The 136,458-nt window shown below is 42.2% G+C and overlaps 3 protein-coding genes across 9 annotated transcripts; 1 reads left to right on the top strand and 2 right to left on the bottom strand.

Moving 5' to 3' along the window:
- The first annotated feature begins 2,884 nt into the window (after positions 1-2,884).
- Positions 2,885-5,391, top strand: PFN3 (profilin 3). Its single transcript, XM_081904734.1, has 2 exons — positions 2,885-3,118; positions 4,806-5,391. The coding sequence occupies exon 2, from the start codon at positions 4,885-4,887 to the stop codon at positions 5,296-5,298; it is 414 nt and encodes a 137-aa protein (XP_081760860.1). The 5' UTR covers positions 2,885-3,118; positions 4,806-4,884; the 3' UTR covers positions 5,299-5,391.
- An 8,710-nt stretch (positions 5,392-14,101) lies between these two features.
- On the bottom strand, positions 14,102-29,903 carry LOC309365831 (required for drug-induced death protein 1). 2 transcript variants are annotated; one of them, XM_081904341.1, is made up of 2 exons: positions 28,827-29,736; positions 14,102-17,817 (listed from the first exon to the last, which is right to left on the bottom strand). In XM_081904341.1, the coding sequence occupies exons 1-2, from the start codon at positions 29,673-29,675 to the stop codon at positions 17,698-17,700; spliced, it is 969 nt and encodes a 322-aa protein (XP_081760467.1). In that variant the 5' UTR covers positions 29,676-29,736; the 3' UTR covers positions 14,102-17,697. The 2 variants fall into 2 exon arrangements, with proteins under 2 accessions (XP_081760467.1, XP_081760468.1); XM_081904342.1 differs by lacking the exon at positions 14,102-17,817 and adding an exon at positions 25,522-25,785 and having other exon boundaries at positions 28,827-29,903.
- A 5,222-nt stretch (positions 29,904-35,125) lies between these two features.
- Positions 35,126-105,162, bottom strand: MARK1 (microtubule affinity regulating kinase 1). Of its 6 annotated transcripts, XM_081903906.1 has the most exons (19): positions 104,629-105,107; positions 104,494-104,591; positions 72,407-72,610; positions 70,275-70,328; positions 69,025-69,073; positions 67,393-67,458; positions 64,913-64,983; positions 61,944-62,000; positions 59,837-60,073; positions 59,629-59,748; positions 53,566-53,665; positions 52,326-52,438; positions 50,624-50,798; positions 48,946-49,139; positions 47,041-47,141; positions 45,408-45,569; positions 43,703-43,957; positions 40,365-40,409; positions 35,126-37,240 (listed from the first exon to the last, which is right to left on the bottom strand). In XM_081903906.1, exons 2-19 carry the CDS (start codon positions 104,542-104,544, stop codon positions 36,886-36,888), a joined length of 2,409 nt encoding a protein of 802 aa, XP_081760032.1. In that variant the 5' UTR covers positions 104,545-104,591; positions 104,629-105,107; the 3' UTR covers positions 35,126-36,885. The 6 variants fall into 6 exon arrangements, 5 of the variants coding, with proteins under 5 accessions (XP_081760032.1, XP_081760033.1, XP_081760034.1 ...); XM_081903907.1 differs by having other exon boundaries at positions 50,645-50,798; positions 104,494-105,103; XM_081903908.1 differs by lacking the exon at positions 40,365-40,409 and having other exon boundaries at positions 104,494-105,108.
- Positions 105,163-136,458: the final 31,296 nt, after the last annotated feature.

The following is a 136,458-nucleotide window of genomic DNA, read 5'->3' as shown; positions in this document are numbered from 1 at the left end:
CTCATGTTTGTAGCTTCGAGAACACTGTCCAACCATCTCGTCCTCTGTCGTCCTTGTGCCCTCAATCTTTCCCAACATCAGGGTCTTTTCCAGGGAGTCTTCTCTTCTCACGAGGTGGCCAAAGTATTGGAGCCTCAGCTTCAGGATCTGTCCTTCCAGTGAGCACTCAGGGCTGATTTCCTTCAGAATGGAGAGGTTTGATCTTTTTGCAGTCCATGGGACTCCCAAGAGTCTCCTCCAGACCAGAATTCAAAAGCATCAATTCTTCGGCGATCAGCCTTCTTTATGGTCCAGCTCTCACTTCCATACATCGCTACTGGGAAAACCATAGTTTTTACTATACGGACCTTTGTTGGGAAGGTGATGTCCCTGCTTTTTAAGATGCTGTCTAGGTTTGTCATTGCTTTTCTCCCAAGAAGCAGGCGTCTTTTAATTTCGTGGCTGCTGTCACCATCTGCAGTGATCATGGAGCCCAAGAAAGTATTGTTATAAAAAATGAGCAGGGAGGCCCCCAGTGGCCAACCAACATCTGGAAGCTAAGGAAAAGCCTGTTTTGTGCAGGTGTGGCGAATCTCTGACCCTCCAGCTAAGGATGAATTACAGTCCAGAGCTGGCCCGCCCATGAAGCAAGGTGAGGCAACTGCCTCAGGCGGCAGGATCCACACGGGCTCTAAATAAGGTATATCCAGCCGCTGCTGCTGCTGCCGCCGCCATGGAGTTGCACTACTTTGAGGCTGGATCTGCCACCTCCTCGGCAGAAGCCTCTCCACAACAGCCTCTCAGCGAATAGGAGGCACTGCTGGCTTCCTTCCACTTCAGGGAGAAAGTGGTGGGGTCTCCCCTCTGGGGTCTCCTGGGTTCTGCTCCCGGCCAGAGTGATTCAGAGTAGGCCCCTTCCCCCATCCCACCTTTTTATTGCCCTCCCTGTTTCTGATGAAGATTTTTCCCTTCCCCCCTTCTTCCCTGGCAGGGGGAGCACCATTTTGTGGTTCACCTCAGGTGCCAAAAGGTCTTGATTGAGCCTGCTTATTTATTTATACCCACCCTTCCTCCAAAGCTCTCAAGGTGGCAGAATTCTCCCCTCCCCTCTCTATTGTATCCTTACAACAACCCCGTGAGGTAGGTTAGGCTGAGAAAGAAAGATTGGCCCAAGGTTACCCAGTGAGCTTCATGGCCAAGTAGAACAAGAACCCTGGTCTCCCACTCTACCCATTGATCATGCTTACTGGAGTGGATAGGAGTTCAGTGGCGTAGCGTGGGTTGTCAGCACCCGGGGCAAGGCAAGTAATTTGTGCCCCCTAACCCGTGGATTTGCGCCCCCTAACCCCCAGATGTTGCGCCCGGTGCGGCCGGCCCCCCCTGCACCCCCCACGCTATGCCACTGTAGGAGTTGTAGTCCACCAACATCTGGAGGGCCAAAGGTTCCCCACACCTGATTTGAAGTGGATGAAGTGTGCACATAACTACCTAAAGAGTCCCACATATGCCTAAGGCCAATAAGATTAGAATGTATGATTTCAGAACTACGTTAAAGGAAAATAATTACAGTGACCGCTTACAAACCATTTTGCTGGTGTGTGATAATGTCTATTCACAAACTAAGCTCTATTGCCAAACTTTGAGCAGCATGTTGAATGCTATGCTTATAGTGCATAATCCTTAAAGGCAGTTTGGCTCCCTCACTCAAGAATGTTGAAAATCCAGCTTGGCAGCGCCTTTATTTGGACTACTCTACAAGACAAAGTCCTAACGTCTAAATCAGGAAAATTGATTTCCTAATGCTGCAAGCAGCATTGAGCAACTGGAGCAAGGTTTAAATAAAATATCAACTATTTGAATTATTTCCCTCAGCTAGCCAAGTTTTCAATATGTATAATGCAGTTTACATTGATGAAATGGCCTTAAAACATAATTTGTCTTAGCACTGAGATTTAGCCATGTTTGGTTCAATTCATGTATATTAAATGCAACCTTCTCATTCATTTTTCAAATAATATTAGAACAGTGGGTCAGGCCAAGAACCATCTAGATTCAATAAGTGTAGCATTCCGACTGTGCCAGCTGGGTAAGAACATTGGAAACTGCCTTATATCAAGTCATACCATTGGTTCATCTTACTCAGTGTCACCTACTCTGACTGGCAGTTGCTCTCTAGGATTTCAGGCAGCAGTCTTTCCCATTCCTACTTGCAGTTGCTGTGGATTGAACCAATGTTCTTCTGCATGCAAAGAAAGTGCTTGGCTGAGCAACAGATCTTCCCCTATGCATCTGTATGCTCAGCTCCCAATCAAAATATTGATGCAGGCACCCCAATTCTCTGAATGGCCCTTCCAGATAGGTGCGGTATCAGCACTGCTCATGTCTGCAAGTCCCGCCTCCAGCATCCACATTATGTCACCATCATCAAAATGGCAGCCCTATCTTTTTATTTTATCTGGCTTTTGCCCCGTCAGCGGACAACCAATATGGCAACAGAGCCTGTTAAATCTCTGCAGTCACTGCTGGTGTTGAAGTTTGCTAGTGCCTTCTTTTAGTGGGTGGGTAGTTTCTAACGTGCCAAAATGCACACTCAGGAAAATCTGATCTGAATGATCCATTTGCAGTATAAAGTCCCCCTCCAGAAGCACACAAAGTGGAATTGTATGTGGTGTGAAATCCTTCCCCTTCCTCTGTCCCGAACCTACAGCAAATCAGCTTCATTAAGGAGACTTAAGGGCGGAAAGAAAACATATTTTTATTTCTTTCCAATCACATAATGGAGGGTAGAGAATAATTCTACTTTAGGAGTGGTGTGAGGTCATAATGGGTGACCAGCTGCGGTTACAGATACTTCTGACATCACAGTGGATTCCTTAGCAACAGTTGGAGCATAAACACATAAACAATTGGTTTGTGAGCTCAAACTGCCTTTGACTGGCTAAGCAAGGGTGGTATTTGATTAACTTTCCTGACATCTGAGCTTTGAGGTGTCCAGAGCCTTGATCCTGAACTCCCAACGAGCCCAGGATCTTGAGCTGGAACCTCAGGCTTAAAACCTCCAGGGGCTTGGTTTCAAGTCCTTACCTCAATTCCTTCCAGGCTGTCATCTCAATTTGCACCATAGGCTGATGTTACAGAGGTACTGAGGGTGGATGGTTCTCATGTTTGGGGATATTGTATTCAGCTAGATTTGGAAAGGCTTGCACACTGCTTCAGAAAGAGCAAGTTCACAGCTTGGGGTGGGGGTGGGGGTGGGGGTCTTCCCTGGATCAAGCTCTGTCTTTAGAGACCCATGTCACCCTCTGCGGCATGGAGTGAGTTTTACCAGCCAAGACTGATTCCCCAGCTGCAACCACCGCTGGAGCGTTTTGTAAAGGTTGCCCATGCTTTAGTAAACTCCCAGATGAATTATTTCAATGTGCCATATGTGGGCTGCCTTCAAAAGGAGCTTCTGTTCAGAATACAGATGCTATAATTTTACTGGTACATTTTGTCCAGATCCCATTTCTCAATTTTTAAACATTTTTTTTTAAGATTCACTAGCCTTTTTCCAAGCCTTAAACAGCCTGGGACTCAAATACTTGAAGGTGTACCTACCTACAGTACTCCCATATTAACCTGCCTTCATTCTAAGGTCCTCCATCAGAGAGGCAGATCTCAACCAGAGAGCAAACTTTGCCTGTGCATCCCATTATAAAGTGCCCTTTCTAAAGAAGCTTCCCTTGTTCCAGTTTTTAGGTGTCAGGCAAAAACCATTTAACCACTTAAGCATTTTAAGTACTCTTTTGGATTTTTAAATTTGTTTTTGGTATGCTGTTTTTATTATTCATTTGTTTTAATGCAGTAACCCTCAACCAGGTGCCCTCCAGATTTTTGTTGGACAACATCTTCCATTGCTCCTAGCCATTGACCATCCCTGGCTGGGGCTGATGGCGGCTGGAGTGCAACAACATCTGAAGCACACCACATTGCGGAAAGCTGTTTAGGAGTACAACCCCTAACTCCAGCTGCTGCCCAGCAGGACTTAATGGAGCAGTTCATCTGCAGCTCTGCTGCACATGCCAGCCAGGGCATGGAAGGTGGAGAGCAGGCAAATTTCTGCACTAGCCTGGAGCCTAGCAGAGCTAGATAGAGTGACACTGCACCCCATTCAATATCATACCCAGTGGCAAAAGAGTATGGTTTGCTTTTTTCTTCTTCTTTCTTTGGCGATCACTCATAGCCAAGTAAGATTATCTTCCATAAACACGGTTTTAACAATGAATCTGTAAGTGACTGTGGAGGCCAATTCTGGACCCACACATCCTTCCACAGTGGGGAAACAGGTTTCCGGGTGGGAGTTGATCACAGTGTGGATTTGCCAAGCATGCCTTCCTTTTAGCACATTTCTCCCTTGCGTTCTGAGTTTGAGTGTCTTCAAAGCCCATGACACCTTTGGTAAAGGCTGTTCTCCAACTGGATCACTCAGTGTTTCCCAGTTGTCAATGTTTATACTACATTTTTTAAGATTTGCCTTGAGACAGTCTTTAAACCTCTTTTGTTGACCACCAGCATTACGCTTTCCATTTTTAAGTTCGGAATAGCGTAGTTGCTTTGGAAGACGATAATCAGGCATCTGCACAACATGACCAGTCCAACAAAGTTGATGTTGAAGAATCATTGCTTGAACACTGGTGATGCATTTTAACTTTCTGCCTGCTCTTTTATTTTGCTGTAAACTAATGTTGGAGTCAGTTTTTTTCTCTAAAAAAAGTAGTATATACTTATTTCAAAATTGATGAATGTATATATTTATATATGTACTTTTAAAACTATTTTAACATTAGCTGGAAAACAATCCAGTCCTGAGACAAAGAAAAGGCAGAGAACGCTTGTCAAAGAAGAAATTGTGGGAGCCAAAGCAGGATGGGAGACTGGAAAGCCTACATAAATACAGTCCTGAAGGACAAAAACATTGAAGATGTAGCGATCGTGGGACATTCTGACAACAAATCTGTCTGGGCTTCAAAGCCAGGAGGCCTGCTGGCCGCCATCTCTCCCCAGGAAGTAGGAATAATTATTGGGCAGGACAGAAAGGCATTCCTGCAGACTGGGATCACCATAGCAGGGAAGAAGTGCAGCGTAATCCGAGACAACTTGTTAGTAGAGAAAGATGCTGTGATGGACACGAGAACCAAAGGTGGCGACAGCAGATCCATCTGTATTGGGAAGGGTGCCAAAGCTCTCATCTTTCTCATGGGCAAAAAGGGAGTCCATGGAGGGGCTCTGAATAAGAAGGTGCATGACTTGATAGCCAACATGAAAGCAAAAGGCAGCTAGAGCCAAGGATTTGTCTGGGTCACCTTTCTCCTGAGGGACGAAACGTGGGGAAACTATTGCTGCTTTGAAATAAAAGGCATTTAGCAAACTCCATCCTGTTTCCTTGAGTTGTGAGGGTGGGAAGGGCCATAGCTTAGTAGTAGAGCCTTTGCCTTGCATGTAGAAGGTTCCGGGTTCAATCCCTAGCATCTCCTGCTCTTCTTCTGGCTCACCTATCTGACTGGTGCTAAGGGGGCTGCAGGTTCTATCGTGGGGGGAAAGATCAGTATTGGCTTCAGGTTTTGATGTATACTGTATACTCTGCTTCTCTCACTGTGGAGATGGTGACTGCTGGAATTGTGACTTGCTTCTGCACTGTAGACAAGTATGAATCCAGCAAAAGGCAGACCCTCATAACACACATTTCTTGCAGTATTGATGCCAGTGCAAGCATGCATGTGAAGTGCCAGGCATATAAACAGAAATCCATTGTTCAATCAATCGCTGCAAGTAGTTTAAAAAAAACGTAACGGAGTAGCTAAAGGTATGGGGGCATTTTTAGCTCTAGCATTCACTGGGACCGGGTGGGATATGGGGTGGGGATCCTGAACACAGGAGGTGCCAAACTTTAGGAAGCATACTGAATCGCATTACAACTTGACACTTAAAGGTTGTTGGCTCTTTGTGTGACAGCCCTTCAGAAATGTGAAGTACTATCATCTCTCACCAAGGTCACCAGCACCTTAGTGTGTTTTTCTGCTTGCTAATTATACCCTGCTGTTCCTTCACCCTTCCCTCATAGGACTGGTTTTCCATACTGCTGATCATTTTGGTCTCTATCTTCTGATCCTGTTCCAATTTGTCTATACAGTGGTACCTCGGGGTACAAACACTTTGGGTTACAGACTCCACTAACCCAGAAGTAGTACATCGAGTTAAGAACTTTACCTCAGGATGAGAACAGAAATCACTTGGCAGTGGCAGTGGGAAGCCCCGGGTTAAGAACAGTTTCAGGTTAAGAATGGACCTCTGGAATGAATTAAGTTTGTAACCAAAGGTACTACTGTATCCTATTTTATGTAAAAATTGTCTATATCCTCTGAAGTGTTTGAAGAGTCCCAGAAGAGGTCAAACCAGTGCAAGATAAAAGCGGGACTATAACTTCTCATGATTTGGGCTAGGAATGCAGCCCCAAATTGTATTCACCTTTTTTCTGCAGCTGCATCACTGTACTGACTCACATTCATCTTGCGATTGACTACAGTCCTGAGCTCCTTTTCACATGTGCTGTCTTGCTTCCAAAGCAGCTCTTCCCCATCCTATGCCAAATCGAAGCCCCAGTCAGCAAACAATAATCTCCAGGGGCTTCAGCTGTGGCTGCTGGGAGAGTATGCAGACTTCTGCTTTCACTATTTATTAGCTACCCTGAATTTATGGAAACCCAGAAAATAAATATTAATTAAAAAACAAAAACCTCAGCTAAATTGGAATCTGTTTTCCAACCCATTCAAGCACTGAATTGGTGTTATTAAAAAAATAAATAAAGATTTTCTTAGTTTACAAAAGTACAGTTTTTCAGGTAATAGAGTCTTTTCTGCAAATCAGTTACATTTGATATGAGACATTAGTTTTGTATTCAGTATGGGGTTGGGGAAGAAGGAGGAGGAATGGGGAAACATATTCTTTTTATATAGTGTACATGTGGGGTGTTTTTTTTGTCAGCATCAACTGGGCAGGTTCTTTTTCTACTTGCTTATTACCTTTCCATATGTCAGGAGTGCTCTGATGGTGTTTCCTGCTTGGCAGGGGGTTGGACTCGATGGCCCTTGTGGTCTCTTCCAACTCTATGATTCTATGTTTGCATTTGTGAGGGGGTGGATGGATTGATTCATATGCTGTCAGTGGGTTCTTGTTGTTGACTTGCTAAGCTGTGTATGTGATAAAGGGGAGCCATACTGAAGTGAAGGTGTCCTCTTCTATTTGTCCCCGGGTCAGTTTCAGTCTGTTGGCTAGCTTTTCCAGTAAGGCTGTTTCCCATACGATTTGATACCAGTGGTCCATGTTCACACCTGACAGGTCTTTCCAGTGTCTGGCTATGGTGTTAAGCACTGAATTGTAGTGCCTCAAAAGTTCTGGTCTAACTCTGTTGACACTTGCAATACTATTTTCACCATGAACAGAGCAGCAACAGGAAGAGATAAACCAAAACAAGAATAACAACAAGTGCTTTAAAGAAGGTGTTTCGCTCTCACAGACTAGCATGTAGTGCACTATGGATGCATGCAGTGTAGCCACTGATTCTGTAGCACATGGTAGAGCCCTAAGCAATTATAGGATTCCTTTGAAATGCAAAAATCACCACCACAGCAATATCCAAGTGTTAATTGTGGATGCAGTCAGATCCCTAACTCTAAGGGCATCAATTAAATCAAACCAAACATTTCTAGGTGGAAGTTTTGCTTTTTGTAATTAAAGTTTGCTCAGATGTTTCCTCCAGCAGGATATTGATCACTTTTGAAGCATCTTAACTTTTTAGCTTGAGAAGTCTCCTGCTGGAGAAGGCAGGACAGTATTTCTTTTATGTTTCTAAGAATTTAAGAACCCTCCTGGACCAGGCCAAAGGCCCAACTAGTCCACCATCCTTGTCTAAGATTCATGGAAGATAAGTCTATCAATGACTACTATATCAATGATGGCTGTATGTGTCTCTGAATACCAGTTCCTGGGGTTATAAACAGTCCTGTTGTGCGCATGCCCTGATTGTGGGCTTCTCATGGGCATCTGGTTGGCAACTGTGAATATTTGGTTTTGGGTCTCAGCCAGAGTCCAGTTAGCATAAAGGTGATTCTGGCAAGCTCAAAACCACAGGAGAGCAGAACAGAAAGATTCCTAATTGCCATATTTATTGGTATAGGCATAGCAAATTCCTACCTTCTGCTTGCAATATACAAGCCTTTTGGTTCATCTGCTGTTGACCTTCAGTTTGTCTTGGCTAAATGCCTTTTGAAATCTCAAAAAATAAAAATAAAAACTTAAAAAGGAGTAGTACACAGCTAGAGTGCATTCCTTTTATTTGCCTGAGATACAAATCTATTGAAGCAATGATTCTCTAGTTAAATCTCAGATTTAGAAATGTAATTCTTAAGAGTTCAACTTAATAATGCTCATGGTGAAAACCTTAACAGTTAACACACCACAAGATAAGATGGGGTTGGTGACAATTTTATGTTAATAATAGCCGTCCTTTTGATAGGGAGCTATATTTTTAGAAAGTTTTTGTTCTGTTTTGTTTGGGGGCCTGTGGCAGGAAATTAAAGAAAATAACAATGAACATAAACATATATTTTTTTCCCAAACAGGAGGGAGGTTGATGAAAACATCTACTCTACCATTTATAGCCTCCAGGGGGAAAGCTTGGTGAGTCATGCACTTTAAGTGATCGCAATGTAGCTAAAGGAGAGGACGGAATTATTCTAGCAAATAACTAGCCAATGATAGGCTTAAAAATAGAGGCATTCATAATAAATGCCTGAAAGAAAAGAGCTATTCTGCAAAGCAGCAAGATAATGGGTCTCGTCTGCAGTTGTCTCTCTCAGTAAGAAATCGCTTTCCAGGTACACCTATTTTCAAGAATGCATAATTAGTGGTACAAAAATTGCAGAGAGAGCAATAAGCAGCACCTTTTACTGGCTGCATTTGCACTGAAGGATAACCTATTCACATCAAGATCAACCTCTTTGTGACTGTGACACGCGTCAAGTTCTAACCCAAGGTGTGGGATGGTGTCACTTCATTGTGTACTACCCTGCAAAGATGGTAGATCAGGATCTCCTGGTGAATTTCGGTATGAGTTGCAGTAGAGCAGCAAAGATTCCTGACTCCCACTTGTTCAGAAATGGCAATGACAAAATCACACACCCTCCATTACCATAAAAAATACATTGCGGAGATTTAAAAAAGTTATGTGGAAAGATTGTGCACTCAGTTCAGTTCTGATCCTCCAAGCAAATTATGGGGCTCCAATTTCTTTCATGTTAAATGTATGTCTTTTGCACCTGAATCATCAGGGATGGGGAACCTGTTCCCTCCAAATGTTGTCAGACTCCAGTTCCCCTTCAGCCCCGGCCAGTATGGCCTGTGGTCAGGGATGATAGGAGTTGTAATCCAACAATGTTCAAAAAGCCACAGATTCCCCATTCCAGCTGCAGAATATGAGTTTACATTGTTCAGTCTTTATAAGTCTAAACAACTGACCCAGAACATCCCTGAGAAATAAAGTCTAGAACTTGTTTACAATTATGTGCCTCACCCTGGCTTCCATTTTCTTTTTAAAATGAGAAGCCTGGTTCATTTTTTAAAAAAATGTTTATATCCTGCCTTTCTTCTGTCATGGAACTCCAAGTTGGTGCAAATGTACAGTTGTGCCTTGGTTTTCAAACAGCTTAATTTTCAAATGTTTTGGCTCCCGAAGACCACAAACCCGGAAGTGACTGTTCTGGTTTGTGAACTATTTTTGGAAGTCGAATGTCCAACAGGGCTTCCACGGTTTCCGATTGGCTGCAGGAGCTTCTACAATGTAGTTCCCAGGCCATCACCCATCCAAATCTTTCTTCTCTCACCTTCTCTTTCGGCATACCTGGTTACCAGCCAAACTCTACCCACTTAACCGTCTTGGACTTATGACAGAGCAATCTGCTGAGTCACATTATAAATGACTATGTACATTCCTGGAACATGGTGATAGAAGTTACTGTTTTGAAGCCAATGTTTAATACAGCTTTCTTTCTTTTGTGATCTATGCTTAGTCTCTGTCTCTGTATTTCTGCCTACAACCTTAAAATAAGATGTAATTTCTTTACATAACTCCTGTAATTTGTAGTGCTCCTGATGTTTAGCCTGGGAATCCCTAAGAGGGACTGCTACATCCTCTAAGGTTTAAAATACCTTGGTTTTACATTACAAGTAGTGTAATCCAATTCATGTTTATGCAGAAGTATGTTACATTGTGTCTAATGGAGTCTAAACCCAGTACAGTAAATGTGTTTAAGGTTATAGCCTAAGTTGCTCAGTAAGTTATAAGGGTTGCAATCCTGAATATTACTTACTAGGGTAAACTTGCATAGAATTGCACTGTTGGACATAAAGTACAAAACAAATACATTAAAATGCAGACATAAAAGAAGTACAATAAACCTCAGTAAAAATTATCAGAGCAAGGCTGGCAATAAAATCAGCAGAATGCCTAAATGAACAAAGCAGCCTTTAACAGATGCTGAAACAACGTCACAGATGGTAACTGCCTTACACACACGTGTGCATGTGTGTGTGTGACACAGAAAGAGAGAGAGAGATTTCAGAGGTTGGGTGCCACGGCAAAAAAGGTTCATCGCCTGGTTGCCATGAGATCTAAAATGGGTTAGATGCACCAAGGCAAAATTAAACTTAATGGAGAGGACCATTAAATATGGGCTGGCCTGAGACATTTTGCTGCCTGAGCCAGAATAGCAAATGGCAAACACACCAAGTAAAGATGCATAGTACCTAAGGAGATTTTGGCACAAAAGGCAGAACAGCCTGTATGCACTCCTCCCCTCTCCCCTCCCTGGCGGCAAAAGGACTGTACAACAATAATAAAGTCACTAAAGGTTTGCTACCCTTTCACAATATCCCAACCAACTCCTGATGCAGCTGCCTCACTCTGTCTAATGGTAGCTCCAAAGTGTGTGTTTAATGCGCTTCCTTTTTAATGCCTTGTTGAAAAACAACTTTTCCTTATTCTCAGGAGAATTTGAATTCTTCACAGTAGAGGGCACTAAAGAACAGTCTTACGATGGAGGAATCCTAGTTTTCATAGGAATGCCTGTGCCTTTGTGACCAAGCATGCAAGCTGGACACGGTTGTTATGTGTAACATATGTTTCCAGTTAGGTGGAATTATGAGTCCAAATAGCTCAGAGATTGCTTTCTAAGTTCCCATTTTAAAATGTGCATTTTAGGTTCCTCAATTCTCCCATGCAGAAACTGGACTAACACAGCATGACTAAGGGAAGCCTTTCCAAATTGTGGGCTGGCTGCATGGCATAAACCGCTAGCAGTTTCTTATGGGACAAGAGTCTTCATTTTGTGTAAGGCAAACAGAATAAACATTGGGCAAACAAAAAGAGAATTTCTTTACCCTTTATAATAGTGCAGTTAACCCACCATCTGTCCCACCTTCCTTTCGCTGAATTAAGGATGGCTTGCATGGGATTCCCAGGCAGTCTCTCTCTTTCCCATCCAGACACTCACCAAATCAAGACCTTCTTAACTTTAGTAAAGTTGCTGCATCTTGTACCTTTGGACCCGAGCCTATAGATTTTATATAGCATGAAATTTGATGATGACGATGATGCAGAGAAACTTACAAGGCATTGGTGTTCCGCAAAATGTGATCTAACAGGTAAAGATTATGAAGGAATTTGTATATTAAAGTATAAGTTATAAAGAACAAAAAAATTGCTGTGTTCTCTTTGGTGTAAACACTGGTGTTGAAGCTCTTAATTTAGTGCAGCTGGATGGTGATCCTTAAAACTTTTCTCATTCTCAAAGCGGACTTTGGACTTTGACTAGGAAAGGATTAGTACTGGCTGATATGGCTACACATTAGATCATGCCTTTTTTTGCAGGCACATTTTAAAGCAGGCACATCAAGGAAAGTATTCACTGCAATTATAGTTTTTTTTTTCTCACCAGGGAAGAACTCCAGGAAACCAAACTATTCCCACTATATCTACAAACTTTAAATACCGTATTTTTTGCTCTATAAGACTCACTTTTTCCCTCCTAAAAAGTAATGGGAAATGTGTGTGCGTCTTATGGAGCAAATGCAGGCAGCGCAGCTATCCCAGAAACCAGAACAGCAAGAGGGATTGCTGCTTTCACTGCTCAGCGATCCCTCTTGCTGTTCTGGCTTCTGAGATTCAGAATATTTTTTTTCTTGTTTTCCTCCTCCAAAAGCTAGGTGCGTCTTGTGGTCTGGTGCATCTTATAGAGTGGAAAATATGGTAAATAAATAAAAAGCGTTATAGTGTCAACAGTCCCCCCCCCTTAACACGTTACTTGTATCGATTCCCTTTAAGACTTTTGACAGCCTGCCATTTATTCCTATCAACATATTTCAGTGTGACAGCTGCCCACTGGCTATAATGTAATGCTGGAGCCCCACATACAAACAGTAATGGGGGAACTTAGATGGACTACGAAGGTGCCAAGAGTTCTGATAAAAATGCCCTGGGATACTGTCCACCTTGCAGAAATCAGCAGGGGATAGAGAACACAATAACTATAAAATAAGCAGTGCCATGTCATTGGCGTATCTACATCCATAGACTTAATAGCTAACTTTGGAAAATGCAGTTCTGTGAAGGGGTCTAGGGATCTACAACACAAGATTCTCAATACCCTTACCAAGCAAAAGCTGCTTGTCTCTTTGGGACTAGGTAAAGGTAAAGGTAAAGGTACCCCTGCCCGTACGGGCCAGTCTTGCCAGACTCTGGGGTTGTGCGCCCATCTCACTCAAGAGGCCAGGGGCCAGCGCTGTCTGAAGACACTTCCGGGTCACATGGCCAGCGTGACATCGCTGCTCTGGCGAGCCAGAGCCGCACACGGAAACGCCGTTTACCTTCCCGCTAGAAAGCGGTCCCTATTTATCTACTTGCACCCGAGGGTGCTTTCGAACTGCTAGGTTGGCAGGCGCTGGGACCGAGCAACGGAAGCGCACCCCGCCGCGGGGATTCGAACCGCGACCTTTCGATCGGCAAGCCCTAGGCGCTGAGGCTTTTACCCATGATATTAAATGGTACAGATGTTCTGGATCATGGGTATACCATCTATTCATACATAGACACTTACAGCATGTTTTCTAATATATCCTGAGCATCATGTGGGGGGAGGATACATTCTTTAATTCTGACCCTCCATAAGTCGCTGGACTCCAATTCCCATGGAGTTCACAGAAGATGATCGAGTTGTAGTCCAATAACACCTGGAGGGCCACAGGTTCGCCATCCCTGCTTTATTTAAAAACGATGGAAGACTAGATTTTTCTGGAGCAAAAATCAGGCAACTATGCAACCTTATCTGTGTAAAAGATCTCCTTCTTCCTCACTTTTGTCCAGTACCCAGGATTTTAGGTGCTTTATATAAATCATGAACTGCCTATACTAATTAGTCCAGAACTGTACTAATGGAAGTCACAGCTGGAGGCAGTAATGCTTCTTGATACCACGGGGTGAAGGTGGGTGGGGATGCTCTTGTCCCCAGGCCCTGCTTGTGGGTTTCCTATAGCTGGCCACTGTGGGAACAGGATGCTGGACTAGATGGTCCATTGGCCTGACCCAGCAGTCTCTATTTACGTTCTTGACTGTCATCCAGCAACAGCAGAGAGGGAAGCAAAGTCTCTCCATCAACTCTACTAAGAGACTCCTTGCTTCCTCAGAACTGTTTCCATTCAAGCTGATCATTGTATGAATCTTGCTTGTAACTTCTAGAATTGGTATCTGAGTTTGCTTGCTTTCCTCTTCCTCCCCCGTCCCCTTTTTTAGCTGGAGAACTGGGCGAAAATGCTCTAAATAAATGAACAAATAATTGTGATTCACAGAAGACAACCCACTTTATAGGAAGTTGTTACAGAGATCTTACCTTATGGGCTATTCGCACACCAGTTCTGAATTAATAGTACATAAGGTAAAGGTAAAGGACACCTGGAAGGTTAAGTCCAGGCTTGTCCACAAGACAAGATTAATAGTAGAGAATGTTTGGAAAATCAAAAGCAGATTACACACAAATTGCACTCTGGTTAAATCTATTTAATTTATCTTAGTACATCAGCTTACTTGTTAGTAGGTTCATTAATATTAAGTAAAACAAAATAACAACCAGCTTTAAAGCATTTTTCTTTAAAAAAGCAAGTATTCTTGAATGAATTCTGTAAAGCTCAGAAGGTATATATAAAACGTATCAAAATTAACTATTATCTAGGTAGAAAGATATCATTTCAGGAATGCAAAGGCTTGATTCTTCTGTCAACACTGGACAAGATAATTCTTTAAATGGCAGCTTTCAGAGATTTCCATCCATAAGGTTAAACCCAGCGAGCCAGCTTAATGCTTTTTCCAGTGAGATATTCATCTGATCTCTTACTCTTGGTGCCTAGGGCATTCCAGGAAGATGAGTTTTATTAAACACCATGACAGATACTTCTGTCCTATACACACAGGCTGCTTGATTGTCTACAGCTGCTTTGACTGGAGCAGGATAAACAGAGAGCTGTGCCAAGGCAACATCTAGTACCCAACAAATGGGGCAAAATTTTGCGTGCCATACAGATGTCTTACACACCTCCCACCAGCTTTGTAATCCTAGGTGTAGCATTCTGGCTGCAAAGGAAGATTGCTGGGGCTACTTTCTATGCCTGATTTCTCTGCCAAAAATGCCATTGAGTGCCACATGAACTGCCCTAGACTAGTGAGGCTGTAAAGTGGCCCTCTGCACCACCAGTAGAACAAGAATTGTCATTTGCAATGCTGTCAGAAGCCACATGGTCCCAGGACAATCAGATCATAAGGAGCCACCTTATACTGAGATGGACCAACTGCTCATCCAGCTTAGTATTATTTATTTACACTGACTAGTTGTGGCTTTCCAAAGTTTCAGGCATGGAGTCTTTTCAGCCTCACCTGGAGATGCTGGAGAGTGAACCTAGGAGCTTCTGCAGACAGACAGGTGGGAGACACTCACTTATGAATCACCTGACATCATGGCACCAGATGGCCCATTTTTGCCTGCAGGGCTCTTCAGGAGCATTTTGCGAGGTGCTTCACAAGACCCAAGTAGGACTTTGCAAGCACCACCCATCCGTGGTACCTGTAAACCCCCTTTCAACTGAGCCAGGTCTTCATCTGCCCCACAACTGATGACATATATGAAGTCAAGGGTAGAGCAGGTGGGTGTGGCTTGGCCAAAATGGCCTTGGGGGCCATGAGAGGAGGCCTAACTAGGTCTAAGTAGGCATGTGGGCTGAAGATTCCTCACCCCTGACCTACAGTCACAGGTCAAGCAGGTGATACAGAAGAAGAATTAAAGTCTACTGAAGAGTAGTGGCAGGGAAATTACATAATAGAGCAGGTGTGGAGAACCTCTTTTATAATGCTAGAATTCATGGACATACAATGAAGCTGAATGTTGGAAAATTCAGGACGCATTTTTAAAAATAAACACATAAACTATGGCACTCGCTCATGGTGATGGCCACCAATTTAAATGGGTTTGAAAGAGGATTAGATTCTTAATTCTGTGAAAGGGCTATAGATGCATACTAGCTATGGCAGCTGTGCTCTGCCTCCAGAGCTGAAGGCACTAATGCTTCCAAATACCAGTGCTGGAGACCACAGGAGACGAGAATACTCTTGGGCTCAGGTCTTGCTTGAGAGCTTCTCATAAGCAGCTTGGCTGGGCACTGTGACAACCGGATGTCCTGATCCTGCAGGATCATCTTATGGTCTCACGTTCTAACCTGATGCTGCTGAACTACAGCTCCCATAAAGTCTTAGCTACTGAGACATGCTTGCTGAGGCTGATGGGAGTCATAGTTCTGCCACATCTGAAGGACCAAAGGTTTCCCACACCTTTAATAGAGGTTTATAAAAGTACGCGTGGTGTAAAATTAGCACAGTGGTGGGGGAAATTGTTCAGCTCTTCTGGGCAGCCTTCTGGGGGCTGCATGACAGTGGTAGGCAGGGCCAGAGGCAAAAGGAGGCAGAGCAATGAATGTAAATGTTACCCTTTGTACCACAGGCTAGTTTATACACACACCCCTGCCTCTATCCTCTATCCAAGCAAATGAAACTAATTATCTGCCCTCAAAAACACATTTCAGCCACTGAAGGCGGGCATAAGGCAAGGCTGGTGAAAGTGGGCGTGGCTTGCAGAAATGTTCCCTTCCCTTAAGAGAGATAAAAGCACTACCAGGACCTGGCAAACCTACCCACAGGGCTCTTACAATTCTCCAGCTGAGAACCAGGACTCCCAAGGTATCTGGAACTGATTGCAAGATGCTTGGCTATGTGATGGAGCCAATGCAATCATGTCCTCAAGTTCTCATTTTGTCAAATAATTTCTCTTCCCAATTCCCCCTTTTCGTCCATCTTTTCTGGTCTTTGCCTGCTTCTGCTGTTGCTTCTGCGTGCTCTAACATGTAGACCAGGGATGGGTAACCTGTGGCTCTGCAGATGCTGTTGGACTCCAATTCCCATCCGCCCCAGCCAGCATGGCCAGTGGTCAGGGATGATGGGAGTTGTAGTCCAACAACATCCAGAAGTTCCCAATCTCGGATACAGACATTCCACAGATGCAGCTTTTCCTGCCTCTGTGGAACACCAGCCCACCATGCAGCATTACTAAGGCCTGACCAGAATTATGAAAACATCCTCTCTTTGTTTTCCTTTTATGTGTCTCATTTACCTGTCACTCTACCTCCATTTCCTCCTACATGCTGTCCTTTTCTTTGCCCACAGATTTTGCTTTTGTCAAGGCCAGCCCAACTAATAGGCGGTAGTACAGTCTGGTCCATTGGGTTGAATGGGGCACTACCGCACCAACTTCAGTTTACCCTCAGTCAACCTCCATCTCCCTGCTTTTTTCCATTATAATTGGTCCAAAAGATGTAACTGGCTTTCAGCTTCCTCCTCCTTAGCTTCAGTGTTTCCTGTGCAGAACTCAGCAAGGAGGAGGATAGGGACAAAATTAGAATTAATTGACTTTGCCTATCATTGAACGTGGTTGTGCCTGTCATTGGCTCTGGCTCCACCTACTGTTGGCCTCCTGCCTTACACGCCAGCAGTCCCAGTGGAGACCAGTCACCACTGTTAGGCAAAGGTGGCTGCCTCAAGGGGTGAGGAATGGAGGTGAGGTGTTGAAGGACAGAGTTGTGCATGTCGCATAGTCTGCCCTATACCTCTCAGGCCTCATGTGTGGTGGGGGGCACTGTCCTGCCACCAATGTTCATTCAGTTGACAATCCAGTTGGATTTTGCACATGGAATGGGAGGTGGGGTGCCATCCTTGCCTCAGGCGGCCAAATGTCTTGGGCCAATCCTGCTGGTGAGTGGTTGACACACAATTACTATATTTCTAAAGCTAGCCCAGCTAATCAATGTTTTGTTCTTTTGGCCTTACTCATTCTGTTGATCAAAGCACTTGTCAGAGAACTACTCAAGTCCAGAGCAGCAAATGAGCCATCCCGAATGTTCAGTCTTTTCTATTTTTTCTTGGTGCTGAGTTGGGAGACATTTCTGAAGACGAAGTTTCAGCGAAAGGGAAATTTGGCCAGGTGCTTCAACGACTGTTCCTCCCGTCTTCAACCCAAATGTGGCAGGCTGCAAGTCTTAACGAAACGCCGTAGCTATTGAAACAGCCACTCCAAGAGGAGATGAGTAGGCATTAGCTAATCCCTGCAGACCGAGTACCAGATAACGGCATCCTTTTTGCAGTGCTTTGCCCACATTCTAGAAGAAAAGAACAGAGAACACTACTGAAGAGCAGGACATACTCAAGAAAGTGACAACATATACCCCAAGTTTCCTCAAGGTGTCATACATGGGTCTCCCAACCTCTCCATTTTAATCTCACAACAACCCTGTAAGGTAGTTTAGGCTGAGAGATTGTGACTGGCCCAAGGTCACCCAGTGAACTTCATATCTGAGTTGAAATTTTAACCTCTGTCTTCCAGGTCCTGGTCCAACACTAACCATTACCCCACACAGATTTTTTACATTTATTTTCAGTTTCAAAAAATATTACTTGAGTGAGGCTCTGTTCTAACAATGCTATCTGGTCACAAAGTATAGGAAAGCCAGTGCAGTGTACAGTGGTACCTCGGGTTACATACGCTTCAGGTTACATACACTTCAGGTTACAGACTCCGCTAACCCAGAAATAGTACCTCGGGTTAAGAACTTTGCTTCAGGATGAGAACAGAAATTGTGCTGTGACGGCGTGGTGTCAGCAGGAGGCCCCATTAGCTAAAGTGGTGCTTCAGGTTAAGAACAGTTTCAGGTTAAGAATGGACCTCCGGAACGAATTAAGTACTTAACCTGAGGTACCACTGTACTAGAAAGAGTGGTGTACTCAGATCTGGGAGACCGGGGTTTGAATCCCTACTTAGCCATGAAGCTCACTGTAGAGCTGGCCACCATCTCTCAGCCTACACTACCACACAGAGTTACTGGTTAATGATATGGGGTGCAGCCCCTTAGTTCCTTGGGGCAGGGAGCAGGATACATTTGTAACAAGGGCCAGCTCACACGTGAGACAAGGTGAGGCGATCATCTCAGGTGCAGGGATCCACAGGAGCAGCAGGTTCTGATATAGATTTTTATCCCCCTCGCCCTGGTTTCTAATGCAGATCTCCACTTACCTATTCTACTCTGCTGGGGAGCAGGGCACTAATTTGTGGCTTGCCTCAGGTGCCAAAATGTATTGGGCTGGTCCTGGATACCATGCTGATTTCATCTGAATGTGACTTTTGAAAGTGGTCAGAGCCAGCATTTATCACATTCAGGCTTTGTTTTCCATGCAATTCCTCTATATTATATCACTTTCGTTGACCAACCTACGTACATATATATATGCACACATACGGACATTCCTTTCCTGCCTTATACCTCAAAGGGTTCTGAAGACAGCTTACAAATAATGTAAACACAAACAGAAAATATACAATGCAACCCCCACCTACCCCCATTTCCTTCTCACCAAAACCACTTCCTTTACACTGCCTGCACCTCTTTAGGAAGGCACATCAAGCGCCTCAGAACTCCATTAAAATCTGAGAAGAGGAAGAATGTGAGGGGAAAGAGAGACCATGTTGGCCATCAGGGAATGACTGTTTCCACCTGCCTTGCACCACTCTTCAGCAGGAGTGCTAGATTGGCTCCACTGGTGCATTTGCACTATGCCATCATCCCTACCTTCCTCCCCTTCTCCTGACAACTCATGGGATCAGGTGAGTACCACCACTCTACCATGGCATCTGCTACTGCCTAAGGAAGCTGCTTCCAAAATAAAGCAATGGGGACTTTCTGGTCTTTGGTTTGTTTCGTTTTGCTAGGAGCTAGTGTCATCAGCTTTGCAATATTCAATATTTTTGAATATTGGTGACCTTTATGTTCACTTAAATTTTGTTGATTTTTTTTAGTAATTTGTTGTAATGGTGTTCTACTTTTAATTAGGTATCATTGTTGCACTGCTCCATTTAGACTCTTTCTTTTTATATGAATCTATGACTATCAGCTTTTTGAAAAAGCCTTTATTTAGATAGGTAAGGTTGTTGCCTTTATTTTATGACATAACAAGCCTTAAGGAATAGAGGGTTGAAAAGACATTAAAAATAACAAAAGGCAGCTCCCCCAGATTCATGCTGGGACAAATGAAACAAAACCTCACTGGAGGCTGGAGGCTGCTATGCTGTTTTTGCAGCAAATACTTGGTGCTGGAGGAGTGTATGAGACTCCCTGGAATTCAAGCTATTTCCTTTAGACTGAGATTGCCTCAAGTACTAGATTACACAACACCAGCTATCTATCACCATGGGCTCATTCATCATTTCATACCCAGGAAAAACTTACTTGTGGATTGTTGAGTGAGTCTGAATAAAGACTTGGTCATATCCACGCTATACATTCAAAACACTAGGATACCACATTAATTATCAAAAGCTAATGCTATTCTAGGCTGCATAAACAGAACTATAGGGTCCTCATCAAGGGACATAATAGTTCCGCTCCATTTTGCCTTGAGCATACCACTCCTGGAGAACTGTGTCTAGTTCTGGGCACCACAATTTAAGAAGGATATTGACAAGCTGGAACGTGTGCAGAGGAGGGCTACCAGGATTATCAAGGTCACATTATGAGGAATTGCAGTTGGGTATGTTTAGCCTGGATAGGAGGAGACTGAGAGGAGATATAATAGCTATCTTCAAATATCTAAATGGCTGTCACATGCAAGATGGAGCAAACTTGCTTTCTCTTTCTCTGGAGGGTTGGACCCAAACCAATGGCTTCAAGTTATAAACAATGAGATTCCAACAAAACATTGGGAAGAACTTTCTGATGGTAAGAGCTGTTTGGCAGTGGAATGGACTCCCTTAGAAGATGGTGGATTTTCCTTCATTGGAGGTTCTTAAGAAGAGGTTGGATGGCCATCTGTTATGGATGTTTTAGCTGATTCCTGTATTGCAGGCGGTTGAAATAGTTGACCCTCAGGGTCCTTTCCAACTCTTCAGTTCTATGAAGTGGCTAAATTTTGGCCCTTGGTCCAAACTACAGTGGTACCTCGGGTTACATACACTTCAGGTTACATACGCTTCAGGTTACAGACTCCGCTAACCCAAAAATATTACCTTGGGTTAAGAACTTTGCTTCAGGATGAGAACAGAAATTTTGCTCCGGCGGTGAGGCAGCAGTGGGATGCCCCATTAGCTAAAGTGGTGCTTCAGGTTAAGAACAGTTTCAGGTTAAGTACGGACCTCCGGAACGAATTAAGTACTTAACCTGAGGTACCACTGTAATTCTAAAACTTGCTGCAGCAGCAAATGTAAGGCTGGGCAGTGATTGAACTTGTGACCCTCTAGTTGTTGGACTACAAATTCCATCATCCCTGACCACAGGCCATGTTGGCTGGGCTGATGGGAGTTGTAATCCAACATTATCTGGAAGGTTCAGAGTTCCCCATCTCTGTGATAGGGCCTACAAATAGTTGCACAATCACACCTCTTTAAAATGCACTGGTGCAGCCAACGCCCTGTCAAATGCTTAGAATTGTGTTAAGTCATTGGTGCAAGATCAGAATAAATTCCTGTTCAAGGAAGAGAAAGATGAAGCTGGAAAGCCACCAACAGAGATGGTCACATAGAGAACATCATTGTCTCATCCTCTATCTAGCCTTGGCCAAATTACTTCACCTCTTTTGTTTCATTGGGCCTGGCAGAGATTGTGTCATAAAATGCTTGGACCTTGGCCAAAACAATGGAGCCCTGATTTCAACAGGGTTCAAGGTACTTTCCAACACAAACATACAGCATGACCTTTGTGTTCATTTCCTATACACGATGAAGCAATATTTAAGAGGCGGGATGTGAAAGTCTCACCGAAACCAGTAGCGAATGACACAGACAACAAATCATGGCCATCAAACTCCCTGTGTACACACATTATACCTTTAAATCACATTTGAAGCACATTTGCTCCCTCAAAGAATTATTGGCACTGCACTTTGTTAAGGGTTACTGGAATTGTAACTCTTTGAGGGGTAAACTGCAATGCCCATGATTCTTTGAGGAAAAGAATGTGTTTCAAATGTGCTTTAAAGGTGACATGACTGCTGCATGTTGGATCTTATATACAAGACTTATCAGCACCAACATATGAGCTAATCATCCTTTTAGTTGACTCATACAATATATGAAATTTCCACAGACAACCTGATGCTTACTATTTTGTCCAGGAATAGGGAACCTATGGCCATTGTCCCTGACTGAATGACCTTGGACCAGTCACTTGGGCCAGAGTAACCTACTTCACAGGGTTGTTGTAAGCATAAAAGGGGAAAGGGTCATTTATATCCCAATGAGTTCAAGGTGACATACATGGCTCTCCCCACCTCTCCATTTTCTCCTCACAACCACCGTGTGAGGTAAATTGGGCTGGGAGACAGTGACTGGCCAAAGGTCACCCAGTGAGCTTCCTAGCTGAGTGGGGATTTGAACCCTAGTTTCCCAGGTCCTAGTCCAACATTCTAACCACTACACCACACTGGCCACCTTGACCTCCTTGCAGAAAAGGGTTGTTATGGGGAAAAGACTGGTAATTCCAATGGCAGAGCATGTAGAAGTTCGCAGGTTCAATCCCCAGGTAGTGCTGAAACCCTGGAGAGCCCCTGATAGTCATTGTAGACTGAGCAAGATGGACCAATGGTTTGATTCAGTATAAGGCAGCTTCCTATGTTCTTAAAAGGACAGGTATACGTACAATGAATTAGTAAATAAATAAACAGCAAGAGTAGTATTTTCAGTGGTAAAACTCTTGCAGCAAACCAGCAGCAAAGTGTTAATGCTGATGCAGTCGGCCACAGAACGTAAGGGAGGTCTATTATTTTATCTCTTTGTCTCTGTTGCGGAGGGTGGGAAACGAACCTCACACTTCTTGCTAATTGGAACATTGTCAAAGTAAGGATGCCAAGTGAAGAAATGCGGCACAAAGAGATGCAAAGCATCTGTCACGTGGATTAGCTTAGAGTATTTTACAGACTGAAATGGCAGGTCTCTCTTTTGATCTACAGGAATGCTGGCTTCAGCTCAGATAGGACTGGTTTCTTCTTAAAAGGGAAAGGGAAAAGGAAAGGGAAAGGGAAAGGGGGGGAGGTGAAATCCAACAGGCTCCTTCACTGGATTTAACATGTTATTTGTTTTTCCAAAGACAATTCTGTTTGTGCTGCAAGAGCAGCCTTCTGCCACAAGAATTATCCAAAGAAGATCGCATGAACATAAACTTGATATTACGTACTTATAAGTGGAACCTGCAACAAAATGCTGCACTCTTTTTTCAGGATTCCAACCACTCAATTTCCCCTTCCCAACAGTCAACAGTCAACCAACCAGCATTCTGTAGCCACTGAGCAGCACTCTCAGTCTTCACTAGGTTCTTTGCAGGGAGGAGTGTCCTTCACCTTTTATCCAAGGATATATAGATATTTAATTATCAAACCTGGTTATGAACTCCCTCAAACCTGCTAAGAGGGTAAGAGGCCTCTTCTGGATCAGGCCAGTGGCCCACGCCCACCTAGTGCAGCATCCTGCTCTCACAACCAGATGCCCATAGGAAGCCCGAAAGCAGCAGCTGGGCACAACAACACTATCCATCTTCTGCTGTTTCCCTGCTGCCAGCATTCAGAAGTATGCTGCCTCCAATAGTGAAGGTTAATAGCACAGCCATCAGAGTTAGTAGCCAGTCACTGATACTCCTTGTTTTCTGTGTGTTGTTTTGCCTACAGAAACAACAGCACTCACATCCGGGGCACTATAAACAGAGGAATGTATTATGCCTCACCTATCTGTCTACATGAAGTTCCATAAGGGGGGGGGGATCAGATCCCTTTTACCAAGTAATTTGCAATCTAAATAGGCAACAGGGGAGATAAAATGGGGTTTGGAGAGAGAAGCAAATGTGTGAGCAAAAGAAGGTTAACGCACTTAATACTTACGCTACAGGAAGATGGATTAAGAGGTTTTTAAGCCTTGTAGAAAGACTTGGATTTTGAGGAGGGTGCTGAAGGGGTGGGGCAGACAGGAGAGAGAGAGAGAGAGAGAGAGAGAGAGAGAGAGAGAGAGAGAGAGAGAGAGAGAGAGAGAGAGAGAGAGAGAGAGAGATGGTACCACGTACATGGTCAGGGAGCAAGGCGAAAATTTCACCCATACTGGGCAGCATAGGAGAATGTGCAGCAGGAGACTCACTTGAAGGTGGCAAAGCTGAAGCTGTGGTCATAACAAGCAAACCAGGACTGGTGTGCTCTAGGGCAGTTAAGATCCTCAGCACTATCCTAAACAAAGTAATCCATGCTCTGGTAACCTCCAGGCTAGATTACAGCAATGCACTCAGTGTGGCTTTGAAGATGGTTTGGAGGCAGCAGCTGGTGCAAAATGCTTCAGTTGTTTGGAATCATGCAACACCGCTTCTGAAGAGTATGCAGTGGCAACCTACATGCTACAAAGCCCAAATCAAGGTTTTAATGCTTCCCTGAATGAGTTAGGGCCCAGTTATCTAAAGAAGCACCTCCCTTGGCATTGTCCTGCCTGGGCATTTAAGATTTGTCAGGAAGGTCCTTCTTGTCACTCTACCACTAAGCAAAACCTTAGGTGCTTTAGCTTGAGACAGGGCCTTCTCAGTGATGGCACCTTGAATGTGACATGTTCTTCCCTCAAGGCATGATTGGCACCAACATGGTTCAACTATTGGCACCAGCTGAACAAATTCATCAGAAGGGTTTTGAGATATTGAACCACCTGGTACAGATACAGAATGAGCTTACTTCAGGGATCCCCTTACCCCATACATGTCCATTCAACCACTTTGAGGAACTAACGCTTTTACAAGTACCACAAAATATTTGTCCTGCACTGGTAGGGAACTGAATTTTCAGCAGCAGTTACATTTTTTAACTCCTTACCCATTGATATGAAGCAGGTGCCTTCATTGTATTGTTTTTAATGCCTACTAAATTATTTGTTGCTTAGGCAAGCCCACCCACATATGTAAGGTTGTCATGCATTTTAATAGGCTTTTTAAAAAAGGTATACAGTACTTCAAACCACTGATTTTATGTATACTTTGATAGTTTAGGCCAGCTTGTCTTTAACTTCTGCTTTTATTGATAACTATAATGTAATTATCTAATCATGCCCTTCCTCCAAAAGCAAGTAAACCAATTAGCGGTTTTGACAAGAGGCATACATATTTTATAATTAAATAAATAAATATTACTATTCAGGCTTGAGATAGTTTTATTGACTAGTTTTGTATTGTTTTTATCTGATTGTGACCCTACTTGAGTTTGCTTTTTAGTGAAGGAAGTGATACAAAATTTTCCAAATAACTAAAACAAAATGGAATTTAAAACAATAAACTTTTAGTGTACAAATTTAAACAACTGATTGCATTCAGGATAGCACGGTTACAAGGAAAATGAACATTCTTGTCTCCTACCACTTTGTCACCTGATACACACATGCATATATAGGATCCACCCTATTCTTTTTATTGTACTTTGTTTTAACAGATTTTAATATTGTGTTTTTATATTGGTGTGACCCACACTGGGACCATTTGATGAAGGGCAAGTAAGGAATCAAATTACTACTATTAATTTTATTATCACAAGAATTTTGGTTTCGGCATTTATTAGACCCTTTTATTCTTTAATGAGATTCCCCCCCCCACAACTGTTTTAAATAGTGTTGCTGTCAACTATCTAAGACCAGCTGCTGCATTAATTATAACAAAATTAACTGTTATTAATTATGAGGACAGGAATTCAGCTATATTAATCAGTCATCTGAAAAATAAGCAGATAAGCTTTTAATGATCAAAACTTGAAATGAAATAAGCTAAATGATTTTTTATAAAAATAATAATAAATCCACATTTTTAGAGAACACTGAAAATGGCTCATATGCAGGATGCCACTGTGTCATACATCCTGCCAGATTTTCACTGGAGCACCAACAAATCATGGCTATCTTTCATTGATACACAATTGCTACACCATTGCGTTTTTTATTATCTCTTTTGTACCTACAACCACCCAATTCAGATTTGTAACCAGGTCTCATCACAGTGACTTGCCAAAAGCAATTTTATATAGTTGTACTTGATTCAATAATTTCCACAGCATGTACTTTGCAGGTTTTCTTTTTCATCCTGAAAGGAAGTGTGAAAAATAGAGCAGTTATTTTATCTGCCATGCCATTGAAAAGCTACCATAGTGTTTTTGCCACTTGAATAAGTTTCTGGTTTATTTCTTCATATGTTTTTGTTTTGGTTTTTTGCCTCAGTTTTTATTGTTTGTTTTAATATTGAATGGATATTTGTATTTTTGTATACAACTCGATGAAATCTATATATGGATGAAGATTTGCCTCTTTCAATACTTTTAACCATTATGGGATTCTTAACTTAGTCCTCATCCAACTTCAATGTAGAGTGCTGGTTTTAACTTACAAAGCCCTAAGAGATGGGGTAGGGAACCTGTGGCTCTGCTGATATGGTTGGGTTACAACTGCTTTCATCCCTGACGACTGGCCACGCTGGGGCTGATGAGAATTGGAATCCAATAACAAGTGGAGAGCAACGAAGTACCTTAAGAATCCCCTCTCGCTTATGACCTTGCTCTTAGATGAGGATTAGAGACCCTCCTCCATCCATGGAAGTATAACAGAAAAGACGGTCTTTTCCACTGAGGTACATAGTTTATGAAACACCCTCCCCTGACCATCCTCATTATTGTCTTTTTGACTTCAGGTCAAAATATTTTTTTATTTGCACAGTCTGGCTGTTGTGCTGGAACCTTAACATGACAAGGGAAGAAATTTCACTTCACTTTATGATAGTGAATGTAGAGAGTGGCTGTTATTTTGCACAACTTAATCTGGGTTTGGGATATCTTTTAGCCACAAACAAACACCTGGCCTCTCTGTGTGTGCATTTTAACACAAAAAGTCTCCTTATCTTCATGGTCCATTCTTTTATTTCCTTTTATAGGTAAAGGTAAAGGGACCCCTGACCGTTAGGTCCAGTCGTGGCCGACTCTGGGGTTGCGGCGCTCATCTCACTTTACTGGCCGAGGGAGCCGGCGTACAGATTCTGGGCAGGGACGCGGACTTATAAAAAATATTGGGGGGGCCCAATATTTGCATATTCATGAGCTTATTTATTATCATGAATAATAAATAAGCTCATGAATATGCAAATAAAGTGCGCCGCCTCCTCGTGAGCGAATGGGGAGAGCGTGCTGCGCCTATTAATCAGCTCCAAAGGAAATTGGGTGGAGCTTTTGCTCGGGAGGGAGGGCAGGAGGCATGCAGCCCGCCCCTCCCTGTGCATTTTGGGCTGGGGGAGGGGTGGCGATGGCGCTCTGCTGGAGGGGCGCCAGAGATTATTGGGGGGGCAGAGCCCCCCCAAACGAATTTTTGAGGGGGCTCAGGCCCCCTCAAGCCCCATGGAGTCGGCGCCTATGATTCTGGGTCATATGGCCAGCATGACTAAGCCGCTTCTGGTGAACCAGAGTAGCGCACGGAAATGCCGTTTACCTTCCCACCAGAGTGGTACCTATTTATCTACTTGCACTTTGATATGCTTTTGAACTGCTAGGTTGGCAGGAGCTGGGACCAAGCAATGGGAGCTCACCCTGTCGTGGGGATTCGAACCGCTGACCTTCTGATTGGCAAGTCCTAGGCTCTGTGGTTTAACCCACAGCGCCACCCGCGTCCCTATTTCCTTTTATAAAACCAATGTTCCACAGCTACTACAAGATTATCTTTCCTAATTAGAGCAATAGACAGCAAAACCAACCCAGATCTCTTTTTGTCTCTGGAAAGCCCCACTCTGACCATGTGGTTTCTCGAATGATTCTTCCCCAAATCCATAGCTTCCCCCTTTTTTGGCGGGAAATACCCTTATTCCAGCGCCGTTTCCCACTGCTATCCCAGATTGTTAGATATCCCGTATACTGTCCCAGGAACAGGTGAGGCTGCTGATCCCTTATTTTCAAATCTGAAAGTTGACAGCTATCACCAAATCCCTGAACTGAGCAAACTAGATGACCTCCAAGATCCCGTCCAACTTCAACATCCTACAGTCCTTCAAAAGCAGGTGGCTTCAGACTTGCAATGAACATGCACACAAGGATGTCAACAACTGGGATTGTTGCTACGACCTCTGAAAGCAAGAAAGGGCAGCCTTGGTTCACTGTACAGAAGACCTTACGAATGCTGAGAGAACTGAACTGAGCACCATCCTGGACCCTCTACATGTTCTCTAGGAGTCATCTGAACAGAAAGGTTAAGCATATACCCTTGCACACAAGGCCAGCCCAAGACATTTTGGCACCTGAGGAAAATGATACGATAATCTTTATTGTCATTGTCCCATACAGAACAACGAAATTGGAAAAAAAAATCTACATCAGACACTCAAAAACCCACAAGCCTGCTATCCCAGCCTGGTTAGCCCCTCAAAACATCCAAGCCCACCAGGGAAGAAGGGGTGAGTGAAGATCTGCATCAGGAACAAAGGAGGAATAGAGATCTACATCAGGATCTGCTGCCCCCGTGGATCCTGCCACCTGAGGCCAGGGGTGCCAACTTGAATAAAATATTGGGAGAGACCAGGTAAGTCCGGCCCCATATAATTGATTGCATGACATGGCACATGAACACCATGTGAATGGCAATGCCCATCAACTTAGGGGACCCTGGCACCCTCAAATATATCTTTGGGGGGGGGCGTAAGGGGCCTCCACCCCCTAGGAGTTGGCTGCTGTGCCTGAGGTTGCCTCACTTAGCCAGCCTCACTTAGCCAGCCTCCTGCATGAACGCCACTCAGACCAAATATCCCACATTCCCGCAACATAACTCGAGGTGCCTATGTCGCGGTTGGGTGAGATCCAGTTTTTTACCACTCTGACAACAAGGTGCTAGTGAAGTGTGGTGAAGGCATTTCAAGAATCCGATGCGTCCAGAAATCCCCCAGCAATTTTAAAATGTTTCTTTTATTATATAATATGACCGAAGTCTGCCCTCATCCTATCCGATAGCCGGGGCGCTGAGGCTGGGCAAGACACTCGCCTAGCGAGGCTGACCCCCGAATAACGGACCTGCGCGCGATGATCCGCCGAGCGCGCAGGGCCTCGGGGCGCCCGAAGCGGCTAAGGTGCCCCTCGTCCCGCCGCCCTCGCCGCCTACCTTGCCGTATTTCTTGAGCTTCCTCCTGCGCTTCTTGCTCTTGCGCTCGGCTTTGGGCTGCTGCTCGTCCCCGGCGCCGCCGAGAGGCTCGTACCTGTCCGGGAGGACGGCGAAGGCGACTTTCTTGGAGGCGCAGCCGGACTCCCCCTCCTCAGCGTGGCCGCTTGGGGCTGTCTGCCTCCTCTCCTCCTCCTCCTCTTCTTCTTCCTCCTTTTCCAGGATAGAGATTTCGTCCTCCGCAGGCCCCCGACGAGGGTAGTTGGCTCTCCGGGTCCCCCCGACGGTCATGGCGCCCGCAGGTGGCCCCGCGGAGAATGCGCAGGCGGCGCTGACGAAGAGCCTGAGGCACCTTTGCTGCCTTCCCTCAGCCGAGCGCGCAGCAGGAGATCCGCGCGCCGCGCCGGCGGGAGAGAAGTAACAGGTGGCGCTCAAGGGACACTTTCGCATAGGCGGCGCCAGCGCCAAGGCCGCAGCCTGCCCTCCCTGTGTCCCCACAAAAGGGCCGCGGGCGGGGAGAGTCCGCTTCCCGAGGCTTGGCAGCTGATCCAAGAAGTCCAACATCCTGTGCCAAACGGCGCTGTTGACAACACACACACACACACACACACACCCATTTCCAGGGCTTCCTGTTGCACCAGGCACTTCACATACCGACGCACAATAGCCGTGATCGGTAGGCTCAGGCAGGGAAAACAATGGCGTTGTGTGCGACTGAACTCTGAAAACAAAAGAAAAAAGTGCTGCCTCAGGAGAAGGGCACTTTCCTCCCCGGGATATTTGATCCATTGGCTTCTTCGGAAATTTATAAAGCTGATGGGAGAGTTGATTTGGAAAAGTTTTCCTTGTCATCTTCTGCTTTCCCTCTTCCGCTTCCAGACCCAATAAAGTGTGAGGCCTTGAGATGAAAAAGATGTTGAAATATACATTTTTTTAAAAAACCAGAAGCATTTTTACTTGGTATTATAGGTCAGGACATTCATAGGCAAGATGTTAAATTGTTTTTATATGCAACAACTGCAGCAAGAGTATTGTTAACCCAGAAATGGAAACAAGAAGAAATTCCGTCAAAAGAAGAATGGCAGGCGAAATTAATGGACTATGCAGAATTGGACAAAATGACAGGAAGGATTCGAAACCTGCGGAACCAGAGATTTACAGAAGATTGGAAGAAGTATATGAATTAACTTGAAGAGCAACTGTAATCAACAATTTACACTAGTAGGACTACAATAAGTTTTGTAAGGAGAAATATACGAAGTGTTACAAAGTAGAAAAAGATAGAGATATTGATTATGAGTTTGAAATGTAATAGGGAAGATAAGAAATGCATACTAAGAAATTGGAAACTTTTCAGACAGGAAAATTGAATAAGATGTAAAAGTATGTTTAATTACTGTTGAAAATGATATGTTAAAAACACACACACACATATATATATATATATATTGTAAGAGAGACATCACTTTGCCAACAAAGGACAAAGGTCTGTATAGTAAAAGTTATGGTTTTCCCAGTAGTGATGTATGGAAGTGAAAGCTCGACCATAAAGAAGGCTGATCGCCGAAGAATTGATGCTTTTGAATTCTGGTGCTGGAGGAGACTCTTGAGAGTCCCATGGACTGCAAAAAGATCAAACCTATCCATTCTTAAGGAAATCAGCCCTGAGTGCTCACTGGAAGGACAGATCCTGAAGCTGAGACTCCAATACTTTGGCCACCTCATGAGAAGAGAAGACTCCCTGGAAAAGACCCTGATGCTGGGAAAGATGGAGGGCACAAGCAGAAGGGGATGACAGAGGACAAGATGGTTGGACAGTGTTCTCGAAGCTACCAGCATGAATTTGACCAAACTGCGGGAGGCAGTGGAAGACAGGAGTGCCTGGCATGCTCTGGTCCATGGGGTCACGAAGAGTCGGACATGACTAAACAACAACAACAATATAGTGTGAGAGGCCTACTTGCAGTGTGAGGCATTTCGCCGCAGCTCAGTGGGACAGGATCAGGTCCCAGGTTCAATCAGTGACCTCTCTAGATAGGGCTGGAGTGCCTGCCCCCCCCCCCGCCTTAAATCTGGGACAACTGCTGCCAGTCAGTGTAGACAGACTGAATATGGTTGCTAGGAACCACAAGTGAGGCAAGTGATGTGGTGGTGAGGTCCTGCTTTCAGGCTTCCTATAAGCATGTTCTTGGCCACTATGAGATGCTGGACTAGATGGGCTATTGGCCTGATCCAGCAGACTCTTCTTATGCTCATATGATTCATAAGCCTTATGCAAGCATTATTTGAAATCAAGTTGACATAATGCGTGTGGTGGCCTTGCCCCCATGTCTCCATTGTTACCCCTGACCTTGTCTCATTCACCAGGACAGCCAGAAGTAGGTTCTGAGCATATTCAGGTCCAGAAATCGATCAGAATTCTAAACTTTGAATCCAAAGTGAGTCCAGGTTTGCAGGCATATTGCCTCTGCAAGAGAAGCGATATCATTTTTATTTTTTTTTTAGTTTAATGATATAAACCCTCCAGTACTTAATCTTCACTAAACACTTCACTACACATCCATAAACCAGTTACATGAAATGATCACTTCCTCCTCCTATTTTATGCTATTTCATCTTCAGTTCAGTAGCTCTTTGGTTGGAATTCATTAATAAGCTTATCTTGTTTTCATTTGATGTCACTACTAAAGTAATTCCCCAAGTAATTAAGAATTTTACCATGCCTCACTGTCCGAGCGCTGTACTAGAAGTGTTCTTTTGATTACTAAGATATTGGGAATTATATACATTTTCCTCCAGCAGGAGCTGTCATAAAGAATCTAATCTTTCTCCCCCACCCCCAAAATCCCATTTTATTCTGCATTACTGGTTTCTAATACTCCATGTGAGAAAAAAGTACATTAATTCTGAGGCTGAATTTGGTTTAGCAACATGGGTTTTTGGGGGTGGGGGGTGGGAAGGGAATCTATCATTGTAAATATATTATAATTAAAGAGCATAGCTGACCAGCAGAGTCCCTAGAAGAAAATCACCAAACCTGTGCATCAAATTCATAGATAGATCATCTAGCACTCAACAAATCTCTTCACAGTTGTACCACCTCGTGGAAGAATGTAGCCGAGGCAGAATCAGATAGACCCTTTAGACCAGGCATGGCCAAACTTGGCCCTCCAGCTGTTTTGGGACTACAATTTCCATCATCCCTGACTATTGGTCCTGTTAGCTAGGATGATGGGAGTTGTAGTCCCAAAACAGCTGGAGGGCCAAGTTTGGCCATGCCTGCTTTAGACTATAGGTTTCCTGTAAGGCATTGGGTTGGCCAATGTGAAGACGCTTAGCTATATGGATCTTTGGCCTGATGCCTCTTAAGTCCTTTTGATTGCAGGTCTAGCTGGGCAGTGACCAATCTTCTCCTGTGTTTGTCTCAGCTTGGTTGCCTCATGTATATCCTGCACTTTGCCAAAATAATAGCCTCAGTCTGGCCACATGACGCTCTTCCTTATAGGAGCCAACTCCTAGGAGCCAAGGTCCTTTTGACCCCCTCAGTAAAATATTTGATGCCCCTCTGCAAGTTGATGGGCATTGCCATTTAAATGGTGTATGTGACTTCTGATCAGTTATGTTAGGCGTGGCTTACCTGCCCCCTGCAGCCTTCCTTAATTCCCTACAATAGGTTCCTGCTCACTCCCAGCTCCAGCAGAATAATTTGTTATTACTTTCAAAGACTGCCTTTGCTTCGCTCCCCACTTCACTTCCCACCCACATCCAGATATATCCCTGCCTATTACCTTCTTTCCTCCAAGCTCCACCATCCTCAGATGTTTTAATGTCCCCCAAAATCCACTCTCTCCACAACTACCCACCCAACACTTGAAACTGGCTCCCAAGACACCTGCATGATGCCACCTCTTCCTTCACATCCATAGTCAAAACCCACTTTTCCATGACACCTTTGGTTGAATCCCCACATTCCCATCTGCAGCTCATTACAACACTGGAAACTGCCTTATACTGAATCAGAATATTGCTTCATCAACCTCAGTACTACATTGACTGAAGCTTGAGGTGTCTCATTCCCTGCATTCTAACGGGTTGGACTAGGTGATGCTGGGGGGGGGGGCATTCAACTCTATGATTCTATGTCTGGCAGTGCCTATCCAGGTTTGAGGTAGTGGTTTTTCCTCAACCCCACCTGGAGGTGCCAGGGACTGAAATTGGGACATTCTGCATGCAGAGCAGATACTGTACCGTAGAGCTATGGCCCTTCCCCAACTCATCCTAAGCACATGTTAAAATGAAACCATCGCATATTCTTCATTTAGCCCTCCTCTCCGTTTTCCCTGTGTCAAATTTCAGGCTGCAGGTTTGTCTGGGCAAAGGCCTGTCTTCTACTCTGCAAAACGCCATGTGTCCTGATGGTTGCAAATAAATATTTACTTGCTACCATCTTTATATTCTTATTAATCACAATTTACTAATCGCCTTCTACAAAATCATCTCAAGGCAATAAAAACAGCAAAGAAAAGTTACAAACACACCCACAAAAAAACAGTTGATACATTTAAAACAAAACATTACAGAATATACACTTGTAGCCAAGACCCATTTATTGAGCTAGGAAAGCCCATCAGAAGAAAAATATATTCATTTAGTCCCTGGAAAGCACAGATAGTGGGTACCTGTCATATCTTGACAGGAATGCTATTCCACAGAACGGGGCAGTGACAATGAAAGTCTTTTTCCGAGTTACTGTGGAGTGGGCTTCTGAGATCATTGGAATTTGCCAAAGAAAATCTCCCACAAACTGCAATGATCTACAGGGTATATAAGGGCTAAGGAGGTTTCTCAAGTAGCTAATTAACTTATACTTTAGTACAAACGCCTTGGACTTGGCCAAGTAGCAGATTGTTAGCCACACACCAGGTGCAGCCTCTGAACCAAGCCCAAAGGTAGTCCTCATGATGCAGTAATCCAACCTTGAGCTTACCTATGCATGGGCGATTGTGGTCAAGCTATCACCATCCAGGAATAACCACAGCTTGCTTATGAACCAACTTTAGTGTGTAAGCTTTTATGTAAAAGCAGAGTATGCTTACAATTCATGTTACTTCAAAGGAAAACTGAAAATGTAAATTGCACTGAAGAAAAAACTTTTAGGGGAAAATTCTCAACCATTTATGGCAAAGTCCTGCTAAGCCACAGGGTGCTCTTAGTTCAGGGATGGGGAACCTCAGGCCTATCTTGACACTCCACAGCCACACTCCTCAGCTGCCCTACTTGGTACCTCAAGTATTTTTTGCCAGTCTGGAATGTGCACTTGAACTCTGGGATGATGTTTCTTGTTTGCCTAGATTGATAGAGAGGGGTGCATGAGTGTGTGTAGAACCAAACCTGGCCTACACTAATATTGGTTACTTTGCCCACTATTGCCTCTAGTCTCACCCACCACTGCCATGTGGCCCCCAAATGGTTGCCCAGGAGGGAATGTGGCCCTCAACCTTAAAATGCTTCCCAGTTCCTGCTCTAGACCCTTTGTTGTTGTTGTTTAGTTGTTTAGTCTTGTCCGACTCTTCATGACTCCATGGACCAGAGCACGCCAGGCACTCCTGTCTTCCACGGCCTCCCGCAGTTTGGTCAGACTCATGTTTGTAGCTTCGAGAACACTCTCCAACCATCTCGTCCTATGTCGTCCCCTTCTCCTTGTGCCCTCCATCTTTCCCAACATCAGGGTCTTTTCCAGGGAGCTGTAGACCCTAGCCCAGCCCTATTTCACAACCCTTTGGCGGAAGATGAACATAATAAAAATTCTTTGGCAAGGCTGACATTAAATGATATGGCTAAACTGCTTGTGAGTGATTAAGATAATTTGTTTAGTGTCTTGTGAATTCATCAACTTTACTTGATTTTTAGATGATTAAAATGTTTACATTCTTAAGTTTCATAACCTATCCAGGGACTTAGGAATTAGGCATACTAAGGAAAATCTCAACAACAACAAAAAACAGTCCCAAGTTCATATCTGGGATGAATTCACGTAAGGACCTGGGGTCCTCTAAAACTGAACCATGCCCCCTCAAAAAAAAAAATGAAAAAAAAAAAGAAACAAGGCCAAGGTTGGGGAGGGGAGGGGAGGGCTGGTTTTAAGAAACCATTTGGAAATAAAAGAAACACACAAATCTAAAAGCTTTCATAAACCTGCAACCACCAACTCACCACCACCTCCCCTTGCAGCCCTTCCTCAATGGAGCCTCAAACCATCCAACCAGCACAGTTAGCGACAAAGAGCAAAAGACAAGGGAGGGTAGTATGAGAACCGTTCAAGTAAGTTTTTAATAGAGTGCACCAGTGAATGTGAATTAGGATGACTTGCATCAAAAAAAATATTATTATTATTTTAAAAAGGAACACCAGATAAAAAGGGGTACAGTTCTTTCTTGCCAAAACACCATCCTTTTTTCTTCTTCTAAGGCAACAATACACGTTCATTTCAGAACAGAACTGTTACAGGAGAGCTACATCACAGTACAGTACAGCATGTCAAGTCCATCTGTCAGAAATCCATTCTCAAATGGCACATTTAGCTACACTTACAGCCTTCTAACTTCGGGTTACAGAGTTTACCACAGCTTCTTTTTTTCATTTTTGTTTTTTAAATAAAGTGACAATTTTGAATGACTTTTCTAATCTTTACAGGGGTGTGCGGATGGGGCCCGTATGTTGAAATTACAGTAATTACGACATTAAATAACATTGCACAACCAACCGCTATGATTAATTCAGTACAAAATAACAAATATTAAAATGTACCAAGTACTAGTGGTTTTACATAGTTTATATATCACCAATTATGAAGGAGTCTTCTTTACTTCCGTAGGCAAATGCCTACTCACAGCTGCACATTACAGGCATAATGATGTGGAATAAATACAAGAAAGTGGGCAAAATATTAGAAACACAAACAAGATATATGAGAACAAAATTTGTACAATCATGTAAGTAATAATCTATTGTTATAAACTAGGTTTGCTCAGCTGTAAAGTATATGAAACTGCACATACTGGAGCGTGGGGTGGGGTGGGGAATATTCCAAAAACCAGTTAATTCCTGAGGTGTCATTTATTAGCTCTTACAATTGGGCAACATTTCAGAATACCTTGTGCTATGAAACAATGTATTTTCATAAAGTGGGATTTGTGAAGGCAGAGAACAATAGTATTTCACTCCATGATGAATGAATATGAACTGTACTTCTATTCTGTTGCTACATTTGACCATATGTCACAAGAGCAATAGTTCAGTCTTCCTAAAAACCTTTTTTAAAAAGATGTTATCAAGACATGATTTCTGTTCCCCAACAAATTTCAAGGGGCCAGAGGCCAACAAACTCAGAACCCCCTTTTCTTCACTGTAAGTGCCAACACTGTAAACATGGTTGCATTTTTATTTTTTATTCTGCCAAATAAACACTGTTCTATAAAGGAGGCTAAGAGTGAAAGGGAAGCAGGAAAAATCTTGTATACAACAAAAGCCAATCTGTCCTTGACTAATTCAATTTTTATATGCAATTTGTTTTAACGTAACTAAAATTGTTCATGCTACAGTTGTGAAAACAATTTTTTTGTGCATTTCTACTATGGACGTAGTTTTTAAAAAACGCATGGTAAGAGGTAAGAATTATAAAAACCACAAAAAATGTAAATAATGACCAGGAAGAACTTCTTAACTCAAAGCAAACACACTTCTGTGCTGATATCTAGACAACTATACAAGATCTGCATTTAAGCCTTCTTTTTTATTATACAACTCTATGAACATAAAATGAACAAAATGCTCTATATACTTACCTGTACATGTGAACATAACTTCTTCAGCTACAGTTTTTTTTCCTTTTAATATAGGTCATACTGAATTTAATTTTACAATTCAGAATAACTATGTATAACCTTATTGCAATGGGGCAATTTCTACATGGGGAGTTTCACAAGCCAATCATGTTAGGCATAACCAGTACATTCAGAATGTAAGCTAGACTCTTCCCTGATCCCAGAAACGTTGTTGCTCTTTACAGCTTAAGCTCATTCGCTATTTTGGAAGCAATGTTTTTAAAGGCAATAGAAGTCCCGGATATTCGCTTGAAGCGGACTCCATTGAGTGACAGGCGTGGCAATTTACAAACTTCCATCTCCCACTGGACGAGGCTGTCTTGTCGTGCATCGCCATGGACACAGAAGAGCAGGAACCTCTCTTTTTGTTCATAGTCACAATTGTTAGCGTCTAACACTTTTCGAATCTCTCTCATCATATCATTTGGGTCCATGGAGCTTGTGGTCTTCATGCTCCACGTGAACCTCAAAGACCGTGGCTTAGAATCTTTACCATCTTCTTTTTCTCTGTCTTTTGGTTCTCCAGAAGTGCTCCTGAAAAGGGAAACATCATTTACATACCAATGACAAATTAGGGAATTACACTTAAGCACCAGACAATTAAAAAATGCTCTTGATCAAAATTATCCTCGCTTAGTAGAGCAACGAAAAGAGGTTTCTCAACTATCAACTTGGTTAGGCTCTCTTTAGGTCTCATCTTTACGGAGATCACCGAAACATTGAAAGGCCACACAAAACAGAAGGCAAGGAATGCTGACAAAAGCAGGGAAGAAAGGAAGCCACCTTTCATTCATTAGTAATTAAAAAATGTTACCCTCCTTTACAATAACAGCTTATTTTGCAAATTTCAAGTTGGAAGTTGAGAAAGTAAGGGAAATAATTTTGGGTGATTCTTCCCTAGAATGCCTCCTCCAAGCAATAATATCTCAACCTACAGAATTAATAATATGAGCATCTCTTAAACAACTGGGTTGCTTCCTTCTACTGTCCAATTTTATAAATAATTATAACTAGTTTATCTTTAAAAGTTGGCACTTAAGGGACAAAAATCCATAAAGAATGTTTCCTCTCCATTCAACCCCAAAGATGCACAATGATTGGATGGCAGTGGCAGAAATGCGCTGTCATATGCAGCATGGCTCTCCGTCATATCTGCCATTACCTTCTGTGCAATACAGAACATTTATGAACTCAAACCAATCATTGACAGGGAATACACTGCTTCCTATTATAAAGTATTTCATAATGTTTTGGCAGCATCTTCCGCAAATTGTTTTGTGATGTAATGGAGAAGAAAACAACTGGGCAGTTCTATCATATGAATGTTTACTAAGTACTAAGGTCAACTGAGTTGAACAGGACTGACTTCCAAATAAGAGTGCAGAGAATAATAGCCCTAGCGAAGTATGTTTTTTAAAAATTATTATTATTATTAGTTATTCTTTCAGCTAAAACTTCATCACACACTGTCTGCCTTCAAGAGTCCCATGCTTGCTGAGAATTATTCAATGTCTGTTTAGACATCATTTAGTATCTTAAAGTCCTATGATCTTTCCAACATCATGTGAGGAAATAAGCTGTGGAGCAAGGAGCAGTGCGGTGGCTTCAGCCTATCAACTGGAATGTGACAGGAGAACGGAAATATTTTATCACCACAAAATGTACTGCTTATACACAATACACCATGTTTACGTGGTCCATAGTTAGTTACCCTCTGCAGAGCTTCTAAGTCCACTGGCCACCCTACATCTGAAAAGTAACTCCCTAACCAAAAGCATTTCAGGGAAGGATATTTGGCTAGGAGCTGCCGTAAGAAGAAAAATCAGAAACAAATTCCAATCCTTGTGTGCATTCCAGAAGAATTTTGTAGCCTGCAATGCATGACTAAAGGGCAGCAAACTGATCAACCATTGGAACTTAACTTTAGTTTTCTATCAAGTAGATTTTTCAGCATCTAAGATGTTAGGAACTCTCTTGCCAGTGATAGTGGGTGGTGGTGGTGCACACACATGAATGTGTGTGCTCACACACATACGCCCTGGGGACTAGGCAATGCTATTTTAATCTTTAACACTTGCAAAAGTTAAGCAGGATGACACATTCATTTTCATTCAGAGCCCACAATTTCACCAGCAAGTGGAAAATGTGACTGCTAGCAAGCACTAACACCACGAGCAGCACGTTCAACAACGATACATACATGTGCATAATGAAAATGTAATGTGGTCTTCCACTAACATCTTTTAGGGAAGCTTACTACACAAGTTGATAGGATGGAGGGATCAGTTACTAAAAGTATAGGAATGAGGGTTCATGGTCTTTCCAGCATGTAATACTGGGAAGAATATGGACCATGGCATCTTAAAGGCGTGGTCAGCAAAATGAAATTTACGTATTCAATGTATAAAATGCCCATTGAATACTAGGCACAATAGCATTCATGTAGATCATCCCTTCCTGATATGTAAACCACTTTCAAGAGGAACACCCCCCTCCCCCGCCACGAAGTTTGCTCAGATTGTTAAAGAGAAGCTTCACACACAAGCTCTGTGCTGAGGAGCAGGCTTTGGGTTTGCATGCCAGGCAGCACATTGCCCATGGAACAAAAGCCAACACACACAACCATTCCTAGGATACACCCCTTCTTGTGAAGCAGATGAATGGGGGCAACTTATTTATGACTCTCAGTGTGTGTTTGTGTGTAGTGTCCTTGGCTCAAACTAAGCAGCCTGCAAGCAGGATTCGAGTAAGGCACCAGTCCAAGGCTAACTCCCACATCTCCAGAGTGTGTTATAAAGCAATCTTTAAAAATAACATCCATCTGTTTTCGTTTTATATATACCATGAGTGGGCAAGCTTTATCAGCCCAAAAGCTACATTCCCTTCTGAACAACCTTCCAAGGGCCACACGACAGTCGTGAGCAGGGCCAGAGGCCAAAGTGGGCAGCGATAGGAAAGTAAATTTCACTTTTTGTAAAGTAGGCTAAGTTCCTGCCGCTCTATCCTCCATTTAGGGAAGCAAGAGCTGTCATCAGAGTTCAAGGAATTCGAGGACACACTGCAGCCAAGCAAACACACTCAAAAAGAGTGCGAAGCAGGGCCAGGAGGAGGTGTAGCCTGGGGAGAGTTTAGAGGGCCAAATAATTAGTTATTGAGGGCCATTCAGTCCCTGGGCCTGAGGTTCTCTGATGCATATACTTTTACTAACCCCAAAGGATTTGCCAGCACATTTTTTTATTTTAGTATATTTGTAAAAAGCAGAGGTGTATGGCAGAAGTGCATATTAGGCAGTTGGCAAAGTTCTCAGAATGGCAATGTAGGATTTTACTACGCAATGAAAGATAATGCTTGAATATACATAGTTGTGGGTTTTTTTTAAGCTGTGACCTTGCAAACACTTAGAAGGGAGCCGTTTCCCAAAGTGGACTTGCTGAAGTCTAAGAACTTGCAGAATCATAGCTTGTTTTTTTAAAAAAAGTTATTTAAACTTAATAGTATTTAAAAGAGAAATGGGGAATTTAACTCATACATAGTATTTTTTAAAAGACAAGTTATTTAGAGACTCCTCTGTTTTACATATTAGTTTAAAGGCTTTCAGAATCATAAAGCTTTGAACACAAAGGGACCTAGCAGCGAAGTATTAATCGTGGCTCCTCACCTTGAGGTGTCAGTTCTGCCACTGGCTTCGCCTTCACTTGGATCCCTCAAAACAAAGTTAAGGTCAAGATTTTAATAAATGGTTAAAAAAAAATAAGTCAAGAAAACCGGTTATCCAGAACAAAGTTAAAATTACTTTTGAGCAAATAGCACGAAACCATCATTTACTACTATTTTTTAAAAATAGTGTTTTTCCAAAACTGCAGTTTACTTTCTCCCTATGAAACTTCAGTTTATTTTTACCCTGGCTGGGTAACTTCAGATTGCCCTTCCCCTCCCCCCCCTTACACCATGAGCTTAAAATAGCCACGCTCAAAAGCCAGAAGGCGAGTATGCTCCATTCTTTCCTTTCCCCACCCCACCCCATCCCACTGTGTATTAATGGCGAGAGACCACCACTGCAGTCAGCAAGGAACTTATCCAGACAGGGGTTCTTACGAAGATGCCTCAAACAGTTTGCTATTAGCATTTAGCCATGTGCTTTGCCATGCCCTTAAGTCATAACACAGCAGCACATTTGCCAATTGTGTTAGTTATTTGCAAATTAAGGCCTATTGGATACCACCTTAAAAACATACTAAAATTTTCTACCTCCCAACTCTAACAGCTCTTATTTAAGGGCTCAAAGACACCACTTCTTGCAACATCTGCAGAGTGTTGTATAGCCCGTTCCACACAATAGTCCATCGTAATATTTTAAATGACATTAAATATACAAGTATATCAGACCTGTGTAGCATGTGACCCACCTAACCAATATGCAGCCCATCTGCTATGTACCACCAATAACAGGTGAGCTGTTCACAATGGATCAGCGTGCTCATCTCTAAGCCAATTTGAATTTAGACTTTACAAAACCCCATGAGCTTTCACACCATTCTCCTCCCCACTGCAAAGTCAACAGGCCTATTGGAAAACTGCACATCCCACAGGCTATTTGTGCTTGGCTCACTGTATACCAGCTTGCCAGGCTCCCTTCTGCTTACTGCTGATGACCAGCACAGAAAAACAGCCAGTTTAAGTAGAGTGCAAGGAAGACAGTTCTTCTCCAGCGCCGCTTAAAATCCAAGCTGGAGAAGAACTAGTATATGTGCATCATAATTCTCACCTTGAATTCGACAGGACCATTCTGAACCAGTAAACCCTGTATTTCTAAGTCAGGAAATAGAAGTCTTGGCACATCATTTTTGACAACTATCATCTTTTGCAATCACAGGCAGGCACTAAAAAGAGGATTTTATCATGCTTCTTGTGGGCTGCTTTCAGCTTGGTGGGTCACAAATTGTGCAGGGCTGATCTACACGGAACATTCCATAAACTCACCAGAACACTTTGAGAACAAGCAGCAAATAATTCTTTCTAAGGTATCAATCATATGCTAGATTGCACATTTATAAAATATGCTTTTTTACAGCATTTTTTTAAAAAAGTACTTCTGATTCCAGCACATATTTGTACACTACTGAACACTTTAAGTTGTAAGTGAAATGTATTTCTAAATATATTCAATTAAAAAGGGACAATATTAATGCAAGCTGTGAACATAACTTAAAATTAGATGCAACTGTTAAAGAACACAAAGTTGACATGACTTTTTCCAAGTATCTGCACATGTGGCGCCACAATGTGTGAAATCTGATGAGCTGTCAAGTGAGTTCTCTATTTAACAGAATCATGGAAAGAAATTCAGAACTGGAAACTGCCTTATTCTCAAATGCCACTGATAAGGTTCACAGGGCAACAAAGTGACTAGCAAAACTCCTGATTTTAGTGAACCTCACCATTACCATACACAATTTTAAAGCAAGTTATGGGGCTCTGGATTCAGAAAATGCCATTTCAAAATGACAATTAAACTTAAGATGCTAGCTAATTGTTTTAAGTTAACATTATGGGCCCCAATGTACCCCCAACAGGTTACACGTTAGGCTGTGTTTTTGGATTATAATATCAATAAATGTTTAACTGTTAAACTAGAGTCCTTTTGAAATCAGTAATATATTTAGTTCTAACAGCAGATAGATACCGTCAAAACAAACAGTGTTGAATGGGTCAAGATGAATGGGGTAATTACTGCTCCAGGCAATATGAATTTCTTACACCCTTTCCCTGTAGGAAATTGTCACATTAAAGAGAGAGCACATGTGTATTTTGCTTCGTTTGTGCATAGTGAGAAATCCAGAATTGCAGCATGTTCTCAGAATTCAGTCACAGCATGTCATGAAGGATATTCACCCATTCATTCATGTTCAGGGAAGTTTTTAATGTATGACATATTAGTGTATTTTTGGTCTTTGTGGAAGCCGCCCAGAGTGGCTGGGGAAACCCAGCCAGATGGGCAGGGTACAAATAATAAATAATTATTAATTATTATTATTATTATTATTATTATTATTATTATTATTATTATTATATTGCAGAGTTGCAAAAGGTTCAGAAAAAGGCAATCAAATTTATGACGAGGCTGTAAAACATCCCAAGAGAAAGGTTGCAACTTTTGCAACTTTCTAGTTTAGAAAAGAAGTTGAGTGAGGCGGGACATGATAGATAGGGAAAGAGGTTTTTTTCCTCTTTCTCTCTTATAATACTGGAACCCAGAGTCAGTCAATGTAGTGGAATGTTGGAAGACCCAGGAGAGACACAAGAAAGCACGTCCTCACATAGCACATAAGCAAACGTAGGAGTTTGCAAGTTGAAGATGCAGTAAACGGCCATCAACTTGGACAGCTTTTAAAGGGAATTAGACATTTGTGGAGGGAAAAGCTATCAATAGCCACTAGTCATGAGAGCATTAGAGGCGGTATGTTTCTAAATACTAGTTGTGCGGGGAACCCAAATGGAGAGTGTGCTGTTGACATTGTGTCCTACTTGTGGGCTGTGAGACTAGGTGGGTCTTTGGTCTGGTCAAACAGGGCTCTTCTTATGTTAAAGTGTCCACATGCCAAAAATGATGCTCACTGCACATGATGGTGCACATACCATTTTTTCCACACAAGTGAAAACCCACGTATGAAATTAGTGACATTAGAACCAGCCTTTAAGCGCTAGGATGCTTATCGATGTTTTTCAGGGACACTAGCCAAAGAACCAAGTTTTTCATACCTATTGGATTTGAACAGTATAATTTATTCAGGAAGTTTTTGATTTTTTTTAAAAAATGACATGAATACAGAAAGCTGTCATCATTGCTGTATCCTATAATTCGATTTTACACTGGCTTAAATGAGGGGGTTCCAAGCTGTTGCTCATCCAGGCGCTTACAAGGCTTGCTTCTAACAATGTAACGTCCCATTGCACCTTTCATGTTACCTGGAAATGGAAATGATGGAGGGTACTAACCTGCGGACAAATTTGGAAGTTATTTTGCTTATAATGCCAGTTGACGTCCCCCTTCTAGTTTGAGCAAACGTGCCTGTTTCGTGTGACGGTGAGGCAGGTGGCCCATTGTAAGTGGCGTTGCGCCGCTCCCGTAGCTGCTCCCCATGGAAAGTGCTTCGGCTCGAACTCCCTCGAGGAAAACGGGTTCGGTCTGGAGTGCTAGTACTAATACTGTGAGCGGATGGGGAAGCAGCAGGTGCCCTTTGAGTTGCACTGCTGGAAAGCCAGAAGTACGTTTGAAAAGCAAGGGAGATAGAAAGAGCCAAGTCATGAGAAACCTTCAATATTGACTAGCACATCTCAACATGCACTATCTTGGGATAACATGAGCCGTATGTTTTTATGTACAAAAAGTCTCTAAAGAGATGAAGAACAGTAGAATATTTTAATTCAAAATAGTCTGTAGAAAGAGTAAAAGCTTGGGAAAGAGAAAATGCATCCTCTACAACAGATATACCAGGTCTTGCTGCTATTTCAGAGGTTACATGGGATTTTTCATTCCAATGGGAAGAGCCCAAATGGAAGCAGAAGAAAAAGCGAGAAAGAGAAAAGGGTTTAGTGGTATTTGATATTGGTGAGTAAAATTTTTGACATGATAAAGTGGTGCACTTAAATACAAACACACACACACACACACACACACACACACACACACACACTGTTGGTTTTATATGCATGAGAGGGATAGGATTTGGGGCTAGAACTAGAAAATACAATTCCTACTTCCAAAGTCTTATTCAGTGGTTAGAGCAGGCTTCCTCAAACTTGCCCCTCCATATGTTTTTGGCCTACAACTCCCATGGTCCCTAGCTAGCAGGACCAGTGGTCAGGGATGATGGGAATTGTAGTCTCAAAAAATCTGGAGGGCTGAGTTTGAGGAAGCCTGGGTTAGAGCTTAGACAAAGACTTGGGAGACCCAAGTTCAAGTTCCCACTCAGCCTTTGAGGATCTAGGACCGGTCACTATCTCACAGCTTGATCTATCTCAAGGGACCGTTGGAAGGATAAAATGTGGAAAGAACTCAATGTATTGCTGTTGTCCTAAAACAGGGAGTGGGGGTCTCCTGAGCTCCTCGCAGAAAGGATGAGACAAAATGCAACAAGCACCTTTCTTTCGCCTACCCATTCCTTAGCTTCTTGTTTCTCAAGGGCTCCTTTGCATCCTTACTTCAGCTGCCTTGCCTCTGACTTCCTGCTTCTTCACTTACCTGCCTCACAGGGCCATTTTTCAGTCTGATTTTAGAAAGTTACTCCTGTCTCTTGGGCAACTATGAACCATCAACCCCAGACAAACTGTCAATTTGCCCTTCGCCCACACCGACAGCCAGATGTTGTAGGCTACAACTCATATCGACCTAAGTCAGGCATGATCATTTGTCAAGGAACATGAGTAGCAGTCCACACGAGGTGGGGAGGGCAAAATGCTGGCTTCTGGTGAGCTAGAACGATCATAGTTTCGTTCACCAAAGCAGTCAGAATGTTTGTGAATATTCCAACACCATCACATAAGCTCAACTGATTGATGCTAAAGGCTTCAGTATCACAATATACAGTAGATTGGCAGAGCCTAGCACTACTGATGTTGTGCCTAAACACCTATGTTACGCACATTTGTAGAACATCTGACCATGCAAAGTACCACACAAATGCTACATATTGAAAAATACCTTGGTCGATAAGCTTCAGTGCCATCTTTGATAGTTGGGAGTGTAACTTTTATAGGGTGGCCAGAGGCAGACATGGACTTCTGGTGTCGAGGTCGTGCTGATATTGCCGAAGAGACAGCGGAGCCAGTAGAGGAGGTACTGCTTGCAGACATTTCTGTTAGGCTTTCATCATAAAAACGAAAGCAGGAAAAGGAATATCTTGAGATAAAATGGTCTAGTAAAGTAGTTGCATGTGGAACCTTTGAACTACTGTTGGATACTTAAGAAGAAACTGATTTAGCCAAGACATGGTCAACAACAGCTTCTCCTGAAAAATGTCTTAAGATTGCTTTTCCTTGGCTCCATTCAGGTAACGGACAGACACTTTTAGGATTCCTAACCCAAATTAAAACATATGAAAGGAATTTGCTCATTGGTGCTACCCTTTCTGTACTTGCTGGGAACAAATGCAGAAGAAAATAGAAATGAATAGTATTTATCGATATTCAAGGGAAAATAGGTGGCAGCAAAAGAATTTTGAACTTTTGGCCACTCATCAAAATAGCACAGAATGCCTCAATAAAAAGTAATTAATCTCTCACCAAGTCCTATCAATTTGCATAAATAAAGAAAAGCAACTGCAACTGGCTTTCCTGATCCTGTTTTGTACTCATCTGCATAGCTAGTCTTGATGAATTATCTCTACCATTGTATCCGATTAAAAGGCTACTGGTAGCACTTTAAATGAATCCTCTAGTAATTTCAAAGTGCAGAGAGAAGAACAAGCCACAGCATGTATTTCAATACAAATATAATCAACTTGGGAAGAGCACAGAAAGCAACTATTTAACAAGAGGGACAATACGGTCAAATGGAATTAGTATTCAGTATTCAATCATTTTTCTCGTTGCTGCTTCCCAGCATCTCCTTCATGATACCAATGTAGATTTTTAGGTATGTGCAAAATTAACAAGTCTAAAAACCTCAGAAACAGTTTTGCCTGAGTTCCGTGCAATTGCCATAAAACTTAGGGATCAAGCTGTGCCATCATAATGATTAAGGTTTTAAATGATAATTTTAGGTTATATGTTAGTGACTAAGCTTTAATTTATATATTTTTTAACTGTAGCGATATCTGTATTGTCCCTGTTATACCTAATTGCAAATTCAAATGTATCCCTATTGTGCTTTATGACTTCCTTGATATTGTATGTGAGCTGGAACTGGTCTGTGACCGAAATAATAAAATTCATTCAGTTTTGCCTGAGGCAGGAGAAAGGGGCACAATGACAGCTGACACTCAGGGAAGAATGAAACAGGCTACAACTCTACTGGATTTCGCTTGACATCTTATCATTCTGGCCAATCCAGGTCAGGGACCAGAACACAGCAGCCTAAACAAGATAGATGCCTGCCCAAGTCTAAACATATCCAACTTTTTCTGAAGTCATTTAATAGCAGAAGACTGTTATAGGCTGGTCAGCGATACCCTAAACTCTGGGGGCTTCCTTTTCCCTCTCTAGCTGCAAGGCCTGCTTAGGCTGAGTTTCTGTTTCCGAGGCTTATGAAATTATGTTAAACGTGTACATGAAATGTTCCTTTAAGTACCAGAGCAACATGAAATCTTAATTTTCACATAAAACAGCTTCAGTACCTGTTGTCTTTCCCATTCTGAATGGCAGAATAGCGATCTGTAGAGCGTTCACAGACATAAGTATTTCTTCGTGTCATGCCAGTCCCAGAAAACACATTATTCTAGAAAAGACAGGGAAATACAATTATTATTAAAAATACATGACAGAGTAAGAATGGCTAAATATATAGCACATTAGCGTATGTATACATTCTTTGGGCATCCCATGTTATTTAGCCATGCATTTTCTAATTTACGTTGACGGGTAAAAATGTTGCTTTATTTTCTGTTCTAATAGACACAATATAAAAACATAGAATATTCTGATGTGCCACTATTTTAGCAAACAATAGGCTAGAGACACAATCCATTTTTCTGAAGAAGAAAACATAGCAGCTGTCACACACAGATGAGTCCTGAAATTGCTATTCTACTGCCCCGTTAATTCAAAAACAGTTTGAAGATTTGTTAAAACAGCATTTTAAATGAAAAGTAGTACTTCCCCCCCCCCACACCTTTAACAGCTCTCTCGGGGTGGGGGGGCAGGGGTGGAGACAAAACAAGAAAGTATAAGCAACCCAGATATTCTCCTTTTAAAATGGTCTTGTGCAAAATCCTCAAAGTGCATTTTCAGTTCATGGGAATCTGGAGAGCATCTTGGTGCTTTTGAGCTGGTATTGCCTTCTAAAAATAATCAAGGTGCACTTTGAACTGTGATCTTAAGCCACAAAGCACAAACCTGGTCCATGAACTTAGATCAGGCATAGGCAAACTCGGCCCTCCAGATGTTTTGTGACTACAACTCCCATCACCCCTGACCACTGGTCCTGTTAGCTAGGGATCATGGGAGTTGTAGTCCCAAAACATCTCGAGGGCCGAGTTTGCCTGTGCCTGACTTATATAAACAGATGGGCAAGTGTGAAAGAGGAAGCACTTCTACCATGCCTACAATGTAGTGTGCAATGTGACTTTTTGCACAGACAACTTGCACAGTTCTCTCCCTCATTTTAAAAAGGGGGGGTGGGAGGAAGCTGTGCATCATCTATGCATACAACTGTATCACACACAATGCACTGTAACTGTGGTGGTAGCAAGAGCCATTCTTGTTTTCTCACCTCTACTACAAAGAGGCTGCTTAACAGAGTGTATGAACTGTGAGATTGTTTCTGTTCTCATCCATCCTATTTCCCTGACCATAGAGAACTATGCACAAGAGCAATATCATCTAGTGATACTGAGTCAAGCGTATGTGAGCAAGGCCAAGAGAAGAGATCCCTGTTACAGACTCAAATGCTTAGGTATTATTTGAGAAGAACAGGTTTTCAAGCATTGGGAACTTTCAGAGCCGAACTAGCAGCTACAATTAATATAGTGTCCTGAAGGGAAATGCAAATTTGTATAGCCCCTGGCAAACAGCTTGTAGTATTATTTCCCAATTGCCTTGGATCAACTTTCCTCACAGGGAAGAACACCAATTTCGATAGTCAAACATTCACATATTAAACAGTTAAGCTGCTGTTTCTTTATATAAGTGGGTGTTTTTTTTAAAAAAAATGAAGAAGCAGGCTTGCAGCGGTGACAATGAGTTCAGAGAGTGAAGCAACCAGGGCAGTGAGAGGCAATGAGCACAGTGAAGGAACAACGCACAGGGCACTCCAGCTGAAAAATGCCAGGATGCAACATTACCTGCAAGTTCCTTCCTTCAGCAACCCAGGAGCCAACTGTCACACTCAACTATTCACCCCCACTCCTGTTTTTTAAAAAAGTATTTAAATGCTGGACTGGATTTCTGAGCCCATTTCTATTAGTGTATGCCAGCATTTAATCCATTTGCAGAAGAGAATCATGTAGTTAATGCAATAGCAACAACTGTTATCGTGGTACAGAAAACATTTGACCCCGTCAGTGAGCAAAGATCTTTCTTACACTTGGAATAGTAGTCGCTTTTTTCCTTTCAGGGCCCACCAGTGGACTTGCGGCCATTTCACCTTTGGACCCCACTGTAGTGCTGCTCAGTTTACGTGACACATCTTTGTCCCATTCCTCTTTGTGTTCACTCTCCACACTGTTTGCCTGAGCTCTTTTTGAATACGAGACAGCAGGAGGAATCGATGGGCCAACTGTCAAACAAAGGTAACATCAATGAGATGGTGCTCTCTGTATCACCTTCAATCAGTCTGCGCTGGTACTAAAAATAACATCCAAGGAACTAATTCAAATAAGATGCTGGTGCTACTTTACGAAACTGAGATATTGTGCAAAGAATATGCCTGAACACAAATGAGTCATCAGTGCCTTCATTGCATAATTTCACACACCTTTAAGCTTAATATTTACTATTTGTTCCCCGTTAATTTGCTAATATGCCATCCACATTGAAAACAACACAGAGGCATACTTTAAGGTTACTCAACTGGCTTCTGTTCAGAAGCCTTCAATGATACAGTGGGCTGCCACCTCATTTGTGGATCCATAATACAATAATTTGTCAATTACAACCAACCAATTTCCCAGCGAAAGTGGAATCATTACCATCAAATACAGTTGCAAAATCAAGGCAGATGGAGGCAGAGTTTTGCATAACCAGCTGGCAATGAATGACATCACTTTCTAATCATATCTAACCCATTTTCAGAAATTGCTAAATTATCTGCCACACGGTTTTCCTTGTGGCAAAGAGTTCCATAGCTCAGCCTTTCCTTAAACAAAAGACACACATTTGCACCTTCACTCAGATTGCAAGGTGTTGCTGGTTCTGGCATTGGTGCAAACCAAAGGTTATGACATGGCTGGGAAGTCTTAGCTGCTAAAGCAGAGGATGCCCGGATTCCATTCAAACATTTCTCCTTCCACTGGGCAGATGATCGGTGTGTGATACACTTCACTAAGGAATTCCTTTTAGCATCAGTCAGCTATGGAAGGTAAGTGAAGAGAGAAGGGGTTTCTGGCTGCTCCCAGTTCACCTGCTCCCAAGTTCACCAGTTTCTGGCTCCCTACATCATTCATGGTTCTCTATACTGGGACACTGTCTCCATCGTTTAAAGCAAATCAGAATTATTTTTTTGTCCAGTGTTGTTGAGACTGCAGTACATAAGTCACAACCCAGAATATCAGAAGCAAATAGTCATCTCCATTACCGAAAAGCACAAAGGATTAAGAGATTGTTTGCTTTCCATACAAAAAGCAGGAAAGCCTCAAGTTGCCCACAGGGAACCAGTCTTCTGGGCTGTGGACAATGGTTTGCAATTTTATTCAGGCATATGGCTATGGAAATAAACCCATCCATATCTTCTAATTAACCTTTCTTGAAAAAATTACTGCACTGCAGATATCCAAGCGCACGTTTTAGATTCAAAGCAATGATGACAAATACAGAGCAGTTTCCATTATGCAAACAGTTAAAATAGCTACAGACACCAGAATAAATGCAAATGATAATTAACACATCTGTCAACTAACCCAAACTATATTTACCATGGAAGGACCACATGATAAAAGCACCATGGTGTGATATGAAGCAGCGCACAACTAATGCACAAAGAGGTGGCACTGCTAAGCCCAGAAAACATGGCACACAGCGTAAAATTGTATTTTGCTACTTTACTTGGTTGAATGCCATCCCCACCATGTTCACTGAAGCGACGTTGCTTCTGATTGGCTGATATGCTCCGCTGGACCTTCAGGTGAGCAGGAGATTGCATAGAACTGTTGTTGTGGTCACTGCTGGGTCGAGATCTTTGACTCAGGTTACTGCTGGACAGGGACTCGCTCCCCTCAAACTACAAGGATAAGTGACAATTTAGAAAGCAAAGCCATTTGCATCTCTATTTTTGAGACAAGAGTTATTTCCAATGTCACAAAACTCAATACAACATTTGCTATCACAGGGATGCAGACTGGGCACTCTCTGCAGTCACTTTGGCACCAATCCTTTTTTCCGTTTTCCTTTTTTACACTGAAAAGCAAACCCAGAGCTTGCCATTAGCAGCAGGAATGCAGTTGGCAGAGAGGAAGAAGACACTTTCCTCATTATGGACAGAAGAATTTTAAGTGGGTAAATGCCAGAGAGGCAGCCTCTCCTTCCACTTTTTATGGCATCCTCCTCTGTTACTTTTTCGTAACAGAAGGAGGGGAAAAAGCATCAAGGGAAAGAAAGATGCAGCTACATTTCCTCAAACTACATGCTAACAGATGTAAGGATACACAATCACTTATCATGATTTTATGTCGAGAACCCCCCTGAAATCTACAGGTATAGGGTGGTATACAATTATTATTATTATTATTATTAAAATAAAAATCCTTATTTATGCATCATACAGATATAACCAGTCCCAGAATTCACTGACATTTGTGAAAGATTCGACCCAGTTGACAATTGTTGCTGTAATTCACAGGTTGTCAATCTATGCCACCGTGGCAGGCCACACCCAAGTGTTTGGTGGAACCTCAAGCTCACTGGCAGAGATGGAGTGTAGGGGTGGGTGGGGAGAAAGCACAGATTGGAACAGGAAGACAAGCGACAAAACCAGCACCGCAGACAAATGCTGTCACTACCATCTTAATCATGCTCCCCACTTCAATTATTATTACTAACGTTTAGTAGGATTTATGAACCACTTAATCAAAGAATTCCAAAGCAAAACAATTATTTGTTTTTGGATGGAATGGCTTTGCTGGTTTATTTGGTTGTATAATTAACTGTTTGGCTCATTTTTATAGGCATACAGAATTGCTGCAAACATATAGATTAACTCAGCAAAATATACAAATGGATATACACAACTTGTTCATGTGTCTGGGTAGGCTTGTCAAAACGGAAATGTATTTAGCTGGCATCTGTAACAGCACAAAGATGATGCCAGCCCAGAGCACAGGGGCTTCTACACTGGCCCTATGTTGGCATGCATACAGTGGGAGAGGCACCAGCATAAGTAACACAGTGGAGTCATGTTTGTCTGTGTGCCCAATGTCTTGGATCAACCTTGCTCTACCAGTCCCTGCTGACCACTGCCACAGGCATGGAAGAATCAGTGGTGGGCCCTACCTGCCCCCCCCCCCCACTTTTCTTAGTTCAGGTGACTTTCAACGTATGTGGGGATCACGTTCCAGGGACCCCACACATACGTGAAATGCATGCTTATGAGTCCATGCCAGCAAAAATGATTGATGCATAAACTCCATAGACTCAGCAACCCAAAGAGTACAAAGGCTTGCCAATAAGCATGTCTCAGCACTGTGTTCAATCCCTATAGAAAACAACTTCAAAACTAGCAGATAAATAAATATAAGCAACTATAAATTACCTCAGGTGGTTTTCTGCCTAGGAGCAGATAAGTAGCCATGACTTCGTCATATTTTTGGTTTACTAAAGAGTCGTGAATTTCATCTCTTGCAAAACCCATAGTGACCATTATATCTATCAAAAAAAAGACAGCTCAATTTTATTATTGAAAAGACATATTTAAAACGTGTCATTAGACAACTTCTGATTATTTTTTTATCCACAAAACTTCTACTTAAGTAATCACAGTAGAATAAAGTAGGAACCTAGAATACTGTTCACAAGTTTTCTCTAAAATATACAAATTCACCCGACAGACCAGTTTCACAATGCTTGCCATGTTCCATTACACTCTACTAGTTAACATTTATGTAATGACAACAGAGTCTCTACCCTAAACATATACAGTCAAACCTTGGTTCTTGAACTGCTTAGTTGCCGAACAAACCAGCTCCCAAACACCGCAAAGTAAGTGTTCCAGTTTGTCAATGTTTTTTGGAAGCCGAACGTCCAACGCGGCTTCCGCTTGAGTGCAGGAAGCTCCTGCAGGCAATTGGAAGCCACGCCTTGGATTTCGAATGGTTTCGGGAGTCGAATGGAGTCCTGGAACGGATTAAGTTCGAGAACCAAGGTACCACTATACAGAATTGAGATCTACATAAGATAGGAAATAAAAGATTTAGGGGAGAGGGATTGGATTACATATAACATTCCAATCCTCCAAGAATGGTCCAGATAATTAGGAATGTGATATGGGCTAGCAGATTCAGGTTCAATTCATTTTCTTTTTAGCACCAAACATAGTTTCTCATTACCAATGGATTAAATAACCCACCAAACCGTGACTGCAAATTATTATAAAGTGTGTTTTATCCCCAATTCTGGTTAGGAGGGCAAATGCAAACCATTGTTTCCTACTGGAAGTGAGAGGAAGAGGAGGATAAGACTATGAGCTTCCTGGATGTTGTTGATCCTCCATACCATAGCATGTGAACTGGAACTAATGATGTGGCAGTGAAAAAAACAGGTAAACTGGCTAATTCAGGAAGATATATCGGAACTGTTCAACATTCACTATATAAAAAAACCTTGGGTACATGGCAAACTAATCCACAGAATTAGCAAAACATTAACAAGCATTTTTCCCTACTGTTAACCATGAATCTGCAGCACACAGCAAAAGAGATGAAGAACTGGACTAGGGGACTAGGGAGAATACAATACAGCTATAGATTAGAACAATTGGGGTAACCTATTCTTACCTATTCTTTTGGTGTCATTAAAATCTGGTTCAGGCTCAGTGTATGGCTTTAATTCTTCCTCTTCATGACCAACATTCATCCATCGGTCCTTCATTATTTGCTAGAAAACAGAGCAAAACTGAATCATTGGGTTGTTGTCTTTTTAAATCGACTCCCAAATCAATACCCACTTAGTGGGGAAATTGGCATGTTTATTTCTTTAAAATATAAAAACTGCTTTGAAGCATAAGTGAAAAATGATCAGTGGGGACCAATCAGTGTGCAAAAGACATCTTCAACTGCTGGTTAAATAAAAATGGGTGCTGGACAAATGGACAGGGAATTACATAAAGGAGGCCCTATTAACAAGAAGGCTCTATACTTTGATGCTTCCCATCTCACCCATCTTACTCTTGAGCAGCAACCCTGCAGAAGATTTTAATACTTGGACAGGATAATACAGGACCCAGTTACTTGTTGAAGCACATTCTTCCATACCAACCACCCTATCTATACCCTGTGATCAGCTGGTGAGAGGAAGGAACTTCTCACTTCCCTGCTAGTAAGCACAGATGGTGGAAGCTCTGCAGCGTTTGTGCTGTCAAGTGAACATTTTCTTATTTTCCCAGGCATTTGGGGTAAATCAGCGATTTCCACTTGTTGAGTTTTTTATTTTCTTGCACTGCTGTATTTTACTGTTCATTTTTTTTAACGATTATTTTTAATGAACGTATATTCCCATGGTTGTCTGTATATTTTGTTAACATGTTGGAAACTGCTTTTGGATCAGTATAATGTGATGAAGGGTGATCTTTAAATTTTGCAAATAAAACAAAACATGGGGAAAGTTCTCCTGACCCTAAGTGGTTTAGAATTTTATAGGTTAAAGCACTTGAAAATGTGCCTAGAAATAAAATGGTAGCCGGGTTAAGATCTTGGAATACTGAAAAAACATTTTCCCTACTATCAGTACAAATCTGTCCCTGGGTTCTGAAGTAACGACGTTTCCAAACAGTCTTTAGAAAGGCCCTCTTAAAAACGCATTATAGTACTTCAATCTGGATGATGGGAGAGCACAGATAACCATGGCCAAATCTTGTTTTCCAAGAATAGCCACAGTTGGAGTGCCATCCAAATTTGGTTGAAGGCATATGACGTCTACTGCCAAAATTAAATTGGACCCTTCAACCCCAATGCACAAAACAAAGAACAACTCAGGTCCGCGGGTTAGTGTTAGCCATGTATTATGAACAGAAATAAATTTGGGGAAGGCCAGTAGTTCAGTGATAGTGTGGATGCTTTGCAAGCAGAAGATCCCCAGTTCATTCTCCAGCATCTTTACACAGAAAGTAGCCAGTTCTGAATGAGATGGACCCAGTGTGACTTGGAACAAAACAGCTTTCTATACTCATGATTAATTCACCACAAACAAGTCAATAGTACCATTTTTGCAGCCTACAGACTATTTTAGGTTGTCCATTCTCTCAACTGAAAATATATTTTAAAATTATCCATAAAAATATTAACAATATGGAAGACAAACTACCATCTAAAGTACGTTGAACTACTTTATTAGCTTCTATCTGTATCTACAAATGTTGAATTAATAATAAACGTATGTTTTTGGGCTTTCATGCTGAATCCATAAAAGGACCAAACATATATAACAGCTTAATTTTCCTTAAAGGAGAATTGTCCCCTGCAATTTACCTTTCCTTCACATTCAAATGAATGAGTGAAAGCTGCTGATATTTCGGCTACAGGAAAGAAAGACTTATTTTGGGAACTGCTTCACTTCTCAGGAGACAGCTCCTATTTTGAAAGGATTTTTACAACAAGCCATTGTTCTTTCATACCCAAGCAAAAAGCAGAAGTGCTGCGACACCTTACGGATGAGCTGTTCAGAGGTTTTGCAGACTGTGACCTTTGAGTGCACACACTCGCTCCCCCATGACCAATTTCCCTTTGAAGCACTGAAGCACTTTTTGTTCTCCTGCTTTTGGCTAATGTCTATGCTTCAGGATTTTGTTTTAGTGGGTCGCACAGAAGGCATCAGCTTGCAATGCTTGAGTACTTTAAAACATATGCTTTCCTTGCTCAAGTTTCTGAGGAAGCATGATTGAAAATTCAATGTACGTAAAAGATTCTCTACAACAGCAAAAAAGGGTGCCCTTATCAAACTTCATGTTCAAGATTATGGGTGAAATTCAATGCTTATCTTATTCTTTGAATGCTGCTGTTCTACTTCTGGAATGGCTTTTAATCCAGTGGTGGTTAAACAAGACAGCATAAGAACAGCCTGCTGGAACAGGCCAAGGGTACAGTATCCTGTTCTCACAGTGGCAAAATGGGATTATTCTGAGTAGCCCGCAACCAAGGCCAGAGTGTAAGCACGCTCTTCCCAGCAACCAGTATTCAAAGGCATGCTGCCTCTCAGACTGGATGGACAAGATAGCCACAAATTTGTCAGATCCTATTTTAAAGCCATCAAAGTTTTTGGCCATCACTACTTCATTTGGGAAGACCCTGACGTTGGGAAAGATGGAGGGCACAAGGAGAAGGGGACGACAGAGGACGAGATGGTTGGATAGTGTTCTCGAAGCTACCAGCATGAGTTTGACCAAACTGCGGGAGGAAGTGGAAGACAGGAGTGCCTGGCGTGCTCTGGTCCATGGGGTCACGAAGAGTCGTACACGCCTAAACAACTAAACAACAACAACTTCATTTGGGAGCGAGTTTCAAAGCTTAAGAAAAGGAATTGATCTTTTCCAGTTTCCCCTTTCCTCTGTGGTCCCCTGTTCAAGAGGGTTGAGAGACCCTCCAAAACAGCATGGATACTACTGCAGGAGGAACCAGAGAAACTAACTTCTCCTCTTACATTGGAGTACAAATCAGACAGATCAAAAGGATTTCACCCTTTGCTATTAGAATACAGTTTTGAGTTTTGGAACACAAGGAAGCCAGTCATATTTTTTGCCTTTTTAAAGAAGAATGACATCTGGACAATTTAAATATAATGAACCCATGTTCTGTCTGACCACATATGTAGCAGTATTCCAAACTCCATCTGAAAAAGTGCACAGCTGAAGAATTCAGACCTAACTGAAAGCAAAGTGTGAAATCTTTTCAAATATTATGCTCTCAAAAATCCCTCAGGAGTATTTTAATTCTCCTCTTAAAATGTATAAAGTAAAATGCATATGAAGTGCATGGTAACTTAATGCTCATTAGGCAACATATGAATTAAGCATACAGTGCTGTCTCTTCAACTTTAGTTTGGCAAAGGTTGCTAGTGAAAGACATACTGCAGAAACTGCATATTGCTACAAAATGGTCCTAAATAGTTGCACTGTGCAAACATCAAAACACTGATAAAGCCCATAACTAAATGTATTAAATTTCATTCGGACACGAAACTTAACATTCTAGTGCTATTCTAGATGAGCAGATGCCAGTCAAAATCACATCTTAAGAAGATCAGACAAAGGCTCAGATAGAATCGTTTATCTGACACAATGCCCATATATAACACAGCACTTCACACAATTACTGAACAGTGATTCTGCAATGGCCTTTTACCCCCCAAGACAATTGCCCTGTGTTTCACAGGAAGACAGAGACAGTCCCTCTCTTCTATAGCATTCATGCACTCTGCTTTGAACACAATGTCCTGGCAAGAACCCATTTTTGAACCAGCAACATAAAATTCTTTTAAGGCTGTTAATAGTGAGACAGTATTAACCCGGGCAGGAGGGAACTAACACAGCATTACTGGACATAACAGGGCCAAGTTCCCAAAACTGTATCTAGGAGGATTATCAGTAGAAAACACTATTTAAACATGAAAATGAACACAACCTATTTATAAATACTGGTGAAAAGTCAGCATAGTGCACTGAGATCTCACCACACACTGGCTACACAATTTAAACCTATAGAAGTAAGAAACTTGTTGAAATTTGAACACCCTTAAATCTGGCATTCTCAGATTCTGTGCACTGTTCTTCTGTCAAGTTTTGTGCCTGTGCTAGGCTGTTACAAAATGCAGCAAAACTACAGAGACCTGAACATTAGTATTACATTTTTAGTCAGCAGTATCCTTTGGACTCAACCATTTTGAAGTTTGTTAAGTGAATATTAACATCCTTGAGCTGACCTCCTGTGATCCTAATTACACCATCCTATATAGACAGGAGCCTAACAATGACTGCTACACATCAGTGAAGCAGAAATTACTCATACCCACATTCCACTGGCAAGCTACCAGACACAGAATTATTCAGTACAGAGTCACAGCTGATCAGGGGTATATCTCCCAGCTTGTGCTCAAGTGATCTATGTCAGAAAGTGATTATATGAGATTAATTTGGTGGAACACCATCTTCAGCTGCAAACGCAAACCTATGAAGATGAAAGAAAGGTCAACCGATGACTAATACACATTGTACTTCTCAAGCCATTTTATCATCTGCTGTACTTTTATTGGGCATTAACAAGCAGTAAATCTTCCATGGATGCAAAGCCCAGAGGCCTAGGTGACTGGCTGCTTCAACTTGCTGGAATTAATACATAACCAAAATATTTTTTTCTCAAATGCAGCTCATCAACTATCATAGCAAATGGGAACCAGGTACTCATATGGAAACTGCTTCTTTTAAAACTCAGCTGTTTTTACTATAAAAACAAGATTACTTATGAATCATTGGTTTTTGAAGAACAATTAACCTTTCTTACACTAAGTGCATTAACTTTATCTGTTAAATTAGTACAATGGACAAGTACACTGTTTTCAGCAGAAGCACAATTAACTTAGCATTCATTTCATTTTTTTGTGGAAAGGAGTGATACAACTACATGGCTACATAAAAAACACCAGCATTTCATAGTTTGAGACACTAAACAGGATATTGTATCTTTGTATTCATAACAATAAATATCTGGGAATATTTTATAATTCACATTTCAGGCAGTTTAACATGATCTTTGTTATTTGTGCTTTGCTCCAATCCCGAATTTAGCTACTTAATCATATGCTGTTCATTTTGTTGGACCATTATTATGTCACGTTACTGAAATTCTAAGCCTAAGTATATTATGAGAGCTTTCACCGGATCAGAGAAATCTTAGTCAAACAATTACACAAATTTGTAGTTAATCGGAACCTCCCAAATTTTCATCTGTAAAAAGGATTACTACAGAAAACAGCTTTTTAAAAAAGATAATGCACACACTTTTCTAGCAGGCTCCATATTGGAAGAGGCATTCTCTTCTACGAGGGGAAATTGATATTCTAAGAAGGTGCATGCTACCTATAGCTTTCCTAAGTTCTTGCATTAAAATGAGTTAATTAAAAAAAAAAAATCTGCCCAATCAGAAGCATCAGTTTTGGTTATCAAAAAGCTTCTTTTTTCACACGTTGACTACAGCCATACTGCTGACCAAAGGACTGGAGCAACTCTCGTGTGGAAAAGTTTTCACATTTGGGGCTCTTTAGTTTACAAAAAGGTAGGGAAGAGGGGACACGACAGAGGTATTTAGGATTGTGAAATAATATATGGAGACAGTGGATAGACAGAAATTCTTCTCTCTCTCCCACTCTCCGCCACATCTCTCTAGAATCCAGGGTCATCCGATGAATTTAGTGAACCTCACCTGACAAGTCTACTGCACGTTACAAAATTCCCACACAGAAGACTGTCAATTGGTAGAACTAACTAACCAACCTGCATTTAAATTGGTGGTATTTGCAAAAACTGGCTACGTCCCATAAGCTCAGGATGAAACCTTACATGTTTAATCATCACACATGATATACACCGACTTGTATTTATTTCCTCCAGAAAAAAACAGCTTTCAATGGGGAGTTTTTTTAAAAAATAAATAAAGGCTTTAATTTAACAACGTACTAGGATCCATAAAAAAGCCATTTTACCAAGAAAAAAGATACTAAAAAAAACCAAAACAGTGAAGCAGCCTGTGGTAACATATTTGGAGAAATGTGGGGATAGTCTATTCCTTATAGGTTTTGAGTAATTCCAATGAAATACAAAAGAGAGGGGAATGGGGGAAGATCACAATACTTACTTCCAAGCTCCCTCTCTTGATTGGATTCAATACAAGTAGTTTTTTCAGTAGATTTTCACAGTCTGTGGACATATAGAATGGTATCCGGTACTTCCCCCGTAATACCCGTTCTCTCAGTTCCTTTAGAAAAACCAGACAAAGAAGAACATCTACTATTGAGACAGAAAAATTGAAGACTAGACTTAGCCATTTCAAATCTCAGCTGTACCTTTAAATTCTGACCATCAAATGGCAACGATCCACTGACTAGAGTGTAAAGAATGACTCCGAGACTCCAGACATCCACTTCTGGCCCATCATATTTCTTTCCTTGGAAAAGTTCAGGGGCAGCATATGGGGGGCTTCCACAAAAAGTGTCCAGTTTGTTGCCTATAGTAAATTCATTGCTAAAACCAAAATCTGCAATTTTAATGTTCATATCTCCATCGAGAAGAAGGTTTTCTGCCTGAAAAAAATGAAAATAGAATTTTAAAGGTAAGTATCAACATAACAGTTCGCCATAACTTCATTATGAGAAGAACTAGTCATTCTACAGAGCTTTGTGTTTTGCTATATGTTACAACATAACAGGCAATCACCAGTACTGAGAATGCAGAATGTTCTGGAACGGCAATTGTATATAAGATGGGGTCTAATATATATCCTGTCATGATGAGACGAGGGCAGGAATTTTTAAAATCTTGTATAGATTTTGTATGATTTAGCCAACAGTACACCTCCTGCCATCAATGGGACATGTGTACACATATCAGACACAGTGCAATCCTATGCATGTCTGCTCAAAATAAGTTTCATTGAGCTTAATGAGCCTCACTCCCATATACGTGTGTATAGGATTGTAATCTAAACAGCTACAGAGATAATGTTGCCCTGGATCTTTGGAGAATGGAAAAATCTAAAAGAGAAAATAAAATAATGACTGGACTGTTTAGGAATTAAAAAGACACAGGCAAAACAAATGAAAACTCATATAGTGATTCCTATATAAAACAGAACCAGGTTTTTCTTTTGTCTTTCCCTCTTTCCTGCCCCTTAGCCAGCTGACTCCAGCTGACTCCATAAAATGAATCAGGTCTGATACCGTCTTCTTTAACAATTATACCTTAAGATTGCTGTCGGCTCCAATGGTTTGCTTCTTCAATGTTAAGAATGTGCACTCCTCTAGATTCAGATTTTCTCACTTAACGCTTTTTCAGTGAAATCTCACTGTTCCTTAATCATTAAAAGCATTTGCGCTCAGGATAACTCACAGTGACTTCTATCTCTAAAGGATCACATAGATGGGCCTATAGTCAAAGGCAGAGTGATGAGCAGCTTTCAAAGCACTGAGAGCTTGAAGCAGAAGCTGAGCACGACACAGAACCTGTACTTAAGGTTCACTTTGAGGGAAGAGAAAAATGAATTTGGCAGTGACTTTCTGGGATAAACTGAAGAAGGGGAGATATAGCAGAACAGAGGGCCAAGAAGCCAGATGCTCTATGATGGTACAATGAGAGATGAAAACAGCCAAGACAGTGGTTTTCGAATTGGAAATAAAGATTGTGGAGAGTTAAAAAGCAGAAGACTCTTCATTGCTGAACTTTTTACAAAGAAACACATACAGATGTGCCTTCACATGCACACACGCTTGGTCATCAAGATAGGGCTCTCAATGGAGCTTCTATTTTATAGCTGCAAACCATTATCCACAATCATGAGTAGAATCAGATTTGCTGACATGGTTAGCAAAAACGTGTGCAAATGTAATACTAGTGAAAATTAGCTCTAAAATTTAAAGGGAGGTGGGGACTTATATCCAGAGGGAAGGACTGCATGGTAATTCTAAAGCAGGCATGGCCAAACTTGGCCCTCCATCTGTTTTGGCACTACAACTCCCATCATCCCTAGCTAACAGGACCAGTGGTCAGGGATGAAGGGAATTGTAGTCCCAAAACAGCTGAAGGGCCAAGTTTGGCCAGGCCTGCTCTAAAGGAATTGTTATGGCTTAGAATAAGAGAAGGGAACAGCATAAAGCTGCAAGGCAGCATTCCCAATCTCCTAGGCAGTCAGAAGAGGCAGCATGATGACTGCACTGAATCATAACAGGGTGGGATTAAAGTTTCCCTGGACTGGAGACTAGGAAGATTTGGGCAGTGAGTCCCACTTTTCTTCAGGGGAAGAAAGGACTCATGACTTACATGCCTGACAAACATGGGGAGAGACTAAGCAGCTATTTATTATATATTTTACAAACTTACAAAGTGGGCAGAAAGAGCACATAAATTGTTCTGCTTCCGTGCAGTTTGAGTTCTTAAAGGATGGGAAAAGGAGCATACCTTGAGATCACGATGAACGATGCACTTTTGATGACAGTACTGCACAGCAGACACAATCTGAAATAAGAAATCTGGTTAATAAGCGAACATTTAAGAACGACTCCAAGAAGAATGCTTAACATTTATATAGTGAAGCAGATCAAACCCTACACTTCTATTATCTTCTTGTAACCGCTGCAGGAATCCTATGAGGTTGCTACACTATTGTCCCTTATTGCAAGTGGAACACTGACATGGAGAAAGAATGGCTTGCCTAAAGCCACCAAATGAGTTATATGCAAAGGAAAGATTCCAGCCAGCAAATCCGTGCTTCATAGTGGTTCAGCCTCTTCATCGCTACACCACAATAGCCCCTACCAGATCCAGAAAATATATTGGAAAAATGGCATCGGGTCAGAATACATGAAACATTTATTCCTTTGTCAGCCCTTGAGCGCAAGCTTACTTTCCACACAGTGGTAACTACGCAAAAAGTCAAAACCCTGAAAGCCATTATTAGTTAATTTTTTTGGGGGGGGCAACTGCCTTGTGCTAGAACAGTTCTGCAAGTACTCCCCTAAATTTTGCAAGCAAGTGGACTGGGGTGAATATGTCAATCAAAATGAAGGAGTCTTTTGTTTACGACAACAAAAGTCCAACTTAATCACATTTTTAAGATTCCTATTTACTGTCAGCGATATTAACAAAATATACTGCGTTGCTGCAGTCTTCGAACTTATTATGTGCTTCTGAATGCTCTCCTTGGTGCTGAACAAGTTGCCCAGGTTCCCCAAGAGAAAATTATGGCACACACACAAGCATTAAAAGGCATTTTGTTTTCAAAGATCTGAAAAAAACTTGCAATACAATCAAACTTGCCTGAAAGTCAAAAGAATGACCTTTGGATCCAACCCACTGAAAATATTCCTAAAGCATGCTCTAATACTTTAAATACTTAGGAACTAAAGCAATGCGCCTTTCCGCACTAGAGCTCTTTAACACCACTGAAGTGCTGCTGTTGCACAATAAAGTGGACTTTGAAGATTGGTTCCATACAGCACATAAAACAGTATTATTTCCCCATTTAAACCATCCACATGGCAAAGGGAGAACTGTAGAAGGTAGGGAAAAGAGAAGAGACTAATTATTTAAGTATTTAATTTTTATTTTTGAATGCACCCGCATACCCGCATATTTTTAGGTATGCACCCGCACAAAATAATTAAAATGAATAAAGCAGATGGAGGAAGGCAGAATAAGGCACCAGTGATAGGTAAGGTAAAGGGCCCCTGGACAATTAAGTCCAGATGACTATGGGGTGCAGCACTCATCTCGCTTCAGGCAGAGGGAGCTGGCGTTTGTCCACATGACTAAACCACTACTGGCGCACGAATGCCAGTGCGCACGGAAACGCCATTTACCTTCCTGCCGCAGCGGTACCTATTTATCTACTTGTACTGGTATGCTTTCAAACTGCTAGGTTGGCGGAAGTTGTGACAGCACAGCAGGAGCTCACCCCGTTGCATGGATTTGAACTGCCAACCTTCTGATTGGCAAGCCCAAGAGGCTTAGTGGTTCAGACCACAGCACCATTCGCACCCTGCACCAGAGATACAGATCTTCCTTGTTCTACTTCTTGGAGGCTCAATTCTTTCCTGCCAGTGGCTGAATATCCTTCCTTGTCATTTTTCTACATTGCAAGTTGTGCTGCTTCTGTTGCTGTCTTTTTCCTCTCTCCTCCCAGCCAAACTGTCCTTTGTTCTAGGAAGAGCAGAGGACTTGGTGCTAGTCAGTCTCTCTTGATCAGGGGTTAGCAAACATTTTCAGCAGGGGGCCGGTCCACTGTCCCTCAGACCTTGTGCGGGGCCGGACTATGGGGGGGGGGAATGAATGAATTCCTATGCCCCACAAATAACCCAGAGATGCATTTTTAACAAAAGAACACATTCTACTCATGTAAAAACACGCTTATTCCCGGACCGTCTGCGGGCCAGATTTAGAAGGCGATTGGTACGGATCCGGCCTCCGGGCCTTAGTTTGCCTAGCCATGCTCTTGATAATCAGTGGTGTGCTAGTAGAAGTATCTCCATCAGTGACCCGGTCTAATTTTCAGTAGCATTCCCCTTCCTATCCCCATATAGCCTTTACAATATACTGTAACTTTGTCTGTCCCTCATGGTTGGTTATATCTCTAATGGCCAGTGTTGTGACTGACTTGGTCTGCCTCCCTTCTCCTTCAAGACTACTTCATATTTGCTCAGGGTCTTACTCCCACATAACTGTGTGCTGAGGAGGGTGACCAAGTTGATAAAAGATCTGTAAAACAAGCCTGACGAGGAACGGTTGAGGGAGTTGGGTCTAGTTGTTAACCAAAAGGTTGGTAGTCAGGGATGGCTGTGGGCAGGATTCCTGCATTAGAAAGGGTTGGACTCTATAATTCTATGACTGCAACCTTCCTTAAAGCAATTTCAACTTGTCCTAGCCTTCCTACCATCAAGCTCTTTTTTATGACTTAATGTTTTTGAAAATTTGGTAAAGAAGAATTATGGGGAGAGAAGACCCAAATCATTTATGGCTGTAAGTTCCCTAAGCAAAATTCCACAGAAAAGTACAGAAGTCCGGAGGGTTGATGCAAGACTGCAGCATCCCTGTACATGTCAAAGAGCAGGCATCTGCAAAAAGATAAAAGAGCTGTACTAAAGTGATCTACATCTGTAGGCACTGTGTTCCTGTTCTGTTCCTTTGTAAAAAAAAATGATTTTTTTGATGTCCCCAAATAGATGAAAGAAGCACGGAAAATATTAGAGGGCCACTGTTGGATAATAAGAGATTATGCCTAGTGAAAATATGAGCAAACCAAGTCAGCCATTTCACACTTAATACCTAGTGTGAATGGGATCTACATTTCCTGCGCTTAGTTCACAACACTAAAACGTATCTTTTATTGAAGCCAGCATTTCAGGTTCACTTTATAAGACCTTTTTTCTTACCTGTCTAAATTTTGCACGTGCCTCTTTCTCTTTCATTCTTCCATGTGCCACCAAGTAGTCAAACACTTCTCCTAAAGCAGAATGGAACAGAATTATATTGCACAGGTTTCCCTGGTGACAAATCAAAGTGCTTGTCAGTCAACTAACTCGTTCCTTCAGCAGAAGCCAGCACAAGGACTCTGACTAATGCAAGACGGCTTTCCCCCTTCGGCTTCCCCGCACCCTCCCAAGCTGCTTTCTGACTTATACTACCACTGAAACTATAAGTGAAGCTTTAGGCTTCCCAACAACACCAAATTTATGGACATGGATCTGTTTCCTGAGATGTGTTCAAGAAATATCTTAAGCAACTCATAAAAATAGTATTTAGATTATTCCTTGTTGGAAGGAAAGGCCAGGCACATAGGTTCTTATCGATAAGCAGTACAATAACCAAAGAAAATTAAACTGGTCAAATCTTAACACAAACTGGATTTATTTTAATCAGATTCATAGTTTTATTATAAAAGAACATGTAAAAACACAAGCTCTGAAACCTTTAACACAATTTGAAAATTTATTAGACACAATGGATAGAGGAGAAAAAGGATTAGTTTCTAAATTGTACTCTATATTGCTTAATGTAACTAACAGCTCTATGGAACCGGTTAAAAAGATATGGGAACTAATAGAAGTTTTTACAACCATATAATCAGGAAATCACTAATGAGAGTATGGGAGAGATAGAAAGACTTATTGGAACAAAAGACCCCATGGTGGCTTTCACCACATGAAGCATTATTGCTCAAACCACTTGGAAAGAAAGGAAAATGGCTCACATATGTTGATTTATTAAAGGACCATGATGGAAAATGGAAATTAAGAGATTACGATGAGATCAAAGACCACTTTCAGAGTTGGTTGCATTATCGACAACTATATGAAACACATAAAGAAGACAGCAATAAAGGATTCAGTTATACAAGATCTAGGTTTCAAACGGAAGTGATTGAAGGGAAAGTGAAATTACTGAAGGCCGCATACAGCATACTATTAGAATGGGAGACGAAAGATGAAGAGGTAAAATCAGTTATGATTAAATGGGCACAAGATGTAGGTCACAACATTATGGTGGAAGATTGGGAAAAATTATGGAAAACTGATTTAAAATTTACAGATTGTTCCCTATTGAAGGAGAATTACATGAAGATGATGTACAGATGGTACACGACATCAATGCAGTTAGGGAAAATGTACAAAACTAGTTCAAATATATATTGGAAGTGTAAGAAAAAGGAGGGGACATTTTATCATATGTGGTGGGAATGTAATGTAATTTTAAAAAATTGGGAAATGATATACAACGAATTGAAGAAAATGTTCCATTTAACATTTGCTAAAAAGCCTGAAACATTTTTGTTAGGGATTGTAGGGAAAGATCTGCCAAAAAAGCTGAAAAACACCTTCATGTATGCGACAACAGCCGTGAGAGTTCTAATAGCACAAGGATGGAAGACTGAAGAAACCCCAACTAGAGAATCATGGCAAGAAAAATTGATGGACTATGCAGAACTGGCAAAACTGACATATAAGCTATGGGACAAGGATAACTGTGACTTTAAAGATGAACAGGAACTATTTTAACTAGACTGACCACCCACAAATAAATAAACAAAGTGCTCCTCATCCAAAACTCTGATTATTGGAGAAACACAATCCAAACTGTGTGCAGATTAATAACTCAGTTTCTCATCCAGTGTAGGATATCAGCCTCATCTTTCATGAGCTTGAAGAATTCATTCTTAGCAGAACTTCTACCACTCGAACTTCAGAATATGGGCTCCTTGGAAGAGTTTCTTTTCTATCAGCACCAAACTTTGACACAAAACCTTTTAAGCTTAACTGCTTTATTTAAACTTTATTTTATTTATAAATAAAAATTATTAATTATTATTATTATTATTAAACTGAGCTGATGTGCTGCTTATGCATGCTGACTTCTCACACAACAGAAAATTAGGCAGTAAACCTGTGTGGACTATACTCCTTCACACTGCAGAAAATAAGTCACATGCTGAAATATTCCTCAATGAAAAACTTTCCTATACATAGAAATCCAACATGTCAGGGAGTAGGTTAGGCTGGAACTCTTCTGCATTACATGCTAGGAATACTTTCTGGTGGTTTTTTTTTTGGGGGGGGGGTCGTGTAAGTCTCCAGATGCACTCTGAAGTATTTTAGTCCAGTCAAAGACCTACCAACTCATCTGCTGTAGGTGAGAACTAGGCTGTCCTTTTCAAGGGCACAGACTATAAAGCAGCCTACATCAACGAAAGAGATAACTATGTCCTATGGAAACTATGGCACTTATGCAGCAGAGTGTCATGCAATAGATACCAAAAGTATATCACAGCTCTGAGGTGTTATGCCAGCCCCACTTCCATCTTCAAATTCCTACATTTCAAATCAGCCCATAAAAGTAGAATGGAATGTTTGCTTACCTCCACTGGCATATTCCATAACTAAGTATAATGTTTTCTCTGTTTCAATAACTTCAAATAATTTAACTGCAAGATAAAAAGTTGATAACAAATTGCCTTAGCACAAACAGTAAAGAACATTTAAAAACAGGCAAATGTTATTTCTTATCTACGTCACAATTTAATGGAAATCCGAGTCAAAGTTTGGCTCTACAGATGAAATTTGCAGAAGTAAAACCACCCACTTCTCTAGAACCAGTTAGAAATTGGCCATATTTTGTTTTCGCTGAAGACAAGAGGTTAAATGCTAGATGCAAAAGTAGAACAACAAAGAACCAGGACACTGCCTATGAAATATATTAACAAAATTATTGTTGTTCAATAGTTTAAGAATAAGTGAACGAAAGCTAAGCATGTCGGAAAGGCAGCACACTCAGCTGGAAGGAGTAAAAAAGGGCATACCCTGTATGCAGCAATGTGTATACCTTGTATGCAACAAGCCCTCTGGCCGATTCAGCAACAATAACTGTCTCTGGAACAAAACTGTTCTGCCTTCCTCAGCCAGAAGAATTGTCATCACAAAGTGGGGCTCTAAAGGTGGGGAAAACTAAAGCAGAAAGGGAAAGTTACACACTTTGCAAACCTGCTCTTATTCACAGGCCTCAATTTTTCTTATCAAAGTGGTATCGATTTAACAAAGAGCAATGTTAAAAATCCATATTGATAAAAATCAGTGCTCCATTTTCACAAAACACTACAACCAAATTAAGTCAGACCATAGCTTGAAAACACAGGATAAACAATCACTTAAGGGCATCCCTAAGAGTGTGTTAACAGGACTTCATGAAAGGCTAAAGAACTAATCTGATGAGTCACTGGCCCTGCAGAAAGTTATCAGAGAATGATGCAAGCCACAGGCCCTACTTGGTGAGAATTTACATAGTTCCAATAAACTACCTTATTTCCTAGAAGTAAAACATTGTGAGTCAACAGTGTGATGCAGCAGCAAAAAAAGAGGTAATGCTATTCTAGGCTGCATCAACATAAGTATATTGTCCCAGTTAAGGGAAGCAATAGTCCCACTTGATTCTGCCTTGAGCAGACCACCCTGGGAGACCATGTCCAGTTCTGGGCACCACAATTTAAGGAGGATACTGATAAGCTGGAATGGGTGCAGAGGAGGGTGACCAAGATAATCAAGGGTCTGGAAACCAAGCCTTATGAGAAACACTTGAGGGAGTTGGATATGTTTAGCCTGGAAAAGAGGAGACTGAGAGGAGATAGGATGAGGTTTCTTTAAGCAGAGGCTGGAAAATTCTATGCAGTTTTGGGACAAGTCCACTAGACTACAGACAATCTGCTTTGTTTTGGAGAATGTCTAAATACCTCTGAAGCAGCCCACTTCATTTCAGTATTGATGTGTATTGAAGTGGGGGCACATAGGATCCTGAAAGCGAGTGATCCCAATACCTCTGAAGCGACCTGCTTGGTATTTAGGCTTCCTCTAATGTGGATGTGGATGTCTTTTTAATATGCATTAGGGCCTTGATCACAAATCTAAAAGTCACCTAGTGAGAGTCTTCAAAGTTAGAAGAAAAGGCAAACACAGGAAAAAAATAATATGATTCAGCAAAACAAATGTCAAATCCCTACCAATATTAGGATGGTTCAAAATCTTCATTATTCGTACTTCTCGGAACAACTGTAAAAAATAGAGAACTATTTTACTTAAGGTGTTTTTTACACTTTCTAAGGATAACTGCAGAATGCAAAATTCAAAAATGTTTTAAGATGTAGTTTCACACTTAGATAAGTGTCTATGAAATACCAGTGGTAAGTTGCTTGCATAGAGATACTGGATTAGAACCGGACTAGGTTAATTGCACTAAGTTCCCATTGATATAAAGGGGGTCTGCTTCGGGTGATGACTAACGTTTCACTGAAAACTAAGTTCAACTAATTTAGTCAGGATCTAGCCCGTTGTATGTAATCTTTAGACTCTCTGGGCTTTAACTAATTTGAGCCTGCCCAAACTTAAAAAAAAAAAAACTACACCCAAAACCTTACTGCAAATTCTACCACTATTTGAAGTCTGGCAGGGAATTGTTCTTAACCAGTTTCTCAAACCAGTGACTGAATGTTCAAAATTGCAGCAAGGAGATCCAGAGAAAGAGATCTGAAGAACTGCTTTATTTCTCAGGAAAGGTTAAAACTAATATACTTCACAAAATGCTTAAACATATAACATACTTTTCTTCAACCTACAGGACACTTTTCTTCAAGAAAGTGACATCACTCCAAATCTACACAAGTATAACTACCAATATTTTAGAGCTCTAGTTCTCAGTGGGACTTAATTCTCCTTTTCAACATACAATACTGCCCAAATCCATTATGAGATCTTGGTTGGCTAAAGAAGAAAGAAATGTAACTTATTTATTTCAGGAATTTCAGTTCACTTATGCACCAGCATCACCTCAGGCAGTTCCTACATGGGACTAGAGGTGAGTGACTTAATTAAAGCTGAACCTGGACTAATATGGGAGCTACTTTGGAGGCTACTTAAAATTGTATGTGTTTTATGGCTGCTCCACACAGAAAGCTTTTGGGTGCACCAACTGAACATATGGATCAGCTCCACTGCATAGGACATGCTTCAAATATTTCAGAAGGAAGGTCATGTTAGTATGGCCCCCTCCTCACATCTGGAACGGAAGGCATCTCTCTATCTCAATGTAACTGACCAAGGATTCAGGGCATAAAAACTTCAGAGCAATTCAATTGCCCTGTAAAGGCAAAAGCATTATAAACATGGAAGAATAAAAATATTTTTATTTTTAAATCACATGGGCCAAAATTATTGAAGTGACAACATATTTAACCTTTTCAAAGAAACATCTTACCTTTTGTAGGCTGGTAGGATTTAGTTGGGTTTTGTCTATTATTTTCACAGCAACCTAGGGATATAAAGAAACCACTCTTTTGAAGGTACCAACAGGTGAGTGTTTTTAGGCAGACATTGACTTTATTTGGACACAGCACTACACATTTACTTTCTGTTCCCCTCTTGTGCTGTTTCAAGGAGATGAGAAATTTTAGCTTCTGTTTTTAGCTAACTGCAGCTTAGTGTTCTTCTGAACCAAGACAAACTGTGATTAATCTTAACTATGGTTTACTGAAATAAGCCAATGGCCTGGCTTGCAGGTCATAAGTAGGCAAACTACTGTGACTGCATGAATGCATTGGCTACTAGAGAGGAGTCTGCATCCACTTTGATCCTGCCTGGTCCTTAAGCAGGTGGGAACTTAACCCACAAGTTCTGCGTTCAAGGAGCACACTAAATTCTAAAAGGACCAAGAAGGATAAGAGTGGCTGCAACCTCTTCTCTGAGAGTTCAGCTGTTTTCACTAAGTTATAGTTTGGCTTAGTGTTACATGCAAACGCAGCAAACCTCAAACTGTGGCTTAGAAAGCTGGCTTGTTTAAAGAAACCAGTTAAATACAATTTAGGGTTAGGATGCTGCTCTAAACTGTGGTTAACTGAACATATGCAACTGTGGATAATTGCAAATGAAAGCAAAAGCAATTGAAACAGAGGAGGGGTGAGCGTAAACTTGAATCTTGTTCACATAACTCTAAATCACAGCTTAACATTACAAACAAATGAAGTCAATGTAGAGGTTTACAGTTTTAAAAGTTTAAAATATAAGCAGTATTTTACATAGAACACTAGCAAATAGTCAGACAAAAACAATGAAATTAAGCTCCTTGAAACACTGACAATTCCAAGAAAATAGTGGGCCTATGAACATGTTTAGGGGGCTTCACCGTGTCAGGCGATGTTTGGTATTACTGTATTTTTCGCTCCATAAGACACACTTTTTCTTCCTAAAAAGTAAGGGGAAGTGTCTGTGCATCTTATGGAGCGAATATGTGGTCCCTGGCAGTGGCAGAGCTGGGGACTTTGGTTCCCAGAGCGGCAGGGGCGTGGCACGTTGCCCGTGCAAGTGTCCTAATGGCGGCGCCTGCATGAAGGGGTGGGGAGAGACGAGGTGGGGGAAGAGAGCTTTAGAACACTCATCCGAGGGGCTCTGTGACTTGAATGAGAGCAGCCAGGAGCCAGCACGGAGGGGGATCTTTCTCCCTCGCACGCTCTGTCTTTTTTTTCTTCTTCTTCTTATGGAGCGAAAAATACAGTATTTGGAAGAAGTCAGCCTGATTATACTGCATACACAGGCCCATCCACATTAAATGTTCTCAGAGCAATTTGTTCTATCCACTCTGTCTAATACAATCTATTTAGAGAGTTTTCTTGTGCTGGCAATGTCAGTAATCTGCAATCAGTGTTGTATTCCAGCCAGCAGCAGAAGAGTGGGGCAGGGAAGCATCGCTTCCTATGGCCACAGGTGGTGATTTCCCTTTTTCTATTATTAGCATTTGGAAGCAGGGAAACTAAGAGATTTCAGAATATTTTGAATTTCAACTAAACATGTTCATTTCTATAAGTAAAGTTAGAGCTTTCAGAGAAGATCTCCACTCCAAACCCTTGTCCACTCTTGTCTCCACACAAATATGGTTTATCTTTTGATCAGGGCACAACTAGATGGGATAGGAACAGTATCCAACCCTAGGACCTTCTGATCTCCTATAAAATAGGGGGGTTCAAGGCAGCATGGATGGGGAAGAGAAGTTGTTTTTAAAAGCATTTATAAAACTTTTTCCGTTTTGTGGGGTTTACTTCCGATCTTACCATCCCACCACAAGAAAGACAGCTGTTTCGGGGGAATCCTACTCTTCAAATGCTCTTGTTGTATCTTAAAATATCTCAATTCCAAGACTACCTCTTCAAAGAGATTTAGTAGTACACGTAATTCTGCCCACTCTTCTGCTGCCCTGATGTCTCATTTGGCTCTAAGAAAAGCCTGTTACATATTCAATCACAGAACTAGAGAATAAGCATATTCATTGCAGACAGACAAGTGTGAATAAGGCAACACAGGCTACAGTTACCAAGCAAAAAAAGACAAACAGCTTACCTCTCTACCAGTAAGAACATGTCTAGCCAGCTTCACTTTAGCAAAATTTCCTTTTCCTATTGTTTTTAGTAAGCGGTAATTCCCAATGTGTGGATGGTCTTCATTTGTAGACGTGATTGAGTTTCTGCAACGGGGTATGTTTTGTCTGCTACTTGATTTTGTGGGCTGGACATGGGGCTCAGTATATCCGTCAACAGATGTGTGCTGTAAGAGTAAACAACAGCAATGTTAATCTATTTAGGATTAATGAATTATAAAACAAATGTTAAATGGGAATAGGAAGACCCACCTCACAATATAGTTGTGAGTGTTAACAAACAATCAAAAATGCTCTATAGATGATTTCAATCACAAAAATTTCAAACTTAGAGTGGTGTGCAATGCTAGTTCTACGCTGACTAGACTCACTGAAGTAAGTGGAAATAACTAACATAGGTTAATTAAGTTCAATGGTTCTGTTCTAAGTAGTTCTTAGTTGACTATAACCCTAGATAACAAAAAATAAAAATAACAACAATACAAAAACAAAACAAATTGACTTCCCTCTAGTCCCTTCCTTGGTTCCATTATGTATCAATGTACTGCATGTCCATTGATAATTCAAGTAAATAAATTTACTCATTAACTTTTGCTTTATTTAAAATTTGACCTTTGTTCTTTCAATTGCAGCTGGGAAGTGAGGCACTTTCTTCATTTCAATGTAATACTCCTTGAACCCTTTTTGCAAACTCAGGAAGTCACAGACTGGCCCAATGACGGGGAAAACAAGCAAGCAAGCAAGCAAGCAAGCAAAACAGCTGAACATTAGCAAGCATTTTTCACAAGCCCCTACCTATGAATATATTAGGGCTTTTAAATATTTTAGCAATCCTTAAAAGTTATAAAATCTGTTGCATTTTCCCCTAATCTTTTTCCTAACTAAATAAACATAAATACAACTATCAGTGGTAACCTTAAAGTAATTGCAAAGTACATGCAGGAGCAGCATCAGTTACAACCTATTTTCAAGGCCATGCTGTGGTTAACAACAGCCTGCCTACAGTCCCAAGTGAGGAAAAATAGATTTGGTTTTCCTACAGCTTCATCGCTTAAGAAAAAAAAGTAATGCAAGAGGGGGTTTTTCTCTCCCGGACCTAAGTTTATATTACGAAGCGGCCTGTATACTTTGGTTAAAAGATTGGATTAAACTGGAGAATAGAGACCTGCTGGATTTAGAAGGTTTTAATAATTGGTACGGATGGCATTCGTACCTTTGGTATGGGAAAGCGAAGGCTCACAAGAGCTTTCTAAATCATATCTTCAGGGGACCTTTATACCAAACATGGGAAAGGAATAAAAATCTCCTTGAAAGAAAGACCCCATGGTGGATCTCACCGATTGAGGTATTAACGGTGAAGAAAACAAATATGGAGGGGAAAAACGCCACCTACGAAGAAATGTTAAGAAAAACAGATCAAGGGCCAAGACTTAGACCTTATGAAGAGATAAAAAATCTATTCACTGGGTGGTTGCAATACCATCAGGTGAATGATTTGTTAAAAGAGGACAAGAAGTAGTTGGGTTTTGAGGACAAAAAATCAAAATTCAATGTAGAAGTAATAGAAGGTAAAAACAAAACCCTTTCTAGAACCTATGATATACTATTAGAGTGGTACACAAAGGACGAGGAGGTCAAAGAGGCAATGATCAAATGGGCAATTGATTTTGGTTATAACATCGACTTTGAAAGGTGGTTGGAAGTGTGGAACCGCAACATAAAGTTTACAGCATGTATGTCCCTGAGAGAAAATATTTGGAAGATGCTATACAGGTGGTATCACACCCCTGTGAAGTTGGCCAAAATGTATAGATTAAAGGATAAGAAATGCTGGAAATGTGGGGAGGTGGAGGGTGACCTATATCATCTATGGTGGACATTTAAAAGGGTGAAAGGCTTTTGGGAATTGATTTACAATGAGCTTAAAAAAATATTTAAATACACCTTCCCCAAAAGACCCGAAGCCTTTTTGCTGGGAATGTTGGATAAAGAGATCAAAAAAGAAGATAGAACGATATTCCTCTATGCCACCACAGCAGCGAGAATTCTGTTGGCACAATATTGGAAAGTGGAAACTATCCCCAATATAAATGATTGGCAAATTAAAATGATAAAATATGCTGAGCTTGATAAATTAACAGGTAAAATAAGAGACCATGATGAACAGAAATCTCTGAAAAATTGGAGTAAATACTGGAACTACATTGGAATGAATGTTTAATGTGATTGGCGGGGTCAGAACAATACTACCAGCGTGTGAATTTAGGTTTACAGATCAAAAATCAAATACGTGAATGGAAGTAAATATTTGATACTTACCAAAAGGATGGAAGGAAGTCCAGGAGGGTTTTTTGTTTGTTTGTTTGTTTTTCTTTTCTTTTCTTTTTTGTTTTTCCTCCTTTTTTGTGAAGTAGCCGGATTAATCTCTCTTTGTATAGTTAGAGAGAGGAAAAAAGTTTGGCTTGTATATTTTTATTTTTTTCTTGTTGTAATTTATTTTTTGTATTTGTTTGTATCTGTTTGTATGCTTGTTATGTATATAATGTTAATAAAAATGTATTTGGAAAAAAAAGTAATGCAACTTTTTTTAGTATAAGAATTTTATATCACTAATCATATTCCCAGAGTGATTTACAAGAAATAATGTAAATACAAAAAAAAAAAAATGCCACCAACTTAAGAAGATAGGTGGTCTTTTAAGTACTTTGGAACTAGTGGTACCAGGACAGGATGATTTGTGAATGTGTGCATCAGCTTTCAAGAGAATCACAGACTGGGAAGATTTCCTAAAGGATGGGAGGGAAATTGTTCTCATTTCCCATTTAGGCAACTCTCTCCCCCCCAGGGAGAATTGTCTGGTATCCACTTTGGTATCATTTTGGTGGTAGACAAAGACCTTATAGTTCTCACAGACTTAACAACGGTGGTAGTCTAATCAGCTGTTTCAATTCTGCAAAGTTCTTGTAGGTTTTATTTGTTCTGTTTTACTGACACAAACTACCATGAAAATTTGTTAAATAAATGAATAAACAAGTGACAGAATTCTGTACAATTATACACGGTGCATTATTATCCACCACCACCTTGACATGGCCAATGTTCCTCCCTCAGTTATATGATGGCCAGAGTGTGATGGCGGTTTCACCTGGGGGTATATTGCGAGTGAAACTGCCACTCCTCCTGAGTCCCTCTGTCACCAGCGCCCAGCTGCAGCTTGCTTCTCCTTCAGTGCGCTGGGCTCTGGTGGTGGAGCAACTCAGGAGCGGTGGTGGTTTTACTCGCGATAGACCGCCGCCGGGTGAAGCTGCCATCGCGCTTTGGTCCTCGGTGATGCAGCGACACATTGCCTACAGTACAGGATGCTGTTGTAAACCATTGTGAAATAATTTTATGATAAATATTTTTTATAAATAAATAAAATAAATATAAGAACTTGAGGGTAGCCAGTTCTCTCTCATAAGGCTTTCTTATATTCTGAGCTGCAGAAATGTGCACTCAGCATCTGAAGTGCTTGTCCACAGAGATAGAAGCAAGAAAGCAGAAGAACTGAAGTAGCTAAACAGACCTCTTTTGCGTATTATGGCTTTCTGAAGTCCGGCTCACTTAACATAACTTTCTAGGTTGATTTCCCTCCCACCCATCACCGCCCCCATTTGATTTCCCTCCCACCTCCCAAAATACATGGATCATTGCCTAAACCATACTGGAATGCCATATCCTCTACTTCACCCTAGTAGAGGAAAACAGCTGCTCAAAAGAAAGGGATGGGGAAGAGAGACAAGCTGCTCAAAAGAAAGGGAGAGACAAGCTTTGTTTCAAGCGATGGGATACAAATTTCACAAATGTGGCTTATTTGTCATTATAGCTCTAGCTCTTACTGTCATGCCTTCAGGAAATATTTTACAGCTTTTATCTGCAATGCCATTGGCCATATGAAACGGGGGTTCAAGTATTTTGTATTTATGGGCAAAGGTAAATAGAGGATGTTATCCATACCTGTTACATTACCAACTAGATAAATGTATGAGGCATATCCGCCCCCCCGAATATCTTACCCCTTTAGTGATGTGTGACTGTTCTTTCAGGAAATGAACAGTTTATACTGAGCTTGGCTTTGACAGCAACAAAAATTTAAGTCCAGCATAAAAAGATTAAGGGGTTGCCCTGAGCTCTTGGTCATTTTATTTTATACTTAATCTTTTGGGGGCATTCAAGTATTGTGTTAACTCTAGATAAGATTTAATTTGTTTTAGCCTACAGAAGAGGTGTTGCTGATGTCATAATTCATTCATCAGTTTTGTGTTTGTGTGTGTGTGTTTTAATTCTTGGACTGTGAAAGGCACACAATAATTATCTAAGCTTGCATTTGAGCAAGAAATGTTAGATAAAGAAAAGTCAAAGGGGATCAGATTACAATCTCCAATAGTAGCCCTATGGAGAAGTTGTTTTAAAATTAGTAATTTACTGTTTTGTATTGAGAAAGATACTCAAATAAGTTTTATAATGTACCAGTAAAAAGAATTATGACTGGTAATGTTTGAGGATGGGAAACCTAATCTTTGCAAGCACTTACATCTCTGGGCTTAATGGACTGATTCACCTTGAGGTTCATCTTGAAGGACAGCAAGAGCTTGAAACATTATAGGGTATCAAATCCATTACTTTGTACCAGTAACTAACAGCCACTTATTTTGTTGGACTTCTGTTGGTCGTCTCTCCTACCTAGGGATGTAAATTCCACATTTATCCTTCACAATCAAAATCTGAGAAAGAAAACTGTACTTACCAACCCTGTCCAATAATTCAGGTTTTCCAAATGGAATACTATGAGGACACGTATATTTTACAAAACATATTTCATGTTTAAAAGCTTGTACTCTGGCCAGAGGTGGATTTAGGGTAATGCAAGGTGCAGAATTTTGGCCTTGCATAGGGCACCGCTGAAATTTGAAAGACCAAAGTCTGCCCCTCCTCTGGAATTCTAGCTCACATCTTTCCTGTGTGGATATTGAAACAGAGGACCTGCCATTACATGGATTATGAGAGCATAAATTGCCCGTTACAGAAGAACCACCAATTCCTTCAGCATTTTTTTGAGGTTATGTGTTATTATCTTCACATCAGTAACTAAAAAGGTATACTACAATGCTCCAGCATTTCCTTTTTAGCAAGAACTCCATAGTTTTGAGCATTGTAAGTTAACCCCCCAAAAAAGCTGTAGAAACAAGAAATTGGTTAAGATGGGTATCTGGAAGACCTGCTCAACCACTACTTTGCCCCTAGGGTAGAACCCAAATGTGAGATTAGGAACAAGCTCAGGCTCATTGTCTTTCTCCCCGGGATAATTGAATGATTGACCTGGAAGCTTAAGTGCAGATGAGGTCAGGTGCAATGTTTATCAGCTGCATCTAATAGGCCAGCTGCATCTGGAAATCTAAGACCTTGACAATGTTTAATAATTCCTAAGAAAGCATGCAGATCAATCACAGTCATTTCTTGTCTGGGTGTTGTCCTTCAAGACTGTCTGGAAGCAACAGCTGTGCAAAATGGTATGGCCAGTGTTACATGTTCTTTAGGCTGCCAGTTTGTTTCTAGGTTCAATTCAACAGGCTCGTTCCATCCTTTAAATCTTTCAAATGGCGTGAACCTAGCATACCCAGCTTGCGAAGACCCTGCTCCCTTGACACTCCCTGGGCTTTGAGATCTTCTGGGCCAAGTCGAAGCTTTACTTCACTAGACTTTTAGGTTTTTTTGCTTCTTCTGCCTTAACCTTTACAGCATCCTGCTTCTTAGCTCCAAACTATTGGCTGTACAGGCTTTCTGTTGCATCTTTGCCTCTATGTACACACTGCTCCTCTCAGGGTTTTTTTCTTTATTTTATTTTTTAGATTGCTTTAATTAGTTTCTGAATTGCCTTGGGAGAATTGTTTTGGAAAGGTGGTATAGAAAGTTTAATGCAGAAATATATCTGGCTAATTCACCACCTAAAATAAATTTTTGAAACAGCACAGGAACCTCTATTTGCACAAGAAAGCATGCTCCCTGCCAGACTTATTCAATTGTCTGTCTTTTCTTATGCTGCCTTTGTATGCCATAGTCCACTTATTGAGGCTACTTGTTAATGCTTCCCATGGCAGCATTCCATATGGTATTTGCTCTGTGCTTATGCAAATCAACTATTTGCATGGTACTTCCTTCACACCTTTGGCAGGGCAAGCACACACATTCTATGCATTTGAGCTTACCATACAACCAAATGTAACATGTTGCACCTTGTCACATGGACAAATATATATTATCAATCTCCTGTTGGAAGAGGCAATCTATGAAGCTTTCGTCAGGTAGAAAGGGCTCGATAGCGACAACTAATCCTACGGAGTACAATATATAGTTTGTGTATTGATCGTTCACATTAAACCTATCCATTTCTTTTAGCAGAGACACTGGAGAAGGGGAGAGAAAAGGTCAAAAGACCTTTTATACAGTCATTTTAATATCTAGTGGAGCTCATTCACGCAAACAGGGAAAGATGCAAGGCTAATCAAAGGAGGTTTGGTGCTGGAGGAGACTCTTGAGAGTCCCATGGACTTCAAGAAGAACAAACCGATCCATTCTTAAGGAAATCAGCCCTGAGTGCTCACTGGAAGGACAGATCGTGAAGCTGAGGCTCCAATACTTTGGCCACCTCATGAGAAGAGAAGACTCCCTGGAAAAGACCCTGATGTTGGGAAAGATGGAGGGCACAAGGAGAAGGGGACGACAGAGGATGAGATGGTTGGATAGTGTCTTCGAAGCTACAAACATGAGTCTGACCAAACTGCGGGAGGCAGTGGAAGACAGAAGTGCCTGGCGTGCTCTGGTCCATGGGGTCACGAAGAGTCGGACACGACTAAACAACTAAACAACAACAACAATCAAAGGAGCTGGGGTCTGAGCTTTACTTCTGTGTAGGTGTGGCTTCTAAGCAAACAGCTCTGAATTTACTCAGAAGAGATGTATCGGCTCCTGGGTCTAACGGAAAAGTATACCTGCTAATGTGGCTGGACTGACAATGTGACAACAGTAAGGAGGTGAAACCTGTACAACCAGGGCTAAGAGTCAGCAGCTCCATTAATATACAGATTTACTATGACACTGTTTTTCTACCAGGAGACGGGTGGGACCTCATGATGACAGAAATACTTCTGGATTGAAATTGGCTGAGTGCTGCAGAAAACTGATTGGCCAGTTGAAAGAAATGTCTCCCAGAGTCTGTCTAAATTAAAATGGATTTTGGAAGGATTGTAGGACAAGGGAAGAGTATGGCTTTGAGATTTTTAATTGTTTGACATTTCACTTGGTAGAATTTAAGTCCAGATTGCCCTAAGGGACCAGACTTCACTGATTTTAATTGGAGAGTAGGAGAAATGAAGACTGGAAAGAATGCAACTACCGTAACTGAAACACTAGAATTCAACAATAGCAATTCATTATTGGTAGTCATGTTTCAAAGGTATCCTCTCAGGTAACGATGTACACTACTAAATTGGGGGACCCTCAGCCGCACAGTGCCCTAATTCTGCAACATTGGCCCTAAATCTGCCTCTGGATAACAATACAACCCTGTAAAAGATTGAAGAGTCTTGAACATAAAGTGTAAATGAATTTCTCATATATTTCAAAATGTATGACTATATATTTCATTCTGTCTTTTTGTTTGACAGAATGATGTCCCTAAGGGTAATCCTGCCAGAAAGTATGGAAACTGAAACAGCTGGCAACTCAGTTATTGCAAAGGTTGATAAATTGTTAGCCAATTTCTCAATCTTTTTTTGGGGGGGGGGGAAATAATTGGAGTGTTGCTATAGCCAAGTGTAAATTCCTGTTGGCATTACAACTTCACATATGGACTTGGTGCTGATCTGTAATTTGTGAATGCAGAGTAAAGTGCAATATGCACAGGATCTTGCTTTGGAGGTAGTTATTTGTGAGTGCCTGTTAATGAATTTTCATATTACGTTGGTCACAATTAATTTGCCAGAAAACCCAGCTTACCCACAGTTTACATAATTTTGACACTCATCTATGAAACATTAGCTGTGTATGTATATTGCTGCAGACAGAAAAAATATTCATGGCTTCAGAGGATAGAATTGTCTAAGTTTCAGATAAATACTTGAAGTTACAAAACTTTTGTGTCTGTCATGTCTGTTAAAACAATAAAAAGAAAGTTGTTTAAACTCTCAGTGGCATACTTCTTGAATATTTTTGCAGGGAAGATCAACCCAGTTAACAAAGAAAAAGGTAAATGGAAATCAAATAATATTCGCTAACAGAAAAATATTATGTAAAAAAGCTTGTAAAGGTTATGTTGGTCACTATGGAATTATCCTACCACCATATAAATATATGGTTAAAAAAATAAGAAATGGATCCTCAAATACATGTTTAGGTTAAAGGTGAGCCCTGGATTTTTACTAAGTTGAAGACCACTGATCTAAATTATGTGTTCTAGCATTCCATATCAAAACCAAACACCATCCCCCAATTACTAATGCTATTCATTAGTACAGCTGCTATACTAATGTTTTGGCAACCAAGATCTCAGTAAAATGAAAGAAATACCAGAGTTTTGAGTCTGCTGCCAGATTTGTCCTAGTGAACCCCATGTCCTCATTTGCAAGACATTCAAGATTAGATTTGTTTTGGAGAGAGTACATATGCAAAAGCAGTCATGTAGAACCATGCTTTTTGCTTGCTGAGTACAAAGCCAGAGATTATTCAAGTAACAGTTTCCTGGAAGAATATAAATAAAACTTGTCAAAGTGAAAGCCTTCTGCTTTATGTAAAACACAATAATTAAAAAGACCATGCTTTTTAGTTTTTGACTTCTCAGACAGACAGAATAACACTGACCAAAGAAATATACGCATCATACAATGGTACGTGGGGACCATTTTTTAGCCCAGGGCACTATTTTGAGTGCCCTGGGCTAAAAAAATGAGATTGAGGAAACTCAGCACCAGGTCCTCTGCTACCCATGATTTAAAATCAGACTAAACAAAGCCTGGTTACAAGGTTAACTTTAACCACATATAATTTCATTACAGTCGTACCTTTTGGAATGGATTCCGTCCAACTTCCAAAATGTTTGGGCACCAAAGCATGGCTTCTAATTGGCTGCAGGAAGCTCCTGCAGCCAATTGGAAGTTGCAGAAGCCCCGCCAGATGTTTGGCTTCCAAAAATAGTTCGCAAACCAGAACAGTCACTTCCGGGTTTGTGGCATTCAGGAGCCAAAACGTTCGAGAACTAAACGTTTCTCAAAAACCAAGAGACGACTGTACTGTTGCAATGCTTAAACAGTGGTTAAGATCTATGGGGGGAATTCACACTCAAGAGGGGAGAGGTTGGGGAAAGAGGAGATATCCACCATCTTGAAAGTGGACTTCCGATTGCACAATATTACTTCTTCTTTCTCTGCTCCTCCTGCAGTCCTCAGGGAGGACTGTAAAGAGGAGGAATGGGAGTCCTATTGCAAGCACAAGCAGAAGTTTGCTCCACTTGTAGATGGACACAACTGAATACCAACCACTATGTGTGTACTGCCCAGTAAATCAGACAATCATTTCCTAAAAGGTGAAGATACTTTGATCACAATGTAAAAGATATTTTGACAATTAATACTCCATGTCTTCAAAGTCCTGTTTTACTGGCTGTTCTTATCAGTTACAAGTATAAGATTAATAAAAATACTGTATTATATCCAATGTCATACAAGTAGATTTTGCAGGTGAGGATTTCAACCATAATGGGCAACAATCATTACAATTGTGCCCATCTATGTGTGGAATAGATTTTGATCATGCAATGAGATTCTCCCTTCCTTGCTCCCATACTGTGGCCCTTTTGCTCACACCCCAAACTGTTTCAGAGGGTTGGGACACATGGAGAAATACAGTTGACTGTTGTCTGTTATGGTCAAAATCACCACCTGCAAAATAGCAGCTCTCTCAGTGGCATCCCATTCTTATGTTACACTTTCATTCACAAAGCTAATGTTAATTTAAACAAGTCAATTTTGCCACTTAAAAGTTCAATTACAAAATAGATTTCTATCCTCTGCATCTGGTATGTGAAAACACAGACATTGTGACTACAATCCAATTTCAAGTCTCCTGGTAGTAAGCCCACTGAAATAAGTAGACTTACTTTTGAGTAGACATGTATAGGATTGTGCTCTAAGGCAACTGCAGCTGAGGTAATTTCATATTCAACCTAAGTCATCAGACAGTTTATAGCACAGAATAAACGACCTAATAAAGTGATGTCTGACAAGTTTCACCCAAGCAAGAAGGGAATTCAGGAAGTTCATCAGATAAAAGGCACTCAGTCAAAATATACTTTTGGTATGATGCAATGGAAAGAGCTTGATTTGATTTTTTTTTTTTTTGAAGACCTGAATAACTCCTGCTAAATTAAAGGTGTCAGACTGGGATCGTGATTTGGAATGCAACTAGAAGAGAATTACATTTGGTTTAAAACACTGTGTGTGTGTGTGTGTGTGTGTGTGTGTGTGAGAGAGAGAGAGAGAGAGAGAGAGAGAGAGAGAGAGAGAGAGAGAGAGTCTGTTTTAATTCCAAAAACAACCCACCCCCCAAAAGGATTGTCTTCCTCTTTAAATAAAGGGGAGAACTATTTTGTCCCTTATTTGTCTGCAAGGATGTGGGAACTGGGAACAGCGATTGCCGCTTATACAGTGAAAGTGTGTGAGTCATGAAATTTCCTAATTTGGAAAAACTTAAGCTTGTTTTATTGTGTAGGAGGACAGGAGAATAAAATGAAGATCTCTTTGGCAGGCTGCTCAACGCTAGTACAGCACAAACTAGAAGTCGCCTTATTCATACCCTTAAAGTTACTCAAAAGGCAAAATAAATGTACTGATATGTAATTCAAATATTCTATGTGAAGACAGGCTTTAAGTAACTGGCAGTAAAATACAGTAACACTGTCATTCTGATAGCCTGGTGATATTAAGTATCAAAAGCATGGTCTTTCCCACGGAGAAGTGAGCTTTCACCTCACTGAAAACTTCAGATAATATACCTACTCAAAAACAACTTTTCATAGTTGGATATGGTCACTTAGTTTAGAGGTGCTGCACTGAAGAACCCACCTGAAAACCTCCACGGCTAAAAGCCAGAAAGATCACAAAGTGAAAGCCTTCACAATGAATACCAGTCACATCTGTTCTAGCAGTTATAGATGATAAACTCGTGTTTACTTAATCGTACTGTATCTACAAAAGCCTCCAAATAATTTGTGAATATATTCTAAAAAAGATGAAGTTTGATTTACACAGAAGCAATCCACCAAAACCAGTGTTGGGAACCGCTGGGAGGCTCTGGATAACTTTAGGGAGTTAGGATTAAGGCAAGACATTACTGTGTAACTTGCTAAATACCAATAATTATGATAGTCATAAAGCAGGCATGTCCAAAGTCTGTGTCAGGGGCCTAATCTGGCCCACCAGTCAGTTTAATCCGGCCCCCATGGCAGTTTATTTCCTGGGGTAAAATCCTTTAAAAAAAAAATCCCTCAACAACTTCAAGGTAAAATCATTAAAAAGCGCAACAACTTCAATACTAAAAATAGGCTAACAACTTTGGTTGGCCCTCATGACCCTTCACTTCATCAAATCTGGCCCTCTTTGAAAAAAGTTTGGACACCACTGCTACAGGTATGCTCCCCACCACACATGTCTATAAGCAGGACAACAGTGTCCCCCTGTGCACCACTGCAAAGCCCTTCTCAGTGGAACCCGAGCCAGCTACCAGCAAATAGGGTAAGACAGGCTTCTTCCTCACCATGATATACTATGGTACCCCAAACTACAATGCTTCATTATTCCCAAAGGGCTGAATATCATCAAATCATGTATATGCAAGAAAGTGCCACACATGAGAACACCATTTGAATGCAGCTTCAAACTTGACACTGACAACTGTGGTTGCAACTGTGGTTTCTTCAGCAGGAAGTAGATTCTTCCCTCCAGACTTGTCTATTGGAGTCCATTTATTTTGTATATGTCAATGAAAGCTGATCACGTATGAAAAAAATGAGGCTGAAACAAAGGACACAGCTGAAAGAACAAAGCTTCCTAGCTGGACAAAGGTGCCGTGACCCCAATGTATATGTCCTCCTCAGCTATTTCCCAGAGCACAACACATTTACTTGGCTACATACCCTGCAAGCTGATTTCTCAGCTAATATCATGACGATCTGAACTTTCCTTGATATTCACAGCTTCCCCTGCCCCCCACCCAAGTATCAAATTTACAGGAATTGACTACTAAGGATATAATGAGATGGGGTGGCGGTTTGCTTTATTTTTAAGGGAGATTGCATAGTCCCATATGTAAAACAGATACAAAAGCAAATACTACAACACTAAGCAAACAAATATTAAGAAAGAAAAAGCTACAGCAACAGAAATATTGGAATGAAGCCCATTTATAAACAGCAAATCAGGACAGATGGAGTAAAACCAGACTAAGGTAATTACTGCACGCAGAGGGAGAAAAACCATTTACATGAGATCGCCCCCAACTTAGTACAGGAATTATACCACTTGAATATTCTCTCATGTGGCTTCTAATCACTACCTGCAGGTATTTTCTAGTGCCACTATGGCACTGCATTCAAAGCATACTGCATATGTCTCTAAAAATGGCAAAAGTTACAATTACTGTACTGAACTTGCCAAAGATGGTGCTCACCCCCACACAATGCAGCCTTCCCCACCAAAGCTAAACATGTGAAACTACTACCACACTGGTTTTTAATAACCAGATAAGATTATATATACATTTTTAATGAAATTTGTTAGCACATCAATTCTAAGGGTTGGAAAAATTCCAGGAGCCCAATCACCTTAGCTACTAAATTCTGGTGCAAATGCTTTGGAACTGGAAATATGTATGGTTGTGATTCTTCTATTTATTTGATAATGTGATGGAGGGCAGACAAGAAATATAGATTTTAAAAATTGCTCTAGCCTAGGAACAAGTGGCCAAATTAAGGTCGTTACAAACAACTGTGACAACTAAGGAATTCTCAACTAATGTGAGGACCAATATATATACCAGCAGGACACGTTTGACCTTTAATGTTCTGTACGAACCTGGAAAAATGCAATTAAATGTAGGTTGTTACATAAACACCACTGTTTTATGCTTTAAAAAGCTAATGATCTAATTACATATATTATTGTTGTATATGGTAGACCCAGCTGGCTAGCTCCTGCACAGACCCTGACAGAACCAAAGCCAGCAGGATTCCAAAACTCTGGAGGATTTGCTGACTCAATATAATACAGAATCAAGGCATTGTTTACAGCACAGTGGCATAAGTAGATGGTCCTAGACAATTGTCAGGATACTCATTAGGCTCTGGTTGAATTGGCTTCCCTTGCAAAGAGAAGGATGAAGTCGGCTGAACTGGAAACATGCCATCAGCACTCAACCCAGGCCTGACCCGTAGGTTACCAGCAGTTTTATCTCAACTGCTGTTTTACAGCTGCTCACACCCTGCTCAGCTACATTTGAAGGAAATAATTGCATGGAGAAGTAACCATGATGCCAGTACAGTTTTGCTCAAGCGGTCATCTCATTCAAACACGTTTGCTTGGGTATCGGAGAATCCACACCACAGTGACTCGCTTGCTTCTCCTGGTACCATGAACATACTGGTGACGAAAACACCTTGCTGGGTAGGGCAAAGCTGGTATGCTAGCTTACTGTCAGTCTCCTTACCTTACCATGCCACCCCTCCCTCCTGGTAATCAACATTGATGCACCATCAGGAAAGCTGGCATAGTGGCTCTGCCCTGCCTGGCAGGCAACTTCTGGCTCTTTCATACTCAGCAGCAACAGCAGCCATGAATACTGCTGTCTTGTCACTTTCGCTCCTCTACTTCGGAGGAAGGAAAGAAACTTGGAATGCAATTGTCATGATTCTTTCATATGACTCTGCTGATAGCATGGAAAGTTAACCCTCTCTCATAACACAAAACCAGGGAAGAAGCGAGAGCTTGTGCACCTGCAACCCAATGAATCAGACTGTGATGCCCTCATCTCATTGTCCTCTCCCACAAGCCATTGGAAAATGATACAATGGACCGGCATGACGATTACTATGTAGAAACATATACAATAGGCTTTCCCATCAGAAGACAGGACAATATCTTCTTCCGGATTTTAATGGACTTAAATAATTGATGAACACTTCTACAATAACTGCAACTACTTCAGAACATTTTAGCTTTATGTGGATCATGTTGCATGTTTTATGGTGCAATTAAAATAGGGGAAACCAGAAAAGCACATGTGCGTTTGAACTTGTGCCATGACAAGATAACCTTGCTGCACAATTAAGATTTTTATCACAATACTAAAATCTTGCATTTGAGTTCACATCCTAACTTTGACCCTGGTTTTAATCTGATGCACTTCAGTTTTATCACAATATAAGAGATTTCCATCCTTGTAAACAAATATCAAGAGTGCAACTTGTACAACATGTTGTTTCCATAGGACATTTTTTTAGGATGCAAGTCAAAACAGACCATGCATGCTTGTTCTTCACAATGAAAGGATAAAAAAGCAGCTGAAATTACACTACCTACTGTAATGGAAGGGGGACCTTTTACTTTGTTCCTTCCACAACTGCCAGTCTAGGTAGTTCAACCATGCAAGGGAACCTCAGATGGACTGCCACCATATTCCCTCTACTCCAAATGGAAGTGAGACCAGCAGGTACAAGGCAAACACTTTTGAGGGTTAACAGAGGGAGCATTCAGCTTATTTGGACTTCGCAGTAGCCAATGATAGCTTGCTTTTCTCAATCAAACCCCACCTATACTGCAAGTAGAATGGACTAAATGGTCTATGCATGTAGTCATACCCCATATTGTGTCCCGCTCTATAACGAACTTTCAACTTACGAACGTGGCAAACCCGGAAGTGTTTACTTCCGGGTTCTACGCCTGTGGAGAAGCAATCTACGGGCATCGCGCACATGCAGAAGCACTTGATCACGCCACTCACATACGCAGAAGAGGCGATCTAGTTGCAGACTTTTTGGGGTGCAAACAACTTAAGTCCACAACTAGAGGTACCACTGTAAAGGGAAAATCTCTTTCAGTCCGGCAGAAATGCAAACAAGTCCCAAACAGCCAGTTTTATGAAGTTTATTAAGAATAAAAAGCAAGAGGACAAATGGAAGAGGCAGAATGTGTTTCGGTAAAGAGTTCAAGAAAGTAAAGGGTTTACTTCAAGTCTAACTTATAGCAGCTACTTACAAACAGGCTTTGAGTCATCTCGTGTAGTGGATAAACATCGACAGTCAGCTGGAAGAAGAGGGAAACTGAATAATAGGCAACAGTCAGTTTTCAACCATTGACCCATGTGAGCCTCGATTTATGAGTAGTGCTTAGTTAGGGACAGGGCTTGACACGTTTTGGAAAGTGGAAGATGGGCTATGTGGATTTGTCATCTCTCTGTCACAACTTAACCCATTCTGCAGTTTGTGTATTAAACAGAGGCTTGCCCACTTGCAGATGATGGAGGTCTAGATAGAGACTGGGTGATTTTAAAGTGCCAGGCTGTCACAAGGAAAGGTCTGTGTTAGACCTACAACTGCAGGTGGTCAGCCTAAGAGCAGGGATCTAGTTATTTACTGATCCTTCCTATAATTTTATGCACCATAAAACAAAGAATCTGTTCAACCCGAAGGGTAGAATTTCAATTCAAAACAATGGCACAAGGAAAAAATATGACAACTCAAGCTTACCTGATAAACATAAATCTTTCTAAAAAGGAACAGGAGACTTGAATGTCATAAAGTTAATGATGCAATTCACTCTTAAAAACAAAACCCATTGTTATTCTCTCTCCTAGACAAAAGAGAGGATGGCAATGCATCCTATATCAATGTATAAATATGTACTTCATGCAGCGGGGAGAGGGTGATTATGTTTGCCATCAGAGGGTAGCTGCTTCCTCCTGCTCCAGGAGTCTTCATAAGGAAGCTGCTGACAGAGGAACTGTGTCTTTTCAGTCTATATGCAAAAGGGAGGTGGGATTACTAGTTACTACTTACTGCAATTAGTTCTAGGAGCATTTGTAGCTATAAACGAGCCTTTTGGAAGCTTTGTGCATACTTGATTTTATTTGATATATTTTAAACAAATTGTTAACTATTAAACTTTTAGTGTTGTAGTGATATTATAATTTTAATTATATATTATGGATACTGTATCATTGTTAGCTTTTTTTGTAAATCACTTTTGAGCACAAATCGGGGGAAATGTGGTATAACTACACTAAAAACAATTAGGCATGATCAAGAAAATGCTAGTACTAAATAGGCAGTCTTCACATTTGATCATAGAAATCCTATCCTGAAAGATCCATAGCTTACATTTCACTTAATTAGAAACAGTGGGGGATATTTCTTACCAGTAGGACAGAGTATCCTTCTCCCAAACAAATGTGAAAATAGCTGCTAGTATAACTTAACACTGTCAGTATAAAACATAATTGATTCTATAATACAGCTTTGGCATAATAGTGGAAAGGACCAATATTTACCCCAACCCTCTGTTTGCAAGTACCATGCAATCAACCAGCCCAGAATAGGCCAACCTATTCAATCCAGGCTATAATGTATCACAAAACCACAAAAAAGTAGTGTAGTACAGAAAGGTGTTTGTATGAGTAACTATTTCCAAATGGCTATATCAAGCAAGATAGTCTGCCACAAGTTACAGGGGAAGGTAAAACTATTTGCTTCTGTAATAAGATCTTTATTAAGGAAATCAGACGCTTATTTGTTTTCAGTTTTGTTTTCAGTCAATTCCACTGAATTAACCAAAGTTTACAAAGCAAAAAATAAAACCCGAAGTGTGGTTGGGGGGAATGCTTGTCTAAATGAGTGTGTCTAGAAGGCCAACATTTATGGGGCATCTTGTATTTCAGCAAGGAGGGCATTCCACAGCACTGGTGCCACCAGTGGAAAAAGCCTGACTCCATGGAGATGACCATCAGACCATGGCAAAACTGACTTGGGCTCCATTAGCTGATTATAGTGGCCTTACACAGTTTGTCAAGTAACTGTGGTCTGTAGCCTTACACAGTTTGTCAAGTGGTCTGTAGCTACTTAGGGCTTTGTATGTAAAGTAGCAGAATGTAAGTATGGTGATCAGCTGTATCACTACTATAATCCTACGTACATGTAGGATTGTGTCAAAGTAAATACTTGGGATTCCATGGCCCCCCAGAAGGCCTTTAATGAAACATGCAAATTTCTCCACCAGCATCTGTGCCATAGTACAGCTTTGGTAGGTGACCACAGTGTCTTTAATGCCTGGTAAAAACATTTATGTTTAGGGAAGCCTATCCAAGTTTTCATATCTTTTATTCTGTTAAGCTTCCTGTGGATTATAGATTTAAAAAAAAATGTTTTCGATACTGATTTTTAAAGTGTTTTTGACTGATAATTTCAGAGCTGGTCTTTGACCGTAATATATTATCTTCTCTATCTTACTGATAATTTCATTGTTTGCTCTTTTTGTAAACCACTTTGAGGTATATAAATATTGTGAAATAAATAAGTAAAAATGACTGCTGTTGACACAGCACTAATGACCCAAAATGCTGCATAGGCAGGTACAAGATGGGAAAAGTTATTTTGGCAGTCAAGTGCTTCATCACAGAGTTAACTGATGCTGTAGCAACAACTCAGATTATCATGATGACAATGTCTTTAGAACAGGCATATTTGCGCATGGTTCTCTGCCCAGAAAATACAGCTGTCTACAGTACTTTGTTAGATACATTCCTGTCAATGATAATTAGGGCCAGTCCTACTACCATCAGGAAGAGTCATGAAAATTGCCGGCTATTTATTAGATCATTTTACTACCACAGAGGAGAAACAGCACTTGTGTGGTTTTTTTTCTCAGGTGCCAAATAAACTTGACTTTGGGTACTATGTACCTTGACAGAAAAACTTATTAGGCCAACTCTGATTATACTGGAAACTGTCAAGTAAAAACCAAAACCAAAAAGAAGCTGAAATATGTCTCAGGCTCTCAATAAGCCAGAGCAACGACAGTTCATCTTGGGGAAGCCATTCTGAAAACATATTCAACAGAAACATACATTTTGAAGGGCAAGGGGTTCTACTGTAGTTTTTGATGAATATTTGCTTATTAAATTGTAAAGAGTTGAATTAGAGTAGACTAGTAAAGTTGGCTCTTTGCTCCTTCACTGTCAAATCAAGGACACATTCACTTGCATTAACTCCTCTACCTCTTAGGTACAGAACAGATTTTTAAAACGCTCACTCCATAGGTAACTGCGCATATGCATTAATTAGTTGAGTCTGTTGCACTTAATATACCATCAATAGTATCCAGTAGTCTAGAGCTAAGCTCTTATTAATCTATTCACCAGAAATTGCAATCTATACAGTACAAAACTTTAAATATATAGTAGAAAATATGTAGAAATGATTTTGTAGAAACAACCTTAAAAATATCAATCATGGGGTTCATGTTATGATCTAACTAAAAATGGCCCCAAGATTAACAACAACTTAATGGCACATGGCCTAAGAAAAGAAAAAAGTCTTAGATTCAACAACTGTCTACAAGTAATTGGAGCCAGGGCTATTTTTAATCACTGGCAGACAGACATACAGAGGAAACCAAGAAATAGGTTATCAGCAATATTCTAACTGGTAAATGATACCAATAAGTTAGATAATACAAGCAAACAACTCTGCCAGAAAGATGATGATGATGATGATTATGATAATAATAATAATAATAATAATAATAATAATAATAATAATAATCTGTCAAAGAGTGTGGCAAGTACATAAAGATAGACAGACTAGTTTGGTCAGCTGGGTACCTTTTCAGATTTACCAAATCCCAAGGATACCACTGATTCGTACTGCAAAATAGCAAAAGCCTGTTAGCTCTGGGGGTTTTATTTTCATGTGTTTTATTTCAAGCATTATAAGCTGCCTTTCTAGATATTATACTCCCAAGAAAGCAAACACTATTACAACACAACATCCAATACAATAGGGGGGGAAATAAAACTCCCAAAACTAAAAAAGGTATGGACACAGTACATTAAGTTGTAAAACAGTATAAAACTTGTAGGTGGTCCTGGGTCACGCTACACTTCTTCATAGCCATAAGGTCTAAGAACTTTTTTTTTAATGAAAGATGTGCAGGAAGCAAAAATCCCCACAACTTTACAGGCAAATGAACCTGCCTTTCTTCACACTGGTCATAGTAGTACTGGTTCTGGGATTTCATGGTTGCCTGGCCTATCACAAGCTTGCATCCAAAATCTCTCTGACGTATCCCCTTTAGATCAATAGAAAGTACATAGTCTTCCTCTACAGAAAGGTGCATTTTCATGAGATGGATACTAAATGGGGAAAAACTGGTGCTGCACCAACCACCCATCCTAAGGACCCATCCTTCTTGTCCAAACAAGAAGCTAAAAAGCAGGCAGGAAGTAGCCAGAGTCCTTCTGTTCCCTGCCAGCTGAAAACCTGGGGAGACACAGCAGTCTTTGTTAATCAAGATCCAGCCACACACTTGGATTACACAAGCTTCTTCCCATGAAACAATCAAGTGAAGCTGCTTGTCAAAGGCCTCTACCACTCCCACCATCGCAGGCATCTCTTGCTCGGTTGCCTTAGGATCTTCTTAGATCAATACATTTTCAAAGGGTCTGTTCCTAGCAGATGCCAGAGATCGTTGATGCAATGGCCCATGTGAGGGAAGAAAACGTACCGGTAAGTCAAAGAATCTGCAGAGATCTTAGTGCTAGTTTCTATTACATATTTCCTATGGTGGATACAGCAGGCAGCTCAACTGAGAATAAGAGAAGCAGGGTGTTCATGTTCAGGAGACTTTAAGAGGCAATTTTTCCAGGTCTTTTCTTCTTTCTTTTCCCTCTGGGCCCTTGACATCCACAACCAGCAAGCCCTCCAAGAGACAGTGGATACCACACAACCGGGTGCTAAGTGGATAAGCTTCCTGCATCAGCATATCTCGGAGAACTTCTAGCCCTCTGGATGTTGTTGGATTACAACCGCCATCATGTCTGACCACTAGCTATTCTGGCTAAGGGTTGATGGGAATCAAGAGTCCAACATCATGCGGACTCCCTCCTCCATAGGTGGGTTTCTGTTGCTCTAATTGTGCTAATGTGCTAACTGGTTTTCCCAGTAGTGATGTGTGGAAGTGAGAGCTGGGCCATAAAGAGGGCTGATAGCCGAAGAATTGATGCTTTTGAATTATGGTGCTGGAGGAGACTCTTGAGAGTCCCATGGACTACAAGAAGATCAAACCTCTCCATTCTGAAGGAAATCAGCCCTGAGTGCTCACTGGAAGGACAGATTGTGAAGTTGAGGCTCCAATACTTTGGCCACCTCATGAGAAGAGAAGACTCCCTGGGAAAGACCCTGATGTTGAGAAAGATGGAGGGCACAAGGAGAAGGGGATGACAGACGATGAGATGGTTGGACAGTGTTCTGGAAGCTACCAGCATGAGTTTGACCAAACTGCGGGAGGCAGTGGAAGACAGGAAAGCCCGGCGTGCTCTGGTCCATGGGGTCATGAAGAGTCGGACACGACTAAACGACTGAACAACAACAATTGTGCTAATCTCTGTATCGTTCCACTTTCAGTACATGCGCTGCCAGAGCAAGCACTCTTTTGCTCTACTTGTCTTCCCCGTGTACTTTTTTCAGCTTTATGTCTGAGGGTGGCTGATATGTGGTTTTCCCGGTTTTTGCTGACCAGTTCCTATTAGCAGTTTTGAGCCAACACCAATGCCATGGGTATAGTAGTAGATATCCTTAGCTGCAATCCAGGAGTAAGGGAAGTTTGTAGGTAGGATAGCAACCCTATACTCCAGCCAGAATTCTCTGCAACCTAGTTCACCTCCTCTTTCCAGTCTTTCATAAAGAGACCTCAGTCCAGGACTAGTTAAATTTAAGAAAAAGAAAGCCCAATAAATCATAGCATCTGGGTCAAAACACAGTTTTATAGAAGCTGCAGAACGATAACACTTGAAAGGAGGGAGGAAAGTTATTTGATTCATTAGCAATGTGAACTTGTTTTACAGTCAGCTACTGCTTCTCTACCCACACATCAAAGGAACAGAGAGACTTTTCTTCATAATAAAAAATAAATTCCAAAGCAATAGTTATCATTGTAGGTTTATGAAGATACATACAGAAAATTCTCACACATTCGATTTTCATATAATTATGCCCAGCCAATACAACTCTCCCGTGCCCTTACAAAGCATGTTTGTGAGAATGGCAGGACTGAGAGAAGGGCCTCTCCTGAATCTCAGAACTGAAGCTGGTTTATATGAGGGAATATGGTCTTTCAGATAGCTTGGACCTAAGCCACAGATGAACATGACCAATGTCTGCCTTACAGACTAATTCCAGTTAATAGAGTATCCCTCTGTGGTTCCCGGCCAATCAATAAAATAATAAATAATTGATAATTAATAGTTACAGATAGGTAGCCGTGTTGGTCTGCCATAGTCAAAACAAAAAAAATTCCTTCCAGTAGCACCTTAAAGGCCAACTAAGTTAGTTCTTGTGCATGCACACTGCTCATACCAAGAACTAACTTAGTTGGTCTTTAAGATGCTACTGGAAGGATTTTTTTTTGTTTTGATAATTAATAATTAATAATATATTATTTCTACCCTGGCTTAGTTTCCCCAGCCACTCTGTTTGGCTTTCAACAGAACATTAAAAGCAGAATAAAACTTCCCTAAACAGGGTTGCCTTCAGATGCCAAGTGAAGAAGTGGGAGAAAGTAGCAAACCCAAACTCCCCACTGCGTTGAATATCTGGGAAACACAGCATAGTGCTCTGGTGGCTGTTAACTGAGAAGGACCACTGCCATCTCAGGCCACATGCCAAGTTTCCCAAGTTCCTTCTGCCTTATACAGCGAGTCATCCTTGAGGCAGAAAAAGTCAGATAAGAAGACAGCCTGGTACAGCAACAACCCAGCTTTCTTCTAGTTAAGGTTGTTTGCAACTCCAGCATTCATCAGCATGCAACTTCAAAGTAGTTGTGGTTGTGTACTCATCATGTACCAAAACTAACACAACAAAGCAATTTATTTCCTACTCTCTCACTGAGCCTATTTCTAGGCATATTTTTAAATCCCAATATTCCTAACCAACTCCCTGTGCAGATGATAGCAATATAGCCTGCCTCATACCTACAGAATAGTAGCAATCGTTCAAACATATTCTAATGCACAATGCAAAACCATTTTGTTTCACTCCCAACACTTCAATACTGCTTTGTTCATAAACCATGAAAAAAGCCAATTTTATAAAATGATTTCTTAATTTTCCAGCCTTATCAGAAATGACCTTCAGGTAGTTATTGTGCCTGGAAAGATTGTAAATTCTGAAATTACATTCACCCCTCCTACATATAAACAATAAAAAGACATTGCAGGAGGGCAATACGAAGGAAGCAGTCTTATCTCCCAATGGACAAAAAAATGCTGCTCTGCAGCTATACACTCATGTTACAGCAATCTATGCATTTCATTATCAGAAATATCTCACTACAGAAGGCTCTATCTGCTCTTAATGAAGTAGATTTAACATGAGAAAAGGATACTCAAAATATCCTAGTAATATCTGTTGAATTACAGAAGATATCATCCAGCTTCACAATTCAACCATTACCTGGTACTTCCAACCAGAAAGCATGAAGATAACAAGAGACAACCCTGTTTCACTGCAGATTTCGGGGGGGGGGTGATTTCAGGAATCTCCTGGTTTGGTGCTTGTTCATAAATGTCTTAAAGAGAACGGATTCATGTCTCCCCCATAATGTGCAGATGGAAAAAGTGTGAGATGACATCACATTCATGTTTTCCCTGCCCCTACAAGTGTCAGCCAATTAAGCAGACCTGTAAAACACTAACATGATGTCACTGTCATATTTCTACAAACACAAACACACCCCATACTATACATTGAGAGAAGAGGGATGTCGTTTGGTAGTTCCCATACACCCCCATGGCATGTAGCTCAGGACTGAGAGTTCTTCACAACGTATTTCTGTAAGACAAGCCAGCAGTAATATTCCTACATATTGCAGATAGGAAGCTGATACAAAAATAATAGACTTGCTAAAAGTCATCTAGCAAGATTTCATCTCAAACTGCAGCTAAAAACAAACAGCATACACTAGTTTATTTTATTTAACAAAATGTATAATCAATATTGATACCCCAAGGAATGAAATCAGGAAATCAATATGATTACGCTAAGCATAAGACAAGTATTAAAGTGCTGTCTATCTGTTTTTGTGTGTGTGTGCTGTATAAAGAGTTGCTCTCATGTTGTACCAAGGAAATTCAAGACCCAACAAGAAAAAGCACATTCTGAAATGAATTTTTTCATTTAATGTTCCATTTGAATTTATTCTGAGCTCTTATTTAAAGCTTTTCAGAATTTGAACTCCCCACCCACCAAAGTTTTATAAAAACAAAAGGAGAAATATGAATACATTTGTAGGACCCGTATAGCATACAATATGGGCATCCACGCAGAGCACAGAAACTTCACCACTGAATATAGTAGAGGCTGGATGCCCAGAAATATAGCACAACAGAGAAGAGTTATGTCAGTGCAACACAGAAACCAAGTGCACAAAAACCAAGGGGAGAAGGCCAGCAATTATAGGCTGTGATTGGACTACTGGATTTTGCATTAACTGATTTAAACAAAACCTTCTGCAAGGCCATAAACAAGAGGGAAGTATAAGTTATAGGCAAAGAACCAACAGCACTATTTCTCCTGGTCCCTCCTTTCCATGGGCCACAGAAAATATTGGCTTTACACAAGCATGTATCTTGAGCAGACAGTTCCATTCTTCTTCTCTTCCACCTTGAGCACTTAGGACCATTTCTGCCACAACCTGGAGTCAAAGGAATGCCTATCACTACCTTTGGCTCATTTACTGAGACCAGCTGCCAAAGTTGTCCTCTGGGTATGCTGCTATCTGAGCTGAGGCATGTGGCAATTTGGGATGGATTTTTGGCTATGACACTCCATTTTTGGAACTAGAAGCTTGCCTGGCACCCATGACACTATCTACCCATTGCCAGGCAAAGACCTTTTTATCCTCCTAAGATTTTATATTTTGTTTTATGATGGTGTTCCTTCCCATTTCTTGTATTTTGTTTCTTTCTAAAATTTTGTAAGCCACCATGAAAGCTATTTTTAAAGGCCAGCATGATTTTTTATGATAAATATTTTCCGCAACGCAGAAATTCTTCCATATACCTTTGAGGATATCAGTGTCCAGTATGTCTTGACAGCCTAATTCAGCATCACTCAGATAATGACATGCATATATGTTTAGATAAATGGCACACTCAAGTAAGTAGAGAGCTGAAACCATTAGCAGTTTAAATTGTATGTAATTTGTCGGATAAATACAGGATTGGCAAATACCTTCCCAAACCTCAGTTATGTCAGAAGACAAATTAAAGGAGGAATGCTTACTTCCAGAAGGTATGTTTATTGCATTTTAAAGCATTTTAATTTATTTCCAGCAAAATAGCAGCTAATCTCATGAGGGGGGAAATGAGTTCAAATAAAAATGAGAAACCTCATTACACACTAATATTTTTAACTTAACATATCCCGAAGCCATCCATCACTGTAGAAGTGTTAACAAAAATGCCACAGTATCTCCCATTCTCAAGTGAACTTTTTCACATTCAAAGGATCCAATGTAGTCACACAAAATATGTGTGAGAATGGGCTACAATGATATGGTTAAAGTTCAGTCTTCAAATGAAACCTCCCCCCCCCCATCTCATCTGCAATAGACTATATATGTATTTCTTAATGTTGCTCCAGAAGGGTATGGGAGAATGTGATGCTAACATCCAGTATCAAGAAGAAGGTCTACCAGGCTTGCATGCTGAGTACACCATCTGTGGAAGTGAGTTGTGGACAACTTACAACCGCCAGAAGCGACGCTTCAGTGCCTTCCACATGTGCTGCCTCAGGAAGATTTTGGGCATCACATGGCAGGACAGAGTTTCAAACAAAGGTGTGCTCCCCAAGCCCACATTCCCAGGATGTCTGCACTCCTGTCTCAGCGACATCTATGCTGGCTTGGTCATGGCCACAGAATGAAAGCTGGCAGAATCCCCAAAGATGTGCTTTACAGGGAGCTGGCTTCAGGAACTAAGCCCACTGGCAGACCAACTCTTTGTGTTACAAAGATACCTGCAATCGTGACATGAAGGCTGGCAACGCCAACCCCGCCATGTGGGAATCTCTTGAAGACAATTGTGGTGCCTGGAGACAGCCAGTCAGGTCATGCATCCATAGCAGTGGCCAGAGGAGGAAGGATTGCTGGGAGGAGCACAGAGAGAAGAAAATGCCATGGTGCATCTGCCCCAGCTGCAACTAAACACGTACAGTGGTACCTTGGGTTACATACGCTTCAGGTTACAGACTCCGCTAACACAGAAATAGTGCTTCAGGTTAAGAACTTTGCTTCAGGATGAGAACAGAAATCATGCTCCGGCGGCGCGGCAGCAGCAGGAGGCCCCATTTGCTAAAGTGGTGCTTCAGGTTAAAAACAGTTTCAGGTTAAGTACGGACCTCCGGAATGAATTAAGTACATAACCCGAGGTACCACTGTATCTCCGTGGTCTCTACAGCCACAGCAGGCGTTGTAATCTTCCAATGGTTTGACTTCACCTGCAAAGGCATACTCATCTATTGTCTCCAGAGACAGACAGATGCCAACACCAAATGTTGTATCCATCACAAAGTGACCTCAATACCCAACACAGATGTCCAGTTGTGTAGATTGCCTCACACAACTGAACTCACTGTCAGATATTTCTTCAAATCTGGAGTTCCCTGAATTAAATGAGGAATAAAAGGTAGCACAGAAATTATATGAGATTACTCTTAGCCTTCACTCAAACTCAAAATTTCAAGACAAAAAATCTTACCAGATGAGGTTTCCCAACAATCATAAGCTTTATTCAGATGAGCTTTTATCACAAGTATTTTATTGTGTAAAAACAAGTTATTCACTGCAGAAAAGAGAAGTATTCCTGGCCCCAAGCCAACTAGCAGTTGTTTCAGAGAAATTTAGTCTGGATCAATTCATTTGGCTATCCAGGAAAAAAACATGCTATCACCCATCACCAAGCCACTCTATATCTATTGGCAAACAGCAATTCTACTTTGAACCTGGAATGCTTAAAAACTAGGCCATATGTTCCTCAAGGCAGTGAAAGAAAATATTTAGCAAGAATTGTCTCCCACAACTTCTCTCTTCATATCTGATCCATTCTTTCTTACACAGGAGCAAAGCTAGATATTATTAACTTTATAAGTATAGCCATCTAAACTGTTCCCACGTACATCACGTCTATAGCAGAAAAATTATGAGTTTTTTTAAAGCTACCATGAAATAAAGTTGTTTGTCTCTATACTAGAATATTAAGTTAAACTGAAGATCCAAAGACTTAAGATGCTCTTGCTCTTGCTTAAGTAGCAATATGTCAATGTCCTGGACCACCCCAGCTAAGGAAAGCATGTGTCTGATTGTCAAGTCTTTAGTTACAAAAGAAGCACTTATAGCAACTCCTGCAGCGCTCCAGGTGAACACGCACACACATGCCTCTAGCCCAGGCATAGGCAAACTCAGCCCTCCAGATGTTTTGGGACTACAACTCCCATCATCCCTGACCACTGGTCTTATTAGCTAGGGATGATGGGAGTTGTAGCGCCAAAACATCTGGAGGACCGAGTTTGCCTATGCCTGCTCTAGCCACTAGGTGACTGCCCCCCGCAGCAAAAGCAAGGCCCCCTCTGCCTGGCCTGGTTATACACCTTCTTATGTGTTGCACACCAACAGTCTGAGACTTCCCCTGCACAGAAGTTGTAGCTGTTCTTCCTGCTTCAAGCTCCTCTTGGTTTTAGAAGGCAGAGGGGTTGTAGGAGGCCTATCTGTCATCTGAGCAGCCTCTTTTTCTTCTTCTACCATATCCTGTGTGCCTTCCTGTGTCTTGGACTACCCTGACTCTTCCTCCTCCCCCTGCTCTGGCTCCTGCCTTGCAGGCAGTGTCAAACCCCATAAATCGCTGGTCCCCTCTCCTGAGTCACTCCCCTGGTCCTCTGCCTCTGCCCCACACTCTTCAGAGCCCTGCTAGTCCCTGACAGTTAACCTTGCTTACAGTAAGACTTTAAATCAAAATTTACATGCTATATATAAATTACACGTACTGTCTCCTGGCCATGAAACAATTTAACAAAATATGACGAAGGAGTTTCTAGAGGAGTAATGTTCTATTCCACATTTTGGAGAAATTCAGAAAATTTGGTATAAAACTGTGTATAACAGGTTTGAAAGGAAAAAAGGGCCCACTTCTGCTTTAATACTTCCCTGCCCATTGTTTATGACATTTCTGATCTTTACAGCTGTCTTGGAACAAACTCCTTTCTGCACCAGCTGGGGCAAAGCAACTCCTTTTGTATAGTGATTCCACTGCCCTAATGTAGCACTCTGGAGAATCACAGAATTGGAAGGGACCACAAGGGTCATCTAGTCCAACCCCCTGCAATGTAGGAATTTTTTTTTGCCCAACATGGGCATCGAAGGCATGACCCTAAGAGTAAGTCTCATGCTCTACTGACTGAGCTATCCCACTTAAAACAATTCAGTGGTTTGTTCCACTGGGACACAAACTCAGTACAATGTGACCAGGAATTGTGGCACTGCCTTCCTCCAGCCCTTTCTGAAGCTGCCTTTTTCTGTGTGTGTCTCATGCATGACACATCACAGTGCTTATCCCCCATCATACCTGTACCTCCAATGAGAGAACCCAGAACACATTCAAACCTATTTAGCCCCAACCATGTCATCTGATATAGTTAATTATTTTAATCACTGGCATAAACAGCCACTATTTCTAGTGGTTATTATTCCTTGCCCAAATCTCCAGTTCATTAAACATCTTCAACCACTTTGCCTTGCCAGTACTTGCCACTTTGGTTATCATGGAGCGACAGTTGGGTAAACTAGCACAGTTATCCTGAGTTAATTAGAGAAGAAGAAGAATCAATTAAATCAAGATTGGAAACATCACCAGAGAAGATATTCACCATCAAATGCCACTGTCTGTTCTATAACGTATCAGAATGCCAACCTTTGCCCATAAGGGTGCCCTTGATAATAATCCATACATCTATCTGTCAATGTCTTGGTTGCTCTGAAGCCTGGAAAAAACTTATTTCAAAAAAATCCAGAAGTGTATCTGCTAGGGCTCATTCTAACATTACCAAAACAGTGAGGCAGCTGCTTCCCTGTGGCTCCATCTGTGCTGCACCAGTCATGTCTGTATACAGGAAATTACATGAGATGGATTGCAAAGTGATTGTTCCCTATACCGCTATTGCTTTACCTGGAGGTAGGCAGCACTGCTGCAAGAAACACATTAATAGTTCATCCAATGTGATTTCCTGCCACATAGCTCCAGTAGCTTAAGAGCAGGGCCGGTCTGTGGAAGTAGTTTTATAATAACATCTGTAGAACATTCATTTGACACAAAAGCCAGACCTTAGCTTTAGGTCACTAATCAAATACTACTTCAATGCCTACAAATTGCTACTTCTGGTACTGCTGGCACATATATGTTGTAAGAACTTTTCCCAAATCATATCCTTATTTGTGATCCTCAAATACTATTTTGCTTCCCCAATATTCTTTCCCTAAGGCAACCTAGGATACCAACTACTTTCTCCCTCTTTTCAATATCCTCTCCACAAGGCCTGGTTCTTTATAGTTCCTACAAGATACCATAATGCAGTTAAGTATAACTACTCAAGAAACCCATTTTAAATTGGATATAGGACTCCAAAGAAAGCTCACTTGAAGAAGCCTAAACATCTATGTGCTTTTATTTGCTTTATCAAAACAAACAAACAAAACCTGATGTTACTGTAAAGTACTGTTATGCATGTAAACTATCAGCTCAAACTTTGAAGCAATAAAATTCAATTTCTCAAGTACATTATGTCAAAACATGCTGTGTCAGAGCAAAAAACCTATTCCAATTACAGGCTTGATTGAAAATATTATGTTCAGCCTAAATACAAACAGCACCTCTTTAGAACTTATAGAGATTTTTGCCTCTGGAAGGGGTTGCATTTAAGAGCATTGTGGCTAGAGAAACAATGGTCCTTCATTCTTCCTTGCAGAAGAAACTGCAGTGAGTACAGGCATATGGAAATATTCTCTTCCAGCACACAATTTGGTTTGCTCTTATATATCCCAAAACCCATCAGCAAAAAGATCTAGCACAAACGAAAAGTAATACTCAAAAAGAATGCCAAGTTGAAAGAGACAAAAAGTAAAAATGAAGAGAAAATGTACTTTAGGGACAACTGCTTGGCCTATTCAGTAATTCTACCACCTGCTGACTCACTCTGTGAATATAAAAAAAGGTGGGTGCAGTGGGTAAGACAATCACACTCTTTCTCACTATAGACCTATAATCCGCTCTATATCCAATGTGATAAGGGAATCGCATAAATTGAGTGACTCTATGCCTGCATCTACTGTAAAAATGAATAGCCAGAGTAGCAAAATAATAAAGCAAAACAAATTCAACTCACCCAAGGATTGTCAAGTCACAACCAAGTGATTATGCCTGTTTCCTTAACAGATCCGCCTGCTGTGGGGCAATTTCAGACCCATTTGTTCCAAAAGGCATAATGGGAGGGAGGACAATATTTCCTGGTTGCAACTTGGCAACTACAGCACATTTTTACTCCCTTAAAAATTCATCCAAGGCCTAAGTCCCAATGCATCATTGCAGAGTTTAGAAAAGAATTTTAAAAGATGGGGGTGGGGGAATATCTTCCCAATGAACTTTTCCCTAAAAACAATCCTACACATTATACATTCCAATAAAGTTTCACTTCACGGAAGTGTTAGGCAAAGATATTTTTTTAAAGAAGTGATAAAAAGATCATTAATTAGAGAGCCTCTTAACACTCTTCAAACAAATTGATAGCATTGCTAAACATTCTGGCGCCATTAAAGAAGATATTTCAAAAAGCTCATTTAAGGTCAAATTTTACTAGGGTGAATGTCTCTCCTGCACCAATAACTTTCCCACACTAATTACAAGGGGGAAATAAAGACATATTGTTAGCTCTGTATCCTATAAAAATCTCTCAAACATCTCTTCTATAAGAACTTAATAGGGAGAGAATTATTGGGGTGTGTGATGTATTTACACTATACTAAAATGTACACTTTTTAGCCTACATTTAAAAATGCCATGAATTGATACGATAATCAGATTTATAATATGTTTCAATGCAGTTTCTTTGGACAGCATTTCTTATTATAGCACCATGGAACTCTGAAATTGCACAATCCACAGGAGCCACGATTTTCATAATTTGCCTTTTGTCTCCTTCCTCACGTTGTCACACACTTTCACCTTAAATCCAACTCTCCAAACCAGAGTATGTGAATAGTGCCTAGGACACTGACACAGTGTCCCCAGGAAAGGATAAACACTGCTTGCTTAGAAAAGTGAACATGGTCAACAGTGCCTGCGAAGTCAATGGGCCTGTTCACACTGTATCCCATTTCACATTAACATAGTAAAGTCTGCTTCAATTCAGGCCGTTAGATTACTTCACTACAAATATGTCTTTTCCCTCCCACACACAGTTCACTTCCCATTAATCATGCCTACCAGAAATAGCATGTGCAGACATAAAGCCAGATTTTACAGAGTCTAAACCTTCTGTCTCTCTTTGCTACTAACCATGTGAAATAGGCATTCCAGACATGTTTTCGCTACCCCAAAGCCCCAACATCTTTCATCCTGGGTTATGCTTGTATTTACAAAATAGAGAGCAATTGAAGGCACTTGCATGCACTGAACCCTGGTCATTACAAAGCTTTCCGTTCTCATTTTCCTGTTCTGTACTGTTCCTATAACAACCTTCCCTTGGAAGAGAATCACCCTGCTTTATAATTTCTCTGGTTGATATCTTAAGCCTCCGTCGCCCCACAGGGAGGGAAGTCCACTAGGACAACACCACCAAAAAATAAAATAAAAAAGAAGGATCTAAGGGAGAAAGACCAGAGCTTTCCCCAAGAACAAAAGGAGCAAAGTTCAGAAGAAGCTTTCGTGCACAGACATCACCAGCAGCGGCGAGGGGCAGGCGGAAGTGAAGGCAGATCCTGCCCTTGCCCCGAGTGATGGATTGACAGAGCAGCCTGGCTTTTGGAGGTCACCGGCCGGGCCCAGGGAAGGATGCAAGCCTGGCAATAGGCAGGGCAGGAAGAAGAAGAAGAAGAGAGTATAGTCAGGGAGGGGAGGCCGGCCCTATGGAGAGGGAAGCCATGTGGAAAGTTTACCTGAAAGCACAGATAGAGCTCTGTGTGGAAAAAAGAGACAGGCTGGCTGCAAACTAGGCATGCAAAGAAGACACTTTGCCTGGGCTGGCTTGCATAAAGGAAGGAAGGGGAAAGCAGGAGAAGGAGAAGAAGAAAGCAGCCCCCGGGTGTGGCATGGGGAGGAGAGAGCGCATCCCACTGAGGCGTGGCTGCAGTGCAGGCAAAGGCGCGCAGGGGGCCACCCGGCGGAGGCCTGGCTGGGCAAGGGAGGCGAGAGGAAAGGGGCTGCCCCCAGTCCCGAAAGTGCCCCCAGGAATGCGGGGAAGGAAAGGGAGAGCTCAAGGTGGTCCCTCACCCACGCGAGGCGGGGAAGCCGTGGCCGCCAAGCCCCCTCCCGCTCTCCCTCTCAACCCCCCCCTAAAAAAAAAACCCGGCCGAGGCCAAGGAGGGCGACTCCGGCCTGAGCGAGCCCCGCAGAGTAGAAGGGCTCTCAAGGCACTGGCGGCGGCGGCAGTACTCACGTTCTCGGTGTCCCGCTCGTTGACGGTGGGCAGCGGCGTGCGGGTGGACATCTTGCGCGGGAGAGGCGCTGCTGCAGAGCCGGCCCGGGCCAAGCTGGGAATGGCCGAGCCCGCCGCTGCCGCCGCCCGCCCTGGACTCGCAGGCCTCTGCGGCGCGGCTCCTCGCAGCGAGGCTGAGGCGGCCCGCCTCTAGGCTCCCGGAGCCCTTGCCATGGCTTCTGGGTCGCCCGCCGCCGCCCCCTGGGCCGGGATTACCGCGGCGGCAGCGGCAGCAGCAGCCTGGCCGGCTCCTCCTCCTCCTCCCGCCGCGGCGCGCTCAGGTGAGTGGCCGGCAGCGCTGCGTAGGGGAGCCCGAGCTCTTTCCTCGCCGCATCCGGCGGCGGCGGCTGCTCCTCCTCCTGCTCCCTGTTTTTCTCCTCCTCCTCCTCCTCCCTGAGCTGGGCCCGGCTCGGTCACAGGCCGGAGAAGAGGAGGGGACGCGGCTCGGATTGCGGAGGGGACGGAGCAGCCGGAGCCGGCCGCTTGCAGCGCCGAGGAAACACTAGGGGCGCCTCATCCCGCCTTGCGGAGACGCTCTCGCCTTCATTCATTGACGCCGACGGCACCCAAGTCCACCCCTCCCGCCTTGCCGGGGGTTGTGGTTGCTCCTCCTCCTCACGCATCCAGGGCAGCTTCACACGCTACGAAATTCCTCCGGGGAAAGAGTTTCCGTCTAAGGAAAAGAAAAGAAAAGGATCAGCGCGAGACTCGCGCGTGTGTTGAGGGGCGCCCTCCTCCAGCTCCTCACGGGTGGAAATGGGGACGCTCTTGTGCGCTTGTAAGATCCGTATCTGCACCCCAAGAACCCCTGCCTGCGTCCCTTTCCAGTCGCTCTGTTTTGCCTTTGGCCAGGTGATTTACACGAGTGGTGCTCTGATAGATTGCTGATAGATTGATAGATCTACACAACCTGCCCAGCATTGATTTGCAAGCAAAGAGAACGTGTCTGGTTTTTGCGTGTTTGTTTTGCTTTTGGCTACTAGCAAAATATACAAAGTTCAGACTAAAATCTCATCAGCTGCCTGCAGCATTTGAAAGGGCAGGATGTGGCTACTTAATAGCTTAGTGTTTATGTATGCGCATTTAACATGTATGTGCACTCGAGGCAAAAATCTACTACCCAGTCATAATATTTATCTGGGAGTAAATTCCACAGAATTCCCGGTTAATGTCCAAATACTTGGGGCATTCATACAGACAGAATGGCAAATCTAGTAGCAAACATTTTTTAAAAGACATCCCCTACAGAACAGAATACTTTGAGTGTATGCTGGTGCTGATCAGACACACAAACTCTGGAAACCAAAGTGAATCCCAATGTGAGCAATTGACACTGTCTATGAAGTGTGTTAATTCCCACATGGAAATGTTTTTAAGTGTAAGAATTACAAGCACATTGATAATTAGCTGGTACTTATTGTTTCTGTGTAGGAAATTGTGTGCATAAAAATAGAGCCACACCATACCATGTGAGAACATGCTGCCAGCCAGAACTTCCTTTGAAATACAGTATGCTAGAACCTAGTTAGGAAAATACATGCGCAATGCACACAATTCTCTGCATAGGAAATTTTCTGTGCACGTGGGATAGAAGGGGTTTCTGTGTAAACTTGGTACCAGAAGGTTTTAAATTTATTATTTGAGTTAGGTCTGATCTATTTGTCCAGCCTTTCACATCTGTGAACCAAGAGTTTCTTTGGCACTGAGATCCACATACTGCATTTTAAGGCAGGGCTCAACTTGCTACAGAGGGAATCCCATCAGTGCCACCACATGGTGAGCACTAGGAAAGGATGAGGGCTGCTGAGCCCAGAGAGGGTAACAAGCAGTTATCACAAATTCACCACCCTATTTTGTATCCCATATGCTTTTCGAGGAGAGAGGGAGCAGGATGAAGCAGGATTGCCTGCTGGTAGAGGTAGGAGTAGAGAAAACAACCACTGTGTCCATCTGGGAACTGTAAGGCACAATTACCTTACATTGTTTTCATACCAAATCATGGGGCAGCTTGGAAGATCACTTTTACAGTGCTATATAAGCAAGAAGTATTACTATGCCCAGTTCTAATGACGTACCTTTGAAAATCTTGTTAGCATCCTGAGAATCCCATTTCTAGTCCTCAGGACTGTAGAGAGAAACTTGTGAAATTATTGGGAAAGTGCCAAAGGATCAGAAATTGTGAAGCATGTGAAATAAGACTAGATCATTTCAAGAGTTAAGGTAGCTCTGTTAGTCCAAGAAAAATTCCAAAGTCCTTTAAAGGTCTTGACCTAATAAGGACTTGCTTCTATATTGATTGCTTCCAAATGTGGTATCTAAGACTATTAGTAAGATGATAGCTACCAAGCTGAAGATGCACACCTGGTGCAGGGATCTTAGGTTTCTGTGGCTATTTAAAACCATGCAGACCAGTAGTAACTGGAATGGGGATTTCCTCCATTCGCCAGCTTGTGTTCTGTGGTTGACTGGTGGTCTAATGTAATCTGCATATTATTGTGGTGTAACCAGCCAGACGTAACCAACCTGCTTAAGTGTAATTAATGCATGAAATGGTTAAGACCATAGAGTAAGCTGTCCTGCTAAGCTTAGCTCACCTTGGGAGGGACTAGGCAGTCAGGTCTTTGTTCCCCCTCAGTCTACTTGATGAACTCAGCATGTGAAGAGGCTAAACCGGTTGCTCCATCTTCACCACATGACTCTCACAAGCCACTATTGAGTTTGTATACCAATAATTTAGGAACTTTCATCACAGTAACTAAGCCAAGTGTTACTGCTTGTGCAACATTTTCTGAATACTGTATGGAAAAGCACATGAATCTGACCTTTGGGGAGTTTGTAAGTAAACCACTTTTAACTTACCATGCTTTACTTTGCTGCATACTTTTTCATTTTATATCTCTGCTGAGATTCTCTCACCAAAGAGTACTTGGATCTTCAGTTCCAGAAATTCTACTTTTTATACCTATCTTTTTCCCTTGAAACAACAATTACATGGCCAGAAAGCATTTTAATGAAGTATTTTCTCTTTAAGGAACAGTTCTCTCTCACTAAGTTAGTTGACCTAATCAACAGCCAATATATAAATTATGGAGTCTAGACTCTTACAGTTCAGAAGAATAGCTGTAGATTTGGGGAACAGTTTCATAATACTATACTGACTCATGAAAATGGTACATTAAAGAACACATGGGAGTGGTTCAATTCAAGACTCCCAAGGCTTTTAAGAATAAAATCTGCAGGTTTCTAAAACTTTTAAAACTTTGAAGTTAATGGTTCTCAGAGTTTAGACCAGGTTTTCTTTCCCTGCTTTTCAAATTTCAGGTATGCCAATTTTCATTCAAATCCGAACTGCAAAAAGGAGTACTCCTATTATTTTGCATCAGAACACCAACAAAATTGCTTGCAGTTGTTTTCAATGCTTGCTTGGAATCTAAAAATTTCAGCATTATTCCAGATCAGAATTGCTCAGAGTGAGCCAAATGAATGTTTTTCAGAAATACCAATATTGATTCCTTCCTGGATTTGTGGTTGCAGGAGAAAGCAGCCTAAACTAAAACCCATATAAATGTATTCAGTGTCACCACCGAGTCGGGAAAGACTTGCTGACTTCCTGTAATAGCATTTGAGCATGAGCTGACTAGCAATACTATAGTCCCCCTAGGGTCACGATCATGCATAATGCTACTTTATACCTTTTGCAGCCTAGAGATATTATTTTCCAATACTCTCATTTTTTGTCAATGTTATTGCTTGCTACTTTAGTGCCAGTTGTGTTTTCAGAGTTCAAATACATTCTTCTTCATAACAGAGCAGCAGAGAGGGCTGTGTCTGCTGTAACTGATAGAGAAAGGTCTAACTAGGATGTGATAACTCAGGAGGAGAAATGACTAAAGTAATAATTTTCCATTTACTGGAGTCCCCCTTTAAGAACAGAAGAGCCTGGCAAGCCAAAGACCCATCTAGTTTGTTCTCACATTGGCCAACCATAGCAAAACCTGAGCACAACAGATTCTCTTTGCATAAATAAAAATGCTTTGTCACAAGGTGTGTTTTTGGCCATCATAGGGGCTGATTTCAAGAAGTAGCTCAGGACAAACCAACACAAATCTCATTGTTATGGATTTGCCTGGAACTTTAAGACTGAAATTACCACCAACTGTAAGCAATATTCTGTTTGGAGGGTAAAAATTTAAGCTGGAGTTGCTCTTTAATCAGGATTTACCACAACCCTTTCTATTAAAAAACCCCATAAACCTTGTTTTCACTTCGGGAACAATCAGTTTATGCCAACTGGAATTCCAAATATATAGCACAACCAGGAAGCTTTTAACTAGACTGAAATGTTCAGCCTTGTGTAGTTGTGCAGGGCAGTAATAAAATAAAGCAACAGTAGGCAGTTCCATTTCACCAAAGCCTGTTAAAGTACTCCTTCACATTGTGCATGGTTAAACTATGGGGATTGTACCACACGATGTGAAGACAACCAACTTGGATAGCTGGTTAAATTAAAGGGGGTTAGACAAATTTATGAAGGATAAGGCTATCAATAGTGGCTAATCATAATGCCTATATACTACTTCCTGATCAAAGTCATCATGCCTTAGAGTAACATTTACTGGGGAACAACAGCAGCAGAGGACTAATGACTCAAGTCTTTGTGGTCTTCCCATGGGCAGCTGATTGGCTGCTGTGCAAACAATGTGAAAGCCAATTTGAAATACAGTCGTACCTCAGAAGTTGAACGGAATCCATTCCAGAAGTCTGTTCGACTTCCAAAAAATTCAGAAACCAAGGCACAGCTTCCGATTGGCTGCAGGAAGCTCCTGCAGCCAATCAGAACCTGCGGAACCCGCGCTGGACATTCGGGTCCCTAAGAATGTTCACAAACTGGAACACTCACTTCCATGTTGGCTGCGTTCGGAATCCAAAATGTTTGAGTCGCAAGGTGTTTGACTTCCGAGGTACGACTGTACATTGAAATCAGTGGATAAATCCATTGGTTTGAATGGGTCTATTCTGTTATGACGATGGTATCACCCCGAATGAGGGGCTTTATGTCTGATGCAGCAAAACTTTTCTTATTGCTTCATATATTTTGTTTTGCATACATGCTGTGCTTTCCATGTAGGGAAATATATTGTGTTTGAAATGACCTTAGCGCCCCCACCCCCGTCTCCCGTCTCGGAGTCTGCTTTGTTTTATACCTGACTCGTGGTTTCCAAATGCTCGGGGCCAAATTAGAGAATTTGCAGGTTCAGAACAAGCCGTTCTATCTGCTGAATCTCTGCTTGGTGATGTCTACCTGTCTGTCCCTCCCACTTCCCTCCCAGTCATATCTGTTCTCTCACCTCTGTCAAGAGTTTGAAGATGGAGAATGAGCAGCCACCCCACGGCTGAGGTAAAGAGTAAACTCTTTGGAACCTAAATCAAGAGACAGAGCAGAAATCGAAATGCCATTTTCATTCAAGTTAGGGCCTTTTGTACTTTTCATCCTAAAGCTCTTATTTGGATTTTGCTTAATGGTTCTGTTCTGTAGTGTAAATAAGAAAATTTGCAATGACATTACCTTATCACAGCAGCTCTGATTAGCATATCATTTGCATACAGTGGCAGCTTTACAGAGATTGTTTATTTTAGAAGCATTCCCCCCACGTATATTTATATCTTGATTAACACATACACCGATGAAATCATAGGGTGCTGGAATTTTTAAATGCGCCTAACCCAGAGCATGAGAAACAGCTGTTTGGAGAGCTATGTTGCAAAATCATTACTGCTTTTCTTTCCAGCAACACTTCTTCCCTTTATTTAAAATATTTCAATCCCACGTTTCAGCGAAAGGTTCCAAGGCTGCTAGCAATAAACATTTACAATTCAACAATTAATATTCAAATTAAAATCAAAAACAGCAGTGTAAGCAGCTGACAAAAGCAAACAGAGCAAGAATCAAAGCAATCATCTGCAAACAGGCAAATTGTCTCCACCTCTTGGTGCCAAAAAACTAGCAAACTAGGCACCAGCTGAGTAGTTTTAGGGAAAGGGTTCCACAGCTGGTATACCATAAGTCATAAGGTCCTTTCCATAGTTATTTCATATTTGAAGGCAGCAGCTCCTAGAACAAGACTTTTTACAGAACAGTTAGGTTATATTCCAACCATCTTCACTTGCTGCATCTGTTGGTCCCTATCTGTGGGGGGGAAACAAGTTTCTGCTTCACCATTAGTCAACCCTACATCATCAGATGATTTCTGTTTGCTATCCTGCCCTAGTGCAGATGGATCCATTGTGGAGTCTGGAGAAAACAAGCCAGGGCAGGGAGCCAGAGCAAGGGACCAACAAGTAGAGATTGTGTAGCAATTTATCAGCTCAAGAACCTGCCTTAAAACTCTTGATTGTAGAGGACTACAGTCATACCTCGGGTTGAAGTAGCTTCAGGATGAGTATTTTTGGGTTGCGCTCCATGGTGACCTGGAAGTAACGGAGCGTATTACTTCCGGGTTTCGCCGCATGCGCAGACGCTCAAAATGACATCACGTGTGGAAGCGGCGAATCGCGACCCGCACAGACACGCGGACGTGGGTTGCGTTTGCTTCAGGATGCGAACGGGGCTCCGGAACAGATCCCGTTCGCATCCAGAGGTACCACTGTATTATGGGAATTTCACATGCCCCTACCTCTTAATGTAGGAACACAGGAAGCTGCCTTATACCAAGTCAAACCAGAGTCCAGAGTACTGTCAACACTGACTGGTGGTGGTTTTCCAGGCAAGAGTCTTCTCCAAGCCCTACTTGCAGACACCCAGGATTGAACCTAGGATCTTCTGCATACAAATCACATGTGCTGCCATTACCAGTAAGCTATAGTGGTGTGTGTGTGTGTGTGTGTGTGTGTGTGTGTGTAGGCAGGAATAGGTGCAAGGGACACTTAATTTTCTGCCAATGCTTCCCAGTGATTCAGTATTCTTATTTGTGTTACCTGAAATGAGACCTATTTAGATTTAGTGAATTAGGTGTGGGGTTGCACAGCTACCACAAATAAAACAAAAATCCAGTGTCTGGATTTTCTTGCATTTTTTGCAGTAACAGCAGCTTCTGCATGAGAACAATTGCTCATGCCCAGAAAACTTAGAATGCTCTTGTTATTTTGCAAATCTGACATTAAATCTCTGGGCATAGAAATCATGGAGTGGGGAATGAGGGAGAAGTGGTGTTGTGTTTGTTTTTAAAGAGTCTGGGTGGCATATCATTTAGTGCCAGACCTGGCCTGGGGAGGCCTGTTTTCCCACTCATCCATGAATGTGTGATGTTGAGTCAGTGACAATCTCCCAGCATCACCTGCCTCCCAGGGTTGTTACGAGGACAAAAGGGGGGGGGAACCATGTATGTTTCCCTAAGATCCTTGGAGGGTGACTCAAATAAAATATTTCAGTCTTAAGTAAACATGTTCCTCCATGCTTTTAAAATGTGTTTGTGCAGACGCAGGACCAGTCAGAACTCAAAGATCATACAGTATTTACATTCAGATCTAAAATATGGTGCTTATGAATAATAAATAGCACATAAGCAAAGTCACATGCACATAAGAGATACATGTGCATAATTCATGAATATGCAAGGCACAGAAAGATGAACAATCCCCAATCCAGGTACATTAAGGAGTGTGATATTTAACAAACGGGCTGCTTCAATTTCTGCCGTCCCTTTCAGCCAGGTGGGGGAGAGCTGGACGAATGAATGCTTCTTTATAACAACAAAGCAGTTTATTTTTGTATGTCATACTGTCACAGGAGTAGCATATTTAGGGCTCCTCGATATACCATGAGGTAATGCTCCCTGGCTTTCATGGAGGGAAGACAAAGCCAAGTGTTTCCCAATCCCCACAGGGCATGTGCTATCTCATAGCAACACAGAGACTGCTTTGTGGAGGGATGTTACTCCTTGATCAGGTAGAAGAGCCTTTGATTCTCAGTTGGGAAACATGGTGTGCCAGTCTTAAAGCTCCATCACTGATACTGGTGGGCTGCCACAAAACAGTTTAAGCTGGAAGCCGGATAAGGAGCATCACTCTCTTAAAAGTGGACCCAGGTGATGAGTGCACTGCAGCCATAACAGCACAGCAGCCATAACAGATCACTGAGAAATAAGATGAGAGTATCAGCATGTTCAGGGGAACTCTCAAATTTGCAGAAATGCAAAAAAGAAAAAGAGGGGGGAAAGAGCACTCTCCCCTCCAATGAAAGTTGAGCAGGGTTGATTGCTATGTTGAGTGTCATTTGAAAAAGAAAATCAGAAAACTGGGAGTGAGGTCACTTCCTGGCAATCTGTTTATTGAACATTCTCATCCTGTTTTGTTTGCAGGGAGATCAGGCAAGGTTGACTATTCAGTGAGCATTCCTTGTTTGTTTGCAGGGAGGTCAGATGAAATTCCATCAAAGCAAGTGTTATTCCACACTTTTCGGGGCATTTTCTTGTCACTTTCCTTACTGCAAAAAGTTCTGATTTGGGGGGGAAACAGGTGTGCTGTGTACGGTCTCCCAATCAACTGTAATTGAACAACCTGATTGCTGGCATGTGGTTGAATTTGAGGGGCTGCTCATCGAATTGGCAGATGACACCAAACTGAGAGGGGTAGCTAATGCCACAGAATGCAGAATTGGGATTCAATATGACCTTAACAGATTAGAGAACTGGGCCCAAGCTTACATTTATCCCTATTGCCATTCATTTTGTAAGGTTCTGCACTTTTCAAGAAAGCCAGCTGCGCAACTATAAGCTGGGGAACACCTGTGAAAAGGATCTAGGAACTTTAGTAGACCACAAGTAATAGTCTCACTCTGTTCTGCCTTGGGCAGACAACACCTGGAGTACTGTGTCCAGTTCTGGGTGCCACAATTTAAGAAGGATATTGAAAAGCTGGAATATGTGCAGATGATCAAGGGTCTTGATTGTTTTCTCTTGCTCCAGAGGGTAGGATCCAAATCAATGACTTCAAGTTACAAGAAAGGGAATCTGACTAAACATCAGGGAGAACTTTCTGATACAGTGGTACCTTGGGTTACATACGCTTCAGGTTACATACGCTTCAGGTTACAGACCCCGCTAACCCAGAAATAGTGCTTCAGGTTAAGAACTGTGCTTCAGGATAAGAACAGAAATCATGCTCCAGAGGCACGGCGGCAGCAGGAGGCCCCATTAGCTAAAGTGGTGCTTCAGGTTAAGAACTGTTTCAGGTTAAGAATGGACCTCCGGAACGAATTAAGTACTTAACCCGAGGTACCACTGTACTAAGAACTGTTTGACAGTGGAATGGAGGGCCTATGGATCACTGGCATCCACATGGTAGCTTTATTTTCCAAAGCACATCTTTTGTGATGCATAGTTTGTGGCTCATCTGCTGAAGGATCATTGTTTCACCATTAATTTTTTTTAAACTAACTGAACAATGTCAAATGTTCTGCTAGGCTACTTTGCGCTGCTCTTTTACATCTGTCAGTCAAGGACTGTGCTTATGACAAGGCTCATGGCACTCTCAAAGAGACTCAGCTGTCAGGAGACTGGATTTCCGCCAAAGTGTGCTTCAAATGTTCTCTGTGGGTTGCAGTATCTGGCTGTATAGAATGAGGGGGCTTTGTGTGTTTGCATTCATAAGTTTGGCTGAGAAGCTATGCCAGAAATATTTATAACAAGTGTGTGTGTACACGTACTCTGGATTTTGGATAGTCAGCAATGTTGCTGGGCAAAATACCAAAAAGGTTTTGAGTCTATCCAATAATCTCCAGAGGGAGAGACTCATCTCCTGGGTAGTTTAATGACATAAAAAGTCCTGCTGAATCAGACCAAAAGCCCATCTACACAACCGCCCTGTTCTCATAGTGGCCAACAGATATCTCTGGGTCGCCTGCAAAAAAGGATATGAAAACAACAGCACAAATACTAGCAAGGCATTCCTGTACCTAGCTGTTATTTTAAAGTTTACTGTATGATTGGCCTATTATACTCAAATTAGAACCTGGCAAACAAACAAATTGCCTCTTTCAGCAAGCATTTGGAGAAGAGACCTAATCAGACAAATTGATTAATTGCTGTAACTGCTGTTGCTATTAGTAATGGACATTTGGTGGTTTATTTTTATTTTGTGGGTTTTTATGGATTTTATGCATTCTTTTAATGTTATTTCATTTTGTTGTAAACTACCTGTGTCATGTATAAAAGACAGTGTATTTAATTCATTTATAACAATATTTGTATACTGCAATTCCGTTAAAAACATCAAAACAGTTATACACAATAAACAATTATACATAGGGACACATGGAGGGTCTGTCATAACAAATACATTTTAAGCATGCTTACACAGAAGTAAATCTCAATGAGTTGCTTGGACAACTGGTGCCATTGAAATGGGGTTTCGTTGTAAAGTTACTGTAGTTTGCATTTTGATGTTGAATATTGATGCTTCATATATGCTGTGCTCCTGTGCTCATTTGTTTTAGTTTTTGTACATTGTTTTGAGATTTGAATTGCTCCTAATTTTTTTTTTAAATATGGACTAATTAGTATTAAGGTTTGAATGTGGAATTTGCATTGCAATTTTTTATATTGAGTCTTTTTGTTGGGATATGTACACCACTTAGACATTCTAGCTTCTAGAATGTGTGGAGAGTGAAGTGCATCTCCCACTTTTATTCAGAAAGAAAAGTATTTGGGAAACCTTTGCAACAGACACTGAGTGTACAGGAGCAGTGAGCTGCCTAGAGATGTATATACTCCTGAAGAAAATAGAGGGGTGCAGTAGTGAGATACCGGTACTTCCATCTCCAGCTTGAGGAAAAGGTAATCACAGTCCATCATAATCACTGCATTCTTTCATGAGTAACCTTCTGAAAGCTGCTTGTCTGTCGTTGGTGCAACTAGAGCTAAACCTTTGTGGAGGTATGGACATGGCTCTTTGTACATTCTAGCCACGCAAAAGTCATAGGTCTCTGCACACATGTCCATCTGTGTGGTCAAGAGGCATGGGACATGGGTGGCGCTGTGGTCTAAACCACTGAGCCTCTTGAGCTTGCCAATCAGAAGGTCAGCAGTTCGAATGCCTACAACAGGGTGAGCTCCCGTTGCTCTGTCCCAGCTCCTGCCAACCTAGCAGTTCAAAAGCACACCAGTGCAAGTAGATAAATAGGTACTGCTGTGGCAGGAAGGTAAACGGCATTTCTGTGTGCTCTGGTTTCCGTCACAGTGTTCCATTGCACCAGGAGCGGTTTAGTCATGCTGGCCACATGACCTGGAAAGCTGTATGTGGACAAACACCGGCTTCCTTGGCCTGAAAGCGAGATGAGCACTGCATCCCCATAGTTGCCTTTGACTGGACTTAACCTTCCAGGGGTCTTTACCTCCTTACCTTACCTTACAAGGGTCTAGCTATACAAAAGTGCTTAACAACAGCACAGCACAGAGACTGGGAGGTGGGGAGCAGAAAGTGCAGGAAACACTGAGAGCTGGAGGACCACACTTGGCCCAGGACCTGAAGTCTCCCCCTTCCCGCATCCATTTCCTAGGACAGGAAAGCTGATAGATGTTGCTTCAGCAATGACACAGCTCAGACTAGTAGTCTATATAGGACCTAGCACCACCCCTTCTTTGCTTTCAGAATACCTGAGCTGAGCAGGTGTTTCTGTGTGCTTCCTCTTCCTGAGTAACCACACATACAGGTTGCAGCTAGCCAGGTACTACTGAAAACCAAACCTCAGTGTGTCTGGGAAAGTGTCTGTGCCTGCAGGTTGTTCTCCCTGTTGCACCCACTCCCTTCTCCCCAGCTTGCTTGTACTTCTGTGAATTCCGTCCTCCGTTATTGATCTTCTCATTAAAGAAATTCTGAAATGCTTCCAGAGCCATTGTTCTGCCTTCCTTTCCCCTCCAATTATCACGGAGAGGCAGCAAGGCCGAGGTTGTAACATCTATCAGGCCCAGCTGTGAGCAGCCTGGTGAAAATCTATGCAATAATAACTAGTCATTTGTATGCCCCAGGGCAGATAATTCAATGCAAGCTGAATAAAAGTCTGCCAGCCATGGATGGAAAAAAAAATCAGCCCCACAATTGATCGTGTGGATCCAATTGGTTAAATGAGTTTCTGTGAAGCTAATCTAATTAGTCCCGCTGCCTTGAATGTCAACAGCCACTTGATCATGGGGTCAACCTGGAAATCCGCTATACACATCTCCTTTATATTAGGAAGCAAGAACAGAGATGGCGTCTACCAACCACCACCCATTCATCCTCTGGTCATGTCTCCCTCCCTGACATAGTGCATTGGAAGCCAGGTCTCTAGGTCTTGGAAGATGAAATGAGGGTGAAAGAACGAGGGACAGAATAGAATGGGATGGGAGAAGCAATGGCTGAGTCTCTCCCAGCGCGCTGGGAAACTTTGAAGGAAAAGGGTGAATCTTTTGTGTTGTAACATGGCAATCTTAGTTAAGATGGGAAAGTGATGCTGTGTAGTAGCTAGGGGACAGGGGGGCTATGAACCAGAAAGTCCAGAGTTTTGGGTAGTCTTATGCAAGTCATGTTCTCCTAGTTTGGGATGATTGCTGTAAGGCAGGGCTGGAAAACCTTTCCTTCTGTTATGGACAGCACTACCCCAGTGGTAATATGCATGGGATTAGATACCTGAGCCAGAGCTGGAGCGGGGGCCAGGGGCTAGTCAATTTTTTTGCCCCAGGTGACCCCTCCAGAGGGGCGCCATTGAGGCTTCCAGCCTGTGTGTATGTCTACACAAAGGCACATGGTTGGTGCCAAACAGGGTCTGTGAAATAAAGCCTAGTTTCACCCCTACCTGAGCAGGTGGTGGGTGGCACCACAGTCAAAAGTGCACAGGGAATCCCTTTTCTCTCTTTCTGTCACCTCTTTTCTTTCTGTAACTTTCCCTAATCCTTCCCCGCTGCCTCCCCACAACCTGCACAAAATTATTTATTTCATAAAATTTATATACCCCTTGATTTCAAAAAATGCCTCCAAGCAGTTTACAAAAAGAAACTAAACCAAGGTTTTTCCACACCTGCTATAATGAGGTTAGAAGTAGATTATGCACATGAAGCACTGTGAGCACTTGGAAAAAAACCCATACTATTTCTACTAATAATAATATAAAAAATCCATACACACACCCACGATTAAGGGCCCTTTCATACGTTACAGTATTGCTGCACAAAAAATTATCCCCCTGTAGGTAAACTGTAAGTGCAAACTGACCCTAAGTCCCAGCAGACACAAACAAGACAAACTTCTAACAAAATGCGATAAATATCAGGAAGTATATTTGCTTTAAATCTAAGTACACCAGTGCTGATGGACCAAGGCTTTTGATACCATCAACCATAACATCCTTCTGGACCATCTAGAGGAGCTGGGAGCTCTGTTATACAGTGGTTCCGCTCCTTCCTCCTGGACAGTGTCCAGAAAGTGGTGTTGGGGGATGAGTCTTCAGACCCCTGGGCTCTCACTTGTGGGGTGCCTCAGGGTTCTGTCCTCTCCCCCATGCTTTTTAACATCTACATGAAGCCAATGGGAGAGATCATCAGGGGGTTTGGGCTGGGTGTTCATCAGTATCCAGACGATACCCAGCTCTACCTTTCTTTCAAATCAGAAACAGTGAAGGCACTGAAGGTCCTGTGTGAGTGTTTGGAGGGCAGTTGGAGGTTAGATGGCAGCTAACAGGTTGACAACACAGAAGTACTGTCTGTATATGTGTGTGTGTTGTGTAGTGTACAAACAATGGCATTTATATAGCAGCTGGTGTCATCTAAAGATGTTTTCATGAGCCGATTGAAGCACTTGCATTTCCCACTCTGGTTTTATGTTTCTTCAGAGCTCAAGTGATTCATACAAGGCCTCTGAGTCTTTAGCCGTTTAAGAGGCAGGTAGAGATGGCTTAGGAAACAATACCAAGTGTAGATTAACGCTGGGCTGGCAGTGCACTCTGCTGTCTTCAGGGGCTTGGCACTGTGTCAGCATTTGTCTCCTACTATTTAATAATGCCCATAAAACCTGAAAGCTACAACAAACATAATAAAGTCATATTCAAGGCCACATGACATTAGACTCCATTTGTAATTGTTTCCATTACAGTCAGGGCTTAAGGCATAAAATTTGTGTCTTGACTCTAGTCAAAGAACCTCAATGCTAATGAAGACCTGGACATTTGGGATGGTGTTTCAGAAAGCCTGATGTTAGGAAAATAATGTCCACAGAGAACATTGTGGTAAGGAGACCAATCTGGCTAATGAAGGAGCAGTTTCTCCAATGCTTGCTTTCCTCTTCCCTCCTCAATCCTTTTCTCTTTTGCATCATGTTTACTAGGTCCTACCTGCAGGCTCACAATTTATATTCTCTTTTAACTTCTGTACAAGGTTTAGTAAAATTTTGGGCGGTTTGTATGTGTTGAATAACAAAAGCAGTGCAAGCTCATAGCCTATAAAGAGAGGAATTCACTCACATGAAATACAGTTCTTTCTGTTAATGTTGAAATCCACCTGCAAGCTACAGCTTTGAGGCTGCAAAGTGAGTCTGCATCCGGAGAGCCACTCACACCCACACACCCCTTTGGGTACATTTAAGACTGTATTTATTATAATTTCTGTACTGAAATACAGGTTGAGCAGACATTAGGTACAAGAGTGTTATAGCAAGCACAAGGCAGGGTTGGCCTCATTGCAACAGCAGCTCAGCTCCCCTAAAGCAGGTATGAGGAATCTGCCTTCCAGATGTTGCTTTGTTTACTCCTAATTCTCATCAGCTCCAGCCAGTGCGGGTGAAGGAAGATATGAGCTGAAGTACAACATCTAGAGGGCCACATGCTCCCCATACCGAGTCTGAACATTCCAGTTTGCAGTTTGTGAGTGCTCCTAGAGCCCTTAGGCTAGAAGTGCCTTTCATCAAGTTAGACCAGGGGTTGGCAACCTAAGGCCCATAGACCACAAGCGGCCCATGGGGTCGTTTAACCGGCCCCTGAGCTGCCCCCGAACCGAGCTGCCCACTTAGCACTGCGCTAAACTGGCACAGCACAGCACGGAGACTAGCTTCCACGGCACTGGAAATTGTGTCTGCGCATGTGCAGATGCCGAAAATTGCCTCTGCGCAGACGCCAGAAATCACAGGCATGTGCGCGATCTGACCCATGGAGGGATCTCTGCTGGAGTGAACCAGCCCAGGCAATGTAAACCTTGCTGACCCCTGGGTTAGACTGATGTACCAGCCACAGACCTATCCAGATTGCTGCAATGTGTTGCATGTGTGGGCTTACCTTTGGAAATAGTCTGGAAATTTCACCTGGTGGTCCAAGCAGGGCAGCAAGACTGCTATCAGGGACTGGACAGTATGATCATAGGACACTAGTGTTTTGCCACCTGCACTGTCTCCCAGTCCATATTTGGGGCCAATTCAAAGGGCAGGCTTTGCTTTTTAAACTCTAAGCAGCTCAGATCGCCTAAACAGGGTTTCCCAAACTTGGGTCTCCAGCTGTTGTTGGACTACAACTCAGATCACCCCTAGGACCAGTGGTCAGGGATGATAGGAACTGTAGTCCAAAAACAGCTGAGTTTGGGAAACCTTGACTTAAAGGTTGCCTCCTCCTGCATGTACAGTACTTACCTAGGTCTTAATATATATTTTTGGAGCTCCTCCTCTGAGTACCCCCACCAAATGGAGTACAGTAGGTGGCTAGTAGAGGGCCTTCTCAGTGGTGGCACCCTAGTTATGAAATATTCCTCACAGAGTGGCTTGCCTGGTACCTATTATTTGGCCTTTCAGGTGCCTGATGATCAGGGCCCGATTTAGGTTTGATGAGGCCCTAAGCTACTGAAGGTAATGGGGCCCTTTTTATGTCCAGCTGTCCTTTGTCAACAACAAATTGTCGCTGTTTTTTGTGTTGAATATATATATTGAATATATGCTATATGGTAGTTTATGGACCTAATAGGTATCTACTGTAAAGCCATTTGCACATAACAAAGTATGTATTTTCTCAAAGTAATTGTTGAACTGAAATACAATTAAGAAGTACAGTCATACCTCGGGTTGAATGTGCTTCAGGTTGAGCGCTTTTGGGTTTTGCTCCACAGCAACCCGGAAGTAATGGAGCACATTACTTCCGGGTTTTGTTGCTCGTGCATGCGCAGACACTCAAAATGATGTCACGCGGAAGCAGCAAAACGTGACCCATGGACATGCCGTCGCATCTTACATTCTATTCAGGATGTGAACGGGGCTCCAGAACGGATCCCGTTCGCATCCTAAGGTACCACTGTATATTAATAGTGAAATACAATATATAGAAATGAGTAAACCAGGGATATTTTAGGGAGCAGGCTAGCAGGTGAGGCCCACTACTTACATTATAGGAGCCTACACAACACGAAACACTCTTGCTGTATGTAGGTTTTATTTTATTTGTTTTTTTATCTTATATTTTGGAAATGTACATCCAGGTGTTTTTCCCTTTAATTTTTTTGGGAGCCCCCAAAAGAGTGGGGCCCTAAGGTATAGCTTGCTCAGCTTATACGTAAATCCGGCACTGCTGCTGATGTTCCCTAATTTCAAAGTCTTCTACTGGTCTATATTTATGGATTTTTAACACCTGTTGGGAGGAATGCTGCTATTAGATTCCTTATGTTTTTGTTTCATCTCCTGCCTCTGTTTTAAGCTTATTTAGGTGTTATCGTTTCCCCTTTTTATGTAACTGTGTTACTTTTGTTATTGGGTGGTATATAGTAAATAAATGAATCCATGGCTAAATCCCAACTGTTTCTAAAAGCTCTCCTAGCAACTTCCATTAGGCTCAACAAATTGGTTCCATGATCCCCTGCCCTGGAATGACTTCCAGCTATATTCTAGATGGGTTGGAGGAAAGGTCTTCTTTTTGCAGTCAATAATCTTATTAATTGATGCCCACAGTCCTCACTGAATAGCAGACTCCATTGCGCCAAAGAACAAATGTGATTACTGTCACATTCTGCATAACAGAACAGCATGGTTTGCAACAATCCAGCCCCCACAACGACAAACTCACTTGATATCTCCATCTGTTTCTATTAATCTGCAGTGACACCAGCCTGAAATTAAAATAATAATGCTAAGAGTTTTATTGTACAGTACGCGCGCGCACACACACACACACACACACATTTGTCGAAGAAGATAGATATGTAAACAAAGAAGAAAACAACAACTGTGCATTAACACTTAAGTGCAATTATTTTGTGTGTTCAGACCCAGAGACCTCCCCCCTAAATATTGTCACACTTGACTCAAATTTTAGTTTTGGTTTTTGGCAGAATTTAGGCCACAGCTTTATTGATTACAGTAGGTGAGTGGTTGCATAGGCTCTGGTTTGACTGGCTCCCTGCACCCTTGCAACAGCATAGGTCAGCCAAGGGTGAACACCTGGGTAGGCAAAAAGCCGGGAACAGACTATGTTCACCTCCCAGATGCCCCCCTGAACTCAGGCATGGGCACAGCCCCCTCTCGGGGGTTGACCAAACCAGCTGAGTCCCTGGATTCATTCAATGGAATACCCTTCACATAGGGATGGCGAGACCGTTCTCCCATCCCTATCACCTGAACCAGAGCCTATCCGCAACCTTACAAGTTGTGACGATTTGCTATGCGGCAAGCGAAACCCAAATGGCAACAGCCAATCAGCCAAGTGGGGAAATTCCTGCCGTGCCCCTGTCCCTACGACAGACGACACATGACGGCATAGCAAGGTCAATCGCAAAATGCCCTAAAAGTAGGGAGAGGTGGGTGGGTGTCCGAATGCATGAGCCAAAAGAGAAGTTCTGGGTCACATGCATAGGTATGTATAGGTCCTGCAATCTGTTTAGACTGTGCCCCATTGGCCAGATTGAACCCAACATTGAGGAACCTACCAATCGGGTGTTGTGGCTGACCAATCTTACCCACCCACAACACAGGTGGTCAGTCTCCGGGTCTCAGTGCAACATGTGCCCTCTTTTCGGGAAGACACGATTTAATGTATTTTTAAAATGTATTTTAATGTATTTTTAATCTCCTGTTGGAAGCCGCCCAGAGTGGCTGGGGAAACCCAGCCAGATGGGTGGGGTATAATAAATTATTATTATTATTAATTTCCACCTGTAAAGAATGGATTCTGCTAAATCAGGACAATTAGTTTTATTAGTTATTATTTTCGGTTATGCTCAAGATTTGCATGTCTCTCTTCTCTTTTTTTATTGTAACTGTTTAAGCACTTTGTTATTATAATTCCATATTACAAACCTTCAGATTTGTTGCAGAAATAATGCAGTCTTGTGGCACCACAAAGACTAACGTGTTTATTATAAGATAAGCTTTTATGGACACTAGAATAACCTCTCTTGAATAGTGGAGAACAAACCAGCTGCATCTCAATTAATATCAGCTTTTCATTTACGCCTTGCTTTGCTCCTGAATCTATTTCTGTAATAACTTCAGATTTGACTATACAACATAGGTGTGATGGGACGATGAGCTGCTTGTGCGTAAAATGCAAGTCCCTCAGAGTTTGATCAGGTTTTCAAACCTCTGCCTGTGACGGAGCCCCTCCAGCATGGCTGCGTCAATCACTAGTAGAATCCGAAAGTGGCTGCTTTCGGAAACGTTTCCAACATAAAAGCTCCTTAACGGAAACACGTCGTCTGGCCTCTCGGCGTGACAGTTTCCGTCGAGGTGTGGGTGTCCCTATAGGAGGTCCTGAGACCTCCCCACTGGTTTCGCTTGAAGCGTCTCTGAGCCATCCCTCCGACTCACTTTCCCTTGGAGTTCTTGCTCGCCCTCTACTGGTTCCCTCTTCCGCTGCTACTGCTCTCTCAACCTCAGGGAGCCTTTGCACCTGCGGCGCTTTAAATGTCAGTTCCCTGACATCCACCTCCCCTCCAGGGCCCCCTTCACCCCCTCCCGTCTCCTCTCCTACTGGCGGTGAGGAGGTAAAACCCCTGAAAGAACCTCCCTCATCTTCCGACGTCGCGAACACTTCCTTCCACTTGTTGCTGTTCCTACTCTCTAGGTACTCTTCGTCATCAGAGTCCACTCCATCTTCCAACTCCGACTCCGCGAACCCTTCCATTTCCTCTTCCTCATCGGTGGTGCCGAAATACTCCCTCCTAAACCTTGCTATAGGCTGAGGTTTCCTCGGGAACCTTTGGTGGAACGTTTCTGTTAAAACCTCGTCATTGACTTCCTCTGCACTTACCCAGGTGTTTTCTGACTCCGGTTCCCCTTCCCACGCCACCAAATACTCCACCTGATTACCCTTCCACCTGGAATCGAGGATTTCCGCTACATGGTTGCGGCGTTCCCTCTCTTCCAAGGCTGGTCCCCTGACGTGCTCCCCTTCACGTCCCCCCCTGTATGGTGACAGTAACGACCTGTGGAACACTGGGTGCAATTTCATGTGGTTGGGTAATCGGAGTTTGAAAGCTACCGGGTTGACCTGCTGAATCACCTCAAAGGGTCCCAATCTTCTGGGCCTCAGTTTCTTACAACCCCCTTTGAACGGCAACCCTTGGGTTGACAACCACACTTGATCCCCCACCCTTATGGTTTCACCTTCCCTTCTGTTCTTGTCTGCCTGCTTCTTATATTGTGCCTTGGCCCTTTCTAAGTTGAGCTGGAGCTGCTGATGGATGGCTTCCATCTCTTCTACAAAATGTTCAGCCGCTGGAACGCTCCATCTCTCCCCTCCTTCCCCTGGAAATGCCCTGGGGTGACACCCGTAATTAGCCAAAAAGGGACTCATCCCTGTGGACACATTCTCCGCATTATTGTAGGCAAATTCTGCCAACGCCAACTTTTCGACCCAATCGTTCTCTCTGTCATTGACATAACACCTAAGATATTGTTGAAGAATGCCATTTGCCCTTTCCGCCTGCCCGTTGGTTTCAGGGTGCCGGGCAGTTGAAAAATTAACTTCCACGTGTAGCAAGCTCATGAGCTTCCTCCAGAACCTGGAAGTAAATTGTTTGCCTCGATCTGAGATCACCCTCGAGGGAGCCCCGTGCAACCTAAAGATATGTTCCACAAACAACTTCGCCGTTTCTTCCGCTGTGACTGCATGTGAGCATGCTACAAAATGGCACATCTTAGTTAACAGGTCTACTACTACCATGATGGCTGTTTTCCCCTTGGACCTTGGCAGATCCGTCATAAAATCTATTGATATCGCTTCCCAAGGCCGTTCTGGTGTGGGTAAAGGTTCTAATAACCCTGCCGGCGCCCTTCTTTCCCCTTTGGCTCGCTGACATTGGTCACACCCTCTTACATACTCCCTTACATCTTCCCTCACCTTAGGCCACCAAAATTCCCTGGTAACCAACCACATGGTTTTGTGTTGCCCAAAATGTCCCGCCGTGGGGCTATCATGCAACTGCTTGAGTACTCTCCCCCTCAATTCACCTTCGGGTATATACAGTGCCCCTTTGTAATACAATGCCCCATTTCTTTCCTCAAAACCTCCGGGGCTCTCGCCCTCCCCCCTGAGACCTCTGAGCTTATCCTGGGCATATTCATCATTTTCCGTTTCCTCCACCAGTTCCCGTTGCCCCACCAGCGCCGCCCCACACACCCAGCGGTCCTCCGGGATGACATGTCTCTCTTCGATCACCTCCTCCCCTTCCCAATATTCTGGTTTGCGTGAGAGCGCATCCGCCCTGACGTTTTCTGGGCCTGGCACATAACAAATCTCAAAGTTAAATTTGGAGAATTCCTGTGCCCATCTCACTTGTCGTTGGTTGAGCACTCGAGCTGTTCTCCAATACTCTAAATTTTTGTGGTCGGTGCACACTTGCACCTTGTGTTGTGCCCCAATTAATAAATGTCTCCACCTCCGGAATGCTTCGTGAATGGCAAGTAGTTCCCTGTCATACACCGTGTAATTCCTCTCGGACTTATTCAGTTTCCGCGAGAAGAATGCACACGGTCTCCACTCCGACGCACTCCTCCCCGGTTGAAGAAGGACCGCCCCTATAGCCCGGTCGGATGCATCTGTTTCCACTCTCATGGGTTTTTGTAAATCCACATGCAGAAGTTGTTCTTCCGAGGCGAAAGCCCTTTTCAGTTCTTCAAAGGCTCGATCCGCCTCCACCGTCCAAACAAATTTCTTCTTGCTGCTGAGGCAGTCGGTGATGGGCGCCGTCAAGTGGGCAAAGTTCTTGATGAACTTCCGATAAAAGTTCCCAAACCCCAAGAATCTTTGCACGTCCTTCTTGGTCTTCGGTGTCTTCCATTCCAGTACCGCTTGAACCTTGCCTGGATCCATGGCCAATCCCTTGTCTGACAAGCGGTACCCCAGGAATTCCACCTCCTTGGTATGAAACTGGCACTTCTCCAGTTTCACCCACAGCTGGTTGGCTTGCAGCCTGCCCAACACTTCTCGAACGTCCCTCACATGCTGTTCCTCATCTTCCGAATACACCAACACGTCGTCTAAAAAGGCCACACAGTTCTTGTAGAGCAAAGGTCCCAGAACGTGGTTTATAAAAGCTTGAAAACAGGCGGAGCCCCCTTGTAGACCGAAGGGCATAACGAGGTATTCAAAGGCTCCCAAAGGGGTAAACATGGTGGTCTTCCATTCATCTCCCTTCCTTATGCGTATCAGATTGTACGCCCCCCGCAGGTCCAGTTTTGTAAAAATCTTTCCCTTCCTTACTCTGGTCAAAATGTCGTCAATTCGGGGCATAGGGAAAGCCAGGGGCTCCGACACTGCATTGAGGGCCCTAAAGTCACACACCAGTCTCGGTTTGTCTGTGTTCTTTTTGTCCACAAAAAACACTGGGCTGCCCCCCACCGCTCGGGACTCTCTGATGAAACCTCGCTTCAAGTTTTTGTCAATGAACTCCCTCAGCTCCTGCATCTCCCTGTCTGACATGGCGTACAGCTTGCCTACTGGGAGTTGGGCCCCTGGGAGTAGGTTGATTTGACAGTCAAAGGGTCTATGCGGTGGCAGTTTGTCTGCTTCCCTTTCGCTGAATACGTTGCTCAGATCTGCGTATTGCGGGGGCACCTTCCCTTTGCCCATCACTTCCATCCCCGCTAGGGTGACTCTGTCTCCTCCCGAGACCTTCCCCTCCTTGCAGTGTTCTAGGCAATGCGCTGACCCAAAGGAGACCACCCTCTGATGCCAGCCCACTAGCGGATCGTGTAGCGCCAGCCAGCTCATCCCCAAAATGATGGGCGCTCCTCCCAGGATGGCCACATTAAACGCTATCTGTTCGGTGTGCCTTGCCACTCTCATTATCATCGGGACAGTCTGTTGGCTAACTTCTCCCCCCAACAGCTCTCTGCCGTCAATCGTAGTCACCTGCAAGGGGTTACTTAAAGGGATGGTCTGTATCTGGTGCTCAGCTGCAAACTCCTTACTCATGAAATTACAGGAGCTGCCTGAATCCAAAAGCGCCTTGACCTTTAGTGGGTGTCCGTTTGGCAGTTCTAGTAACACCTCTATCACTAAAGCAGGTCTGGGAGGTTCTGGCATGGGCACTTTCATTGCTCTTTGGCCTGGCTGCTGTGCCCCGACGGTGGCAGCCAGGCGTTGGCTTTTACTTGCTCCTTGCTTTCCTCTTCCTTTCCCCCAACAGCTCCTGCCATCCCTTGCCATTCCTTTCTTTGTGGGCAGACTCTGGCAAAGTGCCCTGGCTGTTGGCAGAGATAACATCTCTTGGCGCTCTTTCCCTCCTTCTTCCGCCCTTCACTGGGATTTGAAACTGCGCGCGCCCGCGCTGTTCCAACTTCCATCGGCTCTGCCGGCGGGAAAGATGGCTCTGGAATGTCTGGAATGCGGAACTCCCTCCAACGGTCTCCTTTCCCTTCCCGCCTTTCCAAAGCCCTCGCCTCCTGGCGCGCTCCTATGGCCAGCACAGATTTGGTTAATTGGTCCATAGACTCCGCCCTGGGCCCCCGGGAAAGCTCATCTTTGACGGTTGAAGAAAGCCCCTCTTCGAAAAGCATTTGGATGGGCTCCGCCGATAGGTCCCACCCCAATTTATGAATCAGCATAGTAAATTCAGTCCAGTACTCACGGACAGATCTGCTTCCTTGCTGGCAAGCCATTAACTGCCTTCGCACCACCCCCTGCTCAATATCGCTGGAAAACATCAGGTCCATGGCACGAAAAAACTTCCTCGTGTCCTTTAAGATCTCATTATTCGCTGCCATCAGGGGTCTAACCCAATCTTTCGCCCCGGATTCGAGATGGCCAATCACATACGCCACTCGCGATTCCTCGTCGGGGAAGTCATCAAACTGCAAGTTTAGAGCGTATTGCATCTCTGTTCTAAAGGCATGATAGTTCCTGGGATCCCCCCCGAATTTCTGCACCAATCCTGGTACCTTTCTGGCGAGCGGGGTGGTTTTCTCCTTTCCCTTTTCTGCATCCTGAGCCCTCCTCTCCTCAAGCCTCGCCGTTTGCAGCGCCAACTGGATCTCCAACGCTCTGTACCTTTCTTCCAGGCTTGGACCCCCTCCAGCTGCTCCTGCACCCCCGGTTCCGGCTGGGTTGCTCATGATGCTTCTCTCTGCACAAGCTGGCTTTCGGTGACTTTCTGATTGCTGTGATGGGACGATGAGCTGCTTGTGCGTAAAATGCAAGTCCCTCAGAGTTTGATCAGGTTTTCAAACCTCTGCCTGTGACGGAGCCCCTCCAGCATGGCTGCGTCAATCACTAGTAGAATCCGAAAGTGGCTGCTTTCGGAAACGTTTCCAACATAAAAGCTCCTTAACGGAAACACGTCGTCTGGCCTCTCGGCGTGACAGTTTCCGTCGAGGTGTGGGTGTCCCTATAGGAGGTCCTGAGACCTCCCCACTGGTTTCGCTTGAAGCGTCTCTGAGCCATCCCTCCGACTCACTTTCCCTTGGAGTTCTTGCTCGCCCTCTACTGGTTCCCTCTTCCGCTGCTACTGCTCTCTCAACCTCAGGGAGCCTTTGCACCTGCGGCGCTTTAAATGTCAGTTCCCTGACAATAGGCTTTTCACACAGTGAGTTGTTCCCAGTGTTAGACTCGTAGGGCTAGCAGCTGACAAATACTGTACCTCGTAGATAGATGTCTGTAGGTGGAGCACCCCTTTTTCTGCTCTGCTTTTTTCTGACCCTGGCCCACAGTTGGAGACAGTTATGCTTCTGACTGCCAGTTGCTGGAAACCAATGGAGAGGGGAATGCTATTGAGCTTGCGTTTTGTTTATGGGCTTCCCACAGGCATCTTGTCGGCCACTAAGAACAGGATGCTGGACTAGATGGACCAAAGGCCTGATCCAGTCTGTGCTCTTGGATGCTCTTTGCTGATGGTTGTAATCTGACTACATGTTTTAGTTGCTGCTGTTTTAGTTAATGTATTGGTGTTGGTCATTGTAAATACAAAACAATATTTATTAAATACATAAATATTAAACCACATTCTGTGACAAATTCTCTAGCATCGAAACACCCTAATCTACAGATGCATTGTAAAGTAGGGTAGGCCTTTTATAAAAAAAGACTGGTACAGTGGTACCTCTTGTTACAGACGCTTCAGGTTAGACGCATCAGGTTACAGACTCCGCTAACCCAGAAATAGTACCTCTGAAGGAGGTGAGGACAGGCGACCCCACCTAGGCCCGAAGTCACCCCCCCCAAAAAGGCCTCAAAACTGTCCAAAATTCATTTTCTCTCTTCTAAAAATCCACAGCTAAAGTTTTCCTCTGCTTTTCTCACAAGATGCCGTGCACAGGCAAACCGTTACTTTTATCAGTACGAGAAGGCTTCAAAAAGCTAATGAATAGGCTGTCAGAGCAAGCCTGAGAACTGACTTTTATCTCATTCAGTTGCAACATCTTGGACATGCTGAACCACAAGGCTCCTCGACCCCCTTGGCTTCTCACCCTCTTTCCTGGGAAGAGTCCAAAAGAGTCCCAAGACAGGAGCTTTCTGTTCATGCTCAGGAAACACATCATGGGGCAGGACTCTTGAAGAGGAGGAGAAAGGGGAGGGAACTGGAAGGGAATATATGCTCTGTGCAAATGGCTGTGAACTCGTTCTTGTTTTGTGAATCTATCACACTTGCTCCTTCTACCAGTTCATGGATGGTAGAAATAAAGCTTTTTCTCTGAACTATTCCTTGAGTGTCTGTTTGACTCCCTCTCCCTCTCCCGGGTGCAATACTTTTTCCCACCCGAGGGCAAAGCCTCAAAAGGCTACACCTCGAACTTTACTTCAGCATGAGAACAGATATCGTTCTCTGGTGGCATGGCGGCAGCAGGGGTTCCCATTAGCTAAAGTGGTATCTCAGGTTAAGAACAGTTTCAGGTTAAGAACGGGCCTCCAGAACAAATTAAGTTCTTAACCCGAGGTACTACTGTATTTCATTCAGGCAAGATTGTCACTTGCTAGTAAAGTTTACAGTGCAGCTACAGGAGCTGTTGAATTGTGCCTTTCAGTAAGCCAGCCAGAGATTCCAGTTTCTAATAAAAAAGGGCACCAATGAGAGAGGCAATATGCAGACAGAGATATACTGGTATGTATCTCAATATAATTTAATGACTCCAAAACTGATCTTTATTGCAACTAACCATCCTCCAAAGCTTAATGGTGCCAGGAAAAACCTTTACATTGTAAATATCATCAACAGATGCCTGATTTTGATGAGAAGGCTTATAAACTAAAAAACAGATTTGTCCCATACACACCAGTGAACTACATGTAATTCGACAAGTTTGATGCAAGCAACAAACTAGCTTAAAATTGAACTCTTTCCCCTTTAGAATGTGTTCTAAACCAATAAGGGACATGCTTCCTCCAGTCCATTCCTCCCTTCTCTCATACTTGTTTTCCAGAAGCTTTTTCATACGTCATTCTCTGACTGGCTTCTGTCTCAGAGTAGGAAAGACGCATAGGACAGAAAGCAGTCCCAGCACAAGCTGTGGAAAGACCAGGGTTACTTAGCTGAGGACCAAACGACAGGTTACACCTCAGCAAAGCATTTCCAGCAGAGAAGAGGAAACGAAATGCTTAATTCTTTTCTTGCAAACATACCACAGTGCTGTCAAATAGATTCCTTCCTCATGGTGTGTGTTGCCTGAAAAACTAGATTGAACTCAGTCTTTTAAAGTTTGTTTTTTTAATTAAAATAAAATGTGAAGCTAGTATTTCAGCCTTCTCAGTTTAGCTTTCATAATGTCTTTGTGGGCTGGTGTTTTTAATAACTGAAGTGATACTTCAAATACGTCATGCTTAGTAATTGATGTTACTAAGTTTATAGATTCAATAGGTCTTCTCTGAATACAGCTTAGGTTGGCTATAACTCTTGGGATCTATAACAACAACAATTTATTTATTCCCTGCCCATCTGGCTGGGTTTCCCCAGCAACTCTTGGCGGCTCCCAACAGAACATTAAAAACACGATAAAAGATCAAACATTGAAAACTTCCCTAAACAGGGCTGCTTTCACATGTCTTCTAAAAGTCAGATAGTTGTTTATTTCCTTGACATCTGATGGGAGGGCATTCTACAGGGTAGGCGCCACCACCGAGAAGGCCCTCTGCCTGGTTCCCTGTAACCTTACTTCTCACAGTGAGGGAACCACCAGAAGGCCCTCGGAGCTGGACACTAGGACAGGTGTGGGGAAGCTCCAGCCCATGAATCAAGTATAACCCACCAAAGTCACATTGGCTACTCCCTTGCCCTCTGCCTCTGCCCTCCACCCACCACTGATATGCATCCCAAGATGGAGGGTGGGCATTTCCTGCAAGGGAATGCAATCCTTGTGCAGAAAAGGTCCCCTTGCAACAAGTTTATGGTGTGCTCTTCCCTGGTATCAGTACAGGTGAAGGTTGGTCTGTAAACACTTTAAATAATATACAAGAGCACAAATAAATCACTGCTGAGTTGCACCCACAGTTTTGATGCCTGAGAGTATGATGGTGCATCCTTAGCTGTTGCTGTTGGCTATAGACTACCCCAATGTAGCAAAAGCAGACGGCATCTGAGTGGCTATAGAGGTCCTTGTCCTTTTCCCCTACACACAGTGGCTGGGACAGTCAGCTGGGACAGTCAGCACTGGCCAGTTGTCTTCTATTTGGAGGAGGCGAAATGGCAGGTGGACAGAGATCATCTGGCTGTGGGATAATAAGGCAGATTCATTTGCTGAGCAGGATCATGGCTTGAAAGTGGCTGACCTCCATGGTCTAGTCTAGTGAATGTTAGTGGGTGGAAGCTGGTGGTTCACATTTGCAAGTTAGAGGATGCCTCAAGACTGAAGCAAGCTGATGTTTGTGGATGCAAGCTGGTTGAAATTCCCCTTCTGAAGCCAGTGGACAGAAACCAGCGGACATTTGTGGGTTGACGCCAAGGCACAAAAGTGAACAAATGCAGAGTAACTTGTAATCTGAAAACAAACCCCTGACAGAATATCCAACACATTCTCAGGAATAAAGACTTTACCCACTCGCAGATTGTTTGCAAGCAGGAAAGTAGGCCAGGTTAATTATGTATGAGGAATGCTCCAACCTATTTTACTGTGCAGTAAATTTGCCTGTATCTGTGGTGGAGGGCTAAGTTCCCTGGTCCTTCTACCAGGCTTCTTAGCACAAATTCCCCCCTGAACTCATTGTCAAAGATGGTGAGATCTGCTTTCCTGACATCCAGCTTTTCGCTCATTAAAGGCCACAAGCTCTGTAGGTGTCGTCTCCCGCCACCCACCCTGCTTTCCCACCCCCTGATCATATCCCTGCTGTTTCTTTCAGATCTGGGACATCAAAGTCTTACTCTAATGAATACAGGCACTGAAAAGCTGCACTTCAAATACAGCAAATGAATATTTTTGTTTGGGTGACAGTTTCTTAACAAGGTAGTAACGGTACAGTTATACGGATATGTCAGCCTTGCTTTGAATGATGACATAAAAGCACAGAAGGCCGTAAACTTTTAAGCACTTCTCATCATGGGAATTCTGAGGCGTGCATGCTGAAAGCCCATAGATGAGATAAATTTTTAATCCCTGGAGGGGGATTGTTTCCCGTACGTCTCAAAATAATACCCACCAGAATTGCAGTGACTGACAATCTCTAGTGGGGCAGCCCTACCACTAGGCAGAGTGTGGAATAATTCTGTTAATTCTCACCAGAATTGTATGAACGGTCTGTCTCTAGAGGGACAAACCTACCACTAGGCACGGGGCAAGGAATAATTCTTTGTAATGAAGAACTTATTATGATAGATCTTTGTCGCAAAGATCTTTCAACAACTAGCTGGAGCGGAAACAGTACAAGAGGAGGAGGAGGAGGCAAAAGTGGTTGCTCTCTCAGCAGAGCTGATGGAGCCGTCCTGCTTCCATTCTCATTCTCTCTCTCTGCTACATCCTGATGGAATGATTGAGTTTATTTTATTTATTTATTTAAAAATACTTATATACCCCTATTTCATAGAAAAATATCAAAGCAGTGTACAATACTGCATAAGACCATACAGAAAAAACCATTAAAAATGAAAACTAGACACTAATAATTATAATTATTATATATTTATTCATACCATTCCTTTTTCCCTGATGGGACATCAGTTAGCTATTGTGGAAAGATGTATTTTTAATGGCCTGCATCAGCATATCTTTCAGTAGGCATTTAAAAGCATACCCTCCAACATCTCAGGAGGGCATATTGGGACACCCCCCGAAAAAAGTACTCACTCGGACAGCACATATACTAAAATTGGAACGATGTAGAGAAGATTACCCTTCACCATGTTGCCATCGTTGTCCCCTCCCTGCTGCCTTACCTTTGCTGGCTCGTGCCATGGCAACCTGAGGCCACCTTAGAGCAGACAGCTAGGCAAGGACATCCTGGGCAGATATGCAAGCCCAGGGGCGGGCCTCTCTCAATCTCTCTCCCAGGGGCTGATGGGAGTTGTAGTAGTGAAAGACACCATACTGGTGGGGAAGGGAAGAAGTAGGTATCAATTTGACTGTCTGATTCAGACACCCAAAGGTCAAAGGACCATCTCTGGGCCCAACTACACATGACACTAAATGACCCATTAGAAACTACACCAGTGTTTTGAAAGTGTGTGTGTGTGTGTGTGTATTTTCACAGGGACTGCTGTACATAGGGAGAAGGAGGTTTTATACTTCCCTACTCAGCTGTGATCCCAACTAAAATTGCTCCTACTACCATTAGCTACTATTAGCTTTGGTGGTATGGGGGAGGAGAAGGTCACCCTGATGCCATTGGAAGCAAAGGGCATTATTCTGATTTGGAGTGTGGTGGGGAACACATTGCCCATCTGCACCCCCTTCAAGGTTTTGGTTAAAGAAAAAAAAACTGCAAACAAGGTAGGAAGTGGTTTGGGTAGTTGCTGGGGAAATGGGCAAAAGTCCCCTCCCCCTTCTCTTTTATTAATGGATGCATCCACTGGATCTAAAGCCAGTTGAGGCACCAACTGGATTCTACACATAACCACAATAAAACCAGCCATTTATAAAAAAATTAGAATAAATTAATTTTTCAGCCATGTTGTCCATCTCCCCTCGCCACCCCACTGAGAGTTTTGTTCCAAGAGCTTAGTTAGGATGCTCTTGTAAAGCTTAGAATTTTTTGGGAGGGGAGATTTCCCACCTAGTATTAGACCATTTAAAATTAATTGCACTTGATGGTTGATCTGTTCAGTTCAACTCTAACTTTAAATGAATAGGAATCCTCTAGGTTTTCCCATGAATTCCGATGCCTGTGGTATCTCTTAGAAAGGGAAAGAGTGATAGCCCTAACAGCTGCTGATGTAAATTACTTTGTGTTCCTAAAATGAAACATTTATCTTCCAAAAATGTTGCATTTTACTTTCTCTCTCTTTTTTTTTGAAAGTGAAGTTTTCAGAGCACTTTAAAAACTGGCTAAATTTCAATTAGCTTTAGTGAATTTCCCATTTTAGAAATGTTGGGCTCTTGGTTGCTTAGCAACAGCAGGTCTCTGTACAGCCAGGCAAGCATGTAAATCTGGCCTTGAAAGGTGAGGGGGGGGGGAGATGGATCAACTCCCTTTAGGCCTTAAAATTGCATAAGCCCCTTGTGAAAGTCATGAATGTTTTAAAAAGACAGGGCAGCCTTTCTGAAACACATCTTGGAGCATTTTATTGTTTATCACATTATCGTTCAGTTAAAAAAATAAATCTTTGAACAAGTAATCCTGGCGTTTGCCTCAGAAATAACCTTGGAGTTTGGATAAAACTAACACACATTGATAACACACTTTTGAGTCAAATGTAAATGCAAAACAGCCTGGCATTATGGGCACAAACCTCTGGCTATGACCTCCCTTCTCCCCCCTCCAACAGGGTCGTGAGGAAGAGATTGGAAGCTTTTGCCTCTATTTTAAATTAACCATGCTTTATTGTTACACCCAAACGCCAAACCGTGGTTAGTCTTAACTATGGTTGGGAACCTTCTTTCTAAGTGCTTAGTTAAATCTGTATTTTGTACAAGCCAGGTCCATCATGCCTGCCCAAAGTCATTCATACTTTCTCATCTGGTGGACCTAAGATGTTTTTTCTAGATTGGTTCCCTGGAGTGTATCTTAAACCAGATATCAAGACCTGTTGGAAATTTCAATTATCAAGATGTTAGGTAACATGTGCTGAAGTTCAGCTCTGCAGAGAAGGAGTAATTCATTTACTGAATTATTTATTTCCTTGTTTAATGTATTACTTAATATCTCAGTGCTTTGGTAAGTTCTGCATGCATAACAGAATCCAAATGGGACATTACAGAATTTAACAGTGCTCATTACAATCTTTTCTCTATGAGATGAAGGCACAGACAAGTGTCACTAAAAAGGGCAGCTATTGGCAGCCCTCCAGAGCCCTGTTGCTTATGCATAAATCTTAGATAAGTGAAACAGACCAAGATAATGGAACAAAGGAAATTGAATGATGCTCCATTGATTTCTATGGCATGAGGGGAAAGGAGATGCAATCAGGTAAATGGAAGGGGCTTCTGTTGACAGTCTGAAGTTGAAGTTCAATACCCACTTATCTAGAAAAAAGACACACTCAACTCTATGAATCTTACATCTGAATGGCTATTATAGCACTGCACTCACTGTCAGACTGCAGTCCTTTGAACACTTTCTTGGGTGTGAGCCAGCTGAACACAATGGGACTTATTTCCTCATAATATTATTTAATTTATTTATTTCATAAAATTTATAGAGCGCTTGAGTGTAAAAAGCCTTGAAGTGGTTTAGAAAAAACATTTGAACAATAAAATCAAGAAAAATCCACATTAAAACATATACAAGTTAAAATACTAAATCAGATTAAAATTACCTCAACTTTCTATGCATCTGGGCTTGTTTCAACAATGATATTTTCAGCAAGGGCTGCAATATGCATAGGAATGTGCACATTGGGGGGGGGGGTTCCTTTGCTGCAGCCTTGCTGAAGATCTTCTTCAGCAAGGCTTATTCTTCTATATGTTTAATCATTTGAGGTTGATGTTTCCACAAACATGCCCAAAGCAGATATTAAGTTCACTGATCTGTATTTTTCTGGTTTTGTCTTTATAAGCTGGTGTTACACTGGCTACTTTCAAAAGCTCTGACAAAGAAGCACATTTTAGTGAAAAATTGCATATTTGTGTTAGAAAACAAAACAATTCAGGATGTGTTTTTATTTTTTTAAAAAACTATTTTAGGTGTACCAGCTAGACCTGGGGAGCTTTTGCATTTTTAATTTGTCAATCTTACCGCACATAAGCCCACCCCAAAGCAGGTACAGTAGTGGTGCTGATCCTTTATAGAGAAATCCCATATGAACAGTATAGCGAGGGGCAGTGCTGTGGCACGGAGTGGGGCTGCTGGGACAATCGCCATGGGCGCATTTTCTGGGGGCTGTGCGGCTCCCGACACCCTCCCCTAGCCAGCCCTGC

This window comes from Podarcis melisellensis (assembly GCF_964234715.1).
Source record: "Podarcis melisellensis genome assembly, chromosome: 3".
In the NCBI taxonomy this organism is placed as follows: Eukaryota; Metazoa; Chordata; class Lepidosauria; order Squamata; family Lacertidae; genus Podarcis; species Podarcis melisellensis.
This window is presented reverse-complemented; position numbering and strand designations above follow the sequence as displayed.

Excerpts from the sequence above, each read along its gene's own strand:
- LOC309365831 (XM_081904341.1), bottom strand. The coding sequence starts at position 29,675 with ATGACAAGGAAAACTTTTCCAAATCAACTCTCCCATCAGCTTTATAAA. Across the intron at positions 17,818-28,826 it reads AGCTCAAGAAATACGGCAAG|AATGTGGGCAAAGCACTGCA; the intron begins GTAGGCGGCGAG and ends CTTTTCTTCTAG.
- PFN3 (XM_081904734.1), top strand. The coding sequence starts at position 4,885 with ATGGGAGACTGGAAAGCCTACATAAATACAGTCCTGAAGGACAAAAAC.
- MARK1 (XM_081903906.1), bottom strand. The coding sequence starts at position 104,544 with ATGTCCACCCGCACGCCGCTGCCCACCGTCAACGAGCGGGACACCGAG. Across the intron at positions 70,329-72,406 it reads ATGTTCTTACTGGTAGAGAG|GTTGCTGTGAAAATAATAGA; the intron begins GTAAGCTGTTTG and ends TTATATCCCTAG. Across the intron at positions 37,241-40,364 it reads GGCAGAACTGACACCTCAAG|GAGCACTTCTGGAGAACCAA; the intron begins GTGAGGAGCCAC and ends TTCCCTTTTCAG.